At 39.6% G+C, this 107,499-nt stretch overlaps 2 protein-coding genes across 3 annotated transcripts; both read left to right on the plus strand.

Annotated features, from left to right (window-relative positions):
• Positions 1 to 209: 209 nt before the first annotated feature.
• LOC120722647 (E3 ubiquitin/ISG15 ligase TRIM25-like) lies at positions 210 to 4,855 on the plus strand. Its single transcript, XM_040013700.1, has 4 exons — positions 210 to 1,106; positions 1,917 to 2,056; positions 3,391 to 3,558; positions 3,740 to 4,855. The coding sequence occupies exons 1-4, from the start codon at positions 480 to 482 to the stop codon at positions 4,446 to 4,448; spliced, it is 1,644 nt and encodes a 547-aa protein (XP_039869634.1). The 5' UTR covers positions 210 to 479; the 3' UTR covers positions 4,449 to 4,855.
• A 286-nt stretch (positions 4,856 to 5,141) lies between these two features.
• On the plus strand, positions 5,142 to 77,755 carry chchd6a (coiled-coil-helix-coiled-coil-helix domain containing 6a). Of its 2 annotated transcripts, XM_040013702.1 has the most exons (9): positions 5,142 to 5,366; positions 6,986 to 7,079; positions 8,126 to 8,240; positions 9,516 to 9,660; positions 28,697 to 28,720; positions 32,494 to 32,577; positions 43,299 to 43,369; positions 54,983 to 55,118; positions 76,844 to 77,755. In XM_040013702.1, the coding sequence occupies exons 1-9, from the start codon at positions 5,283 to 5,285 to the stop codon at positions 76,865 to 76,867; spliced, it is 777 nt and encodes a 258-aa protein (XP_039869636.1). In that variant the 5' UTR covers positions 5,142 to 5,282; the 3' UTR covers positions 76,868 to 77,755. The 2 variants fall into 2 exon arrangements, with proteins under 2 accessions (XP_039869636.1, XP_039869635.1); XM_040013701.1 differs by lacking the exon at positions 28,697 to 28,720 and having other exon boundaries at positions 54,983 to 55,117; positions 76,842 to 77,755.
• The last annotated feature ends 29,744 nt before the right edge of the window (positions 77,756 to 107,499 follow it).

The following is a 107,499-nucleotide window of genomic DNA, read 5'->3' on the forward strand; positions in this document are numbered from 1 at the left end:
TTTATTGGTTGTGGAACTTTTTAAAGAAACTGAAAGCATTCAATTCCCCAAAATGGATTTTCTTTTGCACATATTAAGTATTATTTAACCAAAATTCATGCTTTATGGTTTCCAGCAGCATTCAGCATCCTCATACCTCTTTCCTAAAACAGGTTCTGATGATTTGTCAGAAATATTTTAACCGTCAACAGCAGCCAGTATGATGGTGTCAGTTCCTGGCAGCACAGCAAACAAGGTGTCTAAGAACGGAATGTTGTCCTGCAAACATTTGTGGATACACCTCCTCCTGGTCGGATAAGTATGCACTCACTGCCCTTCTGGCCTGTTCTGTATAGACTCACCTGACAGCTTGACGGTTGAGAAGAAGTGATAAGAAACGAGAAATTAAGTAAGGTTAGTCAAAGGTATTTAGAAGACCTGACAAAAGAAGAGAAACTAAGCACGAACAAAAGCAGCTACCCGTCTCACCACCTCGGATCATGTCGCTGTCAAAGCCAGAGGACCAGCTAGCCTACGAGCTGAGCTGTCCCATCTGCCTCCAGCTCTACTCGGACCCGGTGGCTCTCCCCTGTGGGCACAACTACTGTCTATTCTGTATCCGCAAGACTATTGACAGCACGGATAAGACTGGCAAAATCCTGCCGCGCTGCCCAGAATGTCGTGAGGAGTATCCTGGCACGGATAACCTGCAGATAAATTTCAAACTTCGCAGCATCATTGAGAACTACAAGGCCACCGCGCTGCTGCTGAACATGCAAGCTGACTGCGTGGATACCAAAATGGAGGTTTTCTGCGATCAGTGCATAGATGAGCAGTCGCCCGCCGTGAAGACCTGCCTGAAGTGTGAGGTGTCTCTCTGCTCCAGACACCTTCAGAAACACCACGAGAAGGAGTTGTTCAGGACCCACCCCGTGGTGGAGCCCACGACGGAGCTGAGAGTGAAGGCCTGTGCCATCCACCAGCGTCCCCTTGAGTACTTTTGTTCCAACGACATGATCTCTCTGTGCACCACGTGCGTCATAGAGGGTCATCACGAGAGCCACGACGTTCTCATCTTTAGCGTAGCTGAAGAGGAGATGAGACGAGCGCTGAAGGCCCGAAATAAGGTACTTTTGACTGCATTAACATTTTAACATTTTACCTACTGTTATATTGTAGCATTATATATTAGGAAGGGGGGTTATTATATATGTATTAATAAATAAATTGATAACCTACAAAATGTGGGCATATCTGGGTCAGCTGAGCATGCACAAAAGTGAAAGTAGTGCTCAGACAGGGCTTGTAGACTCATGAATAAAATATTCAAGTTATACAAATGAATAATTCATGTTATAAAAATATGTGAATCCCATGAGGGAACTTACTGTTGAGAAATGTCAAAACCTGAAAATCCTGTAATATAATTTTGGAACAATGTTTAAAAGACTATGCTCTATGCACATGGGACATAGACATGGGAACCGAACTTGTTTCACATATAAATTAAGGGCTTGGCACCTCAGTGACTCACTGCCATTTTTGAGGAGTGGTGAAGATCTGGAATGCAAAACAAATCTGTCTGATAGGAATAACCTGATGACCTTTGGCAGAATCTAAGGGAGTGCACAGTTTCGTGCTATACATACAATTCAAAAGTGCAAAGTCAGACCGTTGAATTTAATATTTTGGACCAGAAAATGATCAAACTTTGATGGAATATGATCATATATTACTTAACATTACAGAAAACATTTACAGTACTATATATATGTATATATAGATCTGTTTTCTCTACTTGTTTTCCGAAAGCCACTTACGAGAAAAGGGCATCCAGTTTTTCCAGATCCGAAATCTTTTATGCTTATACACAATAGAAAGAATCCTGTCGTGTGAAACACAAAAGATCTTAAAACATATTACATGTGTGTTTGCAGGTCATTTCTAGCAGACTGCAGCTGACAGAGGGACTCCTGCAGAAGACAGCAGAGGATCAGGGAACCTCTGAAGCTGTAGGAGAAAAAATGGTCAGCAAGGCTGTGACAGTCATGGACAGCATAGGTGCTCTGGTGGACAGGTAACCTGCTGCACATTTGCTGCTAGTAACACTGCCTTAAAAAGTAGCAGGTGGTGTAATTAAGCAAATGCAGTGACCAAAGATGGACTTAAAGGCTTTGAAAACACATTTCCCCAATTACAGTCTGAACTATATGAGGTATGAATGCACGCTCAACAATCTCTCATAAAACCAAACACACCCTGTTCTGATAGAATATCCTCACGAATCTTTGACTTTAAAGCATTTGATAAAAATGTTTGCAGGTTTTCATTTGATTTTTGTGGTTAAACGTTAAACTCTACAACCATCACAATGTAAAAATAGATGGAATGATTTCTCAATAAAGAACAGGAATTATCTTTTTTCCCCAAATGCTTTAAAAGTCAGCCAGTGTTCGTGCACAGTATGTTTTCAAACAGCAAGATGACAAATGATACTGGCTTTAAAAAGGTATGGAAAACCCAGACTGCATATTTCAGAGGTGGTAGAACAGTTTCTTCAGGAGCTTCTCTCTGACAGGATGTGCTTCATATTTTCAGCAGCAAATAAAAATACAGACCAAAACTCCGACCCCTCAAAGAATGTAGTAAGCATGTATGTAATTAATGCAGTTCATCTGCATTTTAGGCCTACCAGTGTCTGTTTTGTGGTGCAGATTCAAGGGTGTCTGTAACACCCTAATACTTTAGTAAGTTTCAAGAAAACATTCAAGAAGGTATATCTTTGGAAGGAAGTAAGACTGAAATGTAGAGCTCAGTCACATTAGTGAGGCTGTGTGTGAGCTAGTTGTACGTTAAGTTAAATAAAAATATTGAGCATGCATAGCAGCAATTTCCCCAGGGCCGAGGGACTCTTGGAGGAGTTTATTATGTCATAGGTTGTCCAAATTAATATATGGACGTTCATGCTGAGGGTTGGAACTTTCTGGAAGTTCAGGAACTTCTGGGTGTGCCTCTGAGCACATTTCTTATCATTTAGGTAGCCTACCAGCAGCATTTCAGCCAGTTTCATCTCACAGGCATTTTCTCAGTACCAGGTATTTATTAAAAGAACAAAAACAAAAACAACTCACATACATAATCAGATGCTATCTGTTTCGCTTTTTTGTTTGATTTTTTAAAAACCATTTGGCTAGCTGGCTAACCTTATCTAATTAGCACAGATTATAACTTAGATTGTTGAATATTTTCTGAGCTTTGTGATTATTTCTCATTGTATGGATGCAATGGATGCATGTACAACTTTAAAGCAGACACAGTGATGAATCGATCTACCTGACTCTGTTTAGTAACATCACGATAATAAAAGGAATAAAACTGACCAGTCCGCTTCACTTGTGTGCTGTGATACAGGTACAGGGATCGCCTGCTTTTGCTGTTGGAGGAGGAGAGAGGACAGCGCCGCAAAAGCTGGCAGCTAGGCGTGAGTGCACTTGAGGAGCAGCAGCAGCAGCTGATGGAGGCCCAAAAGAGTGCCACAGAGGTCCTCAATGAGACAGACACATGCATCTTTATACACAGGTACAGAAATCTGCCCTGCTATTACAATTAAAAAGAAGAAATATATAGAACAATGTAAAAATGACAAGAAAAGTGAAAGTGATGCAGTATTCTTACTGATAAACCGACATTTAATTGTTTATTACCCATGGCATATGGCTAGATGAGTGGAGTAAGTAATAATAAATCCTTTGCTCTCCAGGTTCATGCAGATTGAACAAAAGCTGAGACATGTTGTCACCAGTGCCATTTCCTCCAACATCCCCTCAAAGGCTCCACTCAATAATATGTGCCTGCAGGGAGGTCTCAAAACCCAAGACTTCTGCACAGAAATGACCCGCCTCATGGATTCTCTTCATATCCTCCTCAACCCACTGGAACTCACCTTCAGCATCTTCACCGCCCACCCCAACCTGCTGGTGTCCAACGATCTGCGCACAGTCAAATACAGCTCCAACAAGCAGTCGTACCCGGAGCACCCCGAGCGTTTCACGAGTGCACCTCAGATCCTGTGCAGCCAGGGTTTCTCTGGCGGCGAGCATGTATGGGTTGTAGAAGTGGGACCCAATAGCATGTGGTCATTGGGCGTGTGCTACAAGAGCATTCCTCGCCGTGGTGACCACAGCCGTCTGGGGCACAATACTGTGTCCTGGAGGCTGCAGTGGAAAAACGGCAAGCTGACAGTGTGCCAGTGCTCCTCGAATGTGGTCCTTAAGGAAGTGACCACACCACCGGTCAAGATTGAGGTTGCACTGGATTACGAGGGGGGAACTTTGACGTTCCACAGCACCAAAGGGCGCAGGGAACACCTCCACACCTTAAAGGCTGTGTTTAAAGAGCCTGTTTACCCGGTATTCAGTATACTTTCAAACACACCCGACTCCTGGATCACACTGAGCAGTGGGATGTGAATACATCCTGCATAGAAATTGCTTGGGTAGTCAGCCAAGTGAACTGCCTTCCAGCTAACACAAAAACCCGCAATACGTCTGCTGCCTTGCATTGGTGCATTGTATAAATTTAGCATTACAATCACATGAGATTGTTTACAAAAATGTGTTATTCATGTTTTGGGTGTTTTAATAGAGTAGATTTATCAATACAGGCGCCTACTACCTTTGTGAGATCTTGAGGCATAAACATTTATGTCACAAGATCATGTTTCCATTTTGTGTGTTTTATAAATGTTATTGGAACGTGTTGAATGTTGTGTTTACTCCCCATACAGTAAACACTGCTGTGCGCAGACGCTGACATTTAGGCATAAACCGAGACATGTTTTGTGTTTATTCTATAAATAAACTTATCTGGCAATGTTTCTGTGTGTCTTGTGACCAACTTTCTTTGTCTCAATACTTTTACGGGTGCATAGAAATAATCTATGCCGTATATAGCCTTTGATTGGCTGTTGATATTTCAGCCATTCAACTATGACCCTGGAGTTGCCAGGTGTGCCTGTAAATCCTTGATTTTTTTTAAAGCGATTAAGCAATTTGCATTTAATCTGACTTCCCCCAGAACACACATGTAATAATTTCTTATTAACAATTTCGTATTCACACGCAATGTTATCATTTCCAACTCACGATCTGACCTTTACACATGTGCAAGAGGAGGATGGTTCACGAAGAACCTGGCAACCCTATCCCTTCTGTCTCACATTCTGTCATTGGGCAGGACAGCAACATTATTTCATATTATAAACATTTTTCTCACCACGAAAGCTGTGCGTTTGCAGCAGAAGCATGGGTTCGGGAGAGAGTACAACAAGAAAAGTGTCCTTCGGTGTCGACGATGAGGACAGGGTCAGAATTCTCCGTGGAGTCAAGGTAATGCTAATTTAGCTAGCACTTGAGAAGCCATGTTAGCATTACTCTAATGTCTCGTTTAGCGCTGACTGGCTATTGTCAAATTAAGTTGTTGCTTTGTTCAAGCTATCAGTCTACGACCGGTAGAGTGTCACTGCTAAAATGAGGAGGTACAAAGGTAGGAAGAGGGTGGGACAGGTTGTTGAAAGAGCTGAAATATGTAAAAAAAAAAAAAATGTTGTTACCCCAAACTCCATTCGTAATAAGGTGAAAATAGTAATGTTCCTTGTTTACAAGTAAAAGAATATACGTGGCAGATGCTCTAAGAAATATAGAAAACTTTAGGACCTTAAGGTAAATTCGGCATATACATTGCCTACTTAGCAGGAAAACTAATTGCCCGAAATTAAACCTTTTAGCTGTTACCTAGTCGCTGGCATTTGCTAACAACGTTAACACAATAACACATTTAGTTTGCATTGCAACGTTAAAGTTCGCTGTTATCCTACGTGAACATGTCTGCTGCACAGTAAGTGTGTATCAAAGAAAAACGGGGAGACTCGTATAAATGTCATAACTGCCTGACATGTTGGTTTAACTGAGCATATGTTTAACTAAAAGTGGATGGCTTCAAATGAGCAGATTTCAAACGAGGTTTGGTGTGGAGTTGACGCCTCTATACAGTGTTGCTTTCACGTGCTGTTGGACATATAGAAAGCTTATACTTTTAACACAACCAGGTAGAGCGAGTTAGTGTATGCAAGTGAAACCAATGAAACACTAATGCAGTTGCATATATAACTAAATTGTCGTCTTCTAAAACAGGAAACGATAATGAACAAAATAAAACAACAAATAGAAATGATTTCAACAGGTGTACAGGCATGTCTGGTTTTGCTGAGCTTTCGGTCACCTGTCAAGCGCTGACAAAATCAGTTAGATAATCATACACCTCCATGTTTATTTCTTTTCTGAACTCGTTTGTGGAGATTCTTGCATTGTCATAATGATGCAGATGTGTACTCGTTTCACCTTTAGCCTGTTGGTGTGCATGATTAAGTGGTAAATTAAAATTTACCACAGTTAAACTTCTTGCATGCACACACATACAGAAAGTCAGCTGGTGTGGGTGTGTGCCTCCAAATATCCTGACATTATGAGGAAATGAAGACACCCTCAGATCCTGCAAAAACAACGACTGGAAATTAATACGTTGTGGTGGAATGCAATGGGGTTAGCAGGTTTGTAAATGTAAAAACAGTTTTTATGTAGTGCTTTTCTACTCTGAGCACCCAAAGTGCTTTTAAAATCTTTTGTGAAAATGTCTGTAAGAAGAGAGCCTGCCTTGGTTGCACATTCAGTGTGACTCATAGAAACAGTGAGTCAGTGCTCCCTCCTGTGGTTTTTGGGGTAGTAGTGCTTAAGGACTTCCCTGGATACACAAAGACACACACACACACATACAGATACACATACAATAGAGGTTCAGTGATCCTCTATTAATGGCATGTTTAAGAGGCTCATGCTTTTTTGTTGTTGTTGTTTTTTTATCTGAAGGATTACACAAATGTTTTTTTTTTCTATGAAATAAATAAAACACGTTGTGTATATTATATGCTTTGTTGACTCTGTTTGTCCAGCTGTCAGAAGATGTTCTGCAAAGAATGAGAGGAGTTGCCAACATTGCCCCAGACCGCACGTCATCACCTGCCTCAAGCCCTCAGACAAACACAGGTAGTGATCATTTTTGAGATTAGATTCTATTGGTGCCTCTGCACTTATCAAGTTTGCTTAGAAGCCAGTTTGTTTTAATTATTCCCCTTTTGATTGCTGACAGTTTATTCTCTCTCTCTCTCTTTGTGGGAGTAGGTTTCACTGAGTCCCAGTATTAACCGTTTTATTATCTCTGTGTGAACACACTGACTGGAACTGAGGTGTGAAAAAACCTCACCCGCTGTGAATTAGGCGTCATTGTTCTGCCATGTGCAGTTGCAAGTACAGTGTGCCAACATTGTGTGAGAACTTGATAAACTTTGACACATACAATTCAAGGGAAGTGGACAATTTGGAACTGGTTCTCGATTCTCATCTGTAAATGCAGTATCACATCAGCTGATACGTGTTTAACGAGAAAATATTTTTTTAAGAAAAAAAATGTGTTGCCTGAGCTTTTTAACTTTATACTTACATATCTATATTATTGCTAATATATATATTGTAATATATCTATATCATGGCTAAAGTACTTCTGGATGGATGCAAACTGCATTTCGTTGCCCTGTGCCTGTGACATGTGCAATGACAATAAAGTTGAATTCTATTCTCTTCTAACTGGACACCTGTGTCAGAATAAACTGAGAGCGGGAAATGATTTTGGCAGCCAGGGAAACGTTGTGGTGTCCTCGTTTAAAGAAAAAAAAAATCACTATTTTTTTTTTTTCTTTAGTGGAATTTAATTTACTGAAATCGACTGTTGCTTATCAAATTGTCAAACATTGCCAGAAAATGTATAGGGTTTTACACTTCTATTAAGAAAACACAGATTCACTGTCAACTAAATGTCTGACTTAAAGTAAATTTTGAGCCATGAAAAATCTTCTAGTTCATACAAACATTTTTTTTTCTTAAGAAAGATTACAATGTTTGATTATATAGTATTAATTATACATGTGCATTAGTCCCTATTTTGACAGTAAAGCTGTAAGCCACAAAAGTGCCAAAGTTGTTTTTACCTTGTGTGATAATCTTTTTTCCTTTGAACATTTGTTGTCTTTGTTCAGCCTCCTCTCACAGTGCCAGCTCAGGCTCTCAATCTCAGCAAGGCCCACAGCAGCGCGCACAACCCAGTTCGCACTCCAGCAAATCGGCCTCCTTCAGCAAGGAAGATCAGAGGAGGTGAGTTAAAGGAAATTCAGGATACAGATTTTAGTTAAGATTTCTGCCTGGTGACCATTTGTATGCATTGCAAATAGAATTGCTGCATATTGGAGCAAAAGGTTTTTTGTGATTTGTTATAAATCACAAGGTTGTGTTGCTGTTTGCGTTGGAAAGAGAACAAAAAATGTGGAAGGTGTGCCACATTTTTTTTGAAGGCTCAATCAAAAAAACTAAAATGAGCTGTAACAGGATAATATGCAACACTGTGAAGGTTTCAGAAATATGACCTGATGCTTATCATTTCAGAGAGCCTTTAAATCGAGAGCTTCTTCTAAAAGAGTCCTGACTAATTTAACCTGCAGGGCATCATGCATGGTTTCACATTAAGTCAAGTTAAGTAAATGCATAGATAAATACCTGTAAAAATTATCAAGCTCCTTTTTCTATTCTGGGTTGTGCGGTTGTACAACACGTCTCTGTTTTGATGGAAGCTGTTTTTGTATCCAAAGAGGTTTGATTTTTGCAAGATGCAAGTTTGCTAGTTCACTATTGGTTACCAGTGTGTCTATATAAAGTAGTTTCACAAATTATTTTAGCTGTCATGGCCTTTGCTATTTATAAGCTAAACTCAGGTATCACTTGACATTTGAGACACGGGTTAAACTGTGTTGCACTTTGATAATTTAGTAGGATAAATCATGTTTGATAAGGACCTTCATTAATAGTAATTTTGTTCATTTGAAAATGGATAAAAGGAGGTAATTCTTATTTCATGTCAGCATTCTGATTCATGTCTAATGAATGAACTAAACTCCTGATAAGTTTGAAGCTACCCTACAATGCATGTTTCTAATATTCTATGGAGGGAGCTTAAATTGTTTCTATACTGCCCCCTAGTGGACATACATTAATATATACATACAACATCTGACTGTACTGTGGAAAGCCATGAAAAACAGTATAAAAGATTAGTGTACTGTAGCTTCTGGTGCGTTAAACCTCCATTCTTTGTAACACCTACCATCAGGCCATGTGAAAAGGCTTCTGGTTCAATAGAAGGCTATGGGAAAAAGGTCCTGAGCTGTGACCTCTGTAAACACTTTCCCGATGACTTTATGGGCTCAGTCACTCATTTCAGATTATATTGAATTAAAAATAAAGACTTTTTACAAACAAACAAAAAACATTTGGTCTTTCAAAGTGTCATGAGGATTATCTGTAATCCATCTTACATACTTTAATGTGTCAGTTTGCCATTAATGTAAGCAATATTCATTATATGTATGGTTTAAGGTATGAACAACAACAGAAGTTACTGAAGGAAGAGTGGGCCAAGATGGCACAGCGAGAAATGGAGGCGGCAAAGGAAGAGATGGCCAAAGCCATGAGCCGGGAAAGACAACAAACACGGCTGGAAGCTGAGAGGACCAAACAGTTGGTATATACACACCCACACACCCATGCATGCGTCAGACATGTTTTCTATTAAAGTTTAAATCTCTTGTTTCTTTCATGTGTCGTGTTGAGCTGCTAATGATAGTTTAAATAAGAGTGAAGTAAGTTCATGTTTAAAACACTTTAGTCCAGGGGTCCCCAATCCCAGTCCACGAGGGCCGGTGTCCTGCAGGTTTCAGATGTGTCCTTTATCCATCACAGCTGATTTAAATGGATAAATTACCTTCTCAGCATGTCTTGAAGTTCTCCAGAGGCCTGGTAATGAACTAATCATGTGATTCAGGTGTGTTGACCCAGGGTGAGATCTAAAACCTGCAGGGACACCGGCCCTCGCGGACTGGGTTTGGGGACCCCTGCTTTAGTCAGTCACACTGCACTAGGCAGGACCCTGTAGGAAGTAATTTCTCTGCAAGGGTTAATACAGATGTCTCTGAAAGTCGGTCAGTACCAAAGCTTTGGGAGTCTAAAGCAAGACAAGAGGGATTTGCAAAGTGGTAGGAGATTCAGATTTAATCCAATTAAAAATTGCCATCACATCAAAGTTATGAAAATCAAAAAGTATTTTTTGCATAAAATAAAAAACTATACTCCTACAGCCAACCTTATATGTTATGTATGACCTAATGCAACCTGAAATGACCCTCTGGGCATTGCTGACCATTTGCTGTATATACTTAAACAATAACAACTCTGTACTCCAGCTTAACTAATTGCCTCTCCTAGTTTTTCTTGTTACACCTAACACGCCTTGCCTCTCCTTCGACTGCCGCTCTATGTTTACAGAAACTTTGTGCATCATTTTTGTTAATATGGTTATGATGTGAGTGAGGGATGTGATGTTGCTTCCCCCTGCAGTATCTGCCAGTGACCCATTGAGGGAGCTGTTGCTGCCTGTGTACAGTTCTTTAAAGTTTTAGTCAACAGTCATCTTAGCTCTATTCACTGAAGAGGTCAGGTGTTGCGCGAGTTTGTTGATAAAGTTGTGTAAAAGTGGATTAATCTGAGTGGGAGGAGATAGGTTTGACGTGGTGTCAAGATGTGACTCAGTCTGATGAGTTTGTCTGTGGTTAAATCGGAGTATTCATACGGACGCAAATTGGCTCTTGAGATTGAATTTGCAATTTCCATGATGATACTCCCCCTGCCTCCTCCTCGTCCTCCTTTTTATCCTCCCCTTCTCACCTATTACATCCCTGTTCTTTTTCTATCTACTCCTCTTTCCCATGTTCTCCCTCCCTCATTTCTCTTTCTTCTTTCCTGCCCTCACCCCCTATCTCACTCTGTCTTTCTCTCCTTTTCTATCCCAGCCCATCACTCTCTCCTTCCTGCCCGGGAGACGGTATTATCAGCGTAGTGCAAGCGGTAAATTGCACCCTGAGAGTTTCCTGGAGCTGGAGATAGGAGTGGTGCGGAGATGCCCGTGTAGTCATGGGTGGGGAAGGTTGAGAGGGGGGGCTCTTGTTGTACACATCAGCCGGTGCCTGTTTCATACAACTCTTCCTCCCCCTTCCCCTCCTATTACACCCCCTCCCCCCATCGCTGTAGCGCCTGTCTTATCTCCACTCCAACATACTCCCACTGCTAATAGAAAGCTGCTGGAGGGATGCGCTGAGCAGAATGACCGCTTGAGCAGGACTGGACCTCCTGATGCTGAGGGCTGCTTGTAATTACTGTTTCTGTGCTACGAAAACCTATATGCACATGCATACGAAGTGTGGGCAGACTTGCTCACATTCTTTACTCAAATTTGATTTTTTTTTTTTTTTTTTTTTGCTGTTATGGAGTCAGAGAGCATGATCACTCATCTTCCACAGTTCTTTGTCCTGTGCACCCTTGCATGGGTAGTTTTTTTTTTTTTTTTTTTTTTGGTCATTTATAAGAATGTGATATTTTGTATCACAGTAATACAGACATAGCAAAGAGTATATCTAGTGCATACTGTATGAGCAGTTCGCCTAAACTTATCCATTAATCATCCATTAATCACCTCCAGCCAGCAGATTTATTTATTATAATATAGCATGTTTCCCATAATTGAGTGGTTTCTGTGAATCTCCAACCTCTTGGAGAATCTCAATAAAAGGTCATATAAAAAGAAACTAGAGGTATGTATTCAAAGACATGCAGGTTTAGTACCGGTCCAGCATTTAAAATATAGTTTTCATGTGGATCAGCAATACTTTGCTAAATTTTCACTAAAATTGCTCATTTAAGTTGCAGTATTTTATTTTTCTGAGCCCCAAATTACTGGAGATGGCCATGTGAAATATTTCAGGGCTGAATAGCACATTTACAAAACTGTCCTGAGAGTTCAAATGCACTGCAACTTGAAAAAGACAAATCAAGTGCTGCAAAAGAACACAAAACACAAAGAAAGTTGAAGAAAATACAATGGAAACAGAAAAAATTCCACAAACTCACAAAACCCAACGGCAGTGTTTTTGGGAAGACAACAATGTGACGGACAAGCTAACAGTAAACAGCTAATAGCAATAGTAAAGTGTTGCTTTTTCTGATTGTCGGTGTTTTCTTAAGCTGCAGTGTGTTTGAAATCTAAGGACCACTGTACGTTTAAGCTTTATTAAAAATGTTTTAAATTTAAAACCAAATCGATTTTACTTTCAACCAGGAGCCACAGTCTAAGGGAATGTCCTATCTGTGACCATCTTTCATAATCAATATGGATTATGTTTTACTAGCAAAACTGGTACATGGCATAGAGCACATGTACCGATACCTTGGATGTTCACTGTTTTTTCCGATAAATCAGTGGAGGAAAAAATGGGATTTGGGGTAAACTTTAAAAGTGACATTTCACCGTGTAGGTTAGGTGGTTGATTAAAACAGGATTTAAGCCAATGAAAGGTCCTATTTCTTCCTACCATTGTAATACCAAAACCTGTGCTCACATTGTAGCTGTGATTACCAAATTCTTTTAGGTGTAAAGGATTTAGATCATTTTTAAATCTCAGTGGTGTCTCTGTGCTTTTTTGCTTTTGGGAAGCGAAAGAGCATTAGGACCCAGAACAGGCTAATCACATCAGACATGACATGTACACAGTGTAGATGGACGAGTGTTTACAAGTTAAAAACATAATAATAAAAGTGAATATTTTGTTATTTTTAGTGATAAAAATCTAAATAACTTTCGAGTTTTGATGGATTACATAGCTGGCAGCAAAGTTCTCTGGCACCCATGGTCAGAACCAATGTACATTTGGCAGGGAGCCATATTAATTATGCAAGGAAAAGTTTAAAGCTGTGACAGTTATGCAATATTTCCTGAAAAGGGAAAATAAATGGATGAGGAAGACTGAACATATGAGACGATTCAAAATGGGAGCTGACAGCTGATTAAGCATTTACTAAGTAATTGGGAGCAAGAAGGATGTGAGGATGAAAAAGAAGTGACGGAACATTTTGTGAAGGGTTAGGATGAAGAATGAAGAGGAGCCGGGAATGAATGGGAGTGAAAGAGAAGATGACACGCATTTCCTGCGGAATAGAACTGAGGAGAAGGGAACGAAAAAGGAGCCCTTTACAAGCGATTGAACATTTCGTGAAGGATCCACAAGGAAGTGGAAGGGAAGCGCAACAATGGGTCAACGAGAAGGAAGGAGGGACTATTTGTAACGCTTCTTTGTCGCATTGGGAGGATGAATTGCAGAAGGAGGGTGTGATTTTAAAAGCGGGTTACAAGATGAATAAATATTTCGCACAATCAGGAGATGTTAGACAAGGAGGGATGAGGGGTGGCAGGGGTTGAGAGAAAATATGAAATCTGAAGGAGAAGGACGAGGAGGAGAACAAAGACGGAAAGAAAGGAATGATAGGAGCAAGAATGAAAATGACAGATGCCTCAGCACTGCATACAGAGGGGAGGGATACGTGCAGGGAGAGTTTAAAAAAACAAAAACAAAAACCAGCTGAGTAAATGCTTCCTGTGGAAGTTGAAATAAAGGAGATTTAGATGTAAGGCATGAAGACTGAAAGTAGCACCACTAAGTTTAACTAGTTTACTAGTTTAACTAATGTTTATGATGATCATCATGATGATGATCCAGAAAGAAGATGCAGCAGGTGACCTGCAGAATTGTTAGAAAGCGGAGGAATAGGAGGAGAGAGGAGCTGTGCAAATGTGTGCCGAATGGACGGAGTCGCGATTTATCCTTGAGTGTCGGAACAAAAGTGTGAGGAGTGGGCAGAGAAGGTTGCTACAGGTGACTCAGTGCCCGCTGTCCTCGTGCGTGGTCGCAGCACTGAGTCACACGTCAAGAAAGAGCCGGACAGCGATGTGTGGCGCTCTTTAACTGCTTCTTTCTTTTCCGGTGCCTTTCACTCCCTCGCTCATTTCCTCCTGTCTTTTGTGCTCTTCCTAGCGCACTGCCTGATCCTTCTGTTCCTCTGGCCCTTTCTTCATCTTTCAAGCCAAGGCTCTCGCCCACTGTGCCACACTCTGTGAATAGTCTTTGTTAATAGCAAATCTTCTGCAGATTAATTTCAGAATAAGTGTGTGTGTGGGGGGGGGGAGGAGAACGGGAGAATAGAAAGAATAGAAGCAAGTTGAACTAAAGAGCTAAAAGGGATTTTCTCTTTTTATATTGTATTAATGGCCTTTTGGTGCGTCTTGAAAGGCCCACCCCCCCTTTTAAAAAAAAAAAAAGAAAAAAAAAAAAGGTTATAAGTCACATTAGCATATGGTAAATTTCTCTCTCTGCCTCTGTGTTCTCACAGAACAATTAGGAAGACTATTTTATTAGCTGCCCTTTAACTTCCTCTGACTGAGCTTGGGCTAATATAAAATGCCAGCCTTGTTTTTCTCATTCTTCAAACGTGCCTTTTAAGCACAGGTGAGTCAGCTGCATCTTACTTGGACTTAATGTGACAGGGAACATGTAAGGTGGTTAAAGGGTATTATGCAGGGAATTTTTCATGTCAGTATAACACTTTTAAAACTATTTAAGGCTTCTGTTTATTCAGGAAACCTCTGTTTGGGAGGGGAAAATGTCCTCATCATCATCAGGTATCATTGGCCAGCTGTCCAGTTTAAATAAAAAAAAAAAAAAAAAAAAAAAATCCTCAGGGCTTCACAGAAGAGAATTAATGGGCACTCGAGCAATCTTTACATCATGAGGAGATGTTCTCAGGCTTTGATTTGCTTTTAGCTCAGACATAAAAGCAAGATAAAGCCTGATTACATAATATTAAGAGACATTATTATTATTAACATAAAGCCTGTGTTATATAAACGTGCACACATCTAATTCATAGATGTGGACATTTACCAGAATGAGATACTACTGCGTTGTTCTGGGAAATGTGTTAGCTGGTTAGATGCACTCTGGGTGTACTCGGTTTGAATCACTTCCTCCAGTCGACACTAGATGGCAACAAAACCATATGCCATATTTCATATGTTGGCCTGTCTGTCTTATTTTGCCTGCTGCTTTGTCCCTGTGCACATCATGCACAAAAACTAGATAAATTTGAAATTCTGTCACCAGAAAAACCAGTCACAAATGCTATTCCACCTGCTCCTCCAACACTAATGGAATCTGTCTGTGCCCTCCTTGTACATGTCCTATTGTCTGCCATTATTTTTACTGTCAGAATTGCCTGTGGTACAGCGCCAGGGCACTTTTCATTGTAATGTTCATATTCGTTTAGTCTTTAAGGAAGCTATCATATATATCAAGAGCTGTTGATGCTCTTTGACTCACGGGATGTTCCTGGATCTTTACAAAGAAAGCAATTATCCTTATTCAGATTTGCACCAGGTCACTGAGTGAGGTTTGCATTCTCCATATTTAATACTTGTGAGGTTTTTTTTTTTTTTTTTTTTTTTTTTTTTGATGTTTGGTTTCTTATTTTGATGACACATTAAATTTGAGCCATAAAATTGCATGTAAAAAGGGTTAAATTATATTTTCAATTAAAGTTTAAAAGTAAATCATTATTTTTTGTTTGGTTTTTGTTTTTAGGACAAAAACATATATAATGATAATCGAATGAGCTCTTGTACCCATGTGTACTAAACATCCTTCATTATAATTTCTTAGTATATGTCATTAAAAAAACAAAAAAATCCAAGTGCAGCATTACAACCTCCGAATCAAAACAACACCTTGCACACTGTGTTGGACTCCTCATTAATACTGACAGTGGTGTGTTACTATTTTCCCACCTTTAGCTTTTTTTCCATGCTATTCTGAACAGTTACTGCAATATCAGTGCACAACTTTTTTTTGTCAGTGTGGTTTGAATTGTGTGTATCTACAACTGACTAACACACAGATATCTGGCTTTTCCTGTGTGATGTAGCACTGTCAGGCATTTTTGCTTTAATAAAAGTTAGATTTTATATGACAGAAAAGTGCAGCGGCCCTGAGAGGTGCAGTGCAATTTAAGAAAACACTAGCAAACAGAAATTTGTGGCAAAAGTTTAATACAACACAACAAAAATAGAAAACAAAGCCACAAAACCTCACAAGAAAAAAACAAAACCTGCAAAACACAGCTGTAGTGTTTTTTAGGAGACAGCAACAAGACTGAAAAGCTGTGGATGTAAGCTAACAGTAAACGGCTAATAGCAGACATGTATCAGTGTTCTAAACCATAAACGGTACATCTTAAATAAACGCACATTTCCTTACATCCTTTTCGCCCTCACAGCACTGATGAATCCTCTGCCTGTTTTGAGCGTCTCTGTGCAGTCCTTCAAATCTTTTGGTTTCTGTCACTTCCGTAGCTGTTCCGTCACGTTATTGTGTCCCCAAAACGCTCTAGTTTCCTTTCCTTTTCTTTTATTCATCTTCCATGTGTTGTGTGCGCTTTTATGCTTTTGCAGCATTCTCTTAAGTTGCAGTGCATTTGACCTCTCAGGGCCACCGTAGAAAATATTTGAATCCATTTCTTCTGAGATTCATCTGGCGGGGTAGTGCTCTTTATTTTGAGTAAGGTCAGGTTTTAGTCCTTTAAAATAATGAAGGATAACCCAATTTTATAGCCTTACTCCAGTGATTTAATTATTATGGTAGTGTAATAGCCAGGGTATCATTAACTTCGGTCTGCAAGTGGTGCAAGTTTTAAAAACTTCAGAATGTTTAAATACTCAAAAGAAAAGAAATCTTCAAATGCATCTTTCAAAGTTCAGAATCTATGCTCTGCGATGCTTGGGTTTAAAAACTTTAAGCTTCAAGTTTAAACCAGAGTAACCCCGTTGAATTCAGTGACTTAAAGGGAGTTGTTTTGATACCATGCCAGTTAACGCTGGAAGCGTTGCTGAGGAGTTGTTTGTTTGGACTAAAAGAAGGCTTGATTTTAAGTTTGGTGGTCAAAGGTGAGAGAGCTTTGCTTCACAAAACCCATTTTAGCCTTAAAAAGGGTTTCTATGATCTTTTTAGCCATAACTGAATAATTTATAGACTAATATCACAAAGCATTACACAGATATCGAGTTGTTAAAAATAAGATGATACTATGTTGGTATCTGTAAGTTTTTCTGGCCAGTTTTAAATGCATAGGTTTTTAAAATAAGGAGACACTGACTATATTGTACATTTTGTAAGATACCAAAGTTGATGCTATATTTGCTACGTCTTGCACTTCTTAAAGTACTTTGATTAGGAGATGCATATAAACACACTAATTCTAGTTAATTTTTCTATGATCCTGAATTTGGTTTAATGATGAGCAATAAATCCAAGTTTTTCTCTGCTATAACTTTTAGGGTCTGTGGGTTTGAGCGCTCACACTAAATGTTCCTAAATGTAATGTCTCTGTTTACTCCCATTGCTCATGTCCCCCTTTTCAGCTGCAGTTGGCAAATTTTTAGGACCAAATGGGAGATCAGCATAAATGACAACTATCTGTTGAAAGCATTGGAGAATATAGCAGATGAAGAAACAGATGTTGTCATCATGTTTAGTGTAGATTAAAGCAGAGACTAAAATGAGTCAGCAGCCCAACACACTCCCACAATCTCCAAATCTGGTAGAGTATCCACAACATGCTCAGTCCATGGAGATCTGACACCAGCAACCCACAGGACCCAGAGGATCCTCTGTTTAATGCCTACATTGGTCTCTTGGAATGAGCTTACACAATATTACACAGCATTTTGCTGTTTCTTGAGCTGTATCATTTCAGGAGCGCTCCTCTGTTACTGTGAAGTTCTAGCAAAGACTTGGTCAGATGTCGCAGCAAGGTGCTAGCGATTGATTTCATCACGTTGTTGTTGTTTTTATTTTTTGTTTAGTTTTTTTCCCCCACCTGCCGGTGTGTTTGTCAGACTGCCGGAATGAACCAGATGTTTTCTCTGATTGGACAAACCAGCCTCACTTGTTTAAACCTAAAACCATATAATCAGTTGGAAACTCTGATGCTGATGGGGTGACAGCAATGTCTCTCTGTTACACACTCAGGAAACTCATTCAGACTTTGCTTATCAGTATGAGAGAAACAGCTGTGTTTATGCTCACACTCACACACTCTCACACACACACAGAGGAGTGAGGCAGACTGAGGCAGATGGGACATGCTTCATTATAGCACTACATATGAGTGAATTGCTTGATGTTTTATCGTGTGCTCCTCTGACTGCTTATTTAGTCAGACATATGGTAACATGCTGCTATTATGCCATTTAGTTGAATGAAAAAAGGATAAATGAGTTGCTAAGTGCGCAGGCTTTTTCCTCCGTTTTCAGTTGTTTAGTAGCCTTTGATCTATTTTAACATTATTGCTCTTATTATGAAAAGCTGTAATCTTGCCTTGGTGTATAAGTTGGAAAAGAATTTATTAACAAAGATGTGCTCAGACATGCATGCTGTGCAGACCTTCCCGTTCTCTGAAAACTATTCCCAAATCATTTTCAGTTATTTTCAAAGAAGCGCAGCACCAACTCTCCTAGTTTCATTGGCACAGCTTCAAGAAGTTTGTTCCAAAATTTTCAGAATTTGTCACAGTTCTCATGTGGATTTATTCGTCTCAGTTATCTTCAAGTAATCTCAGACTTACGCCATGATTTTAAGATCAGGGCTATTTGGGGGCTGTACCATCTGTTTTCCTGCTCTGCTATTCGCTCATGATGATTCAGATGCATTTAGAATGGACCGAATCTGAAGTGCCTTAACGTTTTGGACTTACTCACAAATAATCGCCAACCTTGACCCAGTGTTTGGGAAGATAAAGACGACAAAGGAGAGGAAAAAGAGGAAAAAATGTAAACAGTAATGAAGCTAAAGCAAGGCAAAGAGAAGATGTAGCGAATGACCAGTAAAGAGAGAGGAGGAGGAGGAGGAGAGGGTGCTTAGGAAGTAGGGAGAAGGGATGTGTGCTGCTGAAGGAAATGGTGTGAAGAGAGGTGAGTGACGGACTGAATATAGGAGGAGAAGGAGGTTGTGGAGGCTCGGGTACAGATAAGCCTGCAGGTTGTATCAGTAATTGTCATCTGCAGTGACTGAAATGGTTCTGCATGTAAAGCTATTAGACTGACAGTGCGCTCAAAAGCTACCTTCCCCTAAATGCAGAGTGAGATGGTGAGGCAGAAAGCCAAATGAGAAGGCAGACAGACGGGACGTTTGAGGAGTTCTTCAGGTAATCTCAGTTATTACAATAAAAAAAAAAAAAAAATGTAAATATTCAAATCTTTCCTACTTTAGTTTCCAGCCATCCGTCATCTTCTGCTTCTCATGTCCTTAGGCTGTTGTTTTAAATGCTGAAATTTGTCAATATGTTTTTTTTTTTCTTTTAGAGAATAGCATATCTTGTAGCATATGTAGCACATTTTCCCAACAATGACAAAACAGCTGGCAGACAAAGAGAAAAAGAAAATGCCTGAACAAAAACCAAACCAAACAACAGTCTGTTCATCATATTCAATATGTAGCGATCCACATCCTCAAAAGAAAAAGTCCCCTCCAGGGAAAAAATAAAAGGACACGCAGTTCAAGAATAAAAAAAGGATAAAAAAAAACAAACAAACAAGCAAGCAAACAAAAAACACCCCAAAACAAACCAACCGCATGTTTTACAGTAAACTCTTATTTTTTTTATTTTTATTGAGTATTCTAAAAAAGTCACCAAACTTTTCTAGTTACTCCTTCAGTACAAAGCTTGTTCTTTTTAGTAAAACGTAGGATTTTCATTTATACCATTCACTGCTAAATTTTGGGGCTTTTTTATGTTTGTGATTTCCCCAAACAAGGCTAGTATCTTTTAGGCACTCCAAATGTAAAAGTTGATCTTTTAATAACTAGCTATCTACACAATCATGATACCAGAGGCCTGATTGCATCATTTAAGGTTATCCACGTAAATGCAGGGTTACTGAGAACAGTTCACTTCTTACATCGCTATAGTAACTTGTGCTGCAGACTTCGCCAGTTGCCATTGTTGCTAGCTTTCTTTCCTGCCTTCAGACTGGCTAAAATGTATTAATATATTAGTCTTAAAGAAAGTGCTTAAAGTACTCACACGTTCATAGTGGTTTTCCTCTCCAGCACCATATAATCGTGGGACTGTGTGGAAGCAAGTGTTGGCTAACTTAGTGAGTTGGAAGCTGCCTTCATGAAGCCAGATATGTTGAACTTACTAGGCTCGGGATATTGTACCAACATCACAGAGACGTTAGCACACATCCCTGTTATTTGTTATTTCTTGCTAAAGAGCCATATTGTAATAATTCACATGCTAGGTTGAATAATGTGCTTTTAGCAGATACTCCTTCTGGTAGAACTGCCAAACTGAGCTCCTTTATAAATGGGGGTTAATTTTGACAGCACATGTGTTCTAATTGTTGATTTGCTTGACCTAACTAAACTACCACATCACATGACTGTGCAGACTGTGTGATAACAAAAACATTAAAGATTAAGTGTCAGACAGAAATAAATAAATAAATAAAAAGCAGTCTGCATGAAAACAGTAACTATAGATGAAAGAGAGGAGGAGGAGAAGGGCCAGTGGCCCATTTGTCCCACTCTTTCTTCTGTGTAGTTGGCTGGCTGTAATTATCAGTCAGATTATTATTGAGTGCTAATTTATTGCCTCGCTGGGAGCTATGTGTTAAATAAACGCAGTGGAGTAAATAAAGAGAGGGGGAGAAAGAGGGAGAACAGACTGCTGACGCTATCAGATGGCAACCCAACACACACGCTGCCCACGGGGGAAGATGGAGATGTGTGAGTGTGTATTTATACGTGTCTGTCCCAGACATACTTACAAGCCCAAACATTAGTGCGCCTTGCCCATGTGGTGCGTTGATGATCCATTGCACTGTTAACACTGGGGCACTGAGGCTCTCTTCTTGTTTTTCCTTCTGTACTGGATCAGGGAGTTGGCCCACAATAGTTGATATCACTGTGAGAGACACTGACTAACAGCTCAACCAGCCACCATCTGTTGTCCCTACAGCTTAACCTCAAAACTGGTACGACTGATGTAGGGAAGAGCTGTTTCAAATATTAAAATATGTCTTTTCCTTTTTCTTTTTTTTTGTTCTTTGACAATCATAAAATGAGACCCAACTCTCACAGTTACACAACACCACCAATAAAAAATACAGAAACTCTTGCCTGATTTAACTTTGGTCATTCTGGTCAAACAGCAGTTTTTGTCGTGGTCCTCAGTGGCGATGGAACAAGTCAGGAGTTTACCCAGGACACAACACAGTCTCACCACCGGCCGACTCACCCTGTGGCTTTAACCTCTTCACACCAAATGAATGCTGAGTTGAAGGGAAGCAGGAAGTGACACATTCTTGCAGTTATTTAAGTTTAATCCAGGCAGTTTGACCCTTTGGCTCCAGTAACCTTTGGTTCTAGAAAATGGTAAATGGACAGGTTCTTAAATAGCACTTTCCTACTCTATCTGAGCACTCAAAGCACTTTACACAACTTACCTCATTTAGTCCAGCAACTGGTTTCCTCAGTTCCCAAACATTTATGGACTGTTAACAGAAGCAGTAAATGTGGGTTTATGACATTCCTAAATCATAGTATTCTGGGTTTTTCTTTTTCACCTTTGTATGAGTTGATGTTGTATTTTCTTAAAATCTTTTAGCTGACATGTTTTTGTTGTTAAAGTACGCTGTTTTAAATTTGATTCATTTGAATAAGCACAGGCAGGATCCAAAGTGGCCTTCGTAGCTTTGTGGACTCTGTGTTTCAGAATAGGTTCAATCTTGCTAACAACTTTGTTGTCTTCATTTCTGAGTTGTGTTTGCTTGTTGGGGGAAAAAAAACAAAACCAAAAAAACAGTCTTTAACGTAATCACCTGTTATTTCTTTATACTTTGCTTGGGAAAAGAACAATGAAAGTAAAACATAGATGAAAATGTAGTATACAAGCCAGAAACCATTTTAATGAGTTTGCAATTCAATATTTAGCATGACCATCTCTTTTCTTCAGCTCAGCCTGAACTCTCTTAGCTTTCTTCTGATTGCTTTAAGTAGTCTTAAGTAGTTCTTCAGGCTTCTTGAAGGACATTGAAAGCTCTTCTTTGGCTGCCTTTTGTTCAGAGCTCTGTCGAGATGATGTAACACTGCATCAGTGATGCTGATGTCCGAGCTCTGGGAAGGCCCGTCCGTGACTGATAGTGTTCCATCGTTTGTTTTTATCCATGTATGGTTTTAGTGCACTGGCAGTGTGTTTGGGACCATTGTGAAGCTAGAAAATGAAGCCGTTCCCAATCAGACGCTTCCCAGATGTTGCTGCGCGGTGATTCAGAATCTCCCACTAGGTTTATGTGTTCTTAATGCTATCAATTTTGATCCCCAACACCACTGACTGAAATGCAGCTCCAGACCATGACGGAGCATGATTCTAGTTGTAATGCAACACTGAAAGTATCAAATAATCATAAATCATTAGTAATGTATGCTTATTGCGTCATCTTCATTATAAAGTTGAAAAATATTTTATGGCTCAATTTTCCATTAAAAGTTGCCCAAACGTGGCTTATTTGATAGTAAAGGTTGCAGGCCCCTCGGTATAAATAACGCTTTTAGTTTAAGCTTTTTGTCACTGATCAGAACGGACAGTGGCGAGGATGTTTGCCTGTGGAGTTGGCGGCGTCTGCTTGTTAGTGGCTTGGTTGTTTCTGTTGTTTATTAGGCTCGACCTCTGTAGTCTATTTGCCGTGCATGTTTCAGCCTCATGGAGCTACTGTTGAACCTTTAAAACTGTCTTTGTCACTTATTTCTCAAAAAGGGGGAAAAAAGGGTCTCAGGCTAACGAGTCAAACTGCATTTCAACAATGGGAACTGTTTAGGCATCCCTGCTAGGTTTCAGTTACACTGTCGGATGTTTTTCCTTCTCTTGATCTGCGAGCTCGCCCATTGTTGCTGTGATTTTTGTAATGGTATCCTTGTCATTTTTTTTGTTTCATACTTGTTATCCGTTAGACCTGTCTTCTGTTTTCCCCTCATCATTTCCAGCTCTACCTTCCCTCTCTTACTCCCGCTCGGGTTTTCTGTCTCACATTTTTTTTTCCTGCTGTCTCTAGCTTCTAAGTAGATGCTTGACACCTCCAGCTGTGCTCTGAATTGATTCATATGCAGAAGGTGCCTGGAGAGGGAAGAATATACGATAATACATTTGTAAGCTAATCTCCTGCTTAGCTCATGGCTAGTAACTGCTGTAATCAATTATGCACCTTGTTAATAACTGAAGTTATTTTCCTGCCCTTGCTTACATTTCTAATGCATTTGCTCTTTCGCTTGTCTCTAGTCATTTCTGTCATTCTCCTTTTCTTTTCTCAGCCAGGTATTTTTTGGAAAGTTTTAAAAAATACTTCAGGACAATATATTTAAAGCAACATGTAAGACGACGTGGTAAATTTCTCTTTAATGCAAGTAACTGGTCAGGCAGCGAAAAGTGTGGCTTTTGTGATCTTAATGGTGCTTTAAAGCTACATTTATTTATTTATGTATTATTCTGTACATAATGTCTGTCTAACCCAAGTTCAGTGTAAAAGAAACACTGTTCTTTGTGATGAGTGCGTCTTCTGTTATCCTAGAAGCACAATGCTTAATATCCCTGTAATTTTACCGCGCTATGGACTGAGTGTCTCTGCAATTTGAATCCCTTCATTGTTGATTTCAGATGTATAAGCCGATTGTAACTGACATAACACAATGAACAGATGCACTGCGATAGCATTCATTTGAAGGGGTTGGACTGATATCACCTTGTAAAGGTTTATTATTTGAGTGCCTTGTGTTGTTGGTGAGTCATGTAAAAGCAGTTTCTATTTTCTTTTGTGACTTTAGCAGTAACACAAATCCAGTTTCTTTTAAATTTAGTAAAACTCATGCTGCTGTGGCTCAAAGTTTTGGCTGTAACACAGAATTTGATTTTCATGCACTTTGCAGCTTCTGCTGTTGCTGGGGGAAGAAAGGTGCTTTTAGGGACTTTCAGTGGTCTAACAGTCTTAAGGTAAATAATGTCAATACCTGCTCATTTTTACCAAGTTTCAGTGTTTGCTGTACAACCCAGTGAACTAGGTGATGTTGTTTTCAAGCCTTGATTATACTCGAGGCTGGAGCCATGATGAGAGTAGTCATTGCTGTCATACTACTTTAAATTCTCCTGCTTGGGACCCATTCATAGTTGATGCGTTGTAATATAAATGCTCCACGGACCAGTCTGCACAGTCACAGTAAACGATCAGATGTGGATGCCACGTGGACCCTTGCTTTCACTGATAAATGACAAAATATATGTCACTCGGACCCAAGTGGATCCTAGCAGATTCAGGGATGCGGAAAGTGTAAGCAAGGCTTTAAAGCTGGGCAGTCTGTACCCTTGTTAAACAACTGATTAATGTGTAGTTTAAGGTAGTGCTGTTCACTAAAAACAAACTGCAGCGCTGCTGCTCCTAGCGAGAGAAAGAAAGGGAAACACCAGGGAGCTTATTTCTGCCCTTCCACCATGAGCTGAAAAATACTGAATTATCTCAGAGAGCCTCATTCACATAAATGGAAGGATATCATCGGAACCACTAAAAGCGCTTATTTTTCCAGCACTGTTGGTCCCACATGACCTCATAAGTATAGGAGCCAGCCATATGAACTACATGGCTCAGTGTAATGCATTCTTTCAGGACGATTGCTTCTGTAACTAACTTTGAACATCAGTTACATTGGATAGATTATGATTTTAATAGGAAAATTGTGACACTTATTTTCTACCAATGCTTGTTTCATGGAAATGTATCTGGAATATGTGACTGTTTAAAAAGGTGATAACATTTAAAACTCTCCTTTTTACCTTATTTTGATCCCGAACTCATCTTATTAAAATGTTTCCAGTATAGTCATAGCCCATAGTTTTCATGGTAAGAAGGTCACACTTGACTTCTTTACTAAAGCGGTAATTGTACAAAAAGTATGGGCTCAGTTTGCAACGTTTAACTGACTGTTATTTATTAAGTCATTCATTTCTGTAGACACATCTGAGTTTTGCAGTGATGCACACATGCTCAGTGAAACAAAAAGTTAAAGAAGCGATACCTGGAATCTTTGTCAGCACACCGTTATCTAAACGTGTAATTTTAGTCAGCCCATCAGACAGAAACGCCCTCTTTCTGTTTTCTTTTATTTTATGCTGATCGATCAGTGTAGCCGCTTACCAGACACATTAATTTCAGTTATAAGCAGACAAGCCAACATTAAACTAGCGATTAAATTAAATGACTCTAAAGATGGTGTTAATATTGATTTCGTGCATTATCGTCCTTGATTGTCAAGTTTCTAGCGATCACTCTGACCATCAGCACAGCACTACCTGTGTCACCTTTCTGCTGTTTGACTGTGTGATCATGACAGTGTTTCCCAACCACTGTGCCATCGTGACAAATGATCAGGTGTGTCGTGGAAGATTATCTAGTTTCACCTGATTGTGAGTAACAGGCAGAACAATTACATTCTTTTCCACTAGAGGGCAGTACAACATCTTGCTCCAATTAAATGGGTTGCCAACTGCCAGTAAAACAGAAGAAGACGAAGAAGAAATTACATAGTCATGAGACAGCGCAGTGCATAATAGCAATAAATTAATATTTGAAAAGAAAAAGTAGTCAGGTTGACCTGGGTCATGGAGAAACTTCCGACCCAGATGACGGCCCTAGCGTGAGTAGTGATTAAAAGAAAGCAAAAATGGTATATTGGGGACAAACGGAGCCAATTCTGCTATGCCTGGTGTGTGGGAAAAATGATCAATATGCTTTTTGTGACATTTTTGTTTGCTGTGATTTTTTTTTTTCTAATGCGAAATATGTGCTGTGGCTCCAAAAGGTTGGGAAACACTAAGTTATGGTGACTCTGATTTAGCATTTCCGCGTTGCCAGTTCAAAGGTGGATCGAGCTAAGTATTGAAAGCAAAGGTGCTGTGTGGTGCTTAATATTGCTCTAAATACAGTCAAAAATAAGATTTAGACTTGGAGATGCTGATTTAGTTGTGGCTTTTTGTCTGTAGGGGGAAAAAAAGCATCATTGGGTAACAGACATGAACCGACAACGTCAGGTACCCAACAGAAAAATGGACAGACTCAATAAACATCAGTGTGTATACTTGAGCCATCCTCTTTAAGTGCATCGTGGTGTGGTGCTGCGGTGTGTTGTGTGTAAAGCCACGCTTGGCTGGCTGTTATCTACCATAGACTTGCAGGTCCCTGGAGGGACACCAGAGGAGTCATCTGATTCACTTTCAGCCTCGTCTCTGACTGCAAATTAAAACGGGACCAACACAGACAGACACAGAAAGGAGTGCAGCTTTTTTTCTTTTTTCTTTCTTTTTTTTAATTAAATCTCTTCTGATTCTACCTAATCCCCACCAAACCGATACTTGTCTACCATAGAAAATGAACACATGAACAATTTCAGTCTCTCTTTTCACCTGCATTAACATGCACCAGCTGCAGCCTTTCACCCGACAGTGGAAGCGTCTCTCCCGTCAGAAGCCCTCTCGCTCTTTGTCTCTCCTCAGTTAAGGTCTGTTTATGAAACACAGACGATTGGCTCTGATTTGATTTGGCGTTCAGCAGCCCTGATAATTATGATGAATCTTCCCCCCGCTGTACGCGTGTGCATGTGTGCGAGTAGACGCTCTTCACCTCAGTTACTTGCCGGCGCTGCTGCTTTTCAGTGCCACTGAGATCTGAGACCTGCGATACAAGAGCTTTAAAAATATTGATTGGCATTAATTTGCCTGGAGCACCAGATGTGTAAGATTTAGTGCATCAGGGCACTTCAGATAGTGACAACCCGTCAATCTCAATGATAGTTTGCAGGTATTATATTTTTCTACATATTGAGTTTTTTCAGTGTAACAAATGCACCCATCTGGTGGTTTTTGAACTTTAAAAATCATGTGTGATGTTGTAGTGTCTATAGCTAATTATATACAGCTTGTCTAATGTGGAAACTTCATATATGGCTTTTGCCAGATGCTACAAGCTTCATACTAAGGAAACCTATCTTGATATGACAATTATAAAATTCTCCTATTTCATTATATAATCAAATAGTGATATGAATATATAGTGAGTGGAACTTGCGTTGATGGTATAATTTGGAAATGCTAGCACTAACAAAAAGATAGGAGGTTAAAATTTAGAGAGGCAAGGTTGAGAAGGTTTGGAGATCTGGATAGGAGGGGTGGGGAAGATGTTGAACACAGAATTTTGAATATGGCGCTGCCAGGCAGGAGGGAAAGAGGAAGATCTTAGGGGATGTGAGGAAAAGAAGACATGCAGAGGGTTGATGTGACAGAAGAATGCTAGGGATAGCATGAGACGGAGGCAGATGATCCGCTGTGGTGACACCGGTGTAAAGCAAGCAGCTGAAAAAAGATGATCTAGGAGATCAGACAGAATGGCAGGGGTCTCGCTCCCACTTGTTCAGAATGGAACCCCTCATGTTTCTAGAGAAAGCATGTGGCTTTCTTCATAGTCTGTGAAAATGCTGCTGTTGTGGTGGGAATGGCGATCTAAGAAGAGAGATTTGGCTTAAAGCTTTTCTAGGTGTTTAGAGTCACCTGTGTATCCAAACGCTGTCCCCATGTTTATTTGCCTTTCTATGAAACTCTGCTTTGGCAACAGTGGGAAAGAAAAACTCCCTTTTAACAGTAAGAAACCTCTGTCAGAACCAGGCTCAGGGAGGGGCGGCCATCTCCCATGACCGGTGTGGGTTGGCAGGGGGGTGGCATGCTGAATTCAAATAGCTAACATGATTCAGATTGTCTGAACATTGCAGCTTTTCCTTTAATGCAAAAGAAGACAAATGAATCTGTCTTGGAGGCCTGGGTCATAAATTGCCTGTTTCTTCATTAAATTGGTTTAACTGGTGAATTGTTTTAAATTAACAAATTGGATCATACAGATTTATGACACTGGATGCCTAATTAAAAGCAGAATTGGTGAATCTGTTGTGATCCTGCAATTCTGGTAGAAGCTAATTAGATCAGATCATCTTATTGTGCTAAAAGGCCAATGGGCCAATCAGTGAACAAGCCACATGTGTGCCAAACATCAGCATCACTGCATCTCAAATGGAAACCTGGATTTATTTAAAGACCAAACATTTGGAACAATAATATGTCTTTAATCTTTTATTGATATTAGTTGCACATTAATGTTGTTTTATTCAAGAAATGCAGGTTAAATATTCAGTTATATGATTGTTCTACATTCTCAAAACATGTTGTGCTAATCTGGAGCTGTGGAAATGACAAAAAACATGTATTATGTTCAGAAATGTTTAATTGTACTTGATACATTTGGTGTTACAAGGTTAATCTTTTGCAAATTCCTATTGAATTGTTTACTTTTTGTTAGAGATGAATGTGATTGCATGCATGTTTCTTGGGGGAATCTAATCTGATCGCCTATGCTTTTGATTACATGAATTAATGGTCCTTCCTGTTTGTGCTTCATTCTCTCTCTTTCATCTTTCTCTTTTTATCCTGCTTTGTTTCTCTTCCTCCTTCACTCTTTCTCTGTCCCCCAACATATCTAGTCTGCAGATGAGATAGAATCAATGGTAAGCTTCATTCTGACCTTCAAAAATTCAGTCTCTTTTGTCCTTTCCATCTATTCCACTGCTTTCTCTCAGTGTTCCCTATTGTGCTCTTGCACAGGGTACAGGTCACTTTAAAACAAAATCGAAATTACCATTTATGTGTTGATTAGAGTCATTCTTAATCATTTCTGTTGAGCTGAAATCCTTGACAGCTGGAAGAGTGAAATATCTCTAAATTGCAGCATCTCGTGAATTAAAAAAAAGAAAAAAAAAAAAAAGAAGCAAAAACAACTTTGATTTGATTGAATTCAAAGCAAATCGAACCCCTCCTGTCCCGCTTCCTTCCTTCCTCCTTATTTTTTATTTTTATTTTTTAAACACACTCACTATTCTAGGCTCTTCATCTCTTCTCAGTTTAATGCTCCTCCAGCCCTTTCATTCAAATATTCACATACCTTCTTCCTACTTTTAACAGTCTCTATTCATTCTTTTATCTCCATTGCTTCCGTTCTTTGTTTCATTACTTTGACCGTGCTTTCTTTATACATATGGCAACATTTTTCTGCTGTATAAATATATAACGTCAGTCACAAAGCACTGGAATAAAATCACATTTTGTTACTGTAATGTATCAACAGCAGTTTCTCTGTGGCTGTAACAAATAATTGATTTCTTCAGTTAGTTAATTCGGTGCTTTTTAAAAGAAAATGCCAATATTGGCCCTCATTTACTGTAATAACTATACGTACATACAAATCTGTGTATGTAATCATCCATACAAAAGTTTCACAGACAAATCATTGATTCATCAATAATTTATCAATAAATTTGTTTGTACTTAACAAAAGAATAAAATCCTGGCTGTCTTAGGAAATGTACATCTACGTCTTTGAAATAAATGCTACTGCTACTACTAATAATAATGATAATAATAATAATAATGATAATATGAAGAATAAGGCCATTATCTATAATTTTCTGACATGGCGTAAGACATGCTCAGAATTGATACAAAAAAATTCAATTGCATTTAAAGGAAAATGGAAAGGTGCAGACTTACAGTTTAAATTTAAACCTATTCCTCATCATTCATTAAAAACATCAAACACTCTTGTCTGAAAGAATAGTTTCAGTTTCTTCAGACGTGGAGTTTCTCCTGCTTCCTTGCCTCAGAGGTGCAGGCTTTTTATGCTTCACCAGGAGAGAAATGGGGATAGTATGCAGCTCGCGTAAGCCTGTTGGTTCAGAATGATTCAGATTTTCGAATTTACGCTCAGTAGTAAGTGATAGGTCGGTGCGCACGTTTCCTAAATGCAACAATGATTGTATGCACTTGTTTTTTGCACAGGGTAAGAACGTTTCCGTGCACGTGTTGGTAAATAAGGGCCATTGTCTTTGCAGCTTTTCTTGCATTTCTCTTGTGTCTCATGTCTCTTTTGCGAGCTATGCTCCCTTTTCCATTTTTCTGTCTGCTCTATGTCTCCAACACAAGTTTTTTTTTTTTTTTTTTTTTTTTTTTTTTTTTTTTGTTTTTTTAATTAATTTTTTTCTGCTCTCATTTAGTCACTGTGGTGTAGATTTGCATGTGTATGCATGTCTGTCAGCATGCTTGCACTAAATTGCACTTGTTCATGTTTCTTTGTGTGTAACTGCCATCTTACAGCTTCAAAACTACTTGTAAATAACATGGTTGGATGTAAGATGGTGCTTATGGGAGGGAGTAAAAGAGAATCAATGGGTGAATAAACAGAGGGGTGCAGGTGAAAAGAAATAAAAGATAAAAGTCTGATTTGAGAGCTGTGATTATATATGGCATTTTTTTTTCTTTTGCTTAATCGATACCTTAAAGCTGGACTTTGCACAGAGAAAGGACAGAGAACTTGTGTGTACCTGTATCACTGATGTTGCAGGGACACATCTGTTTACACTGTCACACTGTGAAGACTCTATTTTCTTGGAGACAAAATCGTGTCCCCATCTTGAGGCTGTTAAATCTTAGATTTAGAAGATATGTTAACTTTTTTTTACTGTACTAAGTCATATGCTGGTCTGTACTGCATTCATTTGCCAGTGCTGTATTTGTACAGTGGTGTCCAAGAGACTCAGACCAGATCAAGACAAAACAGAGAACATATTCATCCATCCACTTTCTGACACTTATCTAGGGTCGGGGGGCAGCAGTCTATTCATAGTAGCTCAGACCTCCTTTTCCCCAGCTTCCTCCTCCAGGCATTTCAAAGCCATGTCCTAGGCCTGCCCCAGGGCCTCCCCCTGGTAGGATATGCCCAGAACACTTCACTCAGGAGGTGCCCAGCAGGCATCCTAGTCATATATCTGAACTCTCTCACCCCTCCCTCCCCCATTCCCTCTCTAAGGGAGAGCAGAGCTGCCTTTCAGGGGAAGCATTACAATCTCATTCACAGAGTCTGACTCTAGTAAATAAAATGGGAGCCACTGTTCACCCATCACAAGTATGGCTGTGCCCCAAGTTTCCAGCTGAACATGGCTTGCTATACTTTCAAAGTGAGAATAAGAGGCAGAGTGCCCGAAGTTGGATTGTTATTCTAAGCAAAGATTTCTCAGCATCAAATAATGCAGAGGTGAAATGTATCTACTTGAAGCTAACTAATTATCTTATCTTGTTTTGTCCATACAAAAACATAATTGATCACAAGCGCAAGGGAGATATATGTGGGCTGTTTCTTGGCTACAGGAACTGACTCCACAAGAATATATGATGTAATGCATTAATTAGTAAGCTTTCAAAGTATTTTTGGTGTCAAACTGTCCTTCAGTGGGTTAAAACTGTTGCATCCAAAGGACAGCTAGCCAGACTAGGAGTGACCGCTTAATCAACATGTTCATCAAAATTCTTTTTATGGAAAGATCAAACAACAGCTTCAGGACAGACATAGATTTTGCTGAATGAAGGCTGCAAATTTAGAGGACGTGCTGAGGAATATTCTGCCTAATCTGGAGTTTGATATCTGCCACAAAGTGACTCCACGGAGTAGATGTAGTACTTCCATGTAGTTTCCATCTTTTGAGAGAGATTCACAATGCAGCAACATAATGAACCCAAGCATACCATACACACTGGTCCTGGTGGTTCTTGACCTTTGCAAGAAATACAGGCACCTGAATCTGACCCCAAAGAAAATTTAGAGTATTTGGACACTGAGAGAGTTCCTCACAATACAAGCACTTTTTGCTAGAAGGTCCTGAGTTTTACTCCACCATCTGTCCGAGACTTTTGTGTGGCATGTTCTGCCGGTGGGTTCTCTCCAGGTACTCTAGCTTTCTCCCACTGTCCAAATACATGCATTTACTGGTGTTAGGTTAAATAGTGATTCTAAAATGCCCATAGGTGTAAATATGGCTGTGAATTGTTGTCTGTCTCTCTGTATTAGCCCCAAAGAATTCAAAGAAACCACAAAAAGCCAAAAATTGACAAAACATTTATGACCATGATAAGTGTTGGTAACCTTTTTTTCATAGCTGTATAAACTACAAGTTAGGTTACTAGTATTTTTATGTTAAATGATAACAACATATCTTTCCATGTCAGTTACATTGATTTTCTGATTTTAAATTTCAATATGATACAACAGCATTAACATAACTTTTTTCTTCTCTCCTCTCCCATTGACCTTAACTTGTGGCAAACCACTGCCTAAAATGTTATAACTATAATCTAAAATAATCTAAGTAAGTTTATCCTGGATTCCATGTTTTTGTTTTTGTTTTTTTTCATCCACTGTTCTGTTTGCATGCATGTGTATTTTTACTTGCAGGTTCAGCAGCTACAGAAGAAAGACTCACAGCTGAAAGCACTGGATGCCTTCTACAAGGAGCAACTGGCACAACTGGAGAAGAGGGTAAAACATTTGCACAATCACACAACTAACACATAAACAGGTTTCGAGCAGCATCATTTTAGGTTTCACTGGCTTTTAAAAACTCACATGTTATATAGGTGTACAGACAGGGGCAGACTTGATGTACACACATACATAAATATGGTCGAGCAACCAGAATTCAGTCAGTTAAGTGACTTTGGTGCATCAACATGGCAATAAAAGGTGGAGTCGGCCTGCTATTAGTTTTGGACTGGGCCAAGTTGTAATAAAAAGATGATTAACTGTAATAACTCTGCAACACTGTTGTTGCCATAGATGTTAAGGAGAAATTAAAATGCATATTAAGCAGAAACAAAAAATCTGAAACTCCTCCACAAATGGTGACCTGGTTGCCATAGGATGGCAGTTTACTGCAAAATGACATAAGCTCTTGGCAAGTTTGTTTTTATATAGGCATGTAACCAGAATACAACCAGCTGACTTTATTGCAAAGAGACCTAACCCTTGGTCAATCTGCCTGAGCGATTATTCTGAGTCAGATTTGGAGACGGCCTCCCACCAGATGACCTGTGCAGTTGCCATGCACTTGAATGGGTGGTTGCACAGACAGTGTTGAAAATGGTCAACCTCTGCGTGACCACTTGGCGAATGGCGATCGCAAAAAAATTCTATCCAATCACCAAGCAACCACTTTTTCCTCATTGCAATGAGCTTGCCATTCGCTTTTTACTCTAGCGCAGTGGTTCCCAAACTTTTTTCGCTGGGCCCCCTTTGTTTTACAGAAAAATGTTCGCCCCCCCCCCCCCCGCGGGCGCGCACACACACACACACACACACACACACACACACACACACACACACACACACTAACACATCCTCCAACCACACACACCCATATTTTGCTCAATTGCGGTTTATTTCACACCTCAAACATTTAGTAAACAATTAAGCAAATACAAGTAATCTGCAGGTAGTAAGAAAATAAACTACTAACTCTTTTACGCTACGTCCGCACCTACACGGGTATTTTTGAAAACGCAGCTGTTTCGTCCACACGTAAACGGCGTTTCGAATCACCGAAAACGGAGATTTTTTAAAAACTCCTTTTTTGCGTTTACGTGTGGACAAAGAATACAGAGTTCGTCATGCAACGTCAAAGGTATGTGCCTTTTTCACGTCAGCTGTGCTCCACGTTATTGCTTACATGAGAGGAATTGCAGAATGGCAGATAAACAGTATTTTGTCTCTATCTTCAGGTTTTACACTCTTACATATAAACACGCAGTTACTGTCCCTCTATTTAGAAAGGCAGAGGCGTCACGGTGTGATTATTTTACATGTAGTTGTTTTTTTGATGTGTAATAATATTCAACATTGCTATCAATACATTTTTCAAAAGAATGCCTCTCTGTGCAAAATGGGTTCAAAAACATAAACAACTGTGGGATACTGTTTGTCCGTGATTTAGACAGGGGGAACAAATCGTGGCAGGATCAGCCTGATATTATTTGTATCCCACTGTAACTTTACTGTATGAAGAGCTAACATCTCCAAAATGTCAGGAATAGTTAGTCATTACAATAATTGTTTGTGAACTAAAAATCAAGAATGTGGGATACTGTTTGCCCGTGATTTGAGGAGCCCAGCGCTGCTCCCGACGCAGGGAAAACCAATTCTGCAGGGGAGACCTACCTCGGCACTTGTGCAGGTGAAACCAAAGGGAAGATATGCTTCACCATATTTTCTAGTCTTTGGCTTAGAATGAAGTTGGTTTGGAAACATATTCAGCTATGCTTCATCTCCTGCTTTGCGTTTGTGTGGGCGCCGTGCTAGCAGTGTCCAAGCGTTGTTTTTGTTTTTTTTTTTTGTTTTTTCCCTTTTCATGCCGCGCCCCCCCTAGGGGGCGGACCCCACACTTTGGGAAGGTCTGCTCTAGCATGAGTGAGCCATTATGAAAATCATGTGCTGAAGCATGAGCACGAAGTGGAAACACACTTTTATGTGGATATATTCAACAATATGATCCGCACGAATGCATATATTTACTCAGCAGCAACATTATGACAGACAGTAAATTGATATAAATGATCTCCCAGGTTTGTGAGCAAACAAATGCATCTACAGTAGATTTAACCTGACTGATACAGCGGAATTCAATGCACAAAAAGTGTGTAGCAGAAGCACTCCACCAGGTGTATCCGTAAATGTGATTCAAAAAAAGGAAACAAATTTGAGCCAGCCTGAGTATCTCCAGAGAGCCCTTACAAGCCCTTGCGTTGCCTTTCATCTTTCGGTCTGACATTTGCCAGGCAGAAGAGGTGTGGTTTCAAGTTAAATCTCTGCCTCACCAGGCGCCACACAAAAAGGACCTTTTCGCGGTCTCTCTGGGAGAAGCACTCCTCTGTACTTCAGACTGACAAGACCTTTATAGGACATTATGTGTAAAATCCAAGTATTATGTTCTGTTTACCATGGATAATTCAAGCTTGACGGGGACAGGGTGGTGGCAGTAGACAGAGCCACATGAGACAACTGTAACATTGGAGTGTCATCATTCCCCTGTGGCTGAGTGGACACTTTACAGCCACTCTGTTGCTGTGTTACATTTTCTTTTGTTTATTTGTGATTGCTAATTGAGATTTATTTTCTGTTTTCCAAGTTTGGAATAGGTGGTCCTTTAGTTTTAAAGATTTGTGAGCATTTGTGTGGTTGTATGCATGTGAGTAAAGGTTATGTTTAGTGCGCCATAAGCCACAATAAGCTGATAGAGTCACTGACTTGGGCAATAGGCAAGGCAAGTTTATTTATATAGCACAATTCAACAGCAAGGTGATTCAAAGTGCTTTACAGAGACATTAAAAAATAAAAACAAATAAAAAATATGATTTAAAATGGGGGGGGGGGAGGAACAGTAGATAAAATCAGTAGTTAAAATGTAAGTTTTGAAATTTAAGCTTAAAAGTAAAACGGTGTGGATTTGGTGCTTTATTCAAATGCAGCTGAGAACAGGTGAGTCTTAAACCTGGAATTAAATAAACTGAGTGTTTCAGCTGATCTGAGGCTTTCTGGGAGTTTGTTCCAGATATATGGAGCATAAAAGTTGAATGCAGCTTCCCCATGTCTGGTTCTGACTCTGGGAATTGATAAAAAAAAAAAAAAATAGGCTTTTTTCTGCTTGGTTAAATCTGAAGTTAGGGATTTTTTTTTTTTTTTTTTTTTTTTTTTTAACCAGAAGTCCAATTCTTTCTGGCTAGCCTCTTTGCTGAAGACAAGTAAAAAGGACAAGAAAGAGTTCTTTCTTTCTCTTTCTTTCTTTTTCCCGATTGTGTTCCTGTGTAGTTTAAATAACAGAAGGACAAACGCAAGCAGGCTTAAACCACCACAGCACAAAATCTGTATTCCGTTTACCACGCAGTCAACCTAAATAATCATTTATTACCTTGATGAATAGTCTCTACACATATTTGAATTAGCCCCACACTGAGGTCTTGGTGTCAGATGCTTGGCTATTTGTGTTAGTCTCATTAGTAACAGGTTGGGTTTGCAGAGGGAGTAGAAGAGTGGCAGGCTGGCATACGGGTGGCACAAGCTGTGTTTACTGTAGAGCTTAGGATGTTTACAGACAGTCCTCAATGTGTGGGCATGTGCGTCAGGGAAAGGAAGAGGGAGATGTTTTGCATGCATACTGTATATTCAGGTGGATGTGTGCAGTATATGTAAATTCACGGGTCTATCTGAAAGCTCAGTGTGTTTGCAGACTACACCAGCAGTCACATAAGAGACTGGTCAAAGTGTTCTCGATGCTTGATGTTCAGTTTTCAGTAGATGTGAATTAAGCGAAGCTTAGCTAGGTTTATGTTAATACATTTATGTACATTTCATATGTGCCAAGAAATTAAAAGAAGGATTTGTTTGTCATTTGCAAATACCTGAGTGGTGTAAGATCAAGCACTCACAATGGTTATGACTATTAATATCTTTGAACATACTCTGGAAATGGATTTGTCAAATACAAAATGTTTGACATGTAGCTTAGTCTCAGTTTTCGGTGACAAAGAAAAAAAATTGCTAAAATATTTACTATAGGGTATTGCTTTTGCTTTTAAAGACACAAAACATAGTATTTGAACTTTAACTGACCCTAAAAGTCTTGTTTCATCTTAACGAATTGCTCAAGAAAAATCGTTTGCCACTATTTTGACAATGTCAGGAGCGACTTAACTGGATAACCTGATTGAAGTGCGTCTGTCTTTCATTTGAGAAAATCAATACTAACATTTATCTGCTGTGGAAGCATATATTTTGTTAGTTCGGCAAGCACTTTTTAATATCTCCCTAATTCTTCCTTTATTTCCCCCCTTCCTATTTCTCTCACTGGTGGTCTTGCACTCTCTGTCACACTCTCCTGTCACAGTATGGAGTATTGTTTGAAGCTGGTGGAAATAGAGCATACAGAAGGAGATAATAATCCTCCTCCAAGTCTGACAGGTTGCTTGACAGGCTGTCAGCAGGGGCCTCTATGTAGTGCACCAGAAATATCTGCACACTTAAACGCACACTCACTGCTTCACTCCAAATCATTCCAAAGGCAGTACCTTTATTCCTGGCCAAACAGAGGCGAGAGAATATTTCGGACGGCATGCACACATTATTTCAGAGGACAGTACATCGACTTTGATTCATTCTCTGGAGATTTACCATAACCCTACATCTAACGTGTTAGCTGGTCATGCTAGCAATGAACGTTGCCTTCTTAATGAAATAAATTTACAATATTAGAACTTTTTTTCTAGACATTTTTTTTTATAACAGATTTTCATGACAGATTTATATCCCCACAGCAGGTGGAATATAAGCGCACACATATGCAGGTGTAAACCTTTAGATCTTTAAACATATACACCCACATTGACGCTTATTGTATGTGTGATCCCGGCCCAATGGAGCTGTGCTGCTGTTCTGATCAGACCTCGAGTACTGCATTAAAAAAAAAAACCCTCCGCTTTTTTGCTGTGTTGCACTTTCTTATGGAAACACATACACTCTGGGCCTTATGTAAACCAAGTCGAACTTTAACGCTTTCATCCTGCGAAAAGCTGTCTGCTCAATATGCGGCAGCGAGGGCTTCGGATCTGCTTATTAGTTGAGCTTGTTTGCAGTATTTCCACTGAGGCTGCACCCATCTGGAGATGAAGATAGCAGTTTCATAATGAGTTAATGTTACTAAACATTGCAGAGATGTGGTTAACATTCCAGTTGCCTCATTATCCTTCCTGAGCAAAAGGAGCACTGCTATAACTGTGGTAAACACACACCATTAAATCCAGCCAGCAACATTCAAGTATGCAGTGTCCAGAAGAAGGCATAGTGAGACTGAAAAAGTAGAAAAATGATTCAAATAAATGTTTTTTCTTTTCTTTCTTTTTGTTTTGCAAACTTTGGTTGTTGACTAAATGTTACATGCTGTGCTTTTATTCTGTATTATGTTATATAACCATTCAGAGAAGGTGGTAAATTACACAAGGATATAACACGGAATAGAACACGCTCCCCAATTATTAAATAAAATATCTAATACATATATTTAAATGTTTTTGGACAACATTTTAGCTGAATTTAACATTTGTAGCTTTTGTGTGATATGATCCTGCTATTAAAACAGCTGTAGCTGTACAGCTGCATAACACTAGGGTTATAGTAGTTTTGAGACCGTGGGACCACCCAGATCATTCCGACCATATGCAGCAAACTTGCCATCATTTTGACCTTGTCATGTAACAACAGCAGCAGTGATGAAGAAGATCAGGTTAATTTTATCAGTATAAGTAAGATTTCACCGAATAAGTATGTACCCTATAGGGCTTTTTTTTTTTTTTAGTTTTGCAATGTTTTAAAACTATTTTGTTATAGGTATCAAAGTTAAAATGAACATTAGAATTCATTACTGGTGTTGGCCAGAGGGGCCGATGGCGCGATATGGCAGCCTCGCTTCTGTCAGTCTGCCCCAGGGCAGCTGTAGCTACAACTGTAGCTTGCCTCCACCAGTGTGTGAATGTGAGAGTGAATGAATAGTGGTATTGTAAAAGCGCTTTGGGTGCCTTGAAAAGCGCTATATAAATCCAATCCATTATTATTATTATTATTATTATTATTATTATTATTATACAGCTTGTAATAAACAAAGGATGCAGCACAAACACACAATAGCAAACATATCTAAATAAACAATATGTTCTTAGGTAAGCTGGCTTGCTGCCTTTGTTGTTTGTTTTACATTAAATTCTATGCGATCAAAATGACATGCTCAGCGGTTCTACGTGTAAGTGGTTGAATTTATTTATTTTCCCCTCCTGCTTGCATAGAGGTTGCCTTGATGTTTTTACTCTAGTGTGACTGAGCCATTAGAATCTGAGCAGTTGAAAGAAGTACAAATCATTCCCAAACATTGCCCTTACTCACATATAGAAAACAGCGAGAGATGGTTTGCTTCAAGTGCATTCTCAATATTAGAAACTATTACTTTTGGTGTTTGTGCTGACCAGGAGACCCACTCTGAATCCACTGAATGCAAACCTGTTCTGTTCCCACATAGATGACAAAATATATTTGTTTAAAGATATAGGTCACACATACATGTGCATATAAAGAAAATGTCATGTAGGCCCACACATAGTCCAGGGTTAATGGTGTGAAACCATTAAAGATTATTTTGTGTTGTTCAGTGAATGCTGTTGCTGCTCTCAGATCAGTGTAACATGAAGTGGGAGTGTGTGTGGGTTAAAAGACTGCTTGTTTTACAGGTGGATCAAAGGGTGTGTGTTGTGTGTGTGTGTGAAGAGTAATTTTGCCACCTACTTCTGGATCAGTGTTTGTGATATCTCCTGGTATAGAAAGAAAAACTATCTACATAACTGCATTTGACTTCAGTGTTCCCAATCCACCAAATTTAAGAAATATGTTCCCATAGTTACGGGGGTAGTTGTAAACATGTGTAGACAGCTGGGGAAAATGGCTGCAATCATCATCAGCAGAGAAGCACAAATCTGTTTGGACTGATGACAGTAAAGTACAGCTGTTGCCACCTTTCACAGCTAACAAGCCTGTTGGCTCACAACTGTTATTTATTCTTTTTATCCCTGTGCCATGCATATGTGTGTGTTCTCCTCAATTCTATACACAGCCGACATTTTTGCCAACGCAGTTTAGATGGAAAAGATGCAAAAAAAAAAAAAAGGAAGAGATGCTTTTAATAAACTGCAGCATTGGTGCGATTTTGAGGCCAGCTATTCAGGCTGAAGTATAGAAGAAAAACTGACAAAAGGTTGCTGGGTTGAATGGTGTACAGGACAGAGAGCAAGTGAACATAATGAGCAACCAGTGGGGGGAAAAAAGGGTAAATGGCAATTAAAGCTTCAGGTGGCCTGTTAGTTGTAGCCAAATCCCTTAAAACTGAATGACGCAGATTTAGCTGTGTCAAATCCTGTCAGTCTGTGAAACATTTTACGTTGATTGCTCCAGTTTTTTGGTTCTTGAAAAAATACTTGACTTAAATACTTGGATATCATGAAAATGAAAACTCATTTTGAAGATTTTAACAATAGTTGATCAGAGTTGCATGAAGTTTGTTGTTTTGTTTTTTTTTTTTACCAGGATTTTGTTTTAATGTGAGCTACCACTAGCTGGTGGCAGTAATGCACATATACTAAAGTAAATTGTTTGCCAACCTCCAGTTAAACAACATGAATGGATGTACCATGCAGTACTTCCTGGTATAGATTCCATATGGATATAATTTCCACATCTGAAAAGTAAAGCCAGTGTGGAATAACTTTAGACTTTATTTAATAATAATAATGGATTGCATTTATATAGCGCTTTTCGAGACCCTCAAAACGCTTTTCAATGCCACTATTCATTCACTCTCACATTCACACACTGGTGGAAGCAGCTACAGTTGTAGCCACAGCTGCCCTGGGGCAGACTGACAGAAGCGAGGCTGCCATATTGCACCATCGGCCCCTCTGGCCATCACCAGTAGGTGGTAGGTAAAGTGCCCAAGGACACAATGACCAAGACAGACAGAACAGGAGATCGAACCGGCAACCTTCCGGTTACAAGATGAGCTTCCCAACCCCCTGAACCATGGTTGCCCTGCATTTTTATGAGTTTAAGGCCTCATTGACTAATTCCAAGTCTTACTGAATACAACATGATGGTTTCTTTTCTTTTTATTGTAATAGTCTTGTTAGAATCAACGAGGAGGTTAAAGTGTAAGAAACAATAAGCTCATGTTCTCTGGTCCTACTACAGTGTGCATACAGTGAGCAGTTTAACCTGTAAAATGTTTGATTTAATTTTAAACTGATCGTGGCCTGTCCTCCTGTTACAGCTGCTAAAATCACCTTGTGGAAACTGTCAGTGGTATCGCTTGTTAGGACACATATTCTACTTACTATACGTTTGTTATAAAGTTCACAGTTTATTCATTTTTGTTTTGTTTGTTGTTGTTTTTTTTTTTCTTAAATCCTTTCAATTCTGGATTTTGGTTCAAAATTAATGGAAATACAAACAGAAATCTGTTGCTCAGTCTAACCAGTTGATAGAAGCTAATACACGCTTTATAGCTGGTTAGAATTAAGTTGAAATATAAAGGTAAAAAAAATAGGGTGGGGTCAATTATGGTTCAGTAAAAATGGATTTTGACATAGTCTTGGACTAAAGTTCTGAATAGTGCAACCAGTTTTTGAGAATTTTGCTTTCAACTTAAGCAAAATTGGTGGATTGCTTTGCAGCTAGTGTCATGTCATCATGTCATCTTGGCAAGCACAGTTAAACAGTATGTGTGAGTTAATCACCGATGATAATGAAGGAATGATGAATGGTGGAAAGTAACTCCAATATTATGCTTAATCTGTGGAAGGAGGGGAAAACACATGTTTGGAAAAAAAAAATGGAGTGGAGGAAGGATGGTAATGAGAAGGAAGGAGAATGATGACGGTTAAGCACTGGTGTAAGAAAAAAGAAAAGCAGGTGCTGGAAAATAACTCTCCCTTTATACCATGGTCCAGGTGACTACTTGATTTTTGCTGCAGGGTGTCTTTTGACAACAGGGACACAAATGATTACAATTTCTTACAGCACAACACAATGCTAACATCAGATTAGTTACAAAAATGAGAGACTTTGAACTGATCCTCAGAAATCGTTAGCTGTCCACAGCTACTTTATGCTGAACGGGGAAAATCTCTCCTGTAGTTCATTAAATCCTTGCAGCCATCTGACGCAGCAGTACGGATATGTTGATAAACCTGCTGCCTGTGATTCAAGATGCTACACTGAAACCCATGTCTACTATGCCAGGCCAACAACGCTGTGTTTCTTGCTTCAGTCACAAGAAGTGCCATTGATTGCTTTGAAATAAACATGTTTCTGTACACTTCAAATAGATATTTTTACCCATTTATGCTGAAGATAGTGATAGATATACTTGAATTTTATTGAAGTTTTTTGGAGGCGCTCATACTCGCTGATGATAAACTGATGAGGTACATTTGATTAGCAGCAGCTGATTGCTTCTTACCCTCTTAATTCCTGTGGTTATTCCTATAGTTTTTCACATGACTGTATGATCATGCTGAGCCCAACTCTGTACTAAATAAATGTCAGGCCAAAAGATTTCTCCCCTCTTTATTTCCTGCTACTTACCTTCATGCCTTCTGCTGCTTCTCTTTCTTTATTCTTGTCTTACCTTCTTTCTTGCCTTTTCTCGATTTCTTCCCTTCTATGCTTCCTTCCAAAGCTGGTACAGCTTGCTGGGTAAATATTTGTGGGGGATACAGGGTGCTGGAAGGCCTAAGCTGGGAGGATCAGCAGAGGAGAGGCTGCAGTTGTTGTGGATTAGCTGCTTGTTTTGTTATAATACCACTGTCTGCTTGCCTGGGTTTTGGTACTCACCAGGCAAGCTGCGAAATCAGAAATCACGATTTCTTGAAAAATGTATGAGTAATGCAGCTCATCACTGCTAGGCTTTAGTTCCACTTAAAGAGGCTGGAATCACAAAAAATAGGTCCTGTGTGTGAAGGTAATGCTATCTAATGGAAGTCAGACTCCTAAGTTTGAACTTGGAAGGAAAATCTGGGAAGTTATAAAGATGAGGTTGGAGAAAAAAAAGGGTCCTAAATCAGTGATGGACAAATGACGATCAGAAATGTTATTATTCAGTCAGATATAGGCACAGTCTGACGTGAGAACCAATTTAATATGACTTAGGAACAGAGTGGCTATTTTAATGAAATAGCAAAGCTTAAAGTTGGGAAAATTGTGATACATAGTTGTTTGTTGTGTCTATGCTCACAGTGCAGCAAAAAATCAGATATGCTGCTTATAATATAGTTGAGCCTGTTAGCTTAGCTTAGCACAAACACTTGCTTTTATCTTCATGCTAAGCTTTCGAGTCCTTCATATTGCTTAATAGTGTTTCTTTTAAAGTCAAACATATACTTTCTAAATAATACATTATACATCTCTTTCTGCATTTGCCAGATCTTAGTTATCAGAGGGCACAGTTACAGAAAGGTGTCTTGAACGGTCCCAGGGATGTATATATCAGCACTTTATAAGCCCTACTTACAATACTACAGTCACAAAGGCACACAAATACACACATTAACGCTGCAAAATCACACGTTTTACTAATGCTGTTTTTTTTCCTGTGTTGTTTTTGGTGTGCGTGTCTTTAGAATTTGGAAAGGTATCAACAAAGCAAAGAACAGTTCCACCAAGCTGCCTCCAAGACGGAAGAAAATGTCAGGTGAGACGCACAAACACTCGCACACCCGCACATCTTATACCGTAACCCTAACCTCGACCTGATTTAAACCCTCGCGCTAAGGCCGAGGCTCATTCTCTGCTCTCTGGTGTCGGAAAATGAAGACCTGTTAAAATGTCATAACTCACAAAGATAACCACGCAAATACACACAGACACACGTTTATCTGGAGTCCAAAAATGAGGAGATATGATTCCTGGAGCCTCACACACCCACCCATCCCCACACTCATACACACTGTGACTCACACTTATCCATGCACACAGTTGAGTAATTAATGGCAATAGATTGTAATATTTTTTTCTTATTGTTTAACCAGTTGCATTCTTACCCTAGAGCAAACTGAAAATGTGATAAACGTTTTAATTGGCTGCTTTGATTAAGCTGCATCTAACAATACCTTATTTCCTCATCTTCACTTCTCATAGTGGACTTTTAATGAACCGCAGCTGGGAAAAGGTAGTTAATTGTTGCTGCTGAAATCAGTTTTTCTTTTTTCACTTTTTTAAGGGGGGGGGTCGTCTCAGGTGCCATTTGCATTAGAAGCCAGAAGTGAATTTGCTGTTAAAGGCCAAATGCTCTCAGTACAGCTAACTGGTAGTTCAAAGTTCAGATTCACTTCAATGAGAGAGAGAGAGAGGCAGAGAAGCAAAAGCACTTTTTATTAACAAAGCAGGAAAAAACAAAGAAATTCAGGGAGCGACTGTGACAAACACAGGACCAGAAAGAAACTGGGCGCAGTCGGTCTGATGGCCACAGAACATGGGAACTGAATGAGGACGTTGAGCACCGTGAAGCAGGACAGCCATTGGTCAACTCACTGACAGAAGATGCTTTAACAAAACTCAAAAACTGAACAACTTGGGTGTACAAACTTATTCTGCAGTGCTCAGTTCAGACCCAGGCTATTAGTCCACTTGGGAACTGTATTAGGAAACTGCCTGGCCTGTTCAGCCATCTGAAACCAGCATTATTACCTATATAATAATTTAAAAAAAAAAAAAAAAAGGACAATTGTTTGTTATACATGCCTGTCAGAATCAGTTCACAAATCTCTCTTTAAAAAAAACAAACAAAAAACAAATCCAAACATCCTTTCCCTTAGATGGTTGAAATAAAAGAATTGGCTGTATCCTACCTGTGTAATCTTTTATTCCTGCTCCTTGCATTATTTAACAAGCTTGCTCGGAGGTATTTTGTCTAAATCTTGTTGAACTTATTGTTCACCGTGTTATTTTAGATTATGGGGGGTTATCTGCTGTTAGTTCCAAAATCTTTTAACCTTGGCTTTACATATGTGTTGAGTGGAGGTGAGTAAACACAACAGGAAGGCTTTGCACAAGCTCGATTTGTATTTTGGAAGCTATCAACTTGAACTAGCTATCAACTGCAGGAGCTCATGTCACACTGACGGTGACGATTTTTTTTCTGTCAGAACAGGTGCTTTATCTACCTGATGTGTGTGTGTGTGTGTGTGTGTGTGTGTGTGTGTGTGTGTGGTTGTACCCAAAAAGGGACAAATACTGTATTCAGACCACATAAATTATCTGTAACAATGAGGAAAATGTATTTATTTACTTTATCTTGACTAAATAGTATTGTTTAAAAGCACCCAAAGAAACTAACAGGCAACAGTTGTGTAATGTTTATGAAAATCTTACCCTAACACAAAATTGAAAATTTGTACTAGTGTACTGCTTTATACCCATCGATAGTCTGATTTAACTGACATAAGAAGACTGTGCAGAAATCCTCCAACAGTGGAATTGAGAGAAACGTCTTTTATATTTTATATTAAACTTCAGGCAGACCTTAGTTTTCAAAACTATCCGAGGGAAGTTTCTGAGTGCTGAGCAGTAGAACAAAGCTACTGTAAAATAAGATGTGGGTGACTCGTAAACCGCCCAAGCTCCACTGTCCGTGTTATTCTGTGCTTTGTATAAGCACGTGTTTATGCCTGCTGGTATGTGTGGGATGTGTTTAATCCACAGTTTAATCCTTGGCTTTGGCTGGCAGCACTCTGGGGCTTGAGGAAGCCAAAGAGCACAGGGCCAATGTGTCACCATGCTGTGCGCGCGTCTCTGTGTGTGTGTGTGTGTGTGTGAGAAAGGAAAAAGAAGATGAAGAGAGTAAGAAATTCTGCAACCTGTAGCACTCTAAAATGTCAAACTCAATGGAGCATAATAGAGCAGCCTCAGTAACTTTCCTATCATTCCTTGCCTTTCATTGCTTTGCCTTCTTTGTCCAACTCTTCAGGCCTGCCAATTACAAATTACTTTTTCCCCTTTATTTTCTAGAAGTTCACTGCATTCCAGATTTCTTAACCAGATTCAGACATTTTTTTAATGTAATGAGAAAGATTTTTCAAGCATAGTTCACATTTTGATTATAGCATACCATTTCATCTACTACTACTTATCACAGGTACCTACAGTTCAAGTAGCCAGCAATTGTTAAGTACTGTAAATCAGAAAAACATACTACACTTGCAAGTCTGTACAAACGTATTTTAACCAGGTTATTTCCACTTTTCATTCCACTATTGTTTCATGACAGTCCAGACAATTGGAATTCCCGCAGAAATCAGGGGTTGACACGGAGATACATGGTGTGTATAAAGAGATGGATCCAGACAACAGAGACTGATGGAGAAAAAAGCCTACTTCTGTGAGCGCACTGGTGTTTCACAGAGACGTGGCTACAGGAATTACCCCAGATTGCATTGTTATCATTGACATCTGTCAGACAGTTCAGTGTACATGGTACACCAGGGAGGGGCAAAGAAAGAGGCAGAAGGTCTGCAGCCTTTATTAATAACACATTGCGGTACCTTGGGCAGATTCCTGTGAAGGACTGTTTGTTTAGCCCAGATGTTTAAGTGTATCTGCCCGCGCCTAACACACAAAGAGAACTATCATGTACTGTCTTGGATGCTGTTGTCTGTCCTTCCACTAACCAGGCAACCACATATGTCATGTTGATACAAATTACTATATATATGGTTCGTACATTTGATGAAAGACCTCTATTATGCTTTTACTGTTATAAGTTTTGTCCAAATACAGTTTCAGTAGTTGGTGAAATGGGCTGTGATGTTGATATCTGTAGTAGGACGTAGGCTTGTGTGGTAGTTTATCAGTCAAATTGTCACAAAATAAGCAAATGTTATAAAAATAAGCTGTTAATTATTGCCAACCCCGTCCCCGAGGCCCCCAGCCTCCCACTTTCCCCCTTTTCAGGTTCCTACGTGTTGGTTAACAGTGTTGCACAATTTTGCAGTTTGCTTTGAAGAGCCATCAGTTTCACAAGCCTAAAACTGAAGTGCTGGCAGGTTATTTACTCTCCTAGAGTGGGATTACAGACAGTGAGAGATAAACTAAGGTAGGGTCTTGTTAGAAGAGTCAGTCAATGGCTCTCAATCTAAAACAGATTTCTGCAGTAGTTCAGAGCAGCTCAGTTTTATGAGTAGTGCACCACATGTGGCCTCTCTGTTTTCCAGCTGCCACAAAAAAAAAATATAAATGTTTAAATAAATGATGTCTCGTATCGATGTCCTGTGGCTGTAGACGTTTCATAAACAACATTGTTGTTCTGAAACAAAGAGATTGATGTAGTTTCTGATATTCACTTAGCAAATATAAAACTCTTCTTCTAAATTGACAGGTTTTTCACACGTTGGCAGTAGAATTGGAGTGAAAGAGACATTGTGATGACAACGGCCTCCTCTTCAGAGTATTCGAATGGGAGTGAAATGGAGACAGGCAAGATATACTGTATACCCACATCAGATCACTCGGGTCAATAATCCAAGGTGTTTTAACAAGGCCAGCTGTCTGTTACAGTGGTAGTCCAACTAGTCTTAATAGCCACCCTTTGTCAGATTCTTCCAACATGTGTCAGAACGTACCAGTCAACAGAGATCACTCAGTCATAAAGCCGACGAGTTGAGTCCAGATAGATAAGCAGCCTAGTTTGCAATTGTTGCTGTGCTGTAAGAGAAAAGCCAATCAAATACAAGTCTGGATTGCAAACAGATTTATAGCAACCTGAATTTGAATAGAAATGCTGTCAAATAAAGTTATGAAGATTAGGTGTAAGATTGGGTGTACAAATCAGCCCCGCATCAGCTACAGATGGATCCGCACCCTACATATAAGCTTTTTGTATATTCTTGTTTTTGCTATCTTAGATACCTTAAACAACCTTTAGGCAGCTGCCTGCTGCAGACTGTATTTGTGATCAGCAAATTATTGGTTAGTTTCGACATTAGTTAGGGTGGAGCTGCAATGGAAAACATATCACCTGTTACTTTCAGTATTTCCCGATAGCAGAATCTTTTTTGCTGCAGTCGGAATTTTAACAGATTTGTCCTTCACACAGATCCACAGTTTTCTACCGCCTGTGATTGAAAAACTAAATTCACTACTATGTCCCACAACAAGCAGGCAATGACTGTACACCCAGCTATAATCTTTGTTTCTTTGGATATTTGTGCAGTTCACTCTGGTATAGCAGACTGGATTCACATTCGTGTATGAATGGATTTGAGAAGTTGCCGTTTCCAGTGAAGAATGAGAAATGTTGTTGTTCAGTAGATTGTTTATTTATTTTTTGCCCAGTTTCCTTTGGAGTATAATGTTTAACAAAACAACAAAATAGTATTAAAATGAGACGTTTATTAGTTTAAGTACAACTTAAAATTGGTGATTAAAAAATAGGATGACAGTTTACAAAAACAAGATCAGGCATAAATGAATTATTACACAATATATGGTTTTTATTTTAAAACTAGAAGATAGCTGGGCCGGAGTGGGAGCATTCATCTTTATTTCTATTATGCACGTTTTCCAGATGGACACACATGGATTCTTTACAGTATACATTTTTATGGAAATCTTTTGCATTACAGTCATCAGAGCCACTGTGGAAAGCTAAGTGAAATGATGTGTGCAGCATTGTTAAAGGACTGACAAAAGTGAGAGGGAGTCCTTTAACTTCCGTGTTTGCGAGAGACAAAGTGAAGTCTGAGCACTACTATATAGTGGACCCGCTCTTCTGGGTTACGGTTGTGATGGAATGGGAGAGGATGAGTGAAGGAGTGTAGAGAAACAAGATAGGGGGGAAGAGCATATGTGCCCTGAGTCAATTGAAAAGCTGTCAGGGAGCAGGTGCCTACAAGCTACAAGCTAGAGATAAGAGGCAACCCTTTCTCTGTAGCTGTTTTCCTCTTCACCTGTCCTGCCCTATCTCTTTTTCTTATTATCGTCTTTTTTTCCACCACCACGTCAGTATTAATCAAACCACTAACATAAGAGTAGTTGGAGTGATTCAGAACCTCCAGTGTGCCAAAATGTCATTACCTGATAACTTGTTTACCTTCTGTTGTTGCTGTCATAGGAGAACTTCTCTGATGTTAGCACGTTTCACTTATTGGGAGACAGAGTTTTGATTCTGGTTCAAAGCTAATTAGACTTTAGTTTTTAAAGATTAGACTGCTGTAGAGCTCTTGGTCAACACATTGCCTCCTTTGTTTACAGGAGCACATATTAGATCGGCCGTTAATTTATGGACTTGTTTTGCTTTTTCACCGTTTGCTGTTGGACCCAGGAGTTTGAGGTTTTGAGTTCATTATGCTTTTTGATTTATGTTTCAGTTTTTCTTTCTTTTAGAATTTTGGTCAGTATTTATTTTACTATTAATAGAGTTTCTGTTTTGTTTTGTTTTTTACTTGGGTTTACACATCTTGGTTATCTTAAGTTTGTATGTATTCTCTATGGTTTGTTTTTTTAGTCTTGTTAATAGTCTTACATTAAGTCGGTGATGACTTCAGGTTTATAGTTATTTCCCCTTTGTGTTTCCATTCTTTTCCTTCCATCAGTCTCATCCCTCTCTTCTCTTTTGTCTTCTCCTGCGTCAAGCTTGTTTAGATCTTTTATGTTGGTAACTGTTGTTCCCTGTGCATGTGTGATTTTCACCCTCCCTCCCACCGTCTCGTTATGTTAATTATCTTAAGCTTTGTTCCCCACCTGTCTCCTCTTCCCTCATTACCTCTTGTATATTTTGCCAGTCTTCCTTTGTCCTGTGTTGCGTTGTTGCTTGCATGTGTTCCTCTTCCTCTGCTTTGCCTTTTTTTCCTCAGGTATGTTCTGGAAGTTTGGATTCCTTGGCTTGGTGCCCTGTTAGCTTTTAAAAATTGGGCTTTGTGAGTTTCCTGGACCAAGAAACATTAAAGGTTTTTCCAAGTTTAATTACATCTTGAGAGTGCTGCGTTTGGCTCCATACGTTTTTGTCTTTTTCACAACATTTCATCACACCATCACCATCTTGGTATTTTGATTGGTTTACGGAGCCTGACTGGAAAAAGCAGGACTGCACAAGTTGTCTATCACATGGTTGCAGTGCCCTAAAACAAACCCTGCCTTGTTTTTAAATTTATGGAAAGAAAAGAGAGCAAAACATTGTTATTCATGTGACAAAGACATTATTTTTAATGTTTTTTTTTGTGACATCACATCGCATACCACTGCCACAATGAGAAGCAAAGTAAAGTTTGATTTTTTTCTAATAAGAAAAAAAATCTAATTATAGCAACATTATAGCATTGTTTGGATTTTCTTTTGTTTACATAAATGATGATGATTTTTTTAGCACTATATACAAAAATAGTTGACAAAACCTCCAGGTCAGTGCCTGTGATGCTGTCAAATAAAGCAGCCTTAATTCCAATTAATTTAAAAAATGCATTTATTGTAATTTAATTCTGAAATATAGCTCATGTTAAGAGCATGATTGTAGTTGGAGGCTATTATTGGAATAACAAAGCAATGTGTCTGCTCACACACGAGGTATTCCAGACTTCCTACACTACGTCATAGCATTTGATTCTCTCCGCTTTTGTTTTTTTCTCTCTCCTCGGGTGCTTATTTGTATGAGATGTTAACACGATTTTCTAATTACTTGCCTGAAACACATTAGAGATACCAGCCCTTTGTAGTTGACAGGATAGAAATAAAATGGTGTATAGGACAAACAGTGCCTCATATGTATAGCCAAAGCCATTAAGGAAAAACACAAAAACATCACTCTTAACTCTGAGAGAAGCGCGGTTTCGAGGCGATAAAAGCATCTTCCTTATCAGTCTCGTAGCTTTCCCGGAGGCTTTTGTAGTCACTGGTGTGTTTTCGTGTCTCTTCCGTTTTCCAATTTCTCACCCTTTCATTTCTCTCCCTCTCTTTGTCTTGGTAAGCTGCGTGGTCCAGAAGTCTGAGGCCTCTGTGTTCTGCCCGCCTCCGCCTTCGCTGCCGGAGATTAAAAATAATGGGCAGCACCATTAATTAAGCGACTAATCTTACTGTTTATGTTTTGTCATATTTACTGCTCACAGATGCGTGGAGTACCCCACCACACCACCACCTCCAAAAAAATGTAAAAATTGCTATTTCCACTCGCATTTAGAGTGCTTCTGCAGCACGCACACACGAAAATGAACAACAACAACCCCATACATGGCTCAGCGGGCTGTCAGAGATGCCACTTTACCTCATTCCAGCTAAAAAAAAAAAAAAAAAAAAGAAGAAGAAGAAAGAAGTCCCACCACTCCCCACCCCACTCACTCTCCTCCCCTTATTTATTTATTTTCGTAAGCGGCTCAGTTAATATTGTTGATTTAAGACCTCACCTTCAATTTGGTGTAGCATGTGGACAGAGCTTTAGCTTTTGCTGCAGCTGAACCAATTTTCTGCTTCAAGCGCCTTTAATAAACCACGTAGCGCTATCAGGAGGCTTTGGCTTCCCTGATGAAGGCCATTTATTTCAAATTAAAGGAGAGTTCCTTATCTTTGGCGGCCTCAAACGGAGGGGGAGATAAAGATGGCACGCTTTGGTGTTGTACTCTCTGTGTTGTTAATGGTGGGACCAAAAAGAAAAAAAAAAGAGGAGGAGGGCGGGCGAGGGAGAGAAAAAAGTAAGAAAGAAGACAGAGTTGGAGGGAAGGCGAAAAGTGGAAGAAGAGCGATTAATCAGGAGATATAAACCATTGGAGGTTGTTTGGGGGGAACCGAGTAATCTGATAGGCTGTCATCTTCTTCAAATGGGCTTCTAAAAGAAAGCCAATTGATGCTTCATTCCATCCATCATTCTATCTCACTTTCTGTTTTTTCCTCTTCATCTCTGTTCGTTTTCCTCTTTAACCTCGATCACCTGCGCTCAGATAAACTCCGTTGCCGCATCCATGATATTTTTCCTGATGATAAAGTGTTTGCGTGGATATGGATATGCTGTAATTGAAACGATGGGGTCAGCTTCTCTTCATGAGTCAAAGTCTAAAAGAGTCTTTAATTTGGCTTTCAATTAAATCCGGTGTTAAACGCTCCTCGTGGAGAAAGCGAGCAGGGACACAGTGCGGAGATCGACGTGTTGGCATGTAGCGAAGCGCGTGCGTGCACGGCGCCCTTTTAATGTTTACAGCGTACGTGTGCGCACGTGCCAGTCTATACCTGCGTGGGTGTACATAACTCTCTTGTCTCTGCTTCAATCAGTCAGAATCCATTACCGCGAGGCGCCCAGGCAGCAAGCCTGTCGTAGTTAACAATCACACAGATAGACAGGTAAAGACAAATTATAATACAGCCCACATATCAAATTAAACACGGCTAATTCAATCTCTCAAAGCACACTTTTCTGCTGTATTTGATCAGAATGATCCTGCCCACTCAATTAAGTACGATTTAGCGCTAATTGTACGATTCGCAGTGAAGCACGTACCATACACCCCATAGGTTGTTCAAACAGGTTGGCACGTCTAGGTGTGAATTGTTTTTTATCTTCACTCCCATTTTTTTCTACTTTTTCTTAAAAGAGTTTCTTTTGTTCTGATCTGAGACAAAATAAAATTAAAAAGACAGCTTTAACCCAGAACTTGAACTTGAACACAGCTGTAAAACAAGTGTTCAAAATTAAACAACACAGTTTGTTGTTTGGTATTGTTACAGTTATAGACAGGGGACACAATTGAAATTGGTAAAGATGTTTATAAAGTATTTTAGGCCTAAGGTGAAAAACTGTGGAGAGTCAGGAGAAGTACTTTTAAGAAGACTTAAGAACTTCTAAAGCAACGAGAAAGCCGTGGAAAGTGTAGTTGTGCCGGAGCACTGAAAGCACCATCAACTGCTTTTCCCCCTCTAAGTGAGGAAATGGCATATTTGTGATTTGCATAGTACAGTTATTTCTCATCCTCCATCCTTTAAGTGTCTGTCATGCAAAAGGTCCAGTACAACAAAACAGCTGCTGCAAAGCTGTTTGATTCACATCAGTTTATGAAGTGGGTAACATGTAAACGTCCCAATTTAAAGAGTGAGTTTATTTTTTAAACCTCCTACAACACAACTGAGATTAAAGTTGGACACACTGCTAACTTCATGCAGTCTTAATTGTTAATGGTGTAACCACAGTTGATCAGCGTTACGATGGTAAAGCTTCCCTGATTGTTGTGTGTGTAAGGTCGGAGGGCGGGTTCATTCCACTGCAGGGCAACCTGCCACTGCATGTGGCGAATTTGAACTTGAACTTGATTTAATCACCCTTCATGAAAAAAAAAAATTTTTTTTTAGTGTGTCCAGCCAGCTTTCAGTGCAGCTAATGTTGTTAAGGCTGCTCACAGTCCTGTTCTCTCCTCCACATTCAGAGGAAATAAGAAGAGAATATGAAAGCTTCTAATTGCTTGTGGGATCCTTCTGCGGATGGAAGTTTGTGATAGACCAGAGTCCTCGCTGCTGCACTGGTGCATTTCCCCACTTTTCGCCAAATATGTCAGTGATGTGATCATTTTTGTTACCGCTACCAAGAAGGTTATGTTTTTGGTAGTGTTTGCTTGTGTGCGTGTTGTCATTCTGTCTGTAAACAAAATAGCTTTGCGAGGGTGTAGAGTGGGCTCATGTTAACAATTCATTAAAATTTGGCTCACCTTCACTAACGGCTTCAATGTAATCTTAATGATTTATCGGCCTAAATTTGACGAAAAGACGCATAACTTGGAAACTTTATTGTCAACGTACAGAAAGTATAATATAAATATTTAAAATAACATGTCACACTTGACCTCTGACCTCACTTTTACATTTAAGGATACCTTTCTTTAAAGTTGTCCCCCAAATATATTATATCTTTAAAGAAAGTATTAACTTATTAGCTTCATGTCCAGTTATTTACAATTCAGTGCCTATTATCCATGACCTACTGTTACATAAAGTTTATATACAAAGTACAACACCGTTGCCTTTAAAGTAAATACTCAGAGGGCTTCTTGTTTCTGCTGCTACATCAGGAAGTGAGCACATCTCTAATGAGACTGATCACAAAGCCTGAGTGATCTAACCTGCAGTGTTTCATTAGTTTACTGTCACTTAGTTTTCCTGCGTGTTCTCTGCTGCTTCAGAAACTGGTAGCAGTCTTAAAGATCCTCTTCCCCTCTGTTAATAGTTATTCATCATCAATGATCGCTTTAAGGATGCCAGGATGCTTTGTAGATGACCTTTATCTTTACAGGGATTTGTCTAATGGAAAAGTTCAGACAAAGTTCTTCGGACAGCTTGCTGTTGTTTAAAAGAATAATTTCAGCATTTGGAAATGCACTTTGCTAATAAAAGCTTTTTAAATAAGGTCCCCAAGAGTACTTGGAGGCCCTTTTTTATTTGTCTGGTACAAATGTTTCCTTTGACTCCTGATTATAATTTTGTGATCAAAGCACAAAATCACTGCGACCTCCCGAAACACAGTTTTGACCATAACTAAGAAATTCTCATTAAGCAATTATGACAAAATTTCACACAGCATATGTTTTGATGCCAGACTATGATGTGCATACCACATTTTGAATGTAATGTTCTCCAAAAAGGCTCTTTGTGTCAGTATTTAAAACTGTAATCAAAAAACCACATTTCTGAAATGTTTCAATGAATGAATTCCATGAACAAAGTGAGCTGATGAAGTTGTTTTGTTTAGTCACTCTAGTTGACTCTGTCTTGTCTGTCTGTGCAAGCTTCTGCTTTTTGCCTTCCTTTGTTTACAGGCTAGTGTCTGTCTGTGAGTGTGCTGCTGGAGAGTTGGTGAATAACAGGTTTTTGGAGCTTTTCTGCTGAAAGTAGCCGTGCTGCCACCAAAACAGCAATAGACAGCTCTCTTGGATACTTGTAAACTTTCATAGATTGTAAATGCATTTTAGATGCTTTTTCTTGCAGCTTTTCTTCCCTCTAAGTCAGTCATGAATGTGAGACTGACAGCTAGAGTATTGATTTTTTTTTTTTTAAGTTGTTGTTTTTTGTTTCAATTGTGATCCAGCATTTTTCTCTTTTTCTGAGCAGCTGACCTACCTGAATTCATGTTACACTGATACTATGTCATCAACTAATCAAAGCTAAACTGATGAATGAAACGTTGATTTAAAGATGTAAGAATCTGAATGAATAGTGTGATGAGTTTACTTTTTTTTTTTTTTTTTTTTTTTAAATTTGAAAGCCTAATTTACACTAGCAGTAAGAAACAGAGGTACAAAAATGACAGTTTTTTCACTCAGTCTCTCTTGTTTCTTGTCTTTTGCAGGCCTCACAACACAGAGGCAGTGTGTGCTGGCCTGCAGGCTCAGATTTTATCCTGTTACAGGGACAACAAAGACCAGACCTTAAAGTGTTCTGACCTGGCCAAAGAATACATGCAGTGTATCAATGCTGCAAAAAAGGTGAGAGCTTTTTCAATCTGTAAAGATATACTAAAAAAGTGTCAGGGATGGTGCAAAGTGTTAATGTGTCATAAATGTAACGCTGAAAACAGAAAGATTTGAGATTTATTTTTACATGTTATGAGGACTCCACCTATAGCCTTCACCTATTGTTTTCGCACTTTGGTTCCTCTACAGATGCAAAATAATCTAAAATAAAAGTGCTTTTATTTTGAAAATGCATTTAGATTGTTTATAAGGATTTATTCATTTTTATGAACTAGTAGGAGAGATTACAATAACTAATAGTCATTCACCTTAAAAAAAATGTGTAATCCCGCCCCATCACTGCTAAGTTCTTCTTTAATAGTCGCTTCAGGTTTTTCTTTTATTTATTTTTTTATTTTTTAAGTTGTGCTATATGAGCTACTGTTCAATAGTTGATTTATTACCTGCAGTAGATGGGATCGGCACGACCTGGTTTGGAGAAGCAGCCTGGGGTAATGCATGGAAGCTGAGCAGTGCATACATTAGGACTGGGACAGCACTGAAAGCCACCTTGATTTAAGCATATGTGATATTTAAAATATTTCCATTCTTTTGCTGTTAGACAGCCTTTGAGGACAGGAAGCTGAAGCCAGTTTCCAAAACAGCAATTTGAACTTGCAGGAGTACCGCTGAGTGACTTAGGTAGTTTAACACGTTTAATCAAAAACACCAAAGTCACACAATACCACAAACAAACGAAGAGATTGAGCATGTCCCGTTTTCTGCGAGGGGAAAATTACTGTTTTTGTCAACAGAGTCTGGTGGCTTTAATGAGACTTCAGGCTTCAGTTCCCAGTATAAAAGGACTGTCTGTATAGCCTTCAAATAATCCAACCTAACACTTTAATGCACTCCTGTCATCAAAGGAAGTGCAGGGGAATACTTGATGACGGTGTCCCTGCAACAATAGAAGGACCCGTAGAGTTTGCCTGGTTTATGTGGCTGATTTTATCGTTAACTTTGATTTTTCTGCGCAGAGGCCAGAACTGTGACAAAATTGCACCGCTAATAAAGATGCTCTGATGTGTTATGTCAAAAAACAATGTATAAAAGAGTGACACAAACACAGCCCCTTAACTATACGTTGCCTTAATAGCAATTTTTTTGTCAGGCAGTGGCGCTTAGTGCTAAATTTCAAGCATTGTCACTGAGGCGTGTGTTTGTTTTTGTTTGTTTTGGGGTTTTTTTAGCCATATTTCCATGTAACATAATTGCTCATACAAAGGTTCGAAACAGCAGAGTGCCTTCTTCACGTCTGATTAGCTGCCTTGCCATTAACTAAATTAACAGCAGAAACCCCACTGACGCTACTTCTCTCTGACACTCTCAGACCTTCACCTGAAAGTGCGGTGAACACTTTGTAGACAAAATGATCTGTGCAGTGTTTTGAGATGCAGTTTGGGGACAGTTGAGAGGTATAGTAACTTGTTAAAAAGGGATATACATTAACAGGTCACTTTATTAGGTGCAATTTACTAGTACCGGAAGATGGATACACTCTGGTCATAAATTCATGAACATGGTCAACGATAATATTCAGGAAGGGTGAGGTGATTAAAAGATACTCAGTCTATTAGTCAGTTAGTTAATTACTCAGTCAAGGGGCTTGATTTTGCCTAGAATATATTGCCCACACTATTATCCCCAGCAAGAGCTTGAATCTTTGGCACAAGAGAGGATGTCTGTGAAGGTTCTCAGTCATCCAGGTCATCGTAGTCAAAGGAGCTTGCAAAGAAAAGCATCTGGACTTCTTTAAGTTGCTTGAAGACGTTTCACCTCTCATCTGAGAAGATTCTTCAGGTCTAAGGTCAAATGGTGGGGAGTCCCAGATTTAAACCTAGTGGGAGTTTCCCCCCACAGAGGGACAAAAGGACCTTAGAACTGAAGAAGCTTCTCGGATGAGAGGTGAAACGTCTTCAAGCAACTTAAAGAAGTCCAGATGCTTTTCTTTGCAAGCTCCTTTGACCACAAGAGAGGATGGAGCCATGCTTTATTGTTGTTCTGACCCTGCCATCCAAATGCTGTAACAGAAGTAGGAGACTCATCAGACCAAGCAGCATTTTTCTATTGGCTGAGCAGATATCTGTGTAAACAAGCAATTGAACTGGTGTACTTAATAAACTGACCTTTTAGTGTATTTGGGGATCTTTTAAATCTGATATTTTTATTGAAAGCATGCATATTAACATTCTTATATGTTCTTTGGAACTGAAGAAGACTTAATGAAGTAGCTGGTCTGATTTTAAGTCAACAAGAGAGCACCACCCAGTTGATGCAGCAATAACGTCTGCAGAATTTTAGGAGGGTATGAAACCAAACCACCCACTCTGTAGACACTGTCTGACTGTAAATAAGATTATATAGTAGTGAGGATAGATTTTATAGGCTTTTTTAATGATTATTTTATTTATCATGTTTTTAAGCTCTCTTTTTTCCACCTAGCCCCTCATAACAGTAAAGAGGATGTAGTTTATGTGATCGGGCATTACAGCCAGATTTGTCCTTCATCTTTAGTGTCAAATCATTTTTAAAGTAACTTTTAAAATTCCTCGTGTTTCACTGCCGTTCAGCCTCACACATAGAAAAGCAGTGATTTGACTGAATTACGTTACACTGAGCTGTGCAGGTTTTTGAAGATAAATATAAAAAGATGCTGGAGCATCAAAAGGCAGTTTAAAGGTTACTAACAAAGTTAATTGATGATTAAATATCACAGAATACATTTACAATTGGAAAGAAATAAGAGAGGCATGTAAAGCTTTTTAAATTTGATCTAACTTCCAGTTAGTTGGAGTTACTTTACCTCCAGTAAGTCAGTTTCATTTCTGCCTGGCTCATTTTCTGAGCTCTTAGTTTTTCTTTGTTTTGGTGCTAATAAAGGATTTTTTTACAGGCTGGATTCCTTATACCATTTTTTTTTTCTTTTACTTCTGTAGGCTCCTGAGATGAATCATCAGTCTGTCTCTGATGATTTGGCTTGGGTTATCTACTAGTTACTGAATCTTCACTCTTTTTATCTCTCTCATTCCCTTATATTTTTATCCACAATGGAAAACTCAGATATACATTCACTTAGAAAAATTGAACCTTTATACTTCACTTTTTGGCACCGCCTAATATTGAGTTCAACCTACTGCTGTTTTATTTAACAGCATCGAAAAGTCCTGTGTACATTTCTGCAGCAGCTACAAGTTGACAGAACGCTAGAGAGAAAATGTGAGGAGGAAGCTGCAGGACGGGCTACTCGCAAAGTTTGTGCGGTAGAAGCATTTGAAGGTACAGCTGCTCATTATGCACTCGAGCAGCGTATTACTATCTCATGCTGGTCTCTGCTCACATCTCCTCTGTATTGCTCAGGGGCAGTGAGGCTTACCCTGGAACACAGTAATACAAAGTGTGATAATCAGCTTGCTGAACATTGATACCTCTGCTGTTGTACTGCTGTATTGTGTGCATGGATACATGCACTCGTGTGCTCGTTCAGCAGCATCTGAACTTCTGTTTATGTCTTGTATGACAGCATGCAGTCATAAATTCACATTTTTAAATATGCAGCAATGTTTATGTTCTTATATTCATTGCTTACTAGGATTGTTTTGTGTGTGTGTGTGTGTGTGTGTGTGTGTGTGTGTGTGAGAGAGAGAGAGTGTGCGTGAAAGAGAGTGGGAGACTTTCCTCCATATATTAACTGGTGTGAGATAACAAGGAGTGAAGGAAGACTCTTTGAAGACAGTCTTTAAAGACTACAGCAGAGCATAATAATACGTATATGCGTGTGTGTTTGTGGCGCGTGAATAGCTTGCTACATTGCAGCTTGCTTCAACCTACTCATCAAGGTCTTTCCTCTTGATTGGCCCCCGAGGCATCTCCCTGACTTTCACCCTGTCAATTTGGAAGTTTATAAAGTTCTTCCTCCGTTTTGTGTCTTTAAAAGCTGTCACAGTTAGTTTGGTTATCGCTGATAACTTTTTCCCAGCGCAGTAGCAGTGACACAGTAAACTCGCCAAGTGCTAGTGAGACAACAATTAGCAGAAGCACATGGGTAGTTTTCAAAGTTGATTGCTTATGTTTTCTAAGAAGAGCTTTTAACTTACAGAGTATCAGTCTGTCCTGTTGTTAAGACCATTGTGAAACCATTTTACCTGCTAAAGTTTGACAGCCATTTGTTTCTTGTTCGTGGAGTTTGGTCATAAACTCCATATGAAGGTTTGTTAGTAATTGCATTCTAATATAAAAATGCAGACAGATTACCAACATGTTGCAGTCCCTCTGAGTACGTAACCACCGATGAGTGCAACCCATTTTCAGCAGGTTTCTTTGGGACTCGGCTAAACTCTTTGCCATATGGTTGTATTCTAGATAAAAGCGGTATTGCCGAGCGCCTCTGTCATTTAGCAGTTCAAGTGCTGTTCTGCAGCAAGTATGACCTTTTTAGAATTTCTGTTTCAAATCTATGAGGTTCTGGCTGAACTAATAGAGTTAATCACTGTGTTATCACAAACAGACTGCACATAATTTCCAAACTGGTCCCATTCAATCCCAAACTGATAGCCTACCGATTATCTCACTGATGTTTTATCTGCGTCTTCATGCACCAAAGACGCTTTTAAAACAGCAACTCAGTGCGATTGGTCGCACACCTGCTTCCTGTTATCAAAATCATTTCAATCACAAGTTCGTTGCCCACAGTCATCATTTAGTTTGTGCCTCAGGCTGTAGCATAACTGACTTTGTGTCATTCACTTCATTTCTTTGAGCAGCATAATTATCAGCTAGGCCTACTTTGGTTTTCTAGTTGTGCTAGAAAACCAAGCATTGCTAATACGAAAAATCTGTCAGCTGCTAATGACACTGTTCGGCTAACACTTTCCACTTGGCTAACAGCTACTGTGATAGTGTGACAAATGAGGGTTTTTATGACTGCGTAAAAGAGTACAAAATATGCTTATGTAAAGCTTTTGTACAGATATAAACTAAACATTACTCTTCTAATGTATTTTAAAATGACTGCATCTTAAGAAGGGTATAATTGGGTATAATTCATAAATGTATTTCATCTTGTTTATAAGCAGAGCTGATGAGTAATGTCTTCTGTTTTGTGAATCAAAGTTTTAATCCTTTCAAAATTTTGCAGTGGACTGGACCATGCAAGAGGGATTACACTACAGCTGGTTAGTTATTTAATAATGATAGGAAATAAGGACGTCTCCGGAGGGGAGAGAAACACATGGTGACTTTTCATTCCTGAGCTTTTAAGTGAGTGAAAGAGGGCTTAATTGGGACAAAATTGGTCCTGTTCCTTTTTTGTCTCTCAGCAGAGGTGACTGTGATGTGTTTTGATCAGTGCCACAGCAGGTCAGTAGACAGACATGCATATCGCAGACGTCTTCCTGCTGGGTTATGCTTCCATCTTTATGTGTACCCATGTGCATGTGTTTGTGTGTTTGATGACAAATGAGAGGAGGATCCCACAGAGACGGTGCAGACAACCTCTAGTCATTATCCTCTGGGAGGCTGTGCCTGATGTGGGCACTACTACATGTAACGCTTACACACTGTCCAGACACTCTGTGGGATTCTCTAGTCATTTATCAGCACTCTCAGATGTGAATACATACACAACACACACACACATGCTGTCTGTGTGGCTGGTGGGATTCTCAAGTCATTTAGCCTCAATCTAAGAGACAGCCTGCTTTTGATCAATGTCAGACGCTCACGCTCACCGTGGAGAGAGGAGTGAAAGGCAAGAAACGAGACAGACATGAGAGAGTGCTACTAAAGAGATTTGTAAAAGTCATTTGGAATATCTGAGCAGAGAAACAGAACAGACTGAAAATGTACCAAAAGATGGAAAATACACATGAAAGAGTCCTTTAATCTGAACCATCTAAATAATGTGCCACTTTACATCTTTGGTAAGTTTGTGTCATACGAAACATATTTCACAGAAGCATAAGTATTATACTAGATACTGTATAATATAAAGATAGGGCTGTTCAATATAACGATATATATCGGATGACGATATGAAAACCTCTATCATTTCATATCACGCTATCGTTTGTTTCGTTTTGTCACAAAATAAACAGTTTACAGCAATATTTTTTCATCGTTTTGATGGTCACTGTATAATTAAAGTTCTCTCTTTCTGTTATATTTAATATAACCACACTGCGGCTGGACAAGCGACGGCTTTTATGCATTGTCGTTAGCAACAACGACGATAAAACCATCACATGGCTCCGCCGTCCGCTTGTTTATTTTCCACATAAACTTTTCACAATAAAGATGAAGATTCTGTGCAGATTTTTCAAAATAAACTGAATCATGTGACATAGTATGCAGAGTGTTTACTGACGAGAAGCTAAAAAGAGCCGTCAGGGGCTAAAATAATAAACCTTAGAAACAGGCTTTTCCCCGCAGCACGCCGTGTAATAAATACTCACAAAGAAAATTGCGGCCATTTCAACTTATGTCACACTCGACTCCAGGTACACGACGCCCAGCTGAAAACACTGCACACAAGTCGAGTTGCCCAAGCCTCACAGAATTTACAGAAAATGTAAAATATTTGTGATATATATCATTGTCTGTACTAGAGCAGGGCGATATCACCAAAAATATTTTATCACGATATACATTTGAAAATTTGCGATAACGATATAACTGACGATATAATTGACACTAGACAAAATACTTTACAATACACAACTTTATTAGTACAAAAAAACCCATCAATGTATTTTCACTTAAACAAGCAGCTGTTTTTTTTTATGTGCATTAAAGTTATATAAAAATTTAACAGTGCAAATGCAAATTCCTCGCTGACAGTTTAACCAAAAGGCATTTCCAGTGGAAATTGGCCGACATATCCTGAGCATAACCATGTATAATATCCACAAAACTTAAAAAGAGGTTATACACACACAATACGGTAATATTATGTTGAAGCACAGTACGTATCACTCCGCGAGGCTCCAGCTTACGATAGCCGTAATGCTCCGAAAATCCATCAAGCGGTGCGACTTCGTAGCTTAGCAAAGTCGTACTAAAACATTTGACAGATTTCGAGCGCCGTGTACCACATAAAATCGTTTCCAGGTCAGTAAACACAACCAGAATTCATACATAAGGCACACTGAATTATAAGGGGCACGGTCGATTTTCAGAAAAATCAAAGAATTGATTTTAAGTGTGCCATATTTTCCAAAAAACACGGTAATAACGACGGCCCGCTAGTAGGGCTGCCACAAACGATTATTTTGATAGTCGACTAGTCACCGATTATTTTTGTGATTAGTCGACTAATCAGATCATCATCCATTGGATGTAAAACGTACAGCTTATTGCACCAGCAGCATCTGCTCTAATATAACTATCATTAGCTTACAGCTTTAAGTGTTTCAGGTCTGTGCTAACTAAAAATAAAGACAAGATGATAGTTTATTAAATTTTAATGAAATCTGCAGATTGTTTCGGTGAAGTTTAATAAACTCCTTGCTATCTAAAATATAACAGGACACCGGAGTAAATTCTCGAGCATCTCACACTTCTGATAATCAGTTGTCTGCTTGACGTTTATTCAGCTGTGTAAAAACTATAACTTTAATCTCAGCCAAACCGATTTACTCAGGAACAAATAAAATACTAAAAAAAAAAGCCAAACAATAACATGTTTAAGTTATCTAAGTGACTTATATGTTTAACCTGAGTAGCGAAAGACAGCAGTGGGTTTGAAAACGATCTGCTGGGAGTCCGGTGTTCTCACGGCTCTAGCGAGCCTCGCCCCCGGCTAGCTATCGAGCTGGTGGGTAACAGACGTCTCCGAAAACGTCGGCGCGCTTTTGAAAATATGTGGTGTCTTGATAAACTGAGCAGATATTTGAGGTTTACACAGCTACATTCTCGCCTGAAAATATGTTAAACGTTTATTTTGTGACCCAGAAAGAATAATAAGAGTAATATTAAAACTAACTAGCTGCCGCCATTGTTGGAAACTGAGCAGGGCTGCGCTATGAATTCTGGGACACAGCTTCTTCTTCTTCGGGGTTTAACGGCAGCTGGCATCCTTGTACATGCAGTGCTGCCATCTTCTGTTTCAGTCCGTTATTACACTCTTAAATCCTACTACTTATTCCTGCGTCTTTTGGGATCTTACAAAGCTTCAAACGACGCGTCGACTATTAAATCAGTCGTCGACGATTTTGATAGTCGACGTAATCGTGACTAGTCGACTAATCGTGGCAGCCCTACCCGCTAGCATGCTCTACCCGCTAGCATGCTCTACCAAAAATAGTGCTTTGTTGTGTGTCTGACGGATGAAAGCTAAACCAGTTCCACACCACTGAAGTTGCAGCATTTTTACAAACCAATTCTGGTTCATCCGTTTCATTCAACGATCCGCTTTCGCCCTTCTCATTCTCCGTTGCCGCCATGCTTTTTCCGCTGTGTGCGTATGAAAACAAAGGCACTGCGCATGCGCGTTTTACCCATATTCTATCGCGATAGTTCATTTTTTTAATTGTTGCCCAACATTATACCGGTATTACCGTGAACGGTATGATATGGCCCAGCCCTAGTCTGGACGATAGATGTCTTATATCGGGATATGAGATTTTGGTCGCACAGCCCTAAGATACTGTGTGTATAAAGTTAACCAATAGTGAAATCAAAATCTTGGGAAAAAAGTCACAAACAAACTGTTAGTTACGGAGAATTGAAGCCTCTCCCACATCAAAATTGGTTAAACAAGCAGTTTCTGAACATGCAAATGGAGTGCAATGAATTCATGATTCAGTCTAATATCAGGCAACATCGTGTTTGAAGTCCTTTGGCTTGTGGACCAGGAAGTGTGCTCTTAATATGGGAAAATATAGATGCAGATATAATGAAGGATATGGCGCTATGTGTGACCATCCACAGGCGTGGCTCGTTGTATCCCAAACGTAGTTATATTTGAATTTATCTTTGAGTACCTTAGATAGAAACTGCATTAAAGGTGAAGCCAGCCTTTATAGCTTAACAGCTATAACACCAAGATATTTGCGCAAAGCTGCGGTTATGGTAAATGATACACAAATGCACAGTTTTTATTTCATTTCTTCTCCAGTGCTTTAGAGTCGCATCTTAGAATCTTGCCTTTCCCGTGTAGCCTGTTAGCTGTCCACGTTGACGACTCCTCTGCCCCTGACAGCCATGGAGAGTTGCAGTAGGGAGTTGGCGGGCTTGGTGATGAGATGTCAGAGTTGTCAGCTATCACGGCGTAGGAGAGTCACCCAAATAACCCAGCGTACTGAGACCGATTAGCCTTGTTTTGAGGAAGGAGCCATAATTAATACCTTAAATTCCCTTCTATGCTATTTTGTTTCTGTTTGTTTTCTGTTGTTTGTTTTATAATTGTTCAATCTAAAAGCCATAGTAGGTCCTTAGACCATTAAGCAATCACTGACAGTCGTAGCAATCGAGACTGTGGGCAGGTAAGAGCCGGGACATCTGTCTGTGTGAAATGGAGCTTTCCTTGGATCGGCAGCATCACTCACTTTTCTAATGTGCCCAGTTAATCTTTGCTCTCAGTAAGACGTGTGATTTAACACGACCATCTATAAAAAAATGGATGAGATGGTAAATGAACCATTTGTGAATTGTAAAATATAATTTTTCTTTTTAAATTGACACTGTTCCAGAGAATTGTTTGCAATAGTCAGCCTCCCTCATTTATATGAAAAGGGATCTGGGTGGCTTCATTTCAGGGCTGTGTTGTAGTCAGTGAATAGGAGCATCCTGTGGACATAAAGAGAAATGGTGTAGCATTTTTGTAGCAAGGAACACTGTTGTGATTCACAACAGCGTGGCCTGTCGAGCTGGAAACTCTGTGCAGTTTCTGCGGCTTTGTGTGCTGGTATGATTCTCGGTGGATAGCCCACCAGAAGATAAGGGGAAAGAGAAAATTGTTTCATCTTCTTTTGATAAGTCTATTCTCAAAGAAAGTCCACACTGACAATGTTGATATGCTGATAATAAATGTGTATCTGTAGCCGATCTGAATGCACAGCGACTTTCGCAAAGCCAGTGAATCACAGCAGTGTAAAACCTCATATTGATTTCTTTTTTCTTTTACCTTCAGTTTTATTGTTGATTGAACAGGAGTCATGCCGGTACAGAGATCACAGCAGCTCAGTCACTCTGCTGGTAGATAACAAAATAGACAAACAAAGTGGAGAAAAATACAAAGAAGAGGCTCAGGACAGCGAATTGGACTGAAGAAGGAAAATACACGTTGTGGATACAGAGAGATCTGGAGCCGGCTAGATAAGGAGGCTAGATGTGAAAGGCCAATGAGAAATAAACAGAAAGGCCTTGAGAAGTATCGGACACAGAAAGAGATGGAGTAGAAGGAGAGAGAAATGAAAAGACACATTAAGGTTTGAAGTTAAACCTGAGATTAAATGGTGACATGTAGGGGCTGGAAGTTGGTTTAAGTGGAACAAACAGCTAAAGAAACTAAGAAATGTTCAGGGAGAAAAAAAACTGAGATGAATTTGTGTTCAGGACTGAGGCGAGAGACGGGCAAATAAACAGGAAGCAGAGTAGAGAAGAATGAGTAGAGTCGAGGGAAAGTAAAAAACATGATAGCAAACGGTGAGCAATTGAAGAAGTGAACGGAGAAAATGGGAGATGGAGAAAATAATGAAGAGGAGGTGGTGGACAGTTAAAGAATAGAGGTAAGGAGGCAGGTGATGGGGAAGGGGGGAAAGCTGGACAGATGAGGGGAAGGAGAGAAAGGAGGAGGGACGGGGAGGCGACATGAGGCAAGTTGGGGAGATGATGGGGAGAGAAATAGGTGACTGTCAGGAGGTAAAAAGCGAGAAGGGGAAGATGAGTGGATACCATGAGGAGATAAGTGTTTATGGAGGAAGGGTTGGAGATGGGCAGGGGATGAAGAGATGTACACAGACACACAGAGAGAAAGGGGCATAGACGTTGGCCCCTCAGCAGTCAAAACTTAATGAAGAAGAATGAGGAGCTTCAGCTTCCTGCTGGACCTGCTGCTGACCACATACACGTTCTCATTTAACTATGCACTCCTCAAGTTTTGACACAAAATTTATGAAGCGAACAAATAGTTGGACTCCTTTCACCTCATTGCTATGCATGAATAAATATTACAAAGTGTCTCATAGCTCTCTTAAAACTAGGCTTAATTAACGACCAGAGTTTCTCTCATTTTTTTGTATTTTGTTCAGAGATAAACCGTCTGAGATTAAACACTCGGGCATAGGCGTTTCAGACCAACCTTCTAAATTAGTGTGAGTTGCTTTAATTGGGGCTGAAGTCTACGCAGGGCTTTTATATCCGCTTTCCAAAGGCAGAACTTTTCTGCAAAGTTGATGTACCATAGAGCAGATAGTACTTTTCATCTCTTAGCTCTCTATTTGTGACTCTGTGACTTCCTGCCCACTAGAGAGAACAGGAATAAAACCTACAAAGAAAAGATGTTAAATTATAACAAATTGTAAGGAAGCAGTGTTCAGTGGGTTTTTTATGAAAGGTGTTGAATTGATTTTTAAAAAGTGACATTCATTTGGAGCCCATTTATGTCAGCTTCGTGTTTCTGTTCTGCTCTCGCTTGTAGGTCTGTTGTGCCTCATTAATGGTGACTGCCTACAGACACTGAGGAAAAAAGTCTTAAAAGAACTGTTGAACTTTTTCTCCCTCTCAGCTCACAGTTTTGAGCAAAAGTTGACAAAGTCTCAACAAAACACGATGGTATAACATGTTGTGTAATGATGGTCTGTTGACCGAAACAGGTTATTATTATTATTATTAATGTGATACTATGAGTTTGGCATGTAATAAAGCAATTGCCACCATGCTTTTTTTAGCACTATTTTCCCTGCTGGACTCCTGCATGTTTTGCCCCACAAAGTCTAATGTTATGACTAGATAGCCAGCAAAACGCACATCACATGATTTTGTTTTACGTTTACATCCTGAGGAAGTTACAGAACTATCATTCTGTTAGCTGAATGGAAACTGATATAGAGTTTAGATGCTAGCTGTCACGTGTTTCATGTAATGTTCAGCGTAGGGCAGAGGTGGGTAGTAACTAATTCAGTTTGCTCAGTTACATTTACTTGAGTAAGCTTTTAGAAAAAAATGTACTTTTAGGAGTAGTTTAACTACACTGTACTTTTTCTGAGTAATACTATTATGATGTATCGCTACTCTTACTTGAGAAAATATTCTGGCTACTCTACTCAGTGTGAATAACTTTAGTGAAAACAAAAATGAATCTTACTTTGACACAAACTTAGTTTATGTCAAAGTAAGATTTGTTGTTTTATTTTCTATCTGCTGAGCCTGTTGTGCAATTTGGAGAAGTATCATATATAACCTAACAAATATAGACCTATAGGGATAGGTAATATACCTACTCTAAATAATAGTTTAATATTGATTTGGAAAAGTGTTTCTCCAGCTGATATTTATTATTTTGTAATCATTATTTATATGAAGCATTTTATTTTCCTTTTCAGACTTTAAAATACCAAAATTTGCACTAAATGTTATATTTTTGTCTGTCTGATTATCTCATTGTTAAAGATTAAGTCAGATGTTACGATCAGTTACTCACTACTGAAGTTACTCACTACTTTTTTACTCTTCAGTAATTTTGTGGACGGCTACTTTTTACTTTTACTTGAGTAAAACTATGTTGAGGTAGTGTCGCTATTACTTGAGTACAATTTTTGGCTACTCTACCCACCTTTGGTGTAGGGTAACATTTACTGTACAGTGACATTGACTTGATGAATCAGTGAAATATACCCCAAATAATTCTAATCAAATTTTACCAATTTTAAAGCTTAAAGCTGTCGGCTGGCTCTATTTTTCTATGTTACTAGTTTAGTTCTAAAACCCAATGTTCTCATTTAAAAACAGAAATAATAAAAACACATTTTGACTCCTGAACATAAAAAGAAAGACCAAATGATGGCAGATGCTAAACTTGTCAATATTTTCTCCTGTGATTTAGGATTGTATCAAGTATGAAATGCAATTGTCAAATTTTTCATCTTTTTTCACAACAAGCTAAACGTACTATGGTTGTCATTAATGTTAAAGTTACATATCAGGTTTTTTATCTGCCATTTCTACTGTTACATAATGAAGAAAGGTGAAATTTTATTATTATTATCATTATCATGAAACAACTATAAATATGAGAAGATATAAGCTTACAGTTCATGATTAAAAGTCAAATATCTAAATGTACATTGGTAAAATATAAAATAAGTATAAATATATTTGAGAGACCAAGGCCAATCAGATATTTTTAACTGTCATGTTTGGATTTAGCCCATCAAAATCTGTAAAAAACGCTTTCTCACAAGCAACTTCTGAAAAGTTATTGCTGAAAATTCAACTTTACCTTTTCCACAGCATTTTCTAATTTTCCAGATTCTTGATCAAATTACTGCAGCAAACATATAAATATATGAACAATATAACATTTATGCTGCTGTGTGCCTATTAAACTGAAAAATATACAGAACCTAAAACTCTGTTTTTCCACCTGTGATGTTGGTGTATAAAAACTTTTTTTCCATTAGTGCAGTGAGTAAGTCACTCTCCCTGTGGATGCAAAGGTCAAAATGCTCACTGAGAACAACACATTTGTAAAAGTTCACATCCTTGCAGTTTGTTTGGAGTCTGTAGATTGTTTTTGGCCGTTACATTGTCACGTTTTGTATTCATTGCTGCATGTTTAAAGACTTTTGCTGACACAAAATCAGAAAAACATATAAAACATAACTTGTTTGTGCCTCATTGCATGTCGTCCGTGTGACTCAGAGTGTTTTTGTGTATCTGTGTGTTTATTGTCGGGTCCAGAGAGAGAGTTTAATGCTGTTGTCATGGATATCTGAGTCAGTGAAGAACAGCCTTTTTTTTTATTTTTTATAAAGAACAGAGGGATGGACTTCAGGACACTCTAATGTGTGTTTTTAAATTAAAAAAAAAAAAAAAATACGCCTCTGTTCTTTGGAACATCTATGCTTTGTTGTTCTGCCTGACAAAATGCCCACAGTGAAGGGGGAGAGAAAGAATGTCCATCAATCATCTCACCTTTCATGTGTAGACTTACCTTTTTATAGACACAATCAAATATAGACACATATACACAGTAGACATGCCCAGCTATATTTACATCAGGATCTGGGTTTTGTTCAAAAGTTTGTCAGTTCGTGAGTGTAAATGTTCATCGGTTTGTTTTTGCTGTACTCTGTTTGTTTTTGTTTTTTTATCTTTCTTTAAAGATTTTCCTTCATCTGTCAGTTTAGTTTCTCTGCCTTTGCTTCATTTTAAACCAGCACCTTTCATCTCACTTCTTAGTCTGTCTGCAACTCTTTCTCTTTTCTTTCTCCGCGTCTTTCCCGCTCTCTTTGTCTCTCTTGTTTTATTCCGTCTTGTCTCCTGTTTCTTTTCTTTTTTCCTTGCTTTCTCTCACCCGCTTCCTTCATTTTTCTCTCCCCCGCGCCGCAGCTGACTTATTGATTTCATTTTCATACTGTTGGCAGTTGTTCCCTCCTTCATAAACCATCAGCGTTGCCTCCTTTCAAGCCGGCATTGATCATTGTACAGCCGATCACAACCAATCTCCACTGAGCATCATTATCTGCTCTCGCTCTTCCTCTTTTGTTGTCTCCTCTGTCTTGTATTCTGTGCTTTGTGGGTTGTATTTTTCAATCTAGCTATTCGGTGCTGTGGGGTTCTGTACATTTAGTTATTTGGGTAGTGAAGTTTTGTCTCCCCCCGCCTTATATTCTTGAATATTATGAGAAACAAAACTAAGCAGCAGGCTTTTCTACCTTCAGAAGTCGGGACTTTAGGACAGGTTGTTTGGCGTAACACGTGTTTCTCTTCCACTAGTACCTGCTTGGCTAAGCTTGACTCAATTTTGGGGGGTTTTCGTTACCTGGAACCAGGTACTTTTTTTTAAGTAGGGTTCCAATATAAGTATGAGAGCATCGGGATTTGGCCAGTCCTCATGTAACTGGTGTTAATGAAAAAGAGTACTGCAATTAAAAGACTTATGTTATGTATTTCAGTCAAAAAGTTCTGCTTTCTGGTTTGCAAATCTCTTCAATAATCACAGTGCAAGTACGTACAACTACTTATACCAGCTGTTTTGTTGCACGTTGAACTTTTTCTAAGAGCTGTAGCACACGTCTTTCTCCTCCTGCACGTCCCCTCTCTCCCTCTGTCTCTGTATTTCCCTTTCTCTGTCTTTTGTCGCGGTGCGAGGAGCGATCGAACATCCCATCAAACCATATCCAGAGCCTCTGCTTCTTCTTTCATCCGGTGGCCCTCAGACACCACAAAGCTTTCAAACAAGGGCGGAGTTGTGGGGGTGGGGTGGGGGTAGAGTTGAGGGTATTCTCAGCTGCCTCCCGAGGAGAATTTTCACCATCTTTTGTGCTCTTTCCTCGCTGTATCCTGACCTTTCTGAGCGCCACCACTCCCGTCGGCTCGCGCCACCAGACCCCCAACTCTGTCTCCCTCTTTCTGTTTGCTCCAACAGGGGTCCCGATAATAATTCAGCACGGTGCCGTATTGTGTACTATTGAAAGCCACCTAGGCTGCATAAGCAATTGACACACTTAGTTGGTTTTTTTTGGGTTGTTGTTGTTTTGTTTTGTTTTCTGGGCACACACCAGACCGCCATTCTGGTCGGCGTTTTATCGGCCCCTCTTGTGTGTGCTTAGGAAGAGGTTTTGTGGAACCAAGACCACCAGCTGGGATAAGAGAGGACAACAGCGGGGCTTTTAGGTGGGTCTTTCACTGGCTTTTGTCACCCCGAAACAGCCACAACATTATCGGAACAGTCCACTTTCTACCAGCCTCTCCTTTGTGTCCCATTGTGACTCAATCCGTCTGTCTCTCCACTTCTTTTTTTTCCTTTATGATTTGAAGCCTGCCTTTCCTTTGTGATTGCTCTTCATTCACACCCTGTATTTCTAAAAATATCGATTTCCTTCTCTCAGTCTCTTCTCTAGCCCTATTGTAAATAAAAAAATACCAATGTTTTATTACCCGCTTGCAGAGCTGTTGGGTTTTCATGTGAAACCTGTTTTCATGTAAATATACTGCAGGCATTTGACGTTCTTTTGTCCCACAAATCCACAAAAAGCAGCACGTTATATTTATTGTACTAAACAATGACATCTGAACTTCATTTACTGGATTTATAAAAGTCTCATTTCTTTAGATTTTGTGAGGAAAATGGGAAGTAGATGCAGATGTTTACTGAAATGGGCAAATATCTATAGAAATGCGTTGCATGGGGCAACAACAGAGTTTGTAGTTTTAAATGCTTCAACATCACTTTTGGTACGACCCACTGGTTTCTTCATCCCAGCCTGAACTTTCAGGGCAGCTTCCTTGTCATTCCTTTAAGTAGTTCTCAGGAATAGTTCCCCAGCTTCTTGAAGGACGTTTAAAGCTCTTCTTTGGATGCTTCTGCCTTTTGTTCTGTTCTCTGACACGATGTTGTTAGAGTAAGGCCTTCCCCACATAATATCTCTTCCTGCTGATTTTCAGTTCAGTAGTCATATTAAGATAGAAATCTTGGATCAATCAGAATAACTCACAACAACACATTGATTTGCAGTGACCCTCTCTTCTAAAGAGACTTATTTTATTTCCTGACTTAATTTAGTGTCTCCCAACTCATTACAAAACATCCTTCCCTCTCTTACGGAGCATATAATTACAGATGAGGTTTGTCAACATAAAATTTGAATTCACTTTTTTAGCAGTTGCTTTCTCCTTTTTTCGTCATTTATCAAGAAAACACTGGAATCTTTGTCTTGTTTTTCAGGCGGCTTGCTGCTTTCCTCGGCCTTATATCTTTGGAGTCTTTTTTTTTTTTCTCCCACTAAGTGAAAATACTTAGTAGCTCCCCTCCCACTTCTTGTTTTTGATAGAAGTGGAGGCCAAGTGATGATCTAGGTTGCCTAAAATGAACTTTGTTAGTGGAGCCAATCTAGTACGTGTTCTCCTCCACATTCCCCTCCATCTTCATCCCTCTGTCCCTCAGCAGTGGAGTGGTCAGGCCTATCAACCGCAGAGCCTCACCTGGGAGCCCCAATTGCCTGCCAGTCATCAGATAAAATGGATTTCCAATTGAGTCAAGGCTCCCAGGCTGGGTGCGGAGTGGGGAACAGCCTGACTCTGCTCTCCTACCTCTCCTGACTTTTTGTTGTTATTTATTTCTATCTCCTACAGTGGTCAGCCCCGGTCTCTCTTCTCCTCTCTTCAGTCCCTTCACTCTGCCTCTTTAATCTTCTAGCCGGAGCCACATGAACTGAAAATAGGCTCACTGTAACAGCCCGTAACCATAACCAAGGCACTAGCTGGTCAAAAGTCAGAAAGAACCTCAGCAAGTCTTCATAGTCGGTGACTACTTTAATTTAGAAGGTGTCTTCAATTAGAGCATGGGTCTAAAGGCCACTTTAGTGTTCAAGTAGGACAAAACAAACAAAACACCCTCAAATATTTCCAAAAATGTTGTTTTGTTTTTATAAATTTCAAATATTGTATAACAAGACAAAACTGCAAACGTGAACACAATCTTTGTTTCTTCTCACTCTTAACTAACTGAAGCCTTTCACTGAACTACCAAATAAAAACACTATAACTCTCCTACTGGCCAGACATGTGGCAGCAGTTGTTATAAGTTTATTCGTATTTAACAGAATAAAAATAAGTTATAAGTGTTTTGTTTACAAATAACTCTCTCACTGAACTAACACAGCCAATCCCTCAACGTGTAAGTGCTCTCTGCTCATATTGTTTTCATATTAAATCATTTTTTGTTTTTTAAAGAACTAATTTAACATTGTACTTAAAAACAAACAAATCCTCGCTAACAAAAAAAGGTTCAAGGGCCAAATTTCATTAGATTTCTTTACGTCAATATACAGGCCACGAGCAGGGGTGACATGGGCCACAAGTGGCGAGTTTGAGACCCCCTAGATTAGAGCAACAGGTGGGAAATCCATTAGTTTTTGCTCGTTAGTACAGTAGATGTGGAAAAATACAGTTTTCAGAACTGCTCAGAGGGCTAATTAATCTGTTTAATAATTTGTTGTGTGTAAACTTTGTCATACTACACAGGCCACATGCAGTCTGCTTTCAGCTTGAGTGAGTCTGACCGGTGACATCTCCTCTCTGAAGTTTAGCTACATATCTAATCCCCGAGATTCTTAAAGTGAAGAAGGGGGGGTCATTTCAACATCACAGCTTAGTTTTTCTGCATTGTGTAAAAATGCTGTAAATGAAAGGAGTTTGTCAGCGTGACTCTTTCTTTCTCTTAAATTGTAATAATTGTGTCAAATTCTAGAGAAAGTCCCTGTAGTTCCCGGCCCAGACTGTCTCGTAATCATAAAACAACTTTTTTTTTTTATTAATTCACAGAAAATATTTAACTGTGGAAAACAATAAAAAAAAAAAAACAAATGAATGGCAATCAGGAAGAAATGTTTTAACAGTTATGAAACACTGGTAAAAGTCCAAATGTTTGCCCTCCTTCACATTTTCCAAAGCTGTCAAGTGAGCTGGATCGAAATCCAGGTGGATTTTGGCTCCCTGCTTTAAACACTCACAAGACTCTGACAACAGAGTCCATCTGCTTTGAGAATTTAAATCGTACAAAAGAAAAATGATCAGGTGAACTTGATCCTGGAATGTAAAAGATCCCATGTCAATGTTTTAAAGCCATAATACAGGTTCATTTGTTAGCTGGTTTGCAAAGGTGCCGTTCAGCATGCTGTACATTTCTAACTAGAGTTCTTGTCTCTCTTATAAGGGTTTTTCGTTTTCTTTGTCATTTTCGATGCACAGATTGTAATTGTGTCCTACCATTTTTCTGTTTTGCGTATCCAACTCACTCTTGTTTTCTTTCATGGTCAAGACTCTTTTCATGTCTGTTGCTTTTCAGCGAGCGAGCCAGTATTAGATTTCTTCTTCACTAAGGTAAACAACAGGAGAGGAGATACGCCTTCATGGCTTACATTATTATAGATGAACACAAACTACTCGTGTGGGCAAAAGTGTATAGAGGAGAATGAAGAGACACTGGAAGGACAAAAAAAAAAATCAGTGAAATAGAAGAGTCGAGGAAAGTGACAAAGAATTGAAAGGGAATGGGAGATGAGGAGACTAAACCAGAGGCATCAGATGAGAGGACAAAAGAGGGGAGTCATATTGATCACACTGCTCTGTAAGTCTCTCTGTGGTTATAATGGTTTGAGTTTCACAGCTGGAGTGAACTCTGCAGTGCTTAGAACAGATACCACGTGCTCTCAGCACACACATGCACATATAGCACATCCATATACGCAGTGTGTCTAGCAGGCGGCTTCAAGTCAATGCGCCCCCAGCTCTCAGTCAATTGAGCTCGTTGCATCGTTCCACTTGGGCTAACCCTCCTCCCTGCTGCTGTCTAGTCTTTGAGGCCAAGTGGGGCAGAGTTGGATCAATTTTTTTTTGACTTGGAAACCAAAGCAAATATGCAAGAGATTCATTTTACGATAAAGAACCTTGGGTTAAAAACAGATTTTTTTTTTTTTATAGATGATTTCTGATCATAGAACTAAGCTTAATGGGCAGTGTGAGTTGAAAAATATGAGAGGATCAGGACAAGTTATTGCTGTTCATTTTTAGGGGAGCATCCATGTAGCGAGAGACATGTAATGTCTGTTTGGGGCCTTTAGCTAAAAAATAAATAAATAAATAAATAAATAAACAAAGGTAAACACCTGTTTCTGTTTCCAACACAACATTCTGTCATAGTTTGTGTTGTCTGTACATGTAGCGTTGCGTAGTTGTTGCCATTTTTTGTGTGACCTCAATAAATCCAGGGGAATACTAATCACGCCCTGTCCACAGAATTTACATGAAAAAACAAAAATTTCAGTCAGCTACAAAAGCGCTCTTTGCAAACGCTCGATAAAATTTCACACGAGCTTGTGCTGCTGTCTTATGAATGCGTTACATGTGCTTCCTTGTACTTGATTGCTTCACATTTGCACTTGAAAAATAATCATAGTATATCTGATCCTCCATTTACAGCAAGTGTTGAACTTTCCTGTGGAAATGAGCTTATATAATAGCTAGGAGTCATCTCATTAGGTAATGTCTCTGTTTTCAAAGGAAAAGTTCTGAAAGACCTTCACATATGAGACCAATTATCTGTCCATTAGTTTTATACAATATAGCTGTATATATTCTGTAAAATGTATTACCTTAGCATTTCAAAAAGCTGCCTTCCAAGGTTGTAGAAACAGCTCTGTATGATGTCAGGGCTCAAGTCAAATTAGCGTGAGATTAGTTTAGTTTGTTGGTATCGCTCTTAGAATCACTGCGCCAGCAATTCAAGGTGTTAATTGATCGTTGCCATTTCACGTGAGAGCTCACAATCTGAGCGAACCCCTCTCATGGTACATAAGACAAGGTCGCTGGAATGATGGTGTCAGACGCGTCTTCTTTCCAGGACGATTTGTTGCTAGGGTTTCAAGGACCGCATTGATCTTAGGTTGAAGGATGAAGGTTGCACTCCGTGGATCAATTGCATGCAGCTGTTTTTAAATAGCAGGAAGGTACGCCTGATAGGCTGCGCATGCTGGAGCTTGGAGGTCATTTTGTTTGAAAGCTGCAACAACTGCAGCAGAAAAATGCTCGTACGACAGAGACTTTTTCTTGAAGGTTTTTTTTTTTTTTCCCACAACTGTGAATCTAGTGACCAAAACCTTTTTATTATAGCTTTGAAGCATCAGCTGTATGATCTAAACCCTTTTTTTCTTCTTCATATTGATTTAGATGGACGAATGTTTGAAGGCCAGGACACTGACACCGTCATCCCTGTTTGGTTTTGTGCTGCTCATACAAATACTAAATACACAGTGTACTGATCAGCCACAACATTTAAACCACCTGCCTGAAATCGTCCCTTTAATGCCACACAAAGACTCCATCAGGGCATAGACCCAGCAGCTCTTGGGAGATTCTGTAGTATCTGGCACTGGGACATTGGCAACGCATCCTTTGGGCCCGGTGGGATACTTAATCGAATTCAGATCTGTGGTGGTTGGAGGCTGGGTCAGTGCCCAGGGCTCTTTGTAAAGCATTACCTGAGCAATTTGATAGGTGGAGTTTTTCTCCATGGGGCTGGATGTGTGTCCACAGTGTGTACAGTGTGTGTGTTCTTGGCCTACAACCACGTTTAGTTGCAGTTTGTAAGTCTCAAAGTAGCATTCAAGATGGTCAGTGATAGTCACTCCACTCGTCAGTTGTTTAAATGTTGTAGCGTCAATTTTTTTTTTAAAATATCTGACAAAATGATGACAGTTGAATGCCATTAGGGTCAGCTGTAAGCTTTATTTTTTAATCAGAAACAAGTCAAGAATTTCTCATAAACCTCCTGAAGTTTCAGTTTATTTTTTGGGTTTGCTTATTTCCATTACCAGAGTAATCCCTAGTCTTACCCGCCTGACCTTTCAGCTGTGGTCAGTTAAAGGTGGCAGAGAATAAACAAAACGGGGACAACCCTTCCACCTAAGAACGCCTTCAAAGGTCAGCAGGCGTGGCTGCTGTGCAGATGGACTAATTCTCTGTTCTTTCTTCTCTCTCAGAACCTGCTGGTCAACCACGGATGAAGAGTGGGAGGAAAAGGGTAAAACCGTTACATGACGACAAGCTTTTACTTAAGCACTAATGGCAGCACTGTGGTCGCATCCTTGTTTTGCTTTATGAAAGAGATAGTTTGCTGTTAGCATGCCTTTTTTTTTTGTGCTATTTTTTTTGTTATTGTGCTATTTATCTGCGGTGTGATCCGTTACACTATTATTCTGCACTGCTACATACTGCAGAGAAATAAACAAGAAATGAGTGTGTATATTAGGCTCACGGGTTGAGGCGGTGCACTTTCAATTCAGTCATTTATGAGCGCTGTGATAAAGTATCTGCACTCTTCATGATTCTCCCCCTTTTTTTTTTTTTTTTTTTTTTGGTGCGTTTCTCACATTTACATGTTTTAGATCATCAGGCATAGATGACTGTTTACTCTTAATAAATGATATCATTTAAACTCTCTGACTAATATCAAAATTTGCCTGATGATGTGAAGCATGTAACTGTGCTACAAAATAAGAAATCAAGAAGGGGGCAGATGATTTTTGACAGCACTTGAATGAGATCGGTGGAAAATGTTTCTTAAAATCTGACTTGTAAAGATGCATTCAGGGGCACTCCTCCATCAGCTGAATGTGGAGATCAGGTTACGTCCAAACCCGTGCTAAATTTTGAAGGGTTAAAAAGACTGGAAGTCATTTAAGAAGTGAGCTGAATCAGGTGCACAGGGACCGTCCTTGTTTTGATCTCAGATTGAAAGAAGAACTGACTCACTTGTTTTTCTTTTGAGCTTTATAGATTTGTATTTTTTTAATGACACAGGAATATGCTCAGGTAATCCTGGCCATGACTTTAATTCATCAGACCCGTGATGTATTATATGAGTTTATTAAACCATTCATATCCTCTCACGGTTTTGTGTCTTCAGTTGTGTGTTTGTGTGCCTAATTCTGCCTTGCTTCCACTTTTAATAGCTGAGTGAATTTAATTTCACTGCAGTGGTTTATTCATTTCTCTAAAGAAATGCAAAAAAAGGAACCTTGGGACATTCTATATAGATGAAGCACCATCCATGATAATCTATTAAAACCTTTCTAAGTCGTTTTGAAGGTACAGTTCAACTCAGGCTCAGTTTGAAAATGAAATGCTGCCATTGAGCAAACTGTTCTGTGACTTTTAGTGACTTTTTTTCTAATAAATCTGTTTGAAATCAGTTTAAGAGACTGTGAGCTGAAAAATAAAACCCATTAACCCCCATTACGGGTTAAAAAATAATGTCAAAAGCAGGTTTCCTGCCAAACATAACTCAAAACAGTGGAGATGAAGAGAGTCATGTTAATATTTATTGTCAAAGATCAGTGAGGAATATTGGCAAAAGTAGATCAATGTACTTTGTTTTAAATTAAGAGTCTACCAGCTAATTTGTCTTTCTTTTTTCAAATTGTGATTTTTAAGGCCTCTCAAGCCTAGAGACCAGTTGGCAATCCCCCACCAATGTCTGGTCTCGAGTGGTCGCTGGGTTCTCACAGAACGGATGTAGCACCAAAACCCTCACACAGTTTGTGTGAAACATGCTAACTTGTCGCTGACCAGTCTCCAGGCCTGCATGAATGCGCTTATAGCAGTTGATTTTACAGCAACAGCTAGCAACCTCCAGAAACTTTTTGCCAGTGAATACAAATTCTTCCCTACCAGTAAGTGGTTGCCAACGATTCTCTAGGCCTGTGTAAAAGGAGCCTAAAGGCTTTTTAATCTGTGCTGTTTTTACGTGCCAAATGCCAATCAGTTGGCATGCAAACAGAGGTTTCTAAAGAAGATACAGAAACAAGTGGATACTTTCAAACGTTTTCACCCAAGTCACGTAAGAAATAAGAAACCGCTGTGAAGATTTTTTCCTGCTGCTACATGAATGGAATAGAAATATTGTAATTCCTGGTTTCATTGTTGTTGGTGGGGCCAGCCTCTCTCGCATCATACAGACTTCACATACTTGCAGGGTTACTGTTTTATTTTTTTTATCTCATTGATATTACCCCACTGTGTCCTCTTACCTGTCTTAAAGTAGAATCAGATCCACACATAAAATGATTATGCTAGCCAAACACACTAGCTTTTACTGTTAAGGGCAATGCATTTTTAATTTGTACTGACTCTGTCAGCAGTGCACAGTTCCTCTATGTAGCAGCTCGTGCTCGTTTTTTGACAGAAAGCCAGTTTTATATATTTCAGGCAGTAAAGCAAAAAGGAGCTGCCACAGAGAGCACACTGCACCTGCTCATTAAGGGAGCTGACTTGTACTGTAAAGCTACTGATGTGTGCAGTATGAAATCAGATCACACAACAAAAGCTGATTATTGAGTGACTCTTTGATTTAAACTGAATGAATTTATTTTTGCCATACAGACACCACTTACTCTTCTGCTGTGACGGGGCACACTCAGTATTATCTGTACTACCTGTGCTATCAAACCCCACTTTGTGTTATTGCTGACTGAGCTGCAAAATAACAAATAGAAGCTTTCAAATGTCCCTAAAATGCTCTGCATTACTTTGCTTGAGCCCAGAGAAGATTTTCAGACTGTGTGACCTCCAGTACCAAGTCCTGACTGTGAAGTTGTGAGATAGCAGCGCACAGCCTGCCACTTTTCCAGTCTTCATCCCAGTATAGGGAATGTTTCCTCTCATAAAAGTAGCAGATAAATGTATGTTGTTAAAACTAGAGCCGATATTGGCTATTTACAAACTATATCAGCACTGGCTAATATATTGTCTAATATTAAAATTAGTTCATATTAAAACTAAGTAATCACCACCAGAGTGGACTCTACAATTTATCCACTGCAACGTGTTCAGAACGCAACAAACCAGCTGATCCGAGCAGAAAATCTAAACAACTAATCTGGTAAAGTTCATTTTTCAACTGCATTCTTATATTATCTTAGAAAGCACTTATAAATAATTGCACATAATAAATGTTTGGAAACTCTGCATGTTTCCTGTGTCTGAAAGAAAGCAAATATCAGCCAATACGTCAGCCAGTGTTGGTAGTGGTTTGGTTACAGTTGTGTGATTAACACGAGACAACAGATGACAAAAAGAAGACACAATTATGCAGATGTTTGGGCATTTAATAAATAATGAAACCTCCTGCATGTCGTCATGTTTCAGGCTGTTTAGGTAAGGCTTGTAGGCGCACGTCAGGAGCATTTTTAGGAGGGACTGCTTTGCTTTTACTTTTTTCTTTTCTTTTCTACCAAACGCCCGTCCTCCCTGTAGCTGTCAGACTGCTTGACTGCATGATAGCACCTGTAGCACTGTAATCTGAATGCATCGCTCGTCTTTACTGAATCTTTATAAAGGAAAAAAATAAATCTTTTTGATTGCTTGAGGGCTTTATGGAAACCTCACTGTATGTGAAGAGATGCATTTTTGAATAAGTTGAAGCATGATGGGATTTTTATATTTCAGGGTAGCAAAACAGAATTTGACACCTGTTTTATTTAACAAAAATTCATTTTCATGTTTAAAAAAAAATGAAATAAGAGGAAAGAGAGTTGTACGGACGGTTTCATGGCAGTGGTGCAACTTGTACAGCTGGGGATGTTCCCTTTGTGCTCTGAGGTGTGCAGTAATGCACTTGATTGACTTAATGTAACAAGTTTGACTCAAGTGGCTACATTTTCCCTCCTCGGGGTAATTCCTCCTGAGTTGTAGCTTTAAAATCTGTATTGAGGCTGCGGTAATTGGCTTGGAGCAGGAGTTAGGCTGACAACAGCTCTGCTGCTATGCACCTCACAGTCGAGGTGTTGCGCGCGCGCGCGCGCGCACACACACACACACATTTGGGCACTAGCGGCCAATCTTAATAAAAGAAATGACACAGAGGTGGAGGAGGGAGGGTAGAAGATGCGGTCTCGCAGATGTTGCTACGGTAACAGCGGTGAGCAAGGGCTGGGAAGCTGCAAGGCAGCAAGTTAGAATGGAGAAGTGAGGGAGACGACAGTCGGCGCATTCAAATGCGTCCTCGCTCTCTCCCCGTTGATCCCGTGTCATACCCAATTACCACTGCAGCGAGGGGAAGGGGGGGGGAGAGAGTGGGGGATGTACAGAGAATACGGGAGGAGAAAGCGGAGCGTTCAGGGGTCTGCTTGAACCTTTCACAAATTTAAGAGATGCCGCACGTGCTTGTGCAGAGGTAAACACCCACGCCTGTTGTTACACGTTTGCAAGGTTGTGGGGGGGAAACAGCGTGCTCATGAAAATAGAAGCATGTAGACTGCCAGCGCATCTCTGCATACACTACATACAGGCTTTCTTTTCTGCTGGCAATCCGCCATGAAATACAGACCTCCCATTTCTAATTTGTTGAGTTCTGGCTGTGTGGGGTTTTTTTTGTCCTCCTAGAAGTCATCAGTGAAACCTGGGATCATCAAAATTTCGCTGCAGGGGGGAAATATCACACCTGAAGTGTGGGTCCTTTGATGTAGCCAGGCCTCACTTATTTAAATGTAAATACACTGTAAACTCTGGCCCCTTAGATAATAACCAAGGATGGACTAGAACAATAACTCAACCTGGGAATTTGATTCAGTCCCAGGCCCCTCTGTTCAATATCTGTGGATGTAACGGGTATCAGGTTGGGAAGTTATCCTGATTACAGTGTGCAAAATGTGCTTTGACTCTAGGTGTAGCTTCGAAATCTCACTGAATCCAGTGATCCCAGCACAAGGCCACACACACAAAACCTTTAGCGGAAACACTTTTTGACACAAGACCAAGAAGTGCAAGGCGTTGTACAAATGTCAGAAGTATCAAAAGTAATAAAAAAAATAATTGCACACAGTCACTGAAACACAGCCTTGGCTACAGTTGGCGACCTCTGAAAGAAACTGCAGTTCCCCAAATGGCCACTCGGCATTAAATCATCACACAGAGTTGCATATTTAAAATGCACAGTGTGTTTTGTTCTCCAGAGCTAATGTCTCCCTTTATGACAGATGGATGGGGTTCTCTCTCTTTTTTACACAGCTGACCTGTTTAACTTGTATTAGAGCTATGCAAATTAAAGATGAGACCACTCTGAGGGACAGGTGGGTACACTCTAACCTAGTTTTCATTGTCCTAAAACTAGAAACCCATTTAATACCACAGACACACCTCGCTAAGATCATTAGCTAGCCAGTGGTAGATTTGGCTGTAGCTTCTAATCCATATGTATGGCTACATCCAATTACAAGCAAAAAAAAGAGATAGCAATCCCCAAAATGTCAAACTCGAGGCTTGGAAGTGACATCACACGCTGGTTTGTGAGCCGCTGTCTGTGGTCAAGAGTTAGAACCACATCCTGAGAGGTCAGTCAGCTTTTTGCCGTTGCTGTATTATTGCTGGTCATGATGCATGATGACCGTGTGGTAATAACACTGTCCTAAAGCCTTTAGGGTTTGAGTTTATGATGCACTTAAGTGGTGTCATGTATTAAATGAGCACTCAGCAGGCAGAGCAGGCCTGATCTAACGCCCCTCTTCACCACAGTTCTCCTGAGCTGTTCTTGCACAAGACACAAAAGCCCAGTTTCTCTCCCAGCAGCGAAGCTGATGAGTAATTGATCATTATGATTTTTTTCGTGGAAATTCAATATAACCGAAGATTAAAACCAGGAAATATAATCCTTGAAGGACTGTTTGTTAGTGTTGCTAACTCATATTAAATACTGTGATATAAAGTAGTGGATCATTTGAGAAAGATCCCTTATTCAAACACATTTAACGTTTTAGATTCAAGACTGCCACCTCCACCAAACTCCATGCAACCGACCCCCACTCACAACCCCCCACCACATATGTTTACCCACATACACACACACAGACACGCACATTGATGCCACACCTGCCACAAGGGAAATCAATGAGTCTTTCTGCTATCTCTCCTCTCCATCAGATTAACAGAAACACTGACATCTATTAGCCCAACACTCCATCTGTTCAGCAGTGTGTGTGCGTGTGTGTGTTTCCTCTGCAGAGGCCTTCCCTCACTACATTGCTCCTCCGATTAAATACTTCCACTCCTCTAATGCCATTAAAAGGATGAGAAAAGGTGGATGAGGGGATGAGAGAGAAGCAGCAGAACGGGACAGGGGGAGAACGGTCTGCTTAACCTCCGCCGTCCGACAGAGCAAGCAAACGTTTAGTGAGAGAATGATTTAATCCCCCTGTAGTAGCCCGGATTAATCCTCCGATTTATCACTGCCTCGCTCTTTTCTCTGGGCCTCGCTGTCATTTTCTCTCCCCTCTCAACCGTTTCTTCATCCCCTCTTTCTTCCTCTGTAATGCGTCTGGTTCTGATTGGCTTAATGCCGTTTAATGTGGTGACTTCCCTTTATCTGCCCATTGTCATTATTCTCTCTTAGGGACAAAGGGTTGCTATAGTGAGGCTTCCAGTGGTTTAAAATGGTACTGACATCAGTTTGTGTGTATTGTGGACTGTTCAGGGCTGCTCACTGTGAGGCTGAAAGTAGGCAGCGTGCTGCTTGGTGCTGAATGCTTAAACCAACATGTTGCACTCTGTATGCTAGCATACTGATTAGCAGGTATTTTCTCTATGCCTATAATCTCAGTTTAACTCGTTGTCATGCTTTCCCAAAGCTATTGTGTAACCGAACCCTGAGAGCTGAAAAACGGTTGTGTTTTCAGTGAACATAAGACATTGGTGGACCACATCTCCCTCTTCCAATAAATAAATAAATACAAAATTATTCTGTCTGTCAGTGTTGTGTAGGCTTAATGTGAGGGTATGCAAAAGTGATCCTGAAAGGCTGACTTACAAGTTTTCTTTGGCTGCTTTTTCATTCACTTTCACTCCAATTCTTTTACCTGGCTACTTTGAATGACTCATGTCAGTGTAATCATAAAAAAGGCATCTGAAACCAGGCATGGATCAATGTTTTTGATACACAAAACATGCAATTTAGCAAAGAGTACTTTTTTACCAGCAGCCTGGTAAATGTTATTTATTGCCATTTTTTTTCTACAAGAAGCCAAAAATGACACACTTTATCAGGCATGGAATTCTATTTTTGCAACCAGTGGGGTGGTTTCAGAGCTATTAGCCAACAATGTGTCAAATCTTGGTGGTGTTTGGACAAAAGGTTTGCAGTGTCTGCAGCCATGATGGAGGCTCTGTCATGGTTTCAACCAGTGGTGTTGGGGATTTTGTTAAAACTGATGGAATGATGCACACAGAAAAGTACTGTCAGATTTTGATCAACCATGCAGTACCATCTGAAAAGCTTCTGACAGACCGAGGCTTCATGTTTCACTATGGCAGTGTGGGATCATCTCGACAGAGAACGGAACGAAAGGCAAACAACATCCAAAGAAGAGCTTTGAATGTCTTTCAAGAAAGAATATTTAAATATTTAATAAGTTAAGTAAGCTAATATTTGTAATATAATGGGTCTCCAAATGTGTAAATACACATAACACAGGTGCACAAATGGGCATTTAAATGTTGAGCCTGACAATGAAGGTGAATTATGCAGGACTCCTGTAGACCCACAGGCGCATCAGGGACAGACGTGACAGTTCAGTTTGACCTGTAATTGTTGTTCCCGAGCAGAGCAATTTTTGGAAATCCCGGAACACCGCTGACATGCTGCATTCCCCCAAGACTGTCCGAATGTGATCAGGGGGCATCCCAGACGGTGCGTGTGACAGACAGACAGACAGAGGAATGAGTGGATACTGATCATCACTCTACCATTCTTGTTAAATTTTACCAAACTGCCTACCGCACAGCTGCTGTCAGGTGGTTTCCAGTAAATGGCATCCTCCTTGTTAGGCAGTTTGGACCTGCTGCCTCCTTATTAAATGTAGTTTTTAGGTAGAAAAGAGAATGGGCCAAATGACACATACCATCCTCCAACCTTGTTAAACCCGGACAAATCCCTTCCTGTTGGGCATTCCTGGGTATAGGAATAGACAGCTGTAGCATAGCAGGCCCCTCATTTCACTGTAAGCGTTTCAACCGACACTTTCCATTAAATTCATTAAGAGCAGCACAGATTTTATAGTGTCACTGTGAAGACTGCTGTTGTAAAATTGTTGAGGGAATTTTAATAATTTCTAGTGTGAACAATAGACTAAAAGCAGTGCTTATCCCATCCTGCTTGTTTACTCAATAGGCAAGGCAAGGCAAGTTTATTTGTATAGCACAATTCAACAACAAGGTGATTCAAAGTGCTTTACAGAGACATTAGAAACAAAAACAAATAAAAAGCATGATTTAAAATTGATTAAAACAAGCAAACAAACAAACTAATTAACAAACAAACAAAACAGTATATAAAATCAAAACAGATAAAATCAGAACAATAGATAAAATCAGTAGTTAAAATATAAGTTTTGAAATTTAAAAGTGTGGATTTGGTGCTTTATTCAAATGCAGCTGAGAACAGGTGAGTCTTCAACCTGGATTTAAATAAACTGAGTGTTTCAGCTGATCTGAGGCTTTCTGGGAGTTTGTTCCAGATATAAGGAGCATAAAAGCTGAATGCAGCTTCTCCGTGTCTGGTTCTGACTCTGGGAACTGATAAAAGACTGGATCCAGATGACCTGAGGGATCTGGAAGGTTCATACTGGGTCAGGAGGTCATTGATGTATTTTGGTCCTAAACCATTCAGAGCTTTATAGACCAGCATCAGAACTTTAAAGTCTATCCTCTGATGGACAGGCAGCCAGTGTAAAGACCTCAGAGCTGGACTGATGTGGTCCACTTTTTTGGTCTTAGTGAGGACTCGAGCAGCAGAGTTCTGAATGAGCTGTAGTTGTCTGACTGATTTTTTAGGTAGACCTGTAAAGATGCTGTTACAGTAATCAAGCCTACTAAAGATGAATGCATGGACTAGTTTTTCCAGGTCCTGTTGAGACATCAGATCTTTTATCCTTGAAATATTCTTGAGGTGATAGTAAGCTGACTTTGTTATTGTCTTAATGTGTTTTTCTAAGTTTAGGTCTGCATCCATCACTACACCCAAATTTCTCGCCTGGTTTGTGGTTTTTAGATGTATAGATTAAAGTTCTCTGGTGACCTGTAATCGTTTTTCTTTGGCTCCAAAGACTATTACCTCAGTTTTGTTTTTGTTTAGCTGGAGAAAATTGTGGCACAGCCAGTCATTAATTTCCTCAATGCATTTACCAAGAGCCTGTACAGGGCCTTGGTCTCCTGGTGACATTGTGATATATATTTGTGTGTCATCTGCATAGCTGTGGTAGTTTATTTTGTTGTTCTTTATAATCTGTGCCAGTGGGAGCATGTAAATGTTAAACAGAGGGGGTCCCAAGATGGAACCTTGGGGAACTCCACATGTGATACTTGTCTGCTCAGATGTGAAGTTACCTATTGATACAAAGTATTTCCTGTTTTCTAAGTATGTTTTGAACCAGTTTAGTACAGTTCCTGAAAGACCTGCCCAGTTCTCCAGTCGTTTGAGTAATATGTTGTGGTCAACTGTATCAAATGCTGCACTGAGATCCAGTAAAACTAAGACTGACATTTTTCCACTGTCTGTATTCAGACATATGTCATTGAACACTTTGGTCAGAGCGGTTTCAGTGCTGTGGTTCTGTCTAAAACCTGACTGGAAGGCATCATAGCAGTTATTCTGTGTTAAGAAGTAATTGAGCTGTTGAGAAACTGCTTTTTCAATGATCTTACTTAAAAATGGGAGATTTGAGATCGGCCTGTAGTTGTTCATTTGTGTCTTGTCAAGATTGTCCTTTTTCAGTATAGGTTTAATTACAGCAGTTTTTAGTGGTTCCGGAAACACACCTGACATTAAAGAAAAGTTGACGATCTGTAACAGGTCTGACTCCAAAGTCTTTGAGACCTTTTTGAAAAAACTTGTTGGCAGGACATCTAAATAGCAGGAGGAGGAGTTCAGTTGACCTAAGATGTCCTCCAGGTCTTTGCTGTTAATAGGGTGAAACTGTTTCATGGTGTTTAAACTGTTTTTCGGTGGACACAGTACATATTCTGGATCTGCTGTTGATGTACCAATTGCTTGTCTAATTTTTTGGATTTTTTCTGTGAAGAATTTGGCGAAGTCATTGCAGGCCATGGTCGAATGAAGTTCAGCTGCCACTGACACAGGAGGGTTTGTTAGCCTGTCAACTGTAGAAAATAAGACCCGAGCATTATGGCTGTTTTTAGTGATGATGTCAGAGAAGTAGGACCTCCTTGCACTCCTCAGTTCTAAATTATAATTGTGAAGTTTCTCTTTATAGATGTCATAATGAACCTGGAGGTTTGTTTTTCTCCATCTGCGCTCAGCTTTCCTACACTCTCTTTTTTCATTTTTCTCCATGGAGACTTCTTCCTTCCAGAGATAACCTTCACCTTAATGGGAGCAATAGTGTCCATTACATTTAACATTTTAGCATTGAAGCTATTGACGAGCTCATTGACTGACCCTCTGGACAGGCCAGGTGTTAATGGGAAGACCTGGTTAAAGATCTCACTACTGTATTCAGTTATACACCGTTTTGTGATCACTGCTGTTGATATATTTATGTGGGCTGAGATTTTACTTTCAAAGAAAACACAGTAATGATCAGACAGGCCCACATCAGACACAGTAACCTTTGAAATGCTCAGGCTCTTGGAGATCAGTAGGTCAAGAGTGTGTCCTCTATTATGTGTGGCCTCTGTTACATGCTGAGTCAGCCCAAAGTTGCCCAGAGTGTTACTCAGGTCTTTCGTCCCTTTGTCCTGAGGGTTGTCCACATGGATGTTAAAATCCCCAACAATAATTACACAGTCGAAATCAACACAGATCACAGACAGCAGTTCACTGAGGTCATTAAAAAAGTCTGTGCAGTATTTGGGAGGCCTGTAAACATTAAGAAACACAACTTTGGATGGGGCCTTCAGCTGTAAAGCCACATATTCAAAAGACTGAAAACTTCCAGGAGATAGCTGCTTACATTGAAATGATTCATTAAATAAGACAGCGACCCCCCCCCCCTCCTCTCCTGCTCACCCTGGCCTCACTGATAAAACTGTAGTTAGGAGGGGTCGTCTCGATGAGAACAGCTCCACTGTTACTTTGGTCCAACCAAGTTTCAGTTAAAAACATAAAATCAAGGCTGTGCTCAGTGATTAAATCATTAATTAAAAATGTTTTCCCAGCTAAAGATCTAACGTTTAATAAAGCCAACTTAAGTGTTTTAGAGGTATTACTTGTCCCCTCGTGTTTGGGAGCAGTCTGTGGCACACAAGGTATGTTTACTATGTTTAAAGATCTTTTAGAGTGCAGCTCTCTGTGTTTTGACCAGGCCACATGTCTCCTGTCACCTAAAAGTACAGAAATTTTAAAACCTTCTAGTAAACAGGGTCCCAGCTTCTCCTGGGAAAAGTCACCACTGCCATAATCCTCGCAGCCCGGACCCTCCACACATCACACATCAGACTGCGGAGACAGGGCATGAAGGTGGTAAGGAGGAACTAAGGGGGGCAATGAAGCAGCAATGAAAAGTGAAGCACAAGATAATGAAGATAATGAGGAGACGCTGGATGGCTGTTAGCTGTCCAGCCTTTACGCTGCCGTTTACACATTTAAGTAACACATGCATCGGCAAATGTATGTTGCATCCTGTAGCAAAGCAGTGTGTCAGGCCTGTGACTATATCGCCAGTCATCGAGCAGACACCGGAGCAGGGGAGATCATTTAATGGTAGTTTTGCAGATTTAATCCACAACCTGAAATTTCTTTTGCTTGTTTTGTACCTTTCTAATGGCATGTAATTGTTGCTCAAGATAATAGCACAGTCTGCTGAGGAAAAAGGTCTTGTGCTGTCTGTATTTATATCTATTTTTCGTAGTTATTTAAAATGTGCCACAGGTTATTGTATGAAAGAAGATGTCGTTATAATGACCTTCCAAATAGTCCAAGACTATTTGTACATCCACTGGTTGCGGAGAAACATCATCATCATTTATCTGTATTTTGCCTATCAAAGTAAACTTCTTACTGTTTTTTGGGCTTAAGGCCTCAGTCACACAAACCTCCTGTCACTAAAACCAGGAACAGGAGGTGAAATTGGTGTCAAAAGGATTGTGATTGCTTTAGTCCCAACCAGTCGGTGGCAGTTTGCGTAGAAGACTTTGACTTGTCTGCAAACAGCAGCTAACTAAACTCTACAACAGAAATAACAGGATTTCAAAATCTATACATTATAAGCAGAGAATATTAAGTGAAGAGCACCCATTGCAATGTTTGTCACCAATAAATACTGTTAACTTAATAATTCTTATCTCTCCTTTTGTAGTATAGAAAAAATATTGATTGTTATTCTATTAATGCAAAAAAAATCAACATAAAACTGGCTTCTGAGTTCAGGTCAGGTCGTTTTCTATACATGCCCCCGCTAAACTTTAGTTGAACTTTTTTTTTTTTTAAAAACAGCAAAGCCAGCACATGTGAAAAGGCGCAGTTTTTATTTTCCAGGTGTACCAATGTGTCTAGCTGCAGTTTGCTGGTGAGCAAAGCGATCACGAGGAGGTTTTTGATGCAGCACTATGTACATGTTTGCGATCAGTTTGACCGAGCACTTTTATTTTACCAGTAACGCCCACAATGAAACACCAGTGGCTCCAATGGGTTCTGTAACTATTCCAAAAACACTTGAAGATGCAGACTGGTGGAGACTGGGAGCAAATTACTGACCTTCCAATTAGAATAAAACCTGCAGTACCTGAGCCATAGCCAAATGCTGGCAAACATAATGACATCGCAATGAGCCTTAGGTTTTTAGTGCTACTTACAAATTGTTATCGAAGTAGCTAAACTAGGATGGAGAGCATAGCAAACATTATACCTATGGTACAGATTTCACAGAGATAATCAAACGCGAGACCTGACAAAGTGTGATAATGATTGTGACTACCATGGTGACCCATGTACACCTCATTATAGAGCCAACTCTCACTTTGTCATTAAACGTGTGTTGGAGTGTACATGTGTGAAAGAGAAATTCAACGCCTTGTAACCCAAGAAGAAAAACAGGTCATGTTGTAACTATTGCCCACTCTACCTGAACATTAGCATTGGAAGCCAAATGTTTTAAATGAAGATAATTCAGTGTAAATTTTATACAAAAGTCTTGATGTTTGTTAAAGAAATGCAAAGTTTCGCAAGATCACCTCGGAATATTTAAACACTCATTGGGGAAAGACTGTTAATTAACCTTTTGTTGCTTTTGTTGCTTTTTGTATTCAGTTCTTCACCTTTTTAATGATAGTAGAAACATGAACAGTCAGACACCAAAGCAACCAACTACAGAAGTTTTTAGAGAGATAAAAAAAAAAAAAAGAAACATATAATTAGCTTATCAAATACCAGGGGAGCTGCATGAGCCAGATGGCAATGAAGTAACAGTGTCTGATGAGTTGGCGTGTTTGGCTAGAGCTTTTGGATGCAGAACGATGCGTGGTGTTGAATTAACAATGTTTGATGAGCCCAGAGCGGCCTATTGTCAAAGAAAACCTCTGATTAAAAACACATGGGAGGTGTTTTTCACTTATTGTGCCTGACTACATCTCGAGCCTCTCTTCATCTGTGTCCCAACTTCAAGCCAAGCTATGGTCCAAATGTCAGGAAGTATTTTAACTTGGGTACGTTGGGAGCTGACTTGCGTGACCTTTCATTTAACCTAAAACAGTGGCAGCTGTAGAGGACGTGACCAAGCCCGCTGCTCTTTGATTCTTTAACTTTGGTGCTGTCCACCAGATTTTTGTTTGTTGTTTGTTTTGAAGAAATGGTTACGATTTCTAATTCAGTCATTGGTGTGGTCCGATTTTTAACACAGCTTTTCCAAATATCCTAGTTTTATTTTCGATGCTTACATTGTTTTACTTCTTTGGCAAATCTCCAGAATTTTCAGGTTTGACAGGTTTTCTGATATTGACACTGGTCTTCAGTTCACCCCACAGATTTTCAGTGTAATACAAGTCAGGGCTTTCTGCAGCCCAGTCGGTAACTATCATGTTGGTCTTCTCAGGGTAGTTCCTCACTGGAGCCGACGCATGTTTTGGATATTTGTTGAACTGGAAGACAAAGTGATAACCCACACCCAGTGTACCTGTAAAATCTTCACATCTTTCTTTCTTCATGATTCTTTCCACTTTGGTGAGAGTCACAGTTGAGACACACTGAAGCATCCCCACAGCATAATACTCCCACCGCGGTGCTTCACAGTGGGGACGGTGTTCTTTGGGTTGTACACCCTTCCCTTCTGCTTTAAAACATGCGCAGCTTCTCTGTGGTCAAAGAGCTGAGCTTTTTCTCATCTGATCAACGGAATCACTTCCACTATGCAATATCTTTCTCAAGGTTGACCTGAGGACACAGTTCCTTTAATATGTGTTTTCTCCTATTCTCTCTTTTTCCTGTGTACTCTTCACTACAGCAATTCAATTCAATTTTATTCATACAAATCACAACAACAGTCGCCTCAAGGCGCTTTATATTGTAAGGTAGACCCTACATTAATGCATACAGAGAAAAAAACCCAACAATCATATGACCCCCTATGAGCAGCACTTTGGCGACAGTGGGAAGGAAAAACTCCCTTTTAACAGGAAGAAACCTCCAGCAAAACCAGGCTCAGGGGTGGTCAGCTGCTGCAACCGGTTGGGGCAAGAGAAGGAAGACAGGATACAGCACTATCAAATAAAGGCAAAAATGCCCCCGAAACTTTCTTTCAATGTGCTGTGAAATGTATGTGTATTGCCTGGTTTGGTTGGATCATTGGACAGAAATGATTGCTGATTGAGCATTTGGGGACAGTGGGGAGGAAGAACTCTTTTGTATGCACCAACTGGTGCAACCATTATGGACAGGCATTTGCTGTGAGGTGACAAAAAAGAAGAGAGTTGAGACAACCTTAGCAACTTGTTGCACACAACAAGTGCAAAAAGAACTAAAAACCGAAGGAAAGAAAACATTATGTCAACAATGATTCTAAATGTACAATGACCTGCCTTCAGTAAAGCATCCTGTGCCCAGCTGAGAGGGACTTTACCTCAGATGCAATAACAGAAAGATTCAACACACCTTTACTCACACTCTGTGACACATGGATTGCTACCAGATCAATAAGAAGATGGCTCTCGACATAAATGAAGGTATTAAACCACTCACATCCTCTCTAAAGACACTTTATCAGATTGGTCCAAAGATTTAGTGCCAGTGTTTTTCTGCCCTCCAGATACGCCTAAGGAATTCCTGTTATTTGTTCTTCTGCTTTATGACGCTCGCAGACATATTTTTCGAGGGAAGACAGACAACACAGTCCATATGTTTTGTCCACAGTGTGGAGACAAACAAATGTTTGATGTAAAACAAAACACAGTGGAAGTTTTCATCATTGTGTCTCGCCCCGCTAGGCAGAGGGAAAAAAACAATTCCTCGACTTACGCAATGTTTGTGTCAGAGAGGCTCACACTGAATCTGCGCTCCTGCGTCTACTGGGAACACCTAATCACGACTCTTGGTTCTTTATCCTTGTGAGCTGCGCTTTTCTAAAGCTGTTCAGACATGGTCCAATAAATCAGCAATGACTCTCCAGCGGTGTTTGGACTGTCCAAAGTGGAATGCGTTGAAGAGAAAAAAATAAACCTTGATGGCTTCAGCGATGTTGGATGACACTTTATAGTAATTCATTCATTCCCTAACTGCAGTCTTGAATGAGAAACAAGGGGGCAGCCTGTGAGGTGGCTCTGTGAACATAAGGTGAAACAGTGAGGATAGGTAGGAAATAAGAAGCAGGTGTATCATGAAGAAGAAAGGGCATTAATAAGGAAGACTCTGGACTAAAAATCTCCATTACAGGACGGCTTTCATTATGAAGACATGGCTCTAAGGTTTGATGTCCGCAGTTTTAATGATGTTACCTTTGATCTTGAAATCTGTCTTTAGCTCCTCTTTCCCTTCCTTTTAATGAGAACTCTGTTAAACACGTTCATGTGTAGAAGCCAGAGAGCTAACTCACGCCCGACTGCATGTCACTTACTATTCAACCAGAGTCACTAATGACTAGTTTTATATGATTCCCGGTGTTTTTCAGGCAGTTGAAGGTGGTAGAAAAAAATAATTCCCTGATGTCACACCTGTTGCTAATGGCAACCACACAGCTATATTAAATAAGTGTCAACCAAGAACCTTGACATCTTTAGTCCTTAATGTCTTTTTAAGAAAGCGGTGAAGTCAATGCTGCGAGTAGGCGGAGATGAAGTATTTTCTGTGTCGTAGTAGATTTCATCTACTCAACAGATCTGAACAGATTTTTTAAATTTTACATAAGGATGTCTGTTTATTTTAATGAAATGAGCTTAAATATCATCATATTTGGATCCAGGTATGATCCAGAGTTGTGGTTGTGTAGAAACCTAGTTGATGCATTACAGAGCATGTGTCTGTGGGCTGTGCTGCTGTCATACGAATGACAAATCTGACACAAAATATTTAAAAGATTATCAGCTTGAAGGAAAAGTGACGTCTTTAGATTTTTCAGTAATAACACCTGACAGACGTATTAACATAACTGAAATCACAATTACTAAATTGGAAGAGGACAACAGGAGAGTGTAAACATTATTAATATACAGTGTATTTATTCATCACTGCAGCTGCAGTGTAGATTTGTCAATTTTGATGCTCAAAAATGTTAGTGGTAATAGAAGCTGAAATATAACTATCTGTAATGGCTCCTAATTTGTCTTAAAATGTGGTAATTTAACGATTAAGATTTGTTTCTTTTTCCCAGAAAGACAGATGAAAGAACTTCTAAATGAGACATAACAGAAACTTCATTCAGCAGTTGAATATTTAAATTTGTGGCAGATGGGGATTTATTTAGAGCCGTGATGTTTTAGTCAATCTGTCACTGTTCTTTTCAGCCCTGCTAAGGAATAAAAATAACTCCACCATTAACTATTAAATGCTAGCTGCTATCTTTGTTTCCTGGTTGGTGTTCATTAGGGAGCTTTTTCTTGTTGTTGTTGCTTTTTGTTTTCTTATTTTGTACTTCAAACATCTGGCCTGCCGATAGGGTTGATTAGAGGAGTAAAACCAAATCAGAGTTGTAGAAACCAAAAGTTTCATTGAGGTGACGGGAGAGTTAGAAAGAAATTTGATATTATATTTATGATACTCTGTGGAAGCCATTCAAGTACGGTAAACTCATGTTCATGTTCAAGAAACCAGTTAGATCTGAGTTTTGTGTACGCTGAGTTAACAAGATGGTAGCAGCCAACAGAATAAGGTACACCGTGACCATAAAGGGATGGGCATGATAAGTAATGATACTTAAAGAGGCAGTGACATATATGTGATGCTTGGTAAAAGCAAAAGCAAAATTCTGTAAAGCAAAATTCTGACTGTACCATCTGAATGCTGCAGCAGAAACCAAGACTCATGAGACAGGCAACATTTTTCCATTCCTCCATTTGCCAGCTTTGCTGAGCCTGTGTGGACTGGAGCCCCACGTTCCTGTTCTTAGATGATAGTAGTGGTTCCCAGAGTGGTCTTCTGCTGATGTAGCCAGTCTGCTTCAAGCTTTAACCTGTTGTCTATTCAGAGATGCTCTTCTGAATACTTTGTTGTAATGAGTGGTTATTTGAGTTACTATTGCCTTCCTACAGCATCAGCTTAAAGGAGTCTGACGGCATCAACAAAGCATCGTCTCTTTTTCAGACCATCCTCTGTAAGCTATAAAGATGTCCGTGCGTGAAACTCCCAGCAGCTCCTGAAAACCTCAGACCAGCTTGTCTGGCACCAAAAGCCACGCTGCGTTCAAAGTCCCTTTCTTCACCGTTCTGATACACAGTTTGAACTTCAGCATGACTGCATGCCGAAATGCGCTGGATGCTTCCACGTGATTGGCTGATTATTAGTTATTTGTGTTAACGAGTAACTGAAAGGGTGCACCTAATAAAGTGGCCCGTTGGAAATAATGTTTAAACTCAACTTTAAACCACGTATATCCAGGACAGGCTTTTTTTTTCAGTAAAACTTGATAGTTTTAAAACATAGCAGACAAACTACGCATTTTTTTTTTTATCGTTACAGTTTTATAAATGCATTTCTGTTTAACAGCTCCATGTGGCTTTTTTAACCTCTGAAAGCTGTTTTTATTTTTAGGACAGGAGAAAAAAATATTTTAGTCCATATGATAAATTGTTTTGCTGGGTCAAATTTAACAAGAGGATGATAGAGTATAGATTCTGCTTACCTGCACACAAAAAAAAAAATAAAAAAAATCAATTATTAACAAGAAGCCAGGAGCCAAAACATCTTTTTATTTGCTACCAGCCAGTCTAGTGCTCCCCCAAACTGCCCTCTGGACATGTCATTATTTACCCAATTATAACAAGACTGCATTTTTTATCTTGCCATATCCAGCTTTCGAACCAAACCCTTTTTAATGATGTATGACAGTGTCTGCTGCGCCTCCCCCTATGGTCCATTGATTGGCAGACAAGCACTTCACACAACACCAAATAGAAAGAAAAAAAGGGAAGGGGGGGGGGGGGGGGGGGCTGCTGTACGTCTCTTCAGACAGTTTTTAGTGATTGTTTGTTTTGGTCTTGTACATGCTCCTTATGTCCAACACATCTAAGGCATGTATGTGTGTGTTTGGGTTTCATATGTCCTGTCCTACTATATGTATGTGTACTGAGGAGAGGCTAAAATAGCACACACGCATGCACACACACACACAGACACAGAGCGCTCTAGGTAAGGATACATATTTCAGATTTTCCCTTGATCTGGTCTAATAGTTAATCATGTTAGGCTTTACTTTGTTAAAGTCCCATTTCAGGCAAATATGCAAAATTAGATTTCTGGCATACAAAAACCCCCTCTGGGAAGAATGGCTCTGCGATTTCCACTCTGGCCTTCCAAATTTGTGTGGGCCGACTTAATTGGGGCTAAGTCTTATCAAAACCTTGTAGTATTTTTCGAGCCTAACTAGAGGTTGCTATGGCAACGTGCCAGTAGGTAACAGAGGTCTCAAGCACAATTGGAGAAATAAGAAAATGTCTTTCAAGCTCGAGATCCGAGACCTACTTCTAAAATCGGCTAATGAGCATCCAATTTCTTTCTTGTTTGTTAACATATTTCTGAACTGTAAGGCACGACGTCTGTACGAAAAAAAGAAAGAAAAGAAAAAAGTGTAGGAACGCTTTAAAACAAGTTTGTCTCTTACTCTCTCCTGTCGTAAGAAATCTCCCATTTCTTCTACAAGTTGCTTTGCAGACAAATGTGAGTAATGTTTGCATTGGAACGTCTTGTTTAGGCATCGACACCATTGTGCAAGCACAGAACAATATCAACCAGCGTCAGTGCAATGAAATCCAGAATTTAGATACGAACCGAGCAACTGCCTCTTTACTTGTTGCCGTTATCTGCTCAAAGCTGCAAACACACATTTGGAGAGAACTCTTCCATTAGTCTGCTGCAACTTCTTACAACTAAGCCCATCACATAATCCAGCAACATTCAAGCAAAACCCAACAGATAATTTCTGACTGCAACACACGTCGGAGGAATGCAATTTTCTCCAGGAGAACTTTATTGAGTCAGAAGTAAAGAAATATATTGGTTTTTGACTCAGAGGCTCAGACTTGCCAAACACCGCATTGCATTCTGTGGTTAGATCTTGCAGCACATAATGGATCTGTAGGCAAACAGCTACACTGCAGAGTGTTAAAGGAATCTGGGCAATAACGGTAGAAAGTTGTTGGGTTTTTTTGCTTTTTGTATTCGCGCACAGCACATTATCCCCAAGGTAACACGCAACTTTTAATCATCACTCGAATAAAAGTCCTCGCTTCAGTCCGGTGTTGAAATATTGAACACGGTTCGGGCATATTCTTCTTGTCGTGATCACGGCCGCTTTCAGGCGTGCTGTCAGGGAAACAGCAGCGCACATTACAAAGAGACTTGTAACATGTGTGGAGGAGGGGAAAACTGTCTAAATACATATTGATAAGAATTTGCTGTCATTACTTAATAATTTAAAGCGCATTGCTTTTCTTTTCAGCATTATGATGTCAGTCGGGATCAAAAACAGAGGCACCATTGGAATGCTACTTTAACAATAATCAGTGAAACACTTTCTAACTTCTCGTATAACCGTGTGATCCAGCACCAACGATGATATTAGTTTGGGATATTGGTATCGATACTATAGCGCAATAGAACTACTTTGTTTCTATCCTCTGAATATAGTATGTAGCCCACTGTTGTGTTCAATAATATTTAAATACATTTTTTGGAAATGAAAAATATACCTGAAACATGCACTATGAACACTACCTGAACCTTTTTGTCTTGACTGTCACATCTATGTTATTTATAGCGCATTACAACAGCAGATGCTGACCCAAAGTGCTTCAGAAACAGGCACATTTACGTTCAGGGGTCTCCATTAAACCCAGTATCAAAATACATGAAATGCTGGAAGGTGTGTTTTGTCATGTTAACTAATTATTAATGAAAGTAAAAATAATTAAGATGTGTTCAGAATTTGCAACTTGATAATTTAGAAATTGCTCTCCCCTACATAAGCTGCCTTTATAGATAAAAAAAAAAGTATCTGTATCTGTATTGGCATCGGATTGTTTGAATATTTTGCAGTATCGTACAGCACAAGCGTAAATATTGAAAAAGAAACTGTAGTGAAGCTCGGTGTGTGTGGAAGCCAGTTTGATGCATCGAGTGTGATCGTATGGGAACGATAGATGGCAGCCTTGGCTTCACTTTACAGTACTCTCTCTCTCTCTCTCTCTCTCTCTCACTCACACACACACACACACACACACACACACACACACACACACACACACACACACCACGCGATGCTGAGCCTGACAGTATAATGCTCGCCGAGCCTCTATTGATTTTGTGCATTAAACATTCATGCTTCAAATCAGCAGCAGGAAGAAAAAAAACGGGGCGAAGAGACAAAAGAGAATATTTGAAAATGATTAAAATAATTTAAGCTTAAGAAAATATTATTATTATTATTAATATTAATAATAATAATAATAATCAGGATTCATCCAAAGCTTGTTAACAGAAGTTATGATTCACCCTGAAACTAGCGAGGCATGCGTTTGCAGCATCTACGAGGCAACCTGTCGGCAGCAGGAGGATGAGTAATCGCACAAGGTTAAGTTCCATGTAGAAATGAATAAAGCATTTTAATAAAGCATTCAATGGTATTTTCTTCCGGAATTTAGCTTTTAACTCAAATTGACTATATTTGGTCACGCTGCTTTTAACACTGCAACCTTTCCGTAAAGTGGGATCTGATTCACACTCTGCTGTCCCCCCCTACACATTATTCATATTGACTTAGAGTCCACTGCAAGAGTGCCTAGGGCTACCGAAGGAGACGAGGAGAGAGAAGGAGGTAATGAAGGAGATCGAGGAAGACAGGACAGGAGATGACAGCAGGGAGACACGGAGTGAGGTAGAAAGAGGAGGAGGGGGAAATGGTATGAAAAGAAGGAGAAGCAGCAGGGGAGGTGTAAGATAGTTGGAAAAACGGGTAAAAGAAACGGCAGAAACGAAGACGCCTAAAAATTCAGGTGAGTATGTAAAAGGGAAACGGTTCATCAGTGGTGGCCCGCTGGCAGTCAGCCCATCTACCTGCAGAGAGCATCGGTAGCCAGATGGGGGCGGTGTCACAAATATGTGGCACATCTGGTCACATCTGTGGACTGATCGGCAGAGAAGTGTGAAGTTAATATACAAAGAGCGGAAGTGAAACCAAGTATTAAAAACAATGAGGTGTCCGCTGCAGAGACTGTCTGTGCTTTTCATGCTGTCGTTTTCATGCTTCTCCCATTCCCGCGAACCCCTTCCCTGTTCTGGACCACTGGTCAATCAATCAGCATTGATCGACGCACAGCATCATCCATGTTAAGCAAGATGTAGTTGGAGGACTGGCTCACTTAGAAGAAGTGTGTTTGCATGGGTTAAAATCCCCTCTCTGTACAGAGACATAATCACAGTACCATAAATTAAGCACGAGTGAACCGATCCAGATATCGATGAGGTCGATACCAGTGTTGGTACTGGTATCGGGATAACTTGCTTCTCTTTTTAAAGTTCAGTACAGTGACCCTGTTTAATGAGAAGGTAGATGTCTCTGATGAAACACTGCTCTTCTAACACAGCCGCATTTTGCATCTCCTCCGTTGTGTTTGGTTGCTCTGTGGTCACATGGCTCAGCTGCACTGAGCAGACATGTAGGCTACAGTGAGTGAGAGAGAGGAGCATCGTGTGGAGATACTTTACAGCTGTAAATGGAAAACATTGCAAACAGTGGAAGGAAATTCTAGATTATAGCAACACCGCCAATTCATAGAACCACCTGAAGAAGTGGGAAAAGAGGACGATTCTTTTCCTGGAACGAGCAGTAAAAGTAACTAAGTGAGGAGGAGGGAAATCCCTCAGACAGGCACACAGAGGCAGAGCGCACTGGCAGAGTGCTGTTAGAGAGGCACAGAATATACAGGCAGCTTCTACAGCAATAAAAGTGATAGTGTTATTGATCATCACAGTTGTTACTGGAGCAAAGCAATTATTTGTAGACTACATTCAGATATTCAAATAATATATTCAGCTCACTGAGTTGTGTCAAAATAATTATTTTAAAAGAACTGAAAAATACACATAAAAATGTCTGACTGTAAAACCCCTCAAATCATTCTTTATTATTTGACAGATTTAAAACAACAGAAGTTGATCCCAAGCGCTTTTCAGGCTCGAGCATTTCCATTCCAGGTGTCCAAAAAAATGAACAGATTAAGCATATTGATGATGCTTTAACTTTATAAAGTTCCCTACATAAGCTGCCCTTTTAAGTATCGGTACTTGGTATCAGTGATACCGTATTTACTTGGTATCTGATCAATTCCTGGCATGACCAAAAAGAGAAGAAGCGAAACCTTAAAAGTGCTGTACGATGAAAAGGTGCAGCAGAGCATGTGTAGCACAAGGAACGTAAAGAGTAGTCTGTTTAATGTGTGTAAGAAATGTAGGGTAACAAGGGAGATGGGAAGTGACGCAAGGAGGTGCAAAACCAAAAAAATAATTGTGGGGATTTTCCCTTCTGAGAATAAGAAAGAGCAGAGAATAGATGACGTACGTGCAGAATAGAAAAGAGTGTCGAGAAAGGCGTCGCTGTGAAAAGGCTGGATGCAGGAGGGAGAGACTGAAACAGTGGAGGTAGAAAGAGAAAGGGGAGCGTAGGAGAGCAGAGCAGATGCCAGCTATAAAGTAATGCTCCACTAATCTGTGTCTGTCATGCTCCGCATATGAAACACCAAGTGATGACCGCTGTGATTCACTACTGCTGGCTGCAAACCAGTCACTCTGTGTGTGTGCGTCTGTTTGTGTTTGTGTGAACTTTCCATTCAGTGTTGAGGTTTCCTTTTAACAGCAGATTTGCTCTGATGTGATTCATAACGACCTGCCTTCAGGGTGGGGGGTATGAGGCGCGCACATGCACTCCCAGTGCTTGCAAGAGAGTTCACAAAACAAGATCAGAGTTTTACATGAAATTTAAATTCTGCTTGACTCTGAGGGGGCAGCATCATGTGTTCACCATCATGGACGAACAGAAGTGAGAAAAATGAGACAAACTGTTACAGGTGCGTCAGACGTGTGACTTTGGCTTTGTGCTTGGTGTGTTCAGTATAGTATGTGTGGCCATGGCAAGGTTTATAAGATGCTTGCACAAACACATACACACATACAAAGCGATGGATGTGTGTATTGAGGAAGAAAGACAGTGCTGTCATCTCCCATCCACATCCACAGGAGTGGACCCTAAGCCACCCAGCCAAGTAGCCACTAATGGAGGTTTGATTGACACACAGAGGCCATCCCTGTGACTCACTCTGTCAAAGCCCTGTGTGTGTGTGTGTGTGTGTGTGTGTGTGTGTGTGTGTGTGTGTGTGTGTGTGTGTGTGTGTGTGTGAGAGAGAGAGAGAGAGAGACCCTTAGCCTAATGGAGTCAGTTGCTGCAGGTACAGAAAAGAAAAGATGAGAACATCACTTGACGGATGGGGGGAGTTGTGTCCACACTACAGTCAGATGTGCTTGGCATGACTGTACACAGATTTAAAGGAACCACTTACATTTAAAAACATGGCTAAGAATATCAGCAAAAATGAAATTTTACATCTTGTGTCTGAGACATTACACTATGTTGTGTTGCAGACACTGAATTAATCAGCTAACCAGCTAGCTTGTCCTGTTATAGGTTAGCTGGCTAGCTTGTGAAACCGTTTTATACCTTAAGAAACAACACGTCACTGTAGCATCCGCTCTGCCATCAGTCCAACATGAGAAAAGAAGTAGCATGGCCCATTCAGTGCTCTTGTTGACAGAGGTTTGGCTAAAGCTCTTTAGGAAATCACCACCTTGAGCAGCAAAACACAAAAAGACAAAAAAGACAAAAGAAGGTTTAATGCTTACACAGATAAGCAAACAGCTGCTTATGAAGCTAACCTTTGTTTCAGCTTTTAAAGGTAGTTCATTAAATGATTCATTGTTCATGATTCACTGTTCATTAAACAGACCGTCAAAGGGTAACATTATAAAATGAACTTCATTTTATAATGTTACCCTTTGACGGTCTGTTTTAGGTCATGGCAAAGCATCTTAATTGGATTTAAGTTCAGAATTTAACTAGGCCACTTGTTGTTGTTTGGTTTTTTCTTTTTTTTGGGGGGGGGGGAGTATCTGTCTTGTCTTTCGGATCCCAAGTGCGCTGGGCCTCAGGACAAAAACTGATGGCCAGACATTTACATTTTCTGAGAGCACAAATTCTGGCTCCTTCGGTTATGGCAAGTCATTCATGTCCTGAAGCGTCAAAGCAGCCCCAGAGCATCACATCACCACCACCATGTTTGACTGTTGCAACAGTATGATGTTCTTTTTATGAAATGCTGTTAGTTTAATGCCAGATGTAACTGAGACCTTACAAAAAGTTAAACTTTTGTCTGATCCATCCACAGAATATTTTCCCCAATATCTTCAGGATACTGTTTGTTTTTTTTGGTGACCTCCTGGATGAGTCATCGTTGCTCTTGGAATAATTTTGGTAGGCTTGCCACTCATGGGAATGCTCACTGCTGTCCCAGATCTTTTTGTTAACACTGACCTAAACTGAGGCACGTGAGGACAGCACATCCTACAGACTTGTTCTGTTCAGATGATTTCTTGATTCACCATGTTTGGCAGCAATCAGATCTATGTGTGACTAGTGAAGTTGAACTCAGCTTTCCAAAAAATGTGGTTAATCACAGTTAATTTGTGATTTAACAAACGAGAAGCAATTGCTTTTTTTTATATAGGATCAGGTAGGTTTCTTTCCCTTAATTTTTCCCTTAATGAAATCTGTATGTAAAAGATGAACTAGATTCCTTTCTATCCTTTGCACTGTGACCTCAGTAAAGACTTTGCCGATGAGATTTCAGGCTCAAAAACTCATTTCAAGTTTCAAGCATGATGTTCATTTTATAAATGCAAGCCTATGAGTAAGCTGTGTTCCTCAGTTAGAGGGATGACCCTCGTTTGACACAAGTGTGTGACTGATGGCTGTATAGTGAAGGCAGAAACTGAGGTCCTTTAAAGTGTTCAGCAGGCCAAGATTCTTGTTATTCCCCCTTTTCCTTTACAGTGTTGGCATATTTGCAGCATAGCTGGGTTTATTTTGGCCAAAACGGAAGAAAAAGTTAAGGAAGGAAATGGATCAAACAAGAAAAAAACAAAGTAAAAACCCTGATAATATCCAACTTAAAGATCCAAATCAAAAACTAAATCCAACTAGTAAGGAAATGACTCATAAATACCATTATTATAGCTGGGTCCCTAGCAGAACAGCCACTCTCTTCACCACCAGTGCACTGTACTCTAGCATGAAAGCACTTTGGTCAGTATGACTGGAAAAGAGCTACTTTAACCCAGCAAAGATGCTAACTGTGTAACTTAATAGACTTATCAGTAACACAGCTCTATCAGTAAGACACAGTTTGATTGTTGAGATGTGTATAAGACAGTTTAAGCTTTGCCCTTTCAGTTGCAGCCCAGGTGGTGTTTACCAGTCTGAGAGCAAGTAAAGAATAAAACGCTGTGTGAAAATTTGATTAATGTCCACAAGTACAAATTAATCAAGGCTTATAGGATAATAAAAGTTTTGGGAAATTGATGCATCCAACTGGAAAAAAAAATAAAAAAAATCAAGAAACAAATGTCCCTCTCAAGAACCTTAAACGTCATCAGGGAAAGACAAAGACACCATTTAAAAAAAACCCATGCACAGATGTCTGAGGTTTGACTGGTTTAAATGTGTGGCGCAGGAAAAGGTGAGGTTGTTCCTCAAAGCAAATACTCTGGATTTAGGACAAGGGGCTTTCATGAAGAAGCAAATAATCAGGACAGTTTGTTGAGTTTTGTGCAGATTTTTTCCCCTTTCTTTTTAATATTTTCTATTTTTCTTCCAAAAAGTGTCCTGAAGTTAGTGAAGATGTGAAAGCGATGTTCTGTCGACATGACAGTGTAAAAAAAGATGTTTATTAAGATGTTTAAGAAAAGATGTTTATTATTTTGGCGTAACTGCACTGCCCCAGCTGTGTGTATCTTATATATGCAGTTGTGGGTATATATCAGTTTTACACAGAAAACAAGCCAGGTGGACAGACTGTGATCAGATCATTTGAAAGACGCCTTTAGGACAGGTCGTGACAACATATTCAACAAATGTCCCCTTTAGATGAAGATTGATGATGAATTAAACATGAACATGTCCCTGTATCGGTAAAGGGCATGATCTGATTTTCAATTTGTTTTATTTCTCTTCTGATTCTACATGAATTCACCACCCACATTTGACTGTGGAGCATAGTTTATTTGAATTGAATTGTTTTATTGCAAATGTTGCAGGCAATAGTCTTTGATTCTGAAAGAACTCACTTTTTTCTGCTACTTGTTGAGAACTAATGATTTTTCTGTGCTTCATTAAAGCTTTAGTAGCATGGATAGCCTTGGTGAAAAATGAAAGTCTCCTCAGTCTACGCAAATAAGAACCAGATGAGTCCTGAAATGAGCTCTCCTGGAAGCCTTGTCTGGTGTTCATCTATTTTAATAAGATAACACTTTCATGAACACCCCTCAAGGTCAGCAAAGAGATAAGAAATTTTGTAATTGCTTGTGATCTACTGTTAAAAGCCAACCACTGGGGGAAGAAAAACAACACACAGCTTAATAAGACAGTGACTAAGGATAAACAAAAATCTATAGCTCTTCACAGATTCTGCAAGCAAAAACAGCTAGAAATCCAGATGTTTTTCAGGTCTGCTCTGCTAAAACACACAAGTCTTTGTGAGCGAGTGACCTGCTGAGCCACAAAATACACAAACAACGGTTCGTTTCAGCATCAAAGCACCACGTGACACTAGTACGTACTCATTCTACATTTGTTTCACATATTTAGCTGCTAAGTGCACCTTTATGATGCTGCTGTTAGCTCAATATTGTGCTAATGCCGAGGTCAATGAATGTCTGAATCCTGACCTTCAGACCTTTCTACACAGCAAATCCAGCATGTCCAAATTAACACTGTCGGATTTGATTTCAACACTATTAAAGTGTCTATATGGGTCCACACCAGAGAGTGTTAATTTAACTCTTTTTGGAGAGTTGGTACGTTAACTCTGATTTAGTGTTAAACACCAAATCTGTCTGGAGTTGATAATTTAACACTTGGTGTTAAGAGTTTATATATTAACTCTCAAAGAATATTTTAGTTTAACTACGTAAGAGTTATCTTCTAATTCATTCTAAAAAGCGGGAATTTTACTGTTCTGAACTTCTAGAAATTTCTTTTGGAAATAAACATTTACTAAAAAGATGCAATGGTTTTTGAAAAACATTTATTCTGAACTGTGCAACACAATTTCAAAACATTTTCTGAAAGATGTAACAGTGTACATGTTCTCACTTTCATTAGAATTTTGTTTATCAAAAGGTCTGACATAGGTGAGCTGGTAAATGGAAATAACAGCATTCTCATCACTTATTTCTTCAATACAATATGCATGTCCTTCATTCATCACTTTGTGGAACTTCAACGCACTTCTGCTCTCCCCCATATTCCATCTTCACAAGCATATCCTGTGCGGAGATTGAATAAAAATTAGTTGACACTAATTAATGGCACAAATAATCCAGTAAACAATTGCAGCACAGAAAAAAAAAAAAGGAATCCTCTTTGAGCCATTACTTGTGTAAAGTATTTTCCCAAAAGACAAGGATACAGGCAACAGGTAATACTGAACTAAATGTAAAACCTCAACCTTTTTAATTTTTACCTAAACCGTGTGCACAAAACTCTGGAGGGATCTATGCTAACGTCGAATCCAGTCAGGACGCCTGCTACTGCTGTTTGCTCGTTTTTTTTCCGTTTTTATGGGCGATCGTTTTCAGGCTTCAAGTAGCACCATTATACCAACATTTCACATTCTAGACATTGTTTTAGGTGTATTTGACCAAAAGTTTGACTGAAAATTCACATGCAAGCTTTTTTTCAAGGCTGTGGTATTTGCCGCAAACAATACCTTTCAGCTAGCTAAAACAGAATAATATCAGCGAGCAACATGGCTAATGCCTTTCACACAGCTTTGTCTCAACTCCAAAGAGCCACAGAAGTAAAAGCTAATAATAATAATTGAAACAATCTTTGAAAAAATGACTTACCAAGCATGGCAAACAACTCAAATATGTAGAGCAAAATGTTCTGAAACGGCTTCACTTCAGCTTCGATTGGAGCCTATGGTGCTGGGGGCGGAGTCTGTGAATTTACTCTATTGGTGTCATAGCCCCTGTAGGAGTTCAGAGTTAAGAGGTCAAGAGTTAATGTTTCCATTGTAACACCTCCAGATTTGACAGAGAAACACTCATTTTTAACACTCGATTTTAACTACTATCATTTTACACCTCAGAGTTACATTAAAAGAATGTGACTCTGCTTAGAGTAAAATTAACTCTACTTTTGCAAGAAGACTATTAACACCAAAACATTTAACACTTTTGAATTTACTGTGTACAACAATTCGCACTGACATGCTGTTTTATGATGCACGTCTAAATTCATTTCATTAAATTCGTTTGAAATTCTTCCAAATGGTTAACGATCATTTGGAAGAATTTCAGTTGATTTATTGAAATACAAAATTTCATTGATAAGCTGCTTAGCGATAAATAGAATGGAATTTCAACAAATGACAGGAATCAGGACTGAGATCCCCTGAGTCTAGATGCTGTTGGTTAGGAAGATGAAGACGGGGGGGTTGAATGAGGCTCTGAGTGACATGAGGTGGCGATTGGGAGGATGTGGGTTCCATCAATGACTCAAAGGTAGAACGACAAGCGCATTCAGATTTTAAAACAAACAGAGCAGAGGCCGACTGGCTCGCAGAAGGTGAGCAAGAACATGATTGTACCAGAGTAATGATCTCAGTATTGAGTTTGACAGCATGGGAAAGTGGAAGTGATATAAAGAATAGACTAGCAGCTTGAAAACCCAGGAACAATGGCAGATGAATGATTACAGATCATCGTCTTTATTGAGCTAACGTATGATCTTCATTTAAAAGAAACAATGAATGGGCCATCCAAAAGTCATGACATCGTCCCATGAGTGCAAAATTACCTAATTACACCAATACAAGCCATAAACATCCAGGTTATGATCTATGTTATACACTCTTGGCGAGCAGTATATTGTGTTGACAGATCTACTGCCTGTAGAGAGGAAACAACAGGGTTTCTTTGGTGTCTCTTCAGGAACAGAAGGGCCGAGCATAAGAAGTATAGTTTTGATCCAACAGTAATGTAATCCTGGATCCGTTACAGTGAAATAACTTTTCTGTAGCCTGAACATTAAACTGCCAGCTGATGAGATGTGCTCCTATTATTTTCAAAGGGAATTTGCCACTACTGTTGTGTTTGAATCCAGTTTGATTTAAAGTGTTTTGGATTCCTCCATCAGCTGCCGCAGAGATCATCCATATGACTGTGACTGTGGTAAACGGTCGTGGATAATAAATGGAGACCAGACAGCTTTTACTAGACATGTAAAAAACACTTTCTGCAACATCACTTTGAACCTTGCTCTTCTCTATCTCAGACAATATCAATATCAACAATAAATGTGATTAGCAAACATGTGCTTGATGATTATACTTCCAAGAAGTCTCTGTGCTAACTTAGTTTATTACATGTACTCATGTTAGTAGACCTCTATGTAGTATAGTGTGAAGTAATTTCAACATTTTGTGCTGGCCTCAAGCTAACTTGCGCACTCAGCAGCAGCATTTTTACACTGTAATTGGAACACTAGCTGCTGCATTTGGTGAACATTAAAACTTCTCGAGGCTCTGGACATATAAAATACTAAAATGTTCCACGCTGATGGTGACAAGACACTTAAACATGAAGCAATGCCACAACACGTGCAACATCAATTCCTAATAACATCTGCTTGTGTTAGATAGCTAGGAAACATTAAAGTTGCCATCT

The sequence above is a fragment of the Simochromis diagramma genome, unplaced genomic scaffold (genome assembly GCF_900408965.1).
Source record: "Simochromis diagramma unplaced genomic scaffold, fSimDia1.1 OVJJ01000705.1, whole genome shotgun sequence".
Lineage (NCBI taxonomy): Eukaryota > Metazoa > Chordata > Actinopteri > Cichliformes > Cichlidae > Simochromis > Simochromis diagramma.

Bases quoted from the DNA above. Each gene is read 5' to 3' on its own strand.
- LOC120722647 (XM_040013700.1), top strand. From the start codon at position 480: ATGTCGCTGTCAAAGCCAGAGGACCAGCTAGCCTACGAGCTGAGCTGT. The intron at 1,107-1,916 runs GTACTTTTGACT...GTGTGTTTGCAG, and splicing joins CGCTGAAGGCCCGAAATAAG to GTCATTTCTAGCAGACTGCA. The intron at 3,559-3,739 runs GTACAGAAATCT...TTTGCTCTCCAG, and splicing joins ACATGCATCTTTATACACAG to GTTCATGCAGATTGAACAAA.
- chchd6a (XM_040013701.1), top strand. From the start codon at position 5,283: ATGGGTTCGGGAGAGAGTACAACAAGAAAAGTGTCCTTCGGTGTCGAC. The intron at 32,578-43,298 runs GTAAAACATTTG...GCGTGTCTTTAG, and splicing joins TGGCACAACTGGAGAAGAGG to AATTTGGAAAGGTATCAACA. The intron at 43,370-54,982 runs GTGAGACGCACA...TGTCTTTTGCAG, and splicing joins AAGACGGAAGAAAATGTCAG to GCCTCACAACACAGAGGCAG.